The following is a 141,213-nucleotide window of genomic DNA, read 5'->3' as shown; positions in this document are numbered from 1 at the left end:
AAATGTAGTGCCCTAGGCAGCCACTTATGCATCTTGTACCTAATGCAAACATTAAAAAAACAGTAGGAGAGCACTTCAGTCTCCCTGGGCCACACAATAACAGACTTAAAAGTGGCTATTCTTCAACAAAAAAACTTCAAAAACAGACGTCAACAAGAAAATGCAGAACTGGAATTAATTTGCAAACTTGACACCATCAAATTAGGCTGGAATAAAGACTGGGAGTTGCTGGGTCACTACAAAAAATAATTTTCCTCTGTTGATATTCACCCCCTTCTTGTCAACTGTTGGAAATGGGCCACATCCACCCTAATTGAATTGGCCTTGTTAGCACTGACCCCCCCCCACTTGGTAAGGCAACTCCCATCTTTTCATGTGCTGTGTATTTGTACCTGCCTACTGTATTTTCTACTCCATGCATCTGATGAAGTGGGTTATAGCCCATGAAAGCTTATGCCCAAATAAATTTGTTAGTCTCTAAGGTGCCACAAGGACTCCTCCTCTTTTTTTTTACCTAATGCTGACTCCCATGCTTGCCTCACACTGAGTGTAAACTCTTGTACAGAGATGGGAATCTGTCTGAGAGGAGAGGGAGGGGATGGATACTCTCCATGTATCATCTTACTTACAACCTTGCAGGGATTCCGCTCCAAAGTTAATACTAATAGAGTCATAGCTTTGGTGTTCAGCCCATCCATAAGGGAAGGGGCCCATGCTAGTTCCTGGTGGAAGCACTCCACTGGAGCCATGCTTTCAGTGAGCCAAGGGTACCAGTCAGTCAGGGTACCTAGAAACAGTTTAGAGGCTTAGGGCCTCTGCACAGGGGGCTTCTGGAAGGTCCCTGTAGATTCTGGTGTATCTATGGTTTTTGCAGATTTGGTCAGATTTGCAGAAGAACAAACACTGCTCCCCCCCTCAAGAAAAAACCTGCAACATTTCCTTAATGGAGTTTCCTATAACATATGCAGATATTCTCATATCTCTATTATATGTAATATTAGATGTTTTGAGCATGCTAATAACACCTCTAACACAAAAAAGTATTTATGTGCCAGTTTTGTGAGATTGACAGTATAAAACAGGTGGCGAAGGGATAGGTTAGGATGATTGGTGAGTGGGGGCTTGCCCCTCTGATTTACAGATCTCTCCTGTCTTTTGTAGCTATTTACCTTTAACTGATTCTCTTCTTACTTCCACAGATGTAATGCTGCTCATTTGAGTGGAGTCATTACTGGTTTGCACCCGTGGAAATGAGAAGCAAATCAAGCCATCTGAGTTGGTAGCACTCCCACCCACTTTGGATGTGTGTGAATGGCTACACAAGATGCAAGACCATGGAGAATCAGGCCTATTATCCCTGATAGGTAACTTCTATTAGTGTTAGTTATATTCTCCTCATCCGTTAGGACAATTCTCCTCAAAACTGTAAAGGATAGTCATGAATATAAAGGTGATGGTTGTATTAATAGCAGTTATTGTTGTGGCACCTGCTTTTCAGGGTTAATGTAGAATGGCAAGGAACTGCTGTAATTATTTTTAATAGAGTATTAAAAAGAGGATGAGGAAACACAATCATTATTTTAATTAATGCATTAAAAAGATAAAGGAAGTAGGTTGTTAAAGTTAGTACAAATCAGGAGAAGTAGAAAAACAAAAGAACACCATAAAACAAAATACCGCAGACCTTATCGCTACACAGTGTAAAAAGGACTGGCAAATCCTGTAGCATATAGTACAGTGACATTGTGCATGTGAGCAGTGAGCTAGAGACTTCTTCTTAAGGAAGAATTATCTCTCTGTCCAGTTGGACAAAAATAACTATTTTGCATTATTCTTTGGTCTCCTGGCAGGGGTCCCTTTCTGGTAGCAGAATGGTCCATTGGGTAGACTCTTAGACTGATAGCCAGGAGACCTGAGTTCAGTTCTCAGTTTTGCACTGACCTGCAAACCATTTCACCTCTCCTGGTGACTCCTTATCTTTATAAGCTGCTTTGAGATCCGCAGAAGAAAAGTGCTACATATGAGCTAAGTGTTATTGTTGTACATTTGTTAAGTAATCTGAGTCACATGAACCCGGTGTGGAGAAAGAAAGAATTATCTTTGACTAACAGCAGTAAAAAAAAATCCAGAAGAGTATCTCCAACAACAATCCATTTGCATCAAAAAAACCTTTGAAACCAACCCACAAGAAGAAACTGAAGAAACTCAGCATCTGCAGAAACAAAGCAAACTGTCCTGGGAAATATACTTTTTTTTTCATAAAATATACAAATCCTACAGTAAATCCTTTGTTTAATCCTTCATTATAGAACAACCAAGCAAATATACCAGAATAGGAAAAGGAATATGTTTCAATTTCAGCATTTCTTCAATATTTATTTTAATTTATTGATGATGTGGCAAAAAAGCTACTGTACCAAAGACAACAAAGTAAGGCCCAGTCTTGTAAATGCATGTGTCTGTGGGAGACCCTTTCCTTCCATGGCGTTCTGTTTAAATTCAGGGGATTCCCCTGCAGTTGCAGAATCGGAAGCTAAATTTTGAGTGGCTGACCTGGCCTATCATGTGGAATTTACAAGGGCTCAGACTGCAAACTCATACTTAGGTGAGTAGTCCTAACCTTACATGCATGGACTTCGCTTTCCCTTCTCTATCCTTGTTCTTGTCTGTCCTTCATTCTCTCTATATTTCTCTTCTTTTGTCTTCCTCTCTACTCTTTTTTCCTTTTTTCCTTCTTCCTTTTTCCCCTGTTCTCTCTTTTCTCTCTCTTTGTCCCTTCTTTTTCTCCTCATCTTTCTTTATTTTTCCCTCCCATCACTTTTTACTGTATTTTTGGTTTATGTAGGGCAGGGGTGGGCAAACTTTTTGGCCCGAGGGCCACATCTGGGTGGGGAAATTGCATGCAGGGCCATGAATGTAGGACTGGGGTAGGGAGTGCGGGGTGTGGGAGGGAGTGCAGGGTGTGGGAGAGGGTGCGGTGTGCACAGGGGTGAGCTGGAGCCGGTTCGCGCGAACCCGTTGTTAAATTTAGAAGCGGTTTTAGAACCGCTTGTTAACTAGCTTCCCTGCGAGGGAAGCTTTGATGGGCTCTGCCTGTAATTCCTCCTCCCGGCCACCGGGGGGCGCTGCGCTGTGCTGCGAGAGCCATGTGAGCTGCCTCCTGGCCCTGTTGCTGCTCCTGCTCTTTGGAACTCTGGCCCTGGGGCTCCTGCTGCTGCCTGGTGAGTCCCCGGCTGCGTCCTGCTGCTCCCAGCCCCCCCCCCCCGTGTGAGTATCTGCGCCCCTCCCCCGCCTTCCCTGCCCGCAGCCACCCCCTGCCCCACCCCCTGCCCCCAGCCACCCCCAGCCACCCCCCTGCCCCCAGCCAGCCCCCTGCCCCACCCCCTGCCCCCAGCCACCCCCCTGCCCCCAGCCACCCACAGCCAGCCCCTGCCCCCAGCCACCCCCTGCCCCCAGCCACCCACAGCCACCCCCCTGCCCCACCCCCTGCCCCCAGCCACCCCCCTGCCCCCAGCCACCCCCTGCCCCCAGCCAGCCGCAGCCGCCCCCTGCCCCCAGCCACCCCCTGCCCCCAGCTACCCACAGCCAGCCCCTGCCCCCAGCCACCCCCTGCCACCCCCTGCCCCACCCCCTGCCACCCCCCGGCCCCCAGCCAGCCCCCTGCCCCAGCCAGCCCCCTGCCCCAGCCAGCCCCTGCCCCCAGCCAGCCGCAGCCGCCCCCTGCCCGCAGCCAGCCCCCTGAGCCAGCCCCCTGCCCCCAGCCAGCCCCCTGCCCCCAGCCAGCCCCTGCCCCCTGCCAGCCGCAGCCGCCCCCTGCCAGCCGCAGCCAGCCCCCTGCCCGCAGCCAGCCCCTGCCCACAGCCACCCGCAGCCAGCCCCTGCCCACAGCCGCCCTCTGCCCCACCCCCTGCCCACAGCCACCCGCAGCCAGCCCCTGCCCCCAGCCGCCCTCTGCCCGCAGCCAGCCCTTGCCACAGCCACCCTCTGCCCGCAGCCAGCCTCTGCCTGCAGCCCCTGCCACAGCCACCCCCTGCCTGCAGCCAGCCTCTGCCCACAGCCGCCCGCAGCCACCCCCTGCCCACAGCCACCCGCAGCCCGCCCGTCTGCATCACCTGCCCACAGCCAGCCCGTGTCACTCCCTGCCTCCAGCTAGCCCTGCCCCACGCCCCTATCTGCAGCCAGCCCCACATCCACTGGTGCCCTGCAGTTCCCAGGGCAGTAACCCTGCACACTTGCTTTAATGAGGGGGGGGCAGGGAGCAGCTGGGACCCACACATGTGCACACCCTAGAGTGACCAGACAGCAAGTGTGAAAAATCGGGACGGGGGTGAGGGGTAATAGGAGCCTATATAAGAAAAAGACCCAAAAATTGAGACGGTCCCTGATCACCACCCACACATGTGAAACGGAGCTCATTTCTAGTTCAGCCCCATCTTTTTAAAAAAGAACTTTAGGTAGGGTTAAAATACATCTGTATTTTCCTGGACATGTCAGGCTTTTCGGTTCTTAATCACCTTCTGGGAAAATATGGATGTATGGTAACCCTATTGGTACAAAAAATACATGCTGTCGCACATCCCTTAAATCAGAACTTTTTATAGGGAACCCGTTGTTAAATCAGAACTTTTTATAGGGAACCCGTTGTTAAGATTTTGGCAGCTCATCACTGGGTGTGCAGGAAGGGGCTCAGGGCAAGGGGTTGGGGCAGAGGAAGGGTGTGGGGTGTATGAGGGCTCAGGGCAGGGGGTGAGCGTGCAGAGTGCAAGAGGGGGCTCAGGACACAGGTGCAGAAGGTGTGTGGCAGGGGGCTCAGGGCAGGGAGTTGGGGTGCAGGAGGGGCTCGGACTGTGGGTTCCAGCCTGGCACCGCTTATCTGGAGCAGTGCCGGAGTGGCAGCAGTGTGCACTGGGGCCAGGGCAGACTCCCTCCCCCGAAGGTCCCATTGGCCATGGTTCCCTGTTCCCGGCCAATGGAGCTGCAGGGGGCAGTGCCTTTGCCCCCCCTTTCGCAGGGGCCGCAGGGATGTGGTGCCGGCCACTTCCAGCAGCGGTGCAGGGCCCACCTTGAGCAGCAATCCCGCAGGCTGGATCCAGAGCCCTGATGGGTCGGATCCGGCCTGCGGGCCATAGTTTGCCCACCCCTGATGTAGGGTCATCACAGTTCAACCTTTACATTTGGACTCTGCGTGAATAAGGGCAACTCACCTGAGTACAAGTATGCAGGATCAGGTCCCAAGTTTGTGTCCTTGCTCCTGGGCTGCTTGTGTCAGGGGGCAATATAAAGAGTTATTGCTCTGACCGAGGAGAGGTCAGGTCTTTTATTATTTTAAATGCTTACAATTTTTTTTTTTTAGATATAAAACTGTCAGGAGTCTACCCTCACTTGAAACTGGGCGGTTTCAAAGTGAGGACCCGCATGTCTTCCCCCCACCCCAAAATCCTAGGGTAGGTCTCCTTCAGGCTGCCACCACTCGGTCGATTACGTGGGCCGAGACACCCCTATATTCCCCCTCCCACTCCCCTTTCCAGAGACGTTCCCTGGGGAAATACAGATCCACTCATCGGAGGGAAACCTCCCCCCCTCTCTCTCTCTCCTAGCCACTGGAAAGAGATACCTGATTCAACTGTTTGAATCAAACCCAGGAGGAACTATCTCCCCCCTCCCTTCTCTGCCCGGAGATAAGCCTGTCTCACCACCGAGAGAGTGTCTTCGCCCCTCCCCCTATCCACAGTAGAAGGGATTTAATCAAGTCTTTATAGAAAGAATTTATTAAAAGGAAAACAAGAAAATACAGAATCTCTATGAGCCCAAGCTGGACACTCATAGGGTATAACCTTGCTAAGTTTTGGAGAGAATCCTCTCTCTTTCTCAGTACACAAAACAGCAGAATAAGAATAATCAATAACAACTTTGGAAGGTGGCAGGTGCATTCCGCAGTCCGAATGGAAGCACAGTAAACTCATACACCCCTGCATGGGTGATGAAGGCAGATTTTTCCCTGGCGGGTTCATCTAGTGGTACCTGCCAGTATCCCTTGGTTAAATCAATGGTAGAGATGAACTGGGCACGTCCCAACTTTTACAATAGCTCATCAGTGCGTGGCATTGGATAGTTGTCTGGACGAGTTACAGCATTGAGCTTACGGTAGTCCACACAAAAGCGTATTTCCCCATCTGGTTTGGGAACCAGAACCACTGGAGATGCCCATGCACTGGTAGAAGGGCGGATGATACCCATCTCCAACATGTTGTCAATCTCCTGTTTAATAGCAACTTTGGCATGAGGTGACACCCGGTAGGGTGGTGTTCTAATCGGGTGAGCATTACCTGTGTCAATGGAGTGGTAGGTTCGCTTAGTCCGTCCTGGGATGGCTGAGAACAAGGGGTCGAAGTCAGTGCACAGTCCCTTGATCTGTTGCCGCTGTAGACGTTGTAGGGTTGTGGAGAGGGTCACCTCTTCCACACCACCATTTTGTTTACCTTCGTAGTAGACACCTTCAGGCCACTCGGTGTCATCTCCTTCCTGAACTGTAAAGTGACAGACCTGTAATTCTCTGGGATAAAAGGGCTTTAGAGAGTTAACATGAAACACTTTAGGCTTTAAAGAGGAATCAGGGAATGTTATGAGGTAGTTAACAGCTCCTAGGCGCTCCTGGACCATGTATGGTCCTTTCCAGGACGCTTCCATCTTATGGGCTTGTTGCGCCTTCAAGACCATGACCTGGTCTCCTACCTTGAAGGACCGCTCCTTGGCATGTCGATCATACCAGACCTTTTGCTCCGCTTGAGCATCATTTAAGCTCTCTAGAGCAAGGGCCCAAGAGTCTCGGAGGGTGTTTTGAAGGTTGCTTACAAAGTCCAGAATGTTAGTCCCTGGAGGAGGTGTAAACCCCTCCCATTGCTGCTTTACCAGCTGTAATGGCCCCTTAACCTCATGGCCATACACCAGCTCGAATGGTGAGAATCCTAAACTGGGATGTGGAACAGCCCTGTAGGCAAACAGCAACTGTTGTAACACTAGATCCCAATTATTGGAGTGTTCATTGACGAATTTGCGGATCATGGCCCCCAAAGTTCCATTGAACCTTTCCACTAGGCCATTAGTTTGGTGATGGTACGGGGTGGCAACCAAGTGATGCACCCCATGAGTTTCCCACAGGTCTTTCATGGTCCCTGATAGGAAGTTTGTTCCCGAATCTGTAAGAATTTCAGAGGGCCATCCCACCGCTGCCACCATGTCAGGAGTCTACCCTCACTTGAAACTGGGCGGTTTCAAAGTGAGGACCCGCATGTCTTCCCCCCACCCCAAAATCCTAGGGTAGGTCTCCTTCAGGCTGCCACCACTCGGTCGATTACGTGGGCCGAGACACCCCTATATTCCCCCTCCCACTCCCCTTTCCAGAGACGTTCCCTGGGGAAATACAGATCCACTCATCGGAGGGAAACCTCCCCCCCTCTCTCTCTCTCCTAGCCACTGGAAAGAGATACCTGATTCAACTGTTTGAATCAAACCCAGGAGGAACTATCTCCCCCCTCCCTTCTCTGCCCGGAGATAAGCCTGTCTCACCACCGAGAGAGTGTCTTCGCCCCTCCCCCTATCCACAGTAGAAGGGATTTAATCAAGTCTTTATAGAAAGAATTTATTAAAAGGAAAACAAGAAAATACAGAATCTCTATGAGCCCAAGCTGGACACTCATAGGGTATAACCTTGCTAAGTTTTGGAGAGAATCCTCTCTCTTTCTCAGTACACAAAACAGCAGAATAAGAATAATCAATAACAAACACACAGAATTGCAAGCATAGGATTATTAGGTGAGGACACAACGTATCTTTCTAATACTCACTATCTTGACTAGAAAAAATTAGTTCAGAAAGGTGGAAACTTGTAGACTTGATTAAAACATCTGGACCCTTGTAACTCCAGACGGCTAAAGACCAAGACCCCCCCAAACAGAGGGAAAAGTTCCCTCCTGGGAGTTTCAAATTCTCTTCCCTGATTGGTCCTCAGGTCAGATGCCCACCAGGTACTATGCTTTAACCCTTTACTAACTATTCATGACAAAAACTTTAAGAGCTTTCAGTGTAAATAAAAGCATCACTCTCTGTTCTCCTTCACTATGCGCTTCCCTCACCCCCCACCCAATTATAACTCCCTCCCCTCCCATCCTATGCACTTACCCAATCTGCAAGAATGGAGCTCTGCTTTGTTGAGCCTCATAAGGTCATCCAGAGGAGGCTATTCCTGCCTTATATGACAACCCAACTTAAACTTTGGAGGCCACATTCTCAGAGTACATGGGCGCAGCTCCATTAAAGTCAATGGAACTATGCCCATTTACGTCAGATGCTATTGGTGATCATACAAAAACTTGAGAAATTCATAAATAAAAGCAGTTAAGGTTGAATCTGTGTTTCAGAGGAATGCAGTGAATGCCTTAAAACACAGTTACCTTTTTTTTCACATAAATTCTTCAATTCAAAACAAAACATTAGAATGTCTGGAAATAAACAGGGGATCCAGTCACTTCCCCACTGACATATAATCCTCCATTGCTCATTATCACCCAACCCAACAGACACTGCACATTCAATGTTAACTTTGATCCTTTGTTTTATAGTGGAAGTGTATTGTCAGATGTGTACTGTTCAATCTACTGTACAAAAGCACACTGTAATTACCAGGAAAGGATACTTGACTAGAGAGATGATTAACAATAGATTTGTAGCTTGAAGCACAATTTAAAAAATTTGAGGTGTGTAACTTGCATGGCTGGTAAAACTGGTTTGAAAGGTGCCTGTAAATCTTACAAAAGGTTTTGAAAAAAATATCAAAATAAAGAGTACAATATGTTTTCTGAGCCTAATTTTTAGTGTTCTGGGGATTTCATTTCTTAGGAGTATATATGAGAGATGAAGTCAATCAGACGGGGTGGGGGGGGGGGTGGTTACAGGAATTTGCTTATCTGATAAGGGCCCAATCCAAAGCCTATTGTAGTCAATTGAAGGACTCCCGTTAATTTCATTGAGCTTTGAATCAGGGTATAAAAATCTTACCATATTAGCAACTTTTGTATTGTACATAGAATGTTATCATGGAGCAGCAATTTCTTGTCCTTTGCGGTGCTGAGCACCCTCAGCTCCCACTGCAGTCAATAAGAGTGAGAGGTGAAAGCATTCAGCTGTTTGCAGGATAGAACCCACTTTTTGTTCTCACATTGCATTATATACTGTAATGGGAAAGACAGTTCGTGTTTATTGTATAATATGCACATATTTTGATCTCAAGAAACCAGATTGAAATAGGTTGTGTCATTCCTATTGGTTATCATTATAAGGACTCAGGAAGATCACAACAACAACACAGATTGTAGAATAATAACGTCAAATACAGGGCCAGAATCTTGGATGACATAAGACATGCTAGCTCCATTGACTTCAATAAAGTTATACAAGTTTAGGCCAGCAGAGAATCTTACCCATTATTTTTACTTAAAACAAGATAATTGGAATAGATGGCCAGCTAGTCCCATGAATCAATTAATATTACATTATTAGATGACCAGTAGTTGGTGCTGCCATTAGAGGATTTGCCTGCATCTAACTGTTGCCACTGTAAATCTAGATATTTTGTTGTGATCAGTGACAATATCAATATGATAGATTATAGGTGGCACATGCACTGATACCTACCATTAAAGTTACCTAAATATTTCCAATACAAAGGGTAATGTTCAGTTGCTTATGAATAATTTTTTCAAAGTTTTACCTTTTCAGCTGAAATTTAATATCCTTGTTCCTAGATAGTGATCAGTATTTTTTTTCCCTGAAGGTTCCACAAAAAAAAGGTGTTAAGCCATTTTCTAGCTTGGAAGGAGTAGGGGGAGCAGGAAGCAGTTTGCTACTGTTTTTTTTTTCCCAGTCTTTATTTGAACAGCACTAGCAGCTCAATGGAAGGTGCTGAACATTTTTTTGGCAGGGACATTCTCCCTGGAGCATGGATTTGCCATTCATTTGTCTAGTGAAAATCAGATTTGATTTGGCTAGTTTGTAAAGGTTTAAATAACATATTTTGTGCATTGGCACTTAAGATTATGTTAAATGAATAAAACCATCTTCCAGCTTTTCATGGAACAACACATGTATGGGTATATAAATTGAGTGAAAATTTCCACTGAATAGATGTTTTAGGATTCTATTAGACGTGAACATGTAAACACAAAAAGGTGGAGCGCAATATCAGACTAAGTAGAGGACTGTGCAATATAGTCTGTAAAGGTGTGTATGCGTGATGGGGTGAACCTGGCCTTTTCGGCTCCCTAACGGAGGCCCCACTGCCTTGCTATACCCCATCCCAGACAAGGAGCAGCGAAGGTGGGTCCTCTGGGCCTTCCTAGAGAGTTCTCAAAGTAGCCAATCGGAAGCCAGCAGGCTCAGATCAAAGGAGCTTCAAAGGCTTAGCAGGTTAGTTCCTGATTGGGACCAGAGGTTCATGGAAGAGTGCTCCTCTCTGTCCAAAGTAGCTCAAGGGATAGCCAGAGTTTGGTTCTGGCTGCAATTACTTAAGCTGGGAGAGAGAGAACCTGAGAACTTTAACCCTGAGGTAAGGGGAGAAGATCAAGGGACCAGATGGGATGGGAAGAGGCCCAGAGGCGGGAGGGATAGCTCAGTGGTTTGAGCATTTGCCTGCTAAACCTAGCATTGTGAGTTCCATCCTTGAGGGGGGCCACTTAGGAATCTGGGGCAAAAATCAGTACTTGGTCCTGCTAGTGAAGGCAGGGGACTGGACTCAATGACCTTTTAAGGTCCCTTCCAGTTCTAGGAGATAGGTATATCTCCAGTTATTATTTTATATATTATTTAGGAGCAGCAGCAGTGAACTGAAGTGAATGGTATATGGCTGCTGTTTATAGGGTGTCTGGGTTGGAACCTGGAGTAGTGAGTGGGCCTGAGTTCCTCCACAGGCCACCAGCAAAGCGGTGTAAACCCCAAGAAGGGGTTGAGGCCAGCTCTCTAACCTCCAGGCCTGGCCACCCCATGACTCCAACCATTAGGCCCAACAGCCCACATCCTGGTCATGACTCTCACATCTACTGGAGGGCGGTCATATGGCTGGAGCTACACCATACCCTTCATGGGGCACCTTGGAAGGATGAAAACACTGGCTTGAACTTTAGACTCCAGGCCAAAAAAAAATGGTCTATAACAGGGGTAGGCAACCTATGGCACAGGTGCCGAAGTCAGCATGTGAGCTGATTTTCAGTGGCACTCACACTGCCCGGGTCCTGGCCACCAGTCCGGGGGGCTCTGCATTTTAATTTAATTTTAAATGAAGCTTCTTAAACATTTTAAAAGCCATATTTTCTTTACATACAACAATAGTTTAGTTGTATATTGTAGACTTATAGAAAGAGACCTTCTGAAAACATTAAAATGTATTACTGGCACGTGAAACCTTAAATTAGAGTGAATAAATGAAGACTCGGCACACCACTTCTGAAAGGTTGCCAACCCCTGGTCTATAAGGTATAAAATATGGGAACATCCTTGTGTCCAGAGCACCAGCTCATGGAACCCCAGCCAGCAGAGAAAGCTCCCTGGGTCCCGTCCTACTGATGGGCATCCCCTTTGAACACTTTGGGATGAACATCGCTGGCCCCCTTGAAAAGCGCTCCGCAGGCTACCAGTACATTTTGCTAGACATGAACTTTCCATCCAGCATCCTGACGCCATAGCCCAGCGCACTATGAATGCCAAGCAGTCACTTCTGAACTTGTGAAGGCCTTGTCTGAGTTGGGGTACCCTAGGAAATTATAATGGACCAGGGAACAAACTTCATGTCCCAGAAAATGAAACAACTACACCTCTACCCCAATATAACACTGTCCTTGGGATCCAAAAAATCTTACAGCATTATAGGTGGTAAAGCAGCGCTCCGGGGGGGCGGGGCTGCATGCTCCAGTGGATCAAAGCAAGTTCAATATAACACGGTTTCACCTATAACGCTGTAAGATTTTTATATCGAGGTAGAGGTATATGTTGAAAGTAAAGATCCTCTGAATTTCTGTCCACCATCCCCGTACTGATGGGATGGTGGAAAGTTTCAACAGGACTCTAAAGAATATGCTAAAAAGGTTCATTGCTATGGATATCTGCCACTGGGACCAATTGCTCCCTCCCTTCCTGTTCACCATACAAGAGATACCACAATCCTCCACCAGTTTCTCACCATTGGAGCTATTATATGGGAGACAGCCATGAGAAATTTTAGAACTCATTCAGGAGATATGGGGAGTACAATTACCTCGAGCCACTAATTTTGGTAGAGTACATTCTGAACTTTCAGGAGAAACTTGAAGCTTTAGGCTTGTTCGCCCAGGAGAGCCTTTTATATGCCCAGATCACTAGGAAGCAGCCTATAATAAAGGGGCCTGCCTTTGGGTGTTTCAAACCAGGCATCAGGTTCTTTTATTACTTCCCAGGGCACGGTCAAAACTCAAAGCCTGCTGGCAAGATCCTGATGGGGGGTGTGTGTGAATTACGAGATCCAGCAACGAGACAGACAGAAACTCCAACAAATTTACCATGTGAATCTTTGAAAACCATGGAAAGTTCAATAAAGTCTTTTTATAGCCCCCTACCTGAATTGGGCCCACAACACCAAATCCTCAGGGATGGTCAAAATCGAGAGCAACAGAACAGAAGGCCCTGCCTTCTCCACTTTGTTTTCTGTGCAGCCTAGAATAATTTACAATCACATCCAGACTGAACCAGAACACTGAGTCAGAGAAAATCTACAGTCCTTTCTGCCGAGGATAAGAGAAACTGGGAGTCAAGAGCTTCAGTCAATGCTAGAGCAAGGAGTAATCACAGAATTGTTTAGCAATTGAAGGATCCCAATAGTGCTGGTCTCTAAGCCCAGTGGAACCACTCATATTTGCATCAATTCCAGGAAGGTCAATCCCAGATTGGGAGTAAGATGACAACCTTCACATGGTGCTTCTGTTAAGTGTTGGTGTTTTTCGTGCTCTGTGCTTTGTGCAAATTCACTAACATACCAATGTCATCAATTGGCCACTGGACATCATATTACCAACCTCCCAGTGAAAGCAGTAATGGTTATACTTCCTCAGACCACCCGTTTCAGGACCAAAAAAGAATAGTTGGGCCAATCCTCCGAATATACCAACTTAATGTAGAAGGGATGTCCAGGGAAAAAGCGGATTACATCTCGAGGACCCTCGAAGACCATCACATTGACATTGTGGCCCTCCAAGAAACACACGTGAAAGAAGAAGATAAAACTGCCAGACATAAAATCTATGGCTATACCAAAATCACTGCTGTTAACCATCCAAAACATGGGCTAGCAGTGTACATGTGAAATGGATTAAAGGATGTGGAAGTTTTGGAAGAATCATCAGCCGGTGGAAGAGAGATCAACATGGCTAGAATTAGGTACATCATTACAATAAACATATACAAGCCACCTAACATCATGTGGCCTGATCCCATCTTTCCTTCCCTTCCTCATCTAGCCATCTACGTAGGTGACTTTAACAACCGTCACAAAGACTGGGGATACTGCTCAAATGACACAGCAGGGAACAGATCACAGAATGGGCCTCCCTCGAAGATCTCCACCTGCTCCGTGATCCAAAGCAATACATATCTTTTCGGTCTGCAAGGTGGACAACATATCACAATCCTGACCTGTGTTTTGTGACCCGTCACAGTGCAGGTATCCCGCTGGCCACAACAAGAACCATCCTGAGTCACTTCCTGCATAGCCAACATCTACCAATTATCTCCCAGATAGATCGGGAAGTGCCTCTTCTGTGGTTGGTGCCAAAGCTGCGTTAGAATTTCCACAAGGCTGACTGGCCCACCTATACTTCAGAAAAAGAACATAGGATCTCACGGCTCGAACCAATACCTAAAAACTTCAGCAGTTTTACAAAGATCCTGAAATCGACCGTGAAGAAGTACATCCTGTGTGATCACTGCAAGGCTTTCACCCCCTGCTGGACAAAAGAACCTGCGTCCCTTCTGAGGGAATATGAAAGGAGTGGTGACCCAGATAAATCCATTGTGCTTCTTGAGTCCTTGAATTCCACATGCCTGGAAAGTTGGAAAGAGACTGTTAAAAGCCTTGATTTCAATCATTTGGGCCGCAAGATATGGGATCTTTTGCGGCAACTTGGAGGATCCCAGCCAGTAATGCGACACCCGGCAAAGATGACCACATATGCTGTCACCTTTAATCTTTCTACCAGCAAGACACTGACAGACAAAATTACACACCAGAAGGTCTAGCAGGAATTCCACAGAAACCTTCAAAAATGCCTGGTGGAATCTCTCCTCTCCTTTCCTTTCCATATTCTGTTGAGGAGAACAATGTTGCTCTGTCGGAAACCAAAAGTCAGAAATCTGCAGGGGTTGATGGCAGTCCTCCAGAGTTTCTCAAGAATTTGGGGAGACAGGGATGGGAATGGCTGGCGGCGCTTTTTACTGCCATGCACTGAACTGGAGAAGTGCCAACAAGCTGGCGACAGGCAACAGTGGTTGCCCTACTGAAGCCTGGGAAATCCTCAGAGGATGCAGCCAGCTACCACCCTATCTCTTTCCTCTCAACCACCAGCAAGGTCATGGAACAGATGCTGCTCCGCCATCTGTCTGATACTATCGAAGACATCCTCTCAGCGGAGCAGACAGGTTTTCACCTGAAGAGGAACTGCTGTGACTAAGTAGCTTCACTTACTGGCCACATTGCAACAGGATTCCAATGTAAATTGAAGACAGGGATTGCCCTTGTTGCTCTGTCTTCAGCATACGACACCATCTGAAGACAGGGCCTCCTCCTCAAGATCTCCCGCGTCATTCATAGAATCATAGAATCTCAGTGTTGGAAGGGACCTCAGGAGGTCATCTAGTCCAGGGGTCCCCAACCCCCGGTCCGCGGACCGGTACCGGTCCGCGGCCTGTTAGGAACCGGGCCGCAAACCGACCTCTAGCACATCAAGCGGCGTGTCTCGGGCAGGGCCCCTGAGCCCTGCCCCCTCACAGCCGCATGGTGAGGGGGCGGGGCTGCGAGCTCCAGGCTGAGCTCAGCTGCCTCCGCTCGGCGTGGAGCTCCCAGCCCCGCCCCCTCACCAAGCGGCTCTGAGCAGGACGGAGCTCAGGCCCCGCCGGAGGCACGCTGCAGCTGTCGGGCGAGGCGCTGAGGCTCCAGGTGAGGAGGGAGCCGGGGGTAAGAGGCTGAGGCCAGGGGGGTTGGCTAAGGGGCAGGGAGTCCTGGGGACAGTCAGGGCACAGAGAGGGGGCGGAGGTTGGGGGGGCGGTCGGGGGCAGGGAATGGGGGGGGTTGGATTGTGGGTGTTCCGGGGGGGTCTGTCAGGACTCAGCGGGGGCAGGGGGATAGGGGTTGGGGCAGTCAGGGGACAGGGAGCAGGGGTGGGGTCCCAGGGTGGTGGGGGTCTCTGGGGGATGGTGAGGGGACAAGGAGCAGGATGGGTCGGAGATTCTGAGGGGGGCGGGCAGTTGGGGGGGCAGGAAGTGGGTGGGGTCAGATAGGGGGCAGGGCTCCCACTAATTCTGCATTATGGTCAGTTGTATAATTATTTCATTATATATTACAATAATAATAGAAATAAAAGTACAAAAATAAATGTAATGCGCTTGAATCGTCCCAAAACCATCCCACAGGTCCACGGAAATTTTTTTTCTATGAAACCGGTCCCTGGTGCCAAAAAGGTTGGGGACCACTGATCTAGTCCAACCCCCTGCTCAAAGCAGGACCAAACCCAACTAAATCATCCCAGCCAGGGCTTTGTCAAGCCTGACCTTGAAAACCTCTAAGGAAGGAGATTCCACCACCTCCCTAGGTAACCCATTCCAGTTCTTCACCACCCTACTAGTGAAAAAGTTTTTCCTAATGTCCAACCTAAACCTCCCCCTCTGCAACTTGAGACCATTACTCCTTGTTCTGTCATCTTCTACCACTGAGAACAGTCTAGATCCATCCTCTTTGGAACCCCCTTTCAGGTAGTTGAAAGCAGCTATCAAATCCCCCCTCATTCTTCTCTTCTGCAGACTAAACAATCCCAGTTCCCTCAGCGTCTCCTCATAAGTCATGTGCTCCAGCCCCCTAATCATTATTGTTGCCCTCCGCTGGACTCTCTCCAATTTGTCCACATCCTTCTTGTAGTGTGGGGCCCAAAACTGGACACAGTACTCCAAATGAGGCCTCACCAGTGCTGAGTAGAGGGGAATGATCACATCCCTCGATCTGCTGGAAATGCCCCTACTTATACAACCCAAAATGCCATTAGCCTTCTTGGCAACAAGGGCACACTGTTGACTCATATTCAGCTTTTCGTCCACCGTAACCCCTAGGTCCTTTTCTGCAGAACTGCTGCCCAGCCATTCGGTCCCTAGTCTGTAGCAGTGCATGGGATTCTTCCGTCCTAAGTGCAGGACTCTGCACTTGTCCTTGTTGAACCTCATCATATTTCTTTTGGCCCAATCCTCTAATTTGTCTAGGTCCCTCTGTATTCTATCCCTACCCTCCAGCGTATCAACCACTCCTCCCAGTTTAGTGTCATCTGCAAACTTGCTAAGGGTGCAGTCCACACCATCCTCCAGATCGCTAATGAAGATATTGAATAAAACCGGCCCCAGCACCGACCCTTGGGGCACTCCACTTGATACCGGCTGCCAACTAGACATGGAACATTGATCACTACCCGTTGAGCCTGACCATCTAGCCAGTTTTCTATCCACCTTACCGTCCATTCATCCAGCCCATACTTCTTTAACTTGCTGGCAAGAATACTGTGGGAGACTGTATCAAAAGCTTTGCTAAAGTCCAGAAATAGCACATCCACTGCTTTCCCCTCATCCACAGAGCCGGTTATCTCATCATAGAAAGCAATTAGGTTAGTCAGGCATGACTTGCCCTTGGTGAATCCATGCTGACTGTTCCTGATCACTTTCCCCTCCTTTAAGTGGTTCAGGATTGATTCCTTGAGGACCTGTTCCATGATTTTTCCAGGGACTGAGGTGAGACTGACTGGCCTGTAGTTCCCTGGATCTTCCTTCTTCCCTTTTTTAAAGATGGGCACTACATTAGCCTTTTTCCAGTCATTCGGGACCTCCCCCGATCGCCATGATTTTTCAAAGTTAATGGCCAATGGCTCTGCAATCTCATCGGCCAACTCCTTTAGCACCCTCGGATGCAGCGCATCTGGCCCCATGGACTTGTGCTCGTCCAGCTTTCCTAAATAGCCCCGAACTACTTCTTTCTCCACAGAGAGCTGGTCACCTCCTCCCCATACCGTGCTGCAGAGTGCAGCTGTCTGGGAGCTGACCTTGTCTGTGAAGACAGAGGCAAAAAAAGCATTGAGTACACTAGCTTTCTCCACATCCTCTGTCACTAGGTTCCCTCCCTCATTCAGCAAGGGGCCCACACTTTCCTTGACTTTCTTCCTGTTGCTAACATACCTAAAGAAACCCTTCTTGTTACTCCTAACATCTCCGGCTAGCTGCAACTCCAAGTGTGATTTGGCCTTCCTAATTTCACACCTGCATGCCTGAGCAATACTTTTATACTCCTCCCTGGTTATTTGTCCAATCTTCCACTTCTTGTAAGCTGTTTTTTTGTGTTTAAGACGAGCAAGGATTTCACTGTTAAGCCAAGCTGGTCGCCTGCCATATTTACTTTTCTTCCTACACATCGGGATGGTTTGTTCCTGCAACCTCAATAAGGTTTCTTTAAAATACAGCCAGCTTTCCTCGACTCCTTTCCCCATCATGTTATTCTCCCAGCGGACCTTGCCCATCAGTTCCCTGAGGGAGTCGAAGTCTGCTTTTCTGAAGTCCAGGGTCTCTGTTCTACTGCTTTCCTTTTTTCCTTGTGTCAGGATCCTGAACTCGACCAACTCATGGTCACTGCCTCCCAGGTTCCCATCAACTATTGCTTCCTCTACTATTTCTTCCCTTTTTGTGAGCAGCAGGTCAAGAAGAGCTTTTCCCCTAGTTGGTTCCTCCAGCACTTGCACCAGGAAATTGTCCCCTACACTATCCCGAAACTTCACTGCTAGCGAACGATCTGCGTCTTGGTGAGATGACCAGGGACTGCCACTTTAAGGTACACCTTAATGGCCAGATCAGTAGACCAAGAACTTAACTCGGGCATCCCTCAGGGCTCCATCCTGGCCCTGATACTTTTTAATCTATACACCGTGGTTATACCAGTGACGGAGTCAAGGAAATTCATGTATGTGGATGACATTGTCCTAGCTGTTCAGCGTACAAGCCTCCATACCATCAGGTGCACCCGAACCCGAGCTCTTTAGCACAATGGGTGATTATTTTCAATGCTGGAAACTTAGGCCTAACCTGAAAAAAACCCATGGTAACTGCTTTCCATCTGAACAATAAAATGTTTAATCCCAAACTTGATGTGCAGTTCTGTGGTGAGCCCCTCAACTCTGCCTAGAAGGGGATCTGACTGAAGAGACAATTAGCCAGTGGGCTGGACTTTGCCTCAGTGGACCCCGCTGATAGATACTTCCTCCCCCATCCTCAGGAGACCCCAACTTGCATTAGTGTGCCCAGAAGGTCCACAAGGGGGCACTGCTCCAGCCACACCATACATTTATTGATTAATATCCCATGTACATTTTACCATTATTTTGCCCTGGATTGATGTCAGGGTAACTGGCCTATAATTACCCATGTGATCCTGCTTATCCTTCTTGAATATTAGCCAAAATTAGCACTCTTTTGGAATTTCCCCAGAATTCCAAGATCTTTTAAAAAATTATTATCAGCAGGCCAGAGATCTCAGCAAACTCTTTTAGGACTCTTGGGTGCAATTTATCGGGGTGTGCTGATTTTGAAATGTTTATCCCTACTAGATTCTGCTTACCATGCTCCTTAGTTACTAATGGACTGGAAAGTAGTTCGTTATTGTGTGATACAACTACATCACCCTGCTTTCCAAATACAGAACAGAAATATTTATTGAACACTTCTGCCTTTTCTGCATCATTGTTAACAATTTGCCACACTAATAACTGTATGTTATCTCATTAATAAGGCTGGTGTCAAAGGACTCGCTATCTCATTCTCATGAAATTATTGTGGTGAGTAGTGAATGAGGCAGGGGTCGAATAGAAGAGGATGAATGGTCTTGTGTGTAAGGCATTCTCTGGCTCCTAAAAGATCTGTTTTTTTCCCCCTGATTCTGCCACATACTTCCAGGGTGACCTTGGGTGAATTACATCTCTTGGTGCTTCATTTCCACATCTGTGACACTGGGATAACAATTCCTGGCCTCCTGGGAGAATTGTGAGGATAACATTTGCCCATGTTACTGAAGCCAAAGTTTCTCTCTTGCTCTCTGCCTCCATCTCACTGCCTGCCACATCAAATACAGACAAACTCATCTACTACCCTTTGTGCCCTCCCACTTCCCTCTCCCTTTTCCTGAAACACTATATCTTCTGTCCCGTTACCCTCAAAATACAATTCTGTGGTCTCCCCCTCTTCCAAAACCCACCTTTGACCTGAACTGCTGCCTCAGCTCACTTCTCTGAACTTATCAAACATATTGTTTACAGTTATTGTTTTGAGTTCTCATCTTCCCGCTCCATCATAGTTCCCCTTCAGTTTGACTTCTTCCCTCTTCCGTCCACTACAACTGCTCTCACTGAGATCTCAAACAACCTATCTTGGCTAAATCTCAGGGCTCACTGACCTCAGTCTATGTAGCCCTCTCTGTTGCTTTTGACACTCATACCCTAACTCACAGAATCTTGCCTTCCCTTGCTTTGCATGACTGTCTTCTGGTTCTTCTCCCTTCATCAGGTGACCTTCACTTTATCATCTCCTTTTGCAACTGTAACATTCTTGTAATGTAGTTTTTTTGTATGGAATTTGTTAGATAAAGAAACTGAAAATTTTCAAGTACCTAGCTAAATCCAGTGCAGCTTTTCCACCTTTGATTGATAAGCTCAGTGTTTAGATCTTTCTTACATTTCAAATCCTCTTGATTGCAATAAAACTCATTACGAATAGCTCAATGGGCAAGATTCAAAGTTTGTCAACGATCCATTGGCTCAGATTTAATCATAAAATGTGCCCAGAGGTGGTGTCCTTGCAAGCAAGTGTGACTTTATCAGTAACAGGACTGTATAATATTTTCAGGGGATGAATACATGAGTAAATTGATTTGGGAGCATCTTTGTCACTGAGTACAGTCCCGCCAGAAAATCTATAGATCTTAGATCTATCTTGTGATTTATATATACACAGATTCATGTTTATAGTAGAAGCTGTTATTAGCACATTACCTTTTTCCTGATACACAATTCAGTCAGCTCAAAACACATAATATTAGAGAAAAGGTGAAACATAAGACCCTTGAGATGCTAAAAGCGTTATCCATTTATTAGCAATTTGCCTTCAGTGTGATAGCTAACAATGTGAAATGAGCAAGCAAAAGCAACTCACATTGCTAAAATAGCAGGGACAGGATTTCAATATCAGGACAAGCTTTTCCTCACTAGAGCTTTTTCACTGCTTTCTGTTGCTATAACAGAGTCCTTTGACACCATAGTGGCCAGAGGTATCTCCAATTACATTCTTACTATAATTTCCACCATTTGATAAATCCATTGATTTTTAAACTGCCAGCCTGATTGCCTGGTAGGATCTCTCATACCCTGAAGTTCCTAGGCATAAAAAAGAAAAGTCACTGCTTGTGAAAAACGTTTGATTTTTTTATTTTAGTAGTATTCTAGTATTGCAGTCAGTTATCTGACCCAAATTTCAACAAATCAAAGATTAAAAAAAAAGACTTTTAAAAATCTGCCCTCATGATTGATAATGCTGCATACAGGTAGATATTAGAACTTGAACAATTGAATAAATCACAAAGCTACAAGTAGTCTGTGCCTTTTAGAAAATGCATCTTCTCATAATCAGTGTGAAGGAAAAAACCTGGTTGCCGATAAGAACACATTGATTCATTATCTTTTATTATGTCTTCGGGCTATACTTACTATATTGTGAAATCATTACCCTCTGAAGAGGTAGCACAGCAATCTGAACCCAAAACATCAGCTGGCTGCCAATTTTAAAGCACTCCAAGCAATAGCACAACATGGTATAATAACCTTTCCTGGGATTTATTTTTTAAAATGATCTTTTCTTTTCTTTGTCCTCTATCTTGCTGAAATAACAATTCAGAAGAAGTAACCACACTGGCAGTGAAAGCAAGAATTTTGATTAATGATGACAATTGTCTGGAGCAAACCATATTGAACAACAACTGCAATTTCCCTTTTTAGGCATTGTGACTAACTCCTGAAATTATGTCCCAAAGGAGTGCAATAGAAACCATGTTTCACTTCAGCCTGTGCGTATACACAGTCACTGGAATGGAATTCAAGGCTCAAGGGTTGACAGTGAAGTCAATGGGGTTGTATCTCTGTAACTGAGAGCAGACTTCACCCCTACAATATACTGAACAATTCACATTGAAAATCCTGTCATGAATCAGACAAAGACAAAATGTAACATGCACTGAAATGTAACACAGTCAGCAGAGAAGAACTGGCCATTTTAGTCTTAGAGTTTTGGTTTCCTTTTGTATTCTAGTATGAATTTATTTTTAATAAGATGTTAGTGAAAAAGTATTAATGTTGTTGAACAAATGACAATTAAATTGGCTATGATTGCCTGCTAAAAAGTGTTTTTATTTTATTAATTGAAAACAATATAGTGTTATTTGTATTAGAATAGTATCTAGAGGCCCCAGCTATAACTGAGGGAAAAGCAAAATTTGCGTCCCACACGAAATTCTGATAAACCTTTTGTTTTGAGTGAGTACAACATTAAACTGTATTTTCCTATGTTGGCACATAGCCTCATGAAGTTGTTCTTCAGGTTGCCTGATGCTACCGTTCTCCCACATGGGCCAGGTGCCTTGACAGGACTACATGCACCTGCAAACATGTAACTCTCATGAAGCACCATGCTGCTTAGTCAGAGGAAAGACTGTACTGCACTATGGGATATGTAGTCTAGCCAGGAAGCTCGGCCCATATGAGAGAATGGGGCCCCCAATTACAACTCCCATGATGCAGTGCACCACAGTAGGGAAACACAAGTTAAAGTCAAACTGTCTTGAAATTAAACATTTTGGGGCCAGTTCAGGCAAAGCAAAATATTTTTATTAGGGTCAAACTCTCCTGCAAGGAAATATTTTGGCAAAATCTAATTTTTTCTGCAGAAAATTTTGATTTTGTAGAAGCTGCATTTTCCATTAAAAAACATTCTGATGGAAGATTAATGATCATGACTAGCTCTAGCTTTATCTGAGATCAGTGCCCCATTGTGCTAAGTGCTGTACAAATCTAAATAGACAAGACAGGCATTGTGGGAGAAAGTAAGTGTTGTCCCCATTTTACAGATGAAGAACTAAGGCAAGATTAAGGACTTGATGCTGCACCATTAAAGTGAATGTGAATTTTTCCATTGATTTGAATGGGAGCAAGATCAGGCCTTAAGTTATTTGCCCAGGGTCACCCAGAAGCCTATGGTAAAGCCAGGAATTGAGCCCAAATCTGAATCCCAGTGCAAATGCCTTAAACACAAGATCATACGATTTTCTCTAATAAAGAGAAAATATTTTTGTTTTGCATCAATACAAAAATATCACAGCACACTTCATGGCTAATTACAATCTCCTGAATATACTTGGAGATGGTAATGAAGTATGTAAATTGCTACATGGATAACATTGGTACATGTGGGATAGAAGTGAGAAGTTTACAAAAAATACTAATATTTGAAACCTCTTTTCAGTTAAAAAACTGTAGGGCTGTTTAAAGGCTGCCTGCCCATCACTTCTGATTTTCTGTTTAGTCATCTGAAGCTCTGAAACCCTGTGGGCTCAGCTCTGCAGCTGGTATATATTGGTGTAGCTCCATTGACTTCACTGAAAACACAGAGGTAGTGATGGCGAGGGCTTAATTCCTTTTCAACACCAATACATGTAGAAATATACTTATTGTCTAGTGTATACCTGTGACATAATCAAAACGCTCCAAACAATAAATCAGAATTCAGCTTTGGACAATCTGCGTACTCAGTCGTACTCTGATGGATAGGAATGGCATGTGATTTTGACATTAGTTTTACTGATAAGATTAAAAAAATTTGCTCTCTAATTAAAGATTATTGATCTTCTCTAGGTACCATTATTTTAATTATGCCCAATTAGATATTTGATGTTAGTTTATATGGCTATGTAATTTAAGCCCCAATAGTATGCACATTTTATTCACATGTATAGGCCTCTTGGAGTCACCAGGACTACTCTCATGAGTGAAGTTGTACATGCACATATGTTCGAAGGATTGGAGGAGCCTTCATGCTTATTACAGTGTATGTTATTTAATCTGATATAGTCAGTTTATAAAATATAAATTATTATGAAAACACCTCTTCAATATATAATTGTGACCAAGAGTTGGGTCCTATTGTGATTTATACAGGTACTTGTCAATTATTTCCTTGAGCTAGAGAGAGCGAGAATGACTCTGTAGCCTGTTGGTTAGCATGCCCACATAGGAGATCCAAGGTCCAGTCCCTCTGCTCTAATCACTCTTTAATTATTTATCCACAGTGGAACACCTTCAACAGGAGAGCCTGAAGAAGCCCCGTGTCAGAATATCCCATTGTCAGCAGTTTGTGCACTCTCTTAAAAAGGGAGACCCCTGTTTAAATCCTTTCTCCTCCTCAGGTGTGTGTGTGTGGGGGGGCGAATTGAGCCTGGATCTCCCACCCCCCAGGGGAGTTCTCCAACAACTGGGCTAAAAGTTACAAGGTGGAAACCACTTCTTTCTCCTGCTCTTCCTCTGGACAGATTTTAAATGGGACCCAGTCTGGTAAGTGGCTTACAAGCTTGCCTACCAGATGGCGCCCTGCACCCAAGATAAGTGAGCAAATGCCTGTCTTCCCCTGGATCACACTGGGGTTTAGGAGAGACAGGCATCCGAGCGCCTAGCATGAGGCAGCAGTTTATCTCCGTAGAGCCTAAAACTCTGTCTTAGGTGCCTAAACCCCAGACTTAGGCACCTTACTGCCTTTGTGGATCTGGGTCTGAGTGACTTCAGGCCCTGCCCACAAGTGGAGGAACAGGGCCACAGAATTGACATGTTCATTATTTGGTGTTGAATGTTGATCTACTTCTTGGGCACCCTCTTTTGGCTCATTCATGCTACAAATTGCACAGGGTTTGGCTGCCTTGCCTTGAAGAATCAGAAAGGGGTCATTGTAATTGACTATGTTCCAGTGAGAAAAAAATGAAAACAAAAGAGTGTGTTTGGGCCCGGGGGGCGGGAAGGGGGGCAGTAAATTTGAAAGACAAGCTAGAGTCAGACCTTAAATGCTGGGAGAATGAGGACTTACTTCTAAATTACTGCTTGAAGAAGTGAGGATCACTGGCCTTGTGCCTGAATGAGGGACTGATATCAAGGGAGGGACCCACTGCCATTGCCAAAACAACACATCAGTACTGAAATATCCATTACAGATTGTGAGCTCAATTTGCTATACTTACTCACACGAGGAAATCGTCAACGGGATTACACAGACAAGAAAGGCTTACTCCCAGGATCAGGCCTTGTCTTTGCTCTAAAACACCTCACAGATACATGTACAATAAGTGAGAAGGTAGGAATATAGACAAAGGTATTAGTAACGACTAGTAAAGGGTATGTTGCCAACAATTAATATTAGATTAATAGTACCTGGATAATGATTTGATCATTGAATAAAATGCAGCAAACATTCTAAATGGAATCAGTGTTTCAATCACTGCTCAAAGACAGTAAACAAAGAAGAAGGAATAAAAAGGCAAGCAGCTACCTATTACTACCATCTAGTGGCAAAAAAAAGAAAAAAATACATCTTTGTCTTGAGAAGATTTTTCGGGGTGGGGGGAGGAGTGGAGGGGATGACAAGACATTAGAACCACATAATAAATTAGAATAATGTTGTCTGGTAGCCAGTTGATCTTCTAGCTATAAACTCTGTCATCCAATGTTTTTCATCTCACCAACACTGAAAGAAGGGGTGATGCTGGGAAGTCAAATTTCAGAAACACTGAAAGAAACCAGTGGAAAATATGCTTTTTACTTCATATTTTAAGTGTTTGCCTGTTTAAAGAATATAATTTAAGCTCTTTGGGGCAGGGACCATCTTTTTATTCTGTGTGTGTTCAAAACTTAGCACAAATAGACTGAGGCTTCGCAGTGCCACTACAATAAAAATAAAGTAATAATAAGTAGTTTATAGTATTGTTGTTGTGATAACAGTGATTATAGTGGCAAACAAGACTTGATTTCCCCCTACTATTAAAGTCAGTGACAAAACTCCATTGATTTAATGGGGATTGATTCATACCCATATTCCTGGAGGCTCTCAAGATTTTTTTTTTGGAAAGTTAAATTAAGTGACAATGATTAATAATTCATGGTCCCCTGCAGTGGTGAGCTTGAGCTGGTTCGCACCGGTTTGCACGAACCGGTTGTTAAATTTAGCAGCCCTTTTAGAACCGGTTGTTCCAGGACAACCGGTTCTATAAGGGCTTTATTTAACAAAAGCTCTGGCCCAAGCTCACTTCCCCCTCCTCTCCTGCTCCGCTCCCCTTTTCCTCCCCCTCCCCTGCTTCCCACGAATCAGATGTTCACGGGAAGCCTGAACAAGCAGCAGGCAGGCAGGTAAGCTGGGGCGCGGCGGGGAGGGGAGGTGCGGCTGGCTCAGCAGCAGCACAGCTCCTGGTCCCGGAGCGCGGCTCCCTCCAGCCTGGCACCTCCCGGCCGAGCGCCCCCAGCCCCAGCCCCGTCCCGGCCCCTGCTGAGCACCCCCAGCTTCGGCTCCACAGCTCCAGCCCGGCTCCCGCGGAGCCGGTGCTGGTTCCGGCCCCCGCGGTTGCGGCTCCAGCCCGGCTCGGGCCCCGCGGCGCCGGTGCTGGGCCCGGCCCCGCGATTGCAGCTCCGGCCTGGCCGGCCCAGTGCTGGGTCCGGCCCCGTGGTTGTGGCTCCGGCCCGGCCAGTCCCGGGCGCCGGTGCTGGGCCCGGCCCCGTGGTTGTGGCTCCGGCCCGGCCGGTCCCAGGCGCCGGTGCTGGGCCCGGCCCCGTGGTTGTGGCTCCGGCCCGGCCGGTCCCGGGCGCCGGTGCTGGGCCCAGCCCCGTGGTTGGGGCTCCGGCGCTGGTCCCGGCGCTGCGGCTCCGGCCGGCCCTGGGCGCCGGCTCTGGCTCAGCCGGTCCCGGGCGCCGGTGCTGGCTCTGGCCCGGCCGGTCCCGGGTGCCGGTGCTGGGCCCATGCCCCGCGGCTCCAGCCCGGACCCCGCGGTTGCGGCTCCAGCCCGGGCCCCGCAGCGCTGGCACCAGTGTTGGCTCCGGCCCGGCCGGTCCTGGGCGTCGGTGCTGGGCCCGGCCCCGTGGTTGCAGCTCGGGCCCCACGGCGCCGGTGCTGGTCCCGGCCCCCGCGGTTGCAGCTCGGGCCCCGCGGCGCTGGTGCTGGTCCCGGCCCCCGCGGTTGCGGCTCGGGCCCCGCGGCGCCGGTGCTGGTCCCGGCCCCCAGGGTTGCGGTTGTGGCTCCAGCCCGGCTCGGGCCCCACAGCACCAGTGCTGGTGCTGGTCCCGGCAGAGCGGCTCCAGGCAGCGCTGTAAGAGAGCAGGGAGGGGGTGTTGGAAGAGGGCAGGGGAGTTTGGGGAGTTGTGGGGGGGTGGATAGGGGTGGGGCGGTTAAAAGGCAGGGAACAGGGGGATTGAATGGGGGCAAGGGTCCTGGGGAGACAGTCAGGAAGGAGCAGGGGTTGGATGGGGTGGCAGGGGGCAGTCAGGGACAGGGAGAAGGGGTGGTTGGATGGGGCAGGGGTCTCGGGGAGCAATCAGGAATGAGAGGAAGGGTTGGATGGGGCAGCAGGGGGTGGTCAGGGAAGGGGGGTGGATGGGGCAGGGATCCCAGGGGGGCATCAAAGAATGTGGGGTGTTGGATTGGGTAGGAGGCCCGGGGGGGGGGCGGCCACAACCCCCTCATGGGGTGAGGAGGAGGGAACCTGTTAATATTTTGGCAGCTCATCACTGGTCCCCTGCCTCCTTTCCACACTCCACAGACATACTTTCCCTACAGTCATTTATTGGAATGATGCTGTCTTAAATTTATTCAAATATCTATTGCTAAGAGTCTTAAGAAAATAGAAAAAAATAATTATTCTTCATTAGAATGCAGTTGAACTTACAGAAACATATGATATATTAGTGGCATCTACTTAGACAGTACTCATATGATAAAAGATTATGTGGTAATTTTAGGTAAAGCTAATAAGTTGTTTGAAATACAATTAACATGCATAGTTGTTTCATCATCATTGTTAATTTGCTGCCATTCTATCTCATTGTTGCCGGCCCAAAAGGCCTGAGGCAGCAAACAGTGGTTCGTTGCCCGGTGTGCGTCGCACTAATTATCACACCAGGGTGGAGAATGCAGAAAAAGTTTATTTGAGCCCAAATAGAGGTGCCAGGGAGATATTACAATCTCAGATCCTGCACACAGATGCAAGCTGTGTGTCTCTTCTTATACATGATTTCAACAAGGCATTCTCATTACCCCCCATTGCCCACTTACCCCCCTTCTCCCTTCTAGTCCCCTCCCATATAATAGGCACTTTGTATAGTTAACAATTACATCAAACAGATTAAATCATCCTTGACAGCAAACAATTTATCTCGTAACTTTTCAAGGCTGTTAGCTTGGTTTACTCCTGGATTTATTACCTTGTCTCCCCTTTAAACTAAACTAAACACAGATAGTAAAAAGGGGCCTCTTTTTACTATCTCCTGCTGTCCGTGTTGTACTGATAAGAAACAGTTACACATTCCATTCTCACTTCTAACTTGGGAATTCAACTAGAGTTTAACATAAAGGGACTCTTAGACCAGCATAAAATAACTTTGGTTCAATTCAGGCCTAGTACAGAAAGACTTCATTAATACTGTGGTTTTCTACCCTCCTGAATTATCTAGGGATATGCCTAATGGCACCAACAATCCCCCCCTTTGAGAATACTCAACAAACATTTGGCTGAGTTTTCTCATACTTTGAAGACAAAAAACAATTAAACTCTAGGGAGCTGGGGTATTCAGTTCCACATTCATCCTCCCTATGGACCCGGTAGGATTCGGTATGTGGAAGCCCACACCCACCCTAACCGGTCCACATGCTTGGAAGGAGCACTGTGAATGTTCATACTTCCATCCAGAAAGTGTCCAAGTATGTCATCCCCCTGACCACAGATCAGATGGTTCCTGATAGTCTGTAAGGGCAGTGGGCCAAGTCTGGTGCTTAAGATCCATCTAAATATACCAGATCCCACTGCAATACCTTCCCAGTCTCAGTGATTTTCAATACCATCTCTGTCAGCAACTTCTGGGGGTCATAGAACTAAGGGTGGAAATGACATGTAACCCACCAACTCCAGCCTGTATTTGGGATAGCTGAGCTTTAAAAATAAGGCTAGTGGCCTTTTCTAGTTGGCCCAATTTCTTATGTTTCCAGCTTGTAAGAATATTTCAAATGGCTGCTGTATTATTGGCCTGAGTCCACAGAGATCTGATCAATTCCCTTTTCTTGCAGAGGAAATAACCCAGGCTTTCTGTTGTGCTAATCTAATGGCAGCCCCTTGTGAGCAATACATACTGAAGGATTTATCCATACCACAGGGCGCAGCCTGTAGAATAAACCCCAAAATCTAATCAATACCACAGTCTCAATCAGGGGTCCCACAAATTTCTTCCTGCCAGTGTATAATTCTTGGTTTCTACACCAGGGTCAGTTCATAATGTCCTTTTTGGTCAGGAAATCCTGAATTCTGACACTGCACAACGCTGTTGGTGGTCAGCAGGACTTAATAAGGGTCTTTCCAGCATAGAGCCAAAACAGTCTTTCGCTGGTGGAGCTTTACATCGATCCAGTTTCCTGGTTCCAAGGGTGGCAGGACTCCTAGGGTCTTTGTGTAGTGCATCTTTACCTGTGAAAAAAGAAACCTAACACATTTCATTAGTGCCTGTCAGCGATTTGCAGACTTTACAGCTGTGTGGGCACACTTAAGCCCCCCTTGTCTTGGTTGTTAGCTAAGTCTTAGCTGAGAGCAGTGTCCTGAAATGGGGCTAATGCCCTATCTTTAAACTCAGCATGTTAGCTATTTTTCCTCAGTTAACTCGTTCTTCTTCCTTTGTCCTGTTTGGCTTCTTTTAACCTACAAAGGAAACTTAGCCTTCACTTATACATCTTTTGCTAACAATGAACACATATACATTGTCTTTATACAGTACATTAGTCTTATTATTTAAAGTTTGTCACATCTATCCTTTTACTAAAATAACTTTCGTCAAAGCTTTAGGACAACAAGCTAGGACAAGCACACCCACTTTGACGAGTTTATTTCATACAACCTCTAGTCCAATAGTTTCCCACCATCCCCAGCCCTCTGGCTAGAAATCTGAGATAGCCAGAAGGATCCAAATACAATATGGGGAGTGGGTTAACTTTCCATGTCCTTGCTTCCAAAAACTATTGGTATGCAAGTTTTACTAACAATTTTCAATTAAAAGATTTGGCCAATAAAATTTCTCTTTCTCTTATTTAAGGAGATGTATTAAGCTTTAGTATATCATATTTTTCCCAATGTATCCAAACACTTTGTATTCCAAGTTGAACAAAACAAGTATCTGTATTCCAATCCAGACCATCCCATAAACAAAATAATTTTGGCCACGAGACAAACACCACAAGACAGAACATAAAACACAAAACATAATTTTTACTGTGCCATCAAAGGCATGGTATGTTGAATGCTGTTCAGCTAGCATCAGTTTTCTCTGATTATCTGAAAGACAAAAACAGAAGTCTACCCTTTCTGGGCAATCAATCATCACTGAAAATATACAAGTACCTTCGTTGATTTCAGGCAAAACAGGGGAATTACCCCATATTTTCATATATATGTTTCATAGGCAGCTTAGGTCTCAGTGACTTCTACTTTATCAGTTAGATAACTTGCATCAATACAGATGCTTCCTGACTTGCTTTGTACTTTTAATTCCTGCTTTTAAACACTGAAAGAAAACATCATCACTTATAGTGCCTTTAGAACCTAATAAGATTTCAATTACATAGCACTATATAAACATTTTTTAGATAATTCAACTAAATGGGTCATAACCAAATGATTGCAATCTAAAAATTTCTTTGCCTGAATTTATTTACAAACATTTCAAAAACACCAAGAATTTTTCTCTTTAGCATTTTTACAAAGTTCAACTGCTGTTCCCTCCAGCAACTATGGAGTTAACTTTTCACTCTGCCTTAAATCACTCACTTGTTTTCTTCAACAACCATTTTTCTCAACTTAAATCACTATTCCAAGTATCCTCCTGGGTATTTGAAATCCCCATGTTTATACCTATTTACTCCTTTCTTCCACTAGACCCTCAAAAGTTTCCAACCCGTTTTCCAATCTCTCCGTCTGTTACCTGCCTGCCTGCCTGGGCCCGATCCTTCTTTTCTAGCTGAACCGTTCTTTCCCTAAAACATTTTAACTCACAAGACTACCCGAGTCTTCCCTTGTGAGGCTTGCCACCTGGGCAAAACACATGGCCCACTGGTGTTTAATTATTTAATTTCCTCTTGTAGCAAACACACTGCTGTTACGGTGTATGCTGAGCACAAATAGTTAAATTTTGGCAAGTCCCTGAAGGACTGGTACTTGCTTAGCCAGGGCTTCCTTTTCTAACTGAAAATCCTGTCTCAAAGCCTGCAACTTACCCTGAGCGCAGGTTTGAGTTGCTGTCTGGGTCATGATCTATGCTCTTAATTGCTCAATTCTAGTTATCAAGTACATATTTGTTCCTTTTCTCCAACTACTCTATTGCCCAGTCCTGCTGCAACTGGGGGTAGAACCCCTTTCTAGTGCTCAGACTTACTGCAGCTGAGAGTAGGTTCACCTTTAATCATGCAATCCTCAACATATAACACCAACAGTTCCAAACAAAAGAAACACAACATAACAAAGGTAAAACAAATAGATGGTGTAAATTCTATAGGGCTCCCCCATTCTCAATTACTCACCAAACTGTGACAAATCTGTTACCAATTTATCTACTGCAGGACGTTGGGGGAGGACAAAACACACCATATAACCAAACCCCAAAGCTTCCCCAAGCCTTAAGCCACTTTAATACTCACACATATCCAGACTGACCACGTCTGTATATAACATTCAGAGAAGGGGAATAGGTGGACGGGAGATTATTCTGTATACAGCTTGTCCAGTATTTCCAACATGCTTCCACTCTTGGGAGAGCTGTTCTTTTACACCCTGGAATCTCCTGCAGTGTCTCTTTCAGAGATTCCAGTTCAGGTCACCAAACCATACCAGCTCTGGGATTGCAAAGACTGTTAAATCTCACTAAACAGTTAAGCTTTGCAAATGCAATCTCAGTTCTGTAACTTAGATTACCTTTAATTTACCTCTGTCTATATTTTCCCACAGCCAGCTGAGGCTAAAAATTTTTCTTTATACTTAACATAGTCTGACCTAACACGCAGAGCAGCTCTCTCTTTATCTCTGGCCTTAGCCGAGTTTCAAATTAACCCATTCCTAGACGAATTGCTCACACTGTGTCAGAGGCTTTTCCTTTGGTGATTAAAAGCTCCTCTGAGATATATGATCTTATCTAGATTGAAGGTACCTTCTAATGGACATTGTTTAGATGTATTTTCACGCGTGTAAAGATTCCAATTCTCTAAATACCTGCAGGTTTCAGGACCATAATGTACGTACATGTACTATGCTGGGGTACCCTTAGGGGGTGAGGTAGAACGTTTAGACTGTCCCTTCCCCCATTTTCCACTTACACACACAAAGAGGGGGCCCTGTCCGCGCTAGCGGCTCATAAACTAAGAATCTCTCCCTACAGGACACTCACACAGGAGAGATTAACGAGGATGACTGAATCTTCTACATCTCCTTTCAGCAAAGAGCGTCGGCTAGTCTCTGGGAGAGGAGCCGCTTACTTCTGATTGCATACAGTGAGATGATCAGACTGTCAGTAGCCCACACGGAAAGGAAGGGGGGGGAGGGAAGATAGGTTCACACATTCCTAGACCCAGGCAGCTTCCTCGCCGGACGATGCCAGGCTGAGTCAGCCCACCGTGGGTCGGATCTCCTAAAGATCCACTAGTTACTGGGCTTGCGTTAGACTACTCCTGATCATTAGCATTTGCTTCACAGGTTAATCTGGGCGTCTTACAGTAACAGACACTCACACTGGTGTACACACACACACACACCAAAACCATTATTCCCACGAACAATCCTCCTCCCAGTGCAGCTCTGGGGCATATGATGGGGGATTTTTACAAGAGCTCTCTATACAAACAGCTTCAGAAGCTACCCATTCGCTAACAAAACAAAAGTAATTGAAGGATCATGTTGTAATTAAGTGATCCTTCTGGTGGCCACCTTTCCTGGCTCTCTAGTTAATATTGAGGCCAGTCTACTGTACAGAACCTTTTTAGTTTACCCTTAATCATTGGATCCAAACAAAACACTTTCCAATTTGCTAGAATGCATTCTGGGGGCATACACCGTGCCCTGCCTGTACTCTATCCCTGCCCCATACCTATGGGAAGACACTGTGCGTCCCCAGGTCTTAACAGGCAAACAAAAGGTTAACAGCACTGAACTGTTCCTACCTTTTCCACAGGACCGGTTCCTCACCGTCGCCCGCAGCTGCTTCTCCACTATCTGAGTGCGTTGCACCGTTGTGCCTTCCAAGGTCGGTCTGACACGTCCCTGCCGAGGCCCCCGGTAAAAGCACCGGTGCGCGCTGGCATCGGCTGTGACTGTCGTCCACCGGCCATTGGAGGAGTCCGGGCAAGGCACAATTTTGCCTCGAGCCCCACGTTGGGCGCCAAGACTGTTGCCGGCCCAAAAGGCCTGAGGCAGCAAACAGTGGTTCGTTGCCCGGTGTGCGTCGCACTAATTATCACACCAGGGTGGAGAATGCAGAAAAAGTTTATTTGAGCCCAAATAGAGGTGCCAGGGAGATATTACAATCTCAGATCCTGCACACAGATGCAAGCTGTGTGTCTCTTCTTATACATGATTTCAACAAGGCATTCTCATTACCCCCCATTGCCCACTTACCCCCCTTCTCCCTTCTAGTCCCCTCCCATATAATAGGCACTTTGTATAGTTAACAATTACATCAAACAGATTAAATCATCCTTGACAGCAAACAATTTATCTCGTAACTTTTCAAGGCTGTTAGCTTGGTTTACTCCTGGATTTATTACCTTGTCTCCCCTCTAAACTAAACTAAACACAGATAGTAAAAAGGGGCCTCTTTTTACTATCTCCTGCTGTCCGTGTTGTACTGATAAGAAACAGTTACACATTCCATTCTCACTTCTAACTTGGGAATTCAACTAGAGTTTAACATAAAGGGACTCTTAGACCAGCATAAAATAACTTTGGTTCAATTCAGGCCTAGTACAGAAAGACTTCATTAATACTGTGGTTTTCTACCCTCCTGAATTATCTAGGGATATGCCTAATGGCACCAACATCATGATGGCATCACTCTAAAGTTAGTACTTCACAGCTGATTTTAGTGGAATCTCATCTACAAGTTATGTAACCCCTAAGGAGATGACATAGATTCTTGGGACTCTGTCTGCTGACAGCTTAGAGAGACGCACTGTCCCTGGTAGGGAGGGGGAGCCACGGCAGACTCAGAGTCTGCCCGGCAACCATATAGGGAGTGACAGGCCCTCCCAGGGAGAAGCCATTTTGGAGTCTGTCTGGAGCCAGCCAGGGCAAGGGCAGGACTGGCTGTGTGGGGAGCTGGTGAGTCCCAGGCCTGCAGGCAGGGTTCCCCCTGAGAACTGGCTTCTAGGGACCTGACAGCAGATCCCTCAGCTGGGTTTTTCCTTCCCCAGCCAGGCTGGGTTCACCCTCCAGCTCCCTAGGTGAGACTAGTCACCACATGGTCAGCTCTGCTCTGGCTGCTAGTCCAGGGAAGCTGCCTGCGGAGTGTGTGACTGGAGGCTGGGCTAGGAGACGACAGTTTGGATGTTAGAGTAGTTGTATAACCTACACCTTGAGCCCTGCACCCCTTTGCGGTGAGGGGAAATCCTGGGACCGACGGCGCCTGATTCCTACTTGAGGAGGATCCCTGACAGCAGCCCCTGTGCAGTGACTGAGGAGTCCCACGTCATCTTCGAACCTGAGGATCATTCATGGAGTTTGTGAGTGCACCATCTTTTAGTTAGTTAGTCAGGGAATTTGTTTTGGGGACCCCCTACTCCCTGAACTGTGTCCTCAAGCCAGGGAGTAAGAGTTTGAGGATTTTATAACGTGCTGCATATTACACCTGTGGAGGGATTTACCACCTCCTCCCACTTGTGAGTCCTTTGGGCTGTACTGAACCCAGTCAGCCACATGCTAAACCACTGCAAAGGAGAATTTTATAGGTTATCAAGGGCCCTAGCAAAGTATGCGTACCAACAGGACACTAATTTTACACTTGTTACATCAAGTCACGGGTATTTTCATTGTGGGCACCGGTGACCCTAAAAATAGTGTTTCACCCCGTGTCTCCTGTTTAATATAATTATTGTGTTGAACATATGCTTATGTATTTGTGTTATTTCTTGGAAGTCTCCAACTATCTGGCAAGTAAGTGGGGATTACTCTGTAGGTAGAATTTTCTGCCCAAGCTGCCCTGGTGACCCTGCCAGGAAGGTGGAGGCACCGCCAAATAATTTCATAGGGAAAAAAGATACACCCTGCTGAGTGGTGGCGGGATCCAAAAGAACCCAGACCTGTCCATCAAAACCTGTAAGCAAATTGACATTAAAGGAGGTAACCAGGTGGAGAGGGGCGCTACAGTTACTTTTACCAAAGTATTCATTCAGTTCATTTCTTTCACTTCCCTGCTCATCCTTAATTTTATTCCTTATTTTAAGACATCCTTTCTTTGGTCAGTTAGGTACGACTTGAATGTTCCCTTCTAATTTTATATTATTATTACAGCATCCAGAAGCATACTAGATGCTTGCTTCACAGGAAAAGCAGAAAGGCATCATCCCTGACCTTGAGCCAATGTGCTTACACTCTAGTTTCAGACATCACACAAGTGGTAAAAAAGGTAATAAATAACGAGGAGAAGGGGTGAGGAAGGACAATGCAATAGCAACGAGATCACATGGTTAACTCTGATGCCAAGTCTTCAAAGGTATTTATATGCCTAATGCCTTTTTGGATCTGGGCCTGTGTATCTTGATCACTCAATTAAAAAGATGTGGTATTTTGCTGGTAAAAACTAAGCAAGCACATCAGGATTTATCCCAGTGATGTCATCTGCTCTGTCTCTGATCCACGTGTTTGTCTCTTTGTTCCACTATATAACATGTAACATACTTTCTTCTGTCTATGTTCAACTTTTGCATTATTGCTTCCGTCTCTCCCTCTCCTCCATATGTCATTGTGAGAGCTAAATATATCTTGATTCAATAACTTCCTTTATAAAGGATATTTTGGTTGCTTTTTGGAACCGAATTAATCCTTTCAAATGCTCTCCATCTAGCCAAGGTTCTCTTTATAATTTTTTTCTCATGATCATCAGTTTCTAAACTTAAAAGCTGCTCAAGGTAAATGTATATTTCAGCTTTTTTATTACTTTCCATTTACCAAGATTATTTTGTCTTGTGCATAAATGTTTTTTGTCGCTTTTAGTTTTCTTCATATTTATTTTAGCTTTGCATTCCTTGCTTGCTGCACAAAGGTAATTTATTACTCCCTTTCCATAGCCTCTAGATACACAAGAAATTCATTTTCATGTGCACACTGCATAGGTACTCTTCATTTATTCTCACTCTAATCTTACTGCACTATAACCTTCTGGAAACTTTCTCCAAACATGCATAGAAAAATGCGGATAAGATGGAGTTGTATTAGCAAACGCCTTTCTCTACCTCTATTTTCTAATGTCTTTTTAATACTTTGTTGTTGCTGTCTTTAGAATTGTTGATATGGTAAAATATGCTCTACTTCAACAACAAATTAATGGGCTTGATGCAGGAATTACTGGGTGAAATTCTATGCCCTGTATTATACAGGTCATACTAAATGATCACAATGGTTCATTCTGGCCTTTACATCTATGAATTCAGGTATGCCTGCTTTCCACTTTTTGTTCTTGTACTACTTCCAACATAGCCTTGAGTATTAATGAGTACACAAAGCTAAGGCAAATGATCTTATTTGATCTTCAACACTTTTCTTTTGTTAGGGGTCTAATGTTGTAGACATTATGCATCCAAAATGCCCATTGGATCAGGGGAATTTGGGTACACAAGGACTGCAAGACTAGGGTTTGATATACAAGATGACGATGGGAAATTGAGTGAATTCTGCCAAATACAGGGTACTTATATCAAATTCTCCATAACTGATGCTATTGGTTAGCATCTTCACAAAAAGCTTGTAACTGTTTTTGAGAACAGCAGGCTAATGGGATGGTAGCTTTCTACATTTTTTGTAACTTTTCTTTCTTATAGGAAAAGATAACAAAATCAATTTCTAGTTTGGTATAATTTCTATTAAAGATAAATAAGTTGCAATTTTGCCATTTCTTTGTTAATTCCTTTTGCATTTGTGATGGTCTTAATGAAGACTCCTTCCCCTGTAGACAGGGCCAGCTCCAGGCACCAGCCCAGCAATCAGGTGCTTGGGGCGGCCAATGGAGAGGAGCGGCACATCCGGCTCTTCGGTGGCAATATGGCGGTGGGTCCCTCGGTCCCTCTCGGAGCGATGGACCAGCCGCCAAATTGCCACCGAAGACTGAAGCGGCGGCAGTAGAGCTGATCGCAATCGCTTTTTTTTTTTTTTTTTTTGCTGCTTGGGGCCTGGAGCCGGCCCTGCCTATAGAACCAAGCTTTTTATCTCCTCTTATTTTGTATGTTGTATTATTGACTACTCTTGGGTCACTTTTTCATGACTTCTTTTTCTTTTCAAGGGCACAGTGCTGCAGTCCTTGCAAAGGCAAAACTCCTACTGACTTCCGTGAAAGCTTTGGGTAAATAAAGACTGCAGGATCAGCTTCTATACTTGTAAGGTATTTAGACTGCATTACATGTAAATGGAGCTCTCCATGAAAGTTCTTCATTGTCTATGTATTATCATTTGAATGTTTATGTAATATATAGGGCTAGATTGTGGCCTCTGAGAAGTAGGGATACCAATTTTGGTTGGACGTATTCCTGGAGATTTAATCACATGGCATAATCTTTAATTAAAGATTAATCTTTAATTCCTGAAGACTACAGACCTATCCTGAAGGGTTGGCAACCCTACTGAGAAGGCACTGTTTTGTAAACACAGATCTGGCTTAAAGCTATTCTAATTAGGCTGTAGAGAGTCTCCTGGTGTGGGGAAACTCATGGCTGGAATAGAACCCTCAAAGCTATCTCTACAGCATTTACCCCTTCCAGCCCACCCAGCTCAGAAGGCTGTGCTCCCACAATGCACAGATGGCATAAAGGCCACTTTGGGGCTAGTACAGACTTTTTTTAAGATAGAGGGACACAAAGAAACATGAGAAATAAGACTATCTTAAAGGATCTGTCACTCAAAAAACAGCCTGAAGAATTTTCTTCAATCTTCGCTGAAAAAATCTACTTAGTCTTTAGAATAGAGCTAGCAGTTTTCAGGTCAATTCAGTGTTGCTAGTCAAAGATATGGAGGGGTAGGAAGAGGGGCTAAACACAGATCTTATGTAATGGAATCTGGTTACAACCTTAAGAGTGACTTTAAATACTTTTACTCTAAAACCAAAAAAGACAGGATGCAATGAGGTATTGGGGCCCAGAACAAAGACTTTTCATAAGGCTGGGAGGGAAATACCAGTCACAAAATCATGATGGACTAGACTTTAGGGCAGTGCAAAGCAACATTAATGAACCAGTGAATTGGACCCAAAATATTTGAATTACTGAAAATACAAACAAAAAAACCACATGGGGAATAACAACAGAAACTGTGGTAAAAAAACAAAACACACCGGAACAACCTAGAAGGTGTAATATCTTGTTTATAGAGGAAAACCTATTAATATAAACTTTGCAGCAGGTAGGAATGCATGGACTTTGAGATCTTAGATGGTGATTGTTTTGATGCTGCTTTTTAAAAAAAAATATAAAACCAATAATGAATGCAATACCATGTCATGAACTGATCCGGCAAGTAAAGAAAAGGGTCTCACCTGAGTAGGCATGGAAGGCTAATAGTGATTCATTATTATGACTCAGAAAAATGAAGTTGAATTTATATTGTAAGTAAAGAGTAGTTATATTGCACCGTCTTTCTTATGTGTGCACACAGGGCTAGAAAAAAAATCTGAAAAAGATTTTAGGAGCTTTTTCCTAAAGGCTTTTTCTGTACCTGTCAATAGTCACATTAGGCCCGTAGGAAATCAGAAGTGTTCAGGTTATGGAAATTTCACTTGTTTTAAAATGATTGGATCCTAGGTAACTGAGTTTCATTTTTGCTACATATTAAAATATATACAGCTTATTTTGGATTCTTATGCAATCATGATTTGTCTACTCTAATCAAGATAAGCTGTGAAACTCTGGAAACTCAAGCTAAGAAAAGTGTGTTGTTAGCTGGGCCAGGAGTTCTCTGATAGAATAAATGAAATGAAACATTGTAGATCAGCAGCCCAAATATCAAGTCAACCTCCTACACAAAGAAGCAATCCTAAGGACTTGTACATGTTCCTTTTACTTTCCAAATGAAGGAAGGGCTATAGCTGGAGCATAGATTTAACTAGGGAAGAAGAAAAACATCTATTAATTTTGCCTGCCAAAAATCAATAACTAATGTTTTAACCTTTCTCACTTTTTTCCTGCTCATTCACTCTTTGGCTAAAGAAATAAACTCATCAGATATACTTTCAAATGATATATCATCCAGGCCGGTTGGCCTGAGACACTAAGAGAGTAAGTCAATATCCTGATAAGAGATTTGCCTAACAAACGATACAATCATAACTCAGACCACCACTGAAAACTTAGGTTTTTTTTAAATCTACCTTGTACTCCACCTTCCTTATAGATTTATAAAGTTATAAATCTATAACTTTAGTCTTGATGGTCAGTATATTTCTACTTACTATAATCAGAAGTGGAATTATGTTTGCCTGATGATCAAGTTTATCAGGGAAATATATTTGCAATACGTATGAACTGAAATCTGCCACAAGCTCGCATCCTCCAAACTGGGAAAGGATTGATTTCTGTGTTCTTTTTAAAAAGTCTCCCTGGGTGAAATATGCAAAATGATTTGTAGACATGAAGAAACCAAGACAACAACATAAGGTCTTCCTTTCTCTTACCCTTTGGCAGTCTTGTCTATTTAAACTGCTTCAGGGCAAGACTGTATTTTACTATGATTTAAATTCAGATTTAAATTTCTGTGTGCAGACATTAATTTTGTAGCCTTTCAAAGTGTGCACATGGGTGGAACTATTCAGCTGTCTCATGATTGCTAATGTCAATAATCACTTAGTTGCTGTTAATCTCCATTTTGAAAATAAATGGTAGGTTTGGGTAAATAGTGTAAAAAAATCAAAAACAAAAAATACAATCAAGTCAGACCATGGACTTATTTTTCTCTGGAGTGCTCTGGGGGCAGGGTTGCTGAGCTGCAGTAGCTGAAAGGAGGTGTGCTCTGTTATATGCCTGGCTCCTCCTTTTGAAAACAGCATTGTGTCTGGCCCCCAGTTTCTGCTGCCAGATGTACGCTAGCTGCAAGTGCCTCTTTGGGGCCGTGGAGCACTGCAGGATGAACCAGCTGGCCCCAAAGTCTAGCAGTTAGATCTTTACTGTGTCTGGCCTCATGCACCTTTTTTGTTATCTAGTGCTCCTATGCCAAGACAGACAGAATTTTGTCCATAATGTACACCATATGGGATACCAGCTTTCCCCTTTTGGGAAAGCTAATGATAAAATGCTCCAGAAGGAAATAATGTCATGAATTGGCAAGGCGGTAGCTGCATTCACCAGCTTCAACAACATTTAGTCATCAAAAAACTAAAATTGAAAGACCAAATTTTGACTCTTCAACTCAAATGTTATTTCCATGTTAACATATGGATGTGAAAGCTGGAAGTCCACCAAAGGTACAAACAGAAATCTAAATGCCTCTGAAAACAAATTCCTTAGAAAAATAGGAGCCATTAAATGGAATTAATTTATAACAAATCCTGAGATTCGTCAGAGAATTCAACAACCCCTTTTCTCTAAAGTTATCCAGAAAAGCAGATGTAAGTATGTGAGATATGTATTAAGAATGAAGCCAGAGGTGTGCCATTGGGCGGTGGGAGGAACACACCAAAAAGGGGCCAACCAAAAGAATTCCTCCATTGAACACTACTTAGCAAGGGAAAACTTCGGTGACTTAACAGCATAGAGACCATGCAAAGAGTGGCTCAGGAGTAACAGGGATGGCAGAGCATTGTTCATGCCCTAAAGGGCATTTGACAGTGTGGGAAGGATTCAGATTCAGCACTACTGAAGTTTAGAACCTCTCAGCATTTCCATTTTACACCAGTTTCTGAGGGGTCAAAAAGTAGGTTTAAAATTTCATTCCAAGGTTAAACTTGGAACATTTACTGGCCTCTTACCATGTACGGTGGTGGTATTTACTATTTATATAGCAGTAGCACCTAGAAGCTTCAGTCAAGCATGAGACTCCTTTGTGCTAGGCACAATAGGAGCCACTGTGTTGACCCATGCTAGGGGAATCCTCAGCTAGCTGGTAAATCTGGGTTTGTGGTTGCTTTGCAGCAGTCTTCAAGTGCAAAGCAGATGCTGTGGGGCTAGAAACAAGCTCATTTTATACAGGTATAAATGACTAAACAAAGTGCAAGGCAGTGGAGAATCAGGCCTATGTGTTTCTTGGTCTAGTTTATCACTGTACCTTTGTAGAATACTGAGGAGGTAAAGACCCACATATTCTATGAGCTATGCTCCTTATTGCCATATGTCATTGTGATGGAATGCTTAAACTGTGTTATATTCAACCATTAGGTGGTGCCTTGTATAAGATATCTTACCTAAAATGGTAATATCTATAGCCAGCAGTGCATTAAAGGATCTTATGAAAAACATATTTCTCTATAAAGGAAGCTCTGTAGCCAGTCCAGGTACAGGAGCCTGACATGCTAGTAGCAGCCTAATGGGTGCCAGAGAAGAACAGAAACAGAAGAAAAGCAGCAACAAAAGATGCAAACAGAAGAGGGGAAAAAAGGCAACAAAGGTTGCAGGATCTCATCAAGATGTAGTGCCCCAGAGAACTTCAGCTTCAGAATGGACAGACTGAAAGCAGCATTTTGCAAGATTTCACATTGCTATAAAGGAAACTGGAGACACTCAGATAATTTATGCTGTAGGAAAGCAGGAAGAGCATATCTTTAAATCCTTTTCTTTTGCTGAAGACAGTCACACAGATTACTGTGACAGAGTTCTGACTATGTTTGATGCATACTTTATACCTCAAGAAAAGTGGTTTATGAAAGGGTGTACTTTCCCCAGAGAATTGGTTGTTGGCTTTACAGACAAGAATCTGTGACAACAGCTACAATTAAAGACAGATTTAAATCTACACACAGCTACTCAAATAGCAAAGCAGTCTGACTTGTGAAGCAGGAAGACAAACGTGACAAACCTGGAAAAACAGAAACCAGACACTGCATGAGTGCTAAATGTGAATATTATAAAGCCTCTGAGGCAAGGAGGGACAAATTCGAGGCTTACTACAAAGCCTTTCAGACTAAATGCATAAGATGTGGAAAAATTCATAGCCCAAGAGATGTATGTCCAGCCCAAAGTGTGAGATGTAACAAATGCACAAAATATGGACATTTTGCAGCTGTTTGCTGCATTAAGGTAGTTAGGGAGCCATCGTTTCTGGGATGTATCACATGTAATGAAACAGAGCGTGCCTGGAGAGTGAAACTGAATATTCATGGAAAGAATGTTGACTTTAAAATTTACTCAGGAGCAGATGTGACAGTTATATCAGAAGGGACTTACAATCACCTTCAACCCCTCTCGGAGCTGAAATCATCTAACACAGCCTTGACTAGCCCTAGAGGTGTTCTGAACTTCATGGGCCAGTTCATCACAGAAACCATTTACAAAGACAAAAGCTATGCATTCAGAGTGCATATGATCAACATCCTTTTCAGCCTCAGTGTGGCAGCCATGATGGTCATAGTGAGAGAGGTGAATAACTCAGTGGTGTTACTGGGCTTTTGAAAGGAGATCCAGTACAAATGATCTTAAGAGACAATGATGAACCATCCTAGCACTGGATGACTTCCTTCCTAAAGTGAAAGGGGCTATCGTGGTCTCTGAGCTGGATGCCTCAGGTAAATTCAGGCAAATTCTTTTAGCCAAAGAGAGTGCTAAACTGATGACATTTATTACACCTTTTGGGAGATTTTGATTTCAAAGATTACTTTTTGGTTTTACTAGTGCACCTAAAATTTTCCAAAGAAAGATGGCAAAACTGTTAATGAAAACAATTAGAGTTGTAGTGTTTATGGACAATATTTTGATATGTGGGTTTTCAATGAAAGAACATAACAAACCCTCAACAAGTTCTAAAATTAATCTGTCAGTCCAGACTGAAGCTAAACAAGGAAAAGTGCATTTCCGTCTATACCAAATTGAGTTTATGAGACAGACAATAAACAAAGATGGAATCAGTCCTAACCCTGAGAAAGTAAAAGCAATTTGAGAACTGAATGTACCAACAAATGTAACAGAACCAAGACACATACTGGGGATGTTGAATAACCTTGATCAATACTTTCAAGATCTTTTTACAGTGACAAAACCACTGAATGAACCATTAAAGCCCTACACATCATGGCTATGGGGGCCAAATCAAGAAATTGCCTTCAAAAAAGTAAAAGAAATGATCTCAACAGTTCCAGTTCTCAAGTACTATGATGTGAACAAAATCACAAAGGTGAATGTGGATGCAAGCAGCTATGGCCTAGGGGATGTGCTGTTGCAACAACATGGCTCTGAAAGGAAGCCAGTTGTATTTGGTTCTCACACACGCACAGATTGAAAAGGAGTGCCTGGCAAGGTTATGGGCATGCGAGAGCTTTTACAGATATCTATGTGGACTGGATTTTTTTTACATTGACAACAGAGAATAAACTCTCATCAACAGAAAAGACCTGAATCAAATCTCACACTGAGATGCCAACATCTATTGATAATGTTAATGAGATTTAACCCAATGGCTAAATACTTTCCTGGGAAAAATCTGGTAGTAGTGGACACGCTCTTGTGAAGCCCAGCATAGCACTCAACTACCTGTGAGTGCAAAGATGATGTTAAGATATGTGTAGATGCCTACAGACCAGTATCAGAAAAGAGACTACACCAAATACAAAAAGCAACCTTGACAGACACTTCTTCAAGAAGTTCTAAGTTACATTGTAGGGATATTAAAGAAGGTTTATATTAGATGTGGTTTATATGAAAAATGATTTATTGTTAGAAATGATTTATTGTTAAATGATACTTTAAAACTGAAGGTTTATATTAGAAGTTAATGTGATTCCCAACATTTAGCCTCTAACCTGCAAGCCACCAACTGTGTCTGTGTGAAGCCTGCTCAAAGAAATACTTTATATAAAACTTGTTAAACATTAATTAACTCTAAGTAAGCCAAAACAGTAGCTGTTATAGTATATAGATAGAGACCCCCACCCTCTGTAAGTTTTCATCTCACTTTATTTTTGATTGTTAAAAGACAGGGAGTCTCACATAAATTGGTAACACCCCAAAAGGTAAAGAGACAGTGAAATAGATGTGATTAAGATAGAGAATGTATGTGAATGAGTGCCTAGTTTAAATAATGAATAAATGGTTAGGGAGTTACCAGCCTGAAGAATTCAGTGACGGCCAAAGAAGGTGTCAAGTTGGATCAACCAGATGACCCCCGGAGGGCAAACTGGAATCCACCCCACCACCTCAAAGGAAGGAAAAACAAACATCTGATAACATGGAGCCAGCCACCTGCTGATTGATTTAGCAACAGCAGAATGAAGCAACTCTCATGGACTGACATAGGAATAAATTCCTATAAAACTGGACTCTGAAGACTGAGGACTTTGAGTCTATGGTTCTGCTGCCAGCCTCCAGGAGCATCAGATGCATCTGACACAGACTCGGCTCCATCCTCATGACCAAGATACCTGGCCAGTAACTTGGCATGAGCAACGTCTAGGCTGGTAACTATAACATCTATACAGAATCTGAATGAATGATTGTATGAATGAATATATATATATATATATATATGTGTGTGTGTGTATAAGGAATAAGTAGTGATAGAAATAAGTAGTAAAACAACGTTGTTTACTGTTATCTTTTGTTTTATTATGGTATTTACAATAATAAGAGCCTGCTGGTTTTTATTATATTGGTATAACAACATTAGTGCTGGCTGGTCCAAATAGCTAAAGGACAATAAGGAAATGATAAGAGACTACTTTGTGGTATGTGGACAATTAAGTGAGTCAAATGGACTCATGATTAAAATAATTCCAAATGCAATGAGAGGAGAAATCCTGTCTCATCCATGATGGAGATCAAGGACTAACTAAACGCTGTGAACAGGCCAATCAGTCAATGTGGTGGCCAGGCATCAGCAAAAATGAGAAGATAACTCAGAACTATTGTTCTCACTTTGGAAAAGAACCTACCTCAAAAATGGCTAGACATGAAGAGAGTAGCCAAATTGGATAAAAAGGCATAAGGAGCTTACAAACACTTTTATAACAGACATCACTCAGTTAGAGAACTGCCAGGTTTAGAACCTGGTGACTGTGTTTGTGTCAAACTGGATGGAAAAAAGGATGGAGAACTCCAGCTCTTGTACAGAAAAAGTATTTATGCTCCAGCTCACATGTGATCGAGACCGACAGCAGAGAGAAAACATCGGCATCTACAGTTTGTTCCTCAGAAAGAACAATCGACAGAGCAAACTCTGTAGATGGTGGATGCAGTACAAGAAGAGGACTCAAAGGTTCCAAACCAACCAAAGACAGTCATTGTAACTAATGGAGAGTCAGATGACCAAGTTGTTAATGTGATGAAGTGGGAATGTTCTTAATGTTTTCTCTGAATACTGCATGGATGCCTCAGTTTCCCGTATGCATTTCTTAGGTATCTAGGTGGGGGGATCAGGGTGTATGACTGTTGCAGAGCCCAAGAAGGCCCTGTGATACTGTCTGCACAGAGAATGGCTGGCACTCTGTCTTCTGGCCTTGGCCTCTCCTCTGCAAAGGTGCCAACTGAAGATGTTGGAGAACAAAGAGATCGGTGACCTCCTGGCCCGGGAAAGAGACAAAGGCCAGAGAGGAGGGGTTGAAGAGTCTCAGTTTGGAGCTGGCTGGGAAAATGGAGGGGAGCCCAGACGGGGCTCTGGCCTCCCTGGGGCTTCCCCAAGATGAACCTAACTGAGGGGGTCCTGTTGCCTGTACCTGCAAGACCTGTTTTGGACTGTGTTCCTGTCATCTAAATAAACCTTCTGTTTTACTGGCTGGGAGTCATGGTGAATCGCAGGAAGCCGGGGGTGTAGGGCCTTGTCTCCCCCAAACTCTGTGACAGTTACATATTTGGATTGTGTAATTAGAAAACCAATATGATTCAGACACACTTAGGCTGAGCTGTACTGAACTTTAAAGCTAGCATGATAATGTACATTTTGTAAATGGTAGGTTTAAAATTTAAAGGGTGAGATGTGATGGAATGCTTAAACTGTACTATAAAGTTCAGCCTCTAGGTGGCGCTGTGTGCAACATACCTGACCTGCGCTTGTAAGAGCTGTAGCCAATAGTACATTAAAGGATCTTATGTAGGACACATCTGATATATCTCTTTCTAAAGAAAGCTCTGTAGCTAGTCCATATCTGGTACCAGAGTCTGACCAGCTAGTAGTAGCCCTGCAATCTACCATGCTCAAGAAGTTCATGACCAATCATCGTGCCATGAAAGAGCATACCCTTGCAGCACTCCTGCACATGCCCAGTGTAAGCATAGAAATTGATGCACACATGCAAGTCAAGGTTGCAAGCATATGTAGCTGTGCAGTACAGAATTGCACAGGCACATGAGGGAAGTTCTGAACTTGAAGCCTGATTCAATGCTCATTGAAATTAACGGAAAAAACTTGCATGGGCTTTGGCTCAGACCCCCAGTAGGGGTGCTATCAAAAGTGGGGGTGCTTTGGAGGGTACAAGGAGACTTGTATTTCTGTGACAATCTGGGTCTAAATTAGCAACCACAATAAAAAACAGATGTTATAGGATGGATGTTATATATGTATGTTATATATTTGTCTTTTAAATACGTTAGAATAGAAAAAAAAAGTAACCTATGGTGCTGATAATTAAATCAAAGAAGTATGTTAACAAAATACATCATAATTTAAGCCACATACTTAATTGTAAATTTTCTAATTAGAAAAAAGAAAAGTGCAAATATCTTCGTTTGTGAATATTACATTCAAACTCATGTAATTGAAAGAAATATGAACATTTTGTCCCTTTGTAAGTTGCATGAGGCCTTATACTATCTGCACAAATTTAGATAATGTAACAAAATGAATGCAGCTCACATGCAATAATAGAGTGCCATTATTCTCAAAAGCAATAGGGCAATTAGAAATGAAAAAAATAAAATTACACAGTGCAGTTTTATTCTAGTATCAAAACAAAATCTGCAGCACAAAGTCATTCTTAGAATTTAAATAGAATCTCGATAGCTGCTATTTAGTTTGGCTTGATATTTTGAAGGTGCCTTATAGAATTAGAATCCTAGAAATGCATTCAAAAATATTATTTGCAAAGTACAGTTCTTTGTTTACATTGTGATTTTGTGCTGTGGTTTTTCTGCATATAAACAGTTATATAAAACAGTACTATATTTTATTCCTTTCTAAATAACCACACTGTGTGGAAAAGATCTTTCATAATTTCATAGAGGTTAAAGCTAGAAGGGACCACTATCAAGTCATCTAAGTGGACTTCCCATATATCACAAGCCATTACATTTCACCCAGATACCTCATTATTAAGCCCAAAGACTTTAGTCAGATCAAAGCATTTAATTCCTCAGGAGACAAATCTATAGGCCACAGGCAGAAAACTGAAAAAACTGAGGTGCCACCAATACCAGAGTCCCCTGCAATAGTAGGGAATCAGTTAGGTGAGATATGCCTAGATGATCCCAGCAAGCAATCCACACGCCATCCTACAGAGGAAAATAATTGTCCCCCAAAGTCCCTGCCAATCTGACCTCAGGCAAAATTCCTTCCCAACCCCAAATCTAGTGATCAGTATGACCCGAGCATGTGAGCAAGACACACCAGTCAAGCATCTAGAAAGAGGATTCTCTGTACCACCTCAGAGCACTTGCCTGCCCCATCTAGCAGCCTGTCTCCAGCTGTGGCCCATCTCTGTTGCTTCAGAAGTAGGTGAAAAAAGCAAACCCATGATATAGCCAGCCAATTGTGTATTAAGGAAAAAATTCCTTCCTGACCCCTTCAGGTCCTGAAGCATGAGATTTGATTGTAGTCATTATCTTAATGCAGAGCTGCAAGAGTGATGAGCATGTTGGGGGCAATACAGACAATCCTGTTCTCCCCATAGTCAATAATGGAAGGGGATGAACAGGGGGATTCATAGATATACAAATTCCAGGACCAAAAACGACCTCTATGACTATCCAACCTCTGCAGTCTCCTGCATACATGGGCTGCAGGACTTCTCCCAGAAGCTAGATTAAAACATATCTTCTAAAAAGATAGCTAATCTCATTTTAAAGACTCCAAGTGATAGTGAATTCTGCATTTCCGCTGGTAAGATGTTCTAATGTTTAATTACTCTCACAGATAGGATTTTTTTTTCATCAAATTTATCCAACTTAAACTTTCAGTCATTGGATCTTGTTATGCCTTTGTCAGCAAGACTGAAAAGGCACCACTATTTGATATATTTTCCATGTGTAAGTACCTATACACAATGGTCAAATCATCTTTCAGTCTTCTCTTCAGTAAAATGAATAAGTTGAGCTCCTTAAGCCTCACATTATACGGCTGGTTCTCCATTTTTGTGGCCTTTCTTTGAACTCTCTCTAGTATTTCTACATCCTCCTTGAAGTGTGGACACCAGAAGTGGACACAGTTTCCAGTAGTGGTCTTACCAGTGCAGTGTACAGAGGCAAGATCACTTCCTCCTTCTACTTGATTTTCCCCTTTTTATAAATCCAAGGATCACATGAGCCTTTTTTGCCACAGATCTCATGTGGAGGCAATTGCCTTTGATAACGCCTAGGTCCTTCTCTGAGAACTGCTTTCCAAGACACAATTCGCCATCCTGTACATATAACTTGCATTCTTGTGCCCAGATGTATTATCTTGCATTGGCTGTATTAAAGCATATTTTGTTGAATTGTGACCATTTAACCAAGTGGTTCAGATCACTCTGTCCTCATTATTTACTACCTCACCAATCTTTGTCTGATCTGCAGATTTTACCAATAATGATTTTATAGCATTATCTAAATTGTTGATTAAAAATATATTAAATAGCATTGGACCAAGAACTGATCCTTGGATGACCCCTCTATAAACAGTCTCGTGTTTGTTAATCCCATAAAACGCAAGTTTTCAATCACAAGGAATGAAAGCAAATGCATTGGGGGAAATCCAGGACCTGAGAGCAGAGGAGAAGCCATCAATGCCGATAGATTGGAAGTTGCAGAAAGGCCGAGTGACAGGGTGGGGGAGGGTGAGGAGGGTAGGGTGAGGGGTGATAGGCAATGTTGAAAGTGACAAGGTGATAGTCGGAGAGGGCGACCTCACCAACAGAAATCAGATTGAGAGAGAGAGAGAGAGAGAGCAGTGCTTGGTGAAGACCAAGTCAAATGAACAGCCCTTCTGGTGAATGGGAGAGTTGGACCAGGGCTGCAGGTTGAATGAAGAGGTCAGGGTGAGGAAGCCTGCAGTAAGGGGTTGGAAGGGTCATTAACGTGGAAGTTGAAGTCTCTGAGGAAGAGTGTGGGAGACTGAGAAGAGAGGACGAGAGAGGATATCAGAGGAAGATTGATGGGGAGGAGTTGGGTGGATAGTAGATGTGAGAAACAAGGAGAAGGAGTAAAAAAGTGGTACAGGGAAGACTAAAGTGGCCTTCAGTTTTGTCTTATATACAGCCATGATGATATCATGATTGTATTTTCTGAGTGCTGCCCCTTTGTTTTTCTAAGGCATCTGCCTACTACACACCTGCCTAGGGGCCCATGGTTTTGGAAAACTATTTAAATCCAAATGCTCTCTCATGGGAAAAGTCACACTTGTTCTTACTGGTTTTGTTGTTGTCAAAAATCTGAAAGGAAAGTCACTCAGATTCAAAGTATGTTTGCTTTGTGTGTATGGAAAAAAACAAAATGAAGAACAAATGTAAGGTTGCCATAAGACAAGAATGTAACTCACACCATACTCTAACAGCTGCCGTCTTGACCTGAAACCACTCTTCAAAATTTTCCCAAGCAAAATGCAATGTTATTTCATAACAAAATTCTTTGTGGCGGGGAAAGATGTGAAAAACTTCAAATACTTGCTCCATTCACAACTGCAACAGTCCAAACTGATGTTCAACACTGTATGGGTAGTTAAGCTCTGAATAGGCTTCCTGGGAAGCTGTGGAATCCCCATCATGCAAGGTTTTTCAAAACACCTGCCAGGGATGGTCTAGGTTTACTTGGTCTTGCCTCTGTTCAGGGGGCTGGACTTGATGACTTCTCTAGATTCCTTCCAACCCTACATTTCTCTGAGTCTATGATGTAGAAGTCTGGGTAGTAGCAGGGAAGCAATATTAGACAGAAGATTTGAAATTCAGTTGATCGAGTTACTGGATATACTGGATATAAGTGACCACACTCAGCTGATTGTAAGATTTGTGGATGAGAATTTCCTTGTTTTATTGAAAGAGCTGCTGAAGTGAATAACCAGAGCAAACCAGTTCTGTGAGAAATGCCACTGTGTAAAAGCAACAGTTTCTTCTTTAGAGCAGTAATATATTGCTATTTGTACAGATGGAGCATTTGCAATCAGATTTGTGTTTGTTTCAGTGCTCATTTTGGTAACTCAAGGCATTGATACAGAGAATCTCTTATGGTCAAAACAATGTCCAAAGAACTGGGGAAAAAAGATTGATCAAAATGGGAAACTGCATCAGCACACATACTTTACCCTACTTTTGTCTTACTATGTGGAGAAATGGGGCAGGGTATCAGAGCTTACTATTATCTAATAGAAGCAGGATGTCTTTATTGAGAAAAGATCCTTGCAGAGGTTATGAAGTAAGAGATGAACTTGAGATAATCTTCAAGTTGAAGGAATCAATGTTTGTTGATTTTTTCTCACAGATTTTTGCTGTGCTAAGTAGGTTACCCTTGCTGATATTTTTGGCCATCTGAAACAACTAAGCATAGAATAGATAGAAGGTTTCAGGTTGAAATAACCTTGTGGAGACAACATATGGATGCAGGTACACTAAATATGTTCCCATTAGCTGCTGAAGTGGAGCCAAATTTCAGACCTGTCAGTAGCAGTAATTACTGGTCACCTCTATACTCTTGAAGAGCCTTTAGAAGCTCTTTTCCCTCACTCCAGGTAATAGGATTTGAGGGGGTGAGAAACCCATTGACATATGCATCTGCAAGAAGAGCTAGTCAAGATAAATATGGACCATATACTAAAGATACACGGTCTTTGATTCTCCACTTCGTTACATCCACCAGTTTTATGCTGGAGAAATCTGTTGAGTTCAGTGGATTTACATAGGTATAAAACCAGTGCATCCCCAAGAAGAACTAGGTCCAAAGTTGAATGAACAAATTTAATGGACAAGTTCTTGTTGCTTATAGAGAAAGTTTCCCCAGAACTGAGCACAAACCATGTTAGTATTGTTCTTTGCCACTATGTGCTTGTCTGAGATGCACTTTTCAACCGTGATGTTCAGTTCCTTTTCCATCAACCCCACAGCAAGTGAATCTGATGAAGATTAGAGACTTTTTAATTTGGAAAGGTCTGACTTAGAATTTTAAAGAAATTTAAGATGTGTTCAATCTCCTGTTGCCTTCTTGAACAGTCTGAGTCCAAACCATCCCTTACTCAGGACTTGTGGTTAAATTCAACAGTTTAGTACTTTGTGTTTAAACACAAACAATGAGCAGCTCCCCTTCACTATGTAAATATCTGGAATTATCTACCTTCTCTCTCTTAAAAAAATGGAATGTACAAGCACATATATTCAGTATTTATAATTGGCTATAAAGCCATTCGCTTCTAAAACACCATTTAGAATCCAGCCCACAAGTGAGTATTGGATGGCTTTATGACTGTTGGATAACTGTTTACTAATTGTCCACATCAGAAAAATCACCGTCAGAACTGGCCCAGTTTAACTGTGTCAGTGAAGATGATTAGGGATTATTAACTATGAAGACTGAGCTATATTCTCACCCTCTAGGCCAGGGGTGGCCAACCTGAGCCTGAGAAGGAGCCAGAATTTACCAGTCTACATTGCCAAAGAGCCACAGTAATATGTCAGCAGCCCCCCATCAGCTCCCCACCCCCTGCTCCCAGTGCCTCCTACCCACCGGCAGCCCCGCCGATCAGCGCCTCCCCCTCACTCCCCACACCTCCCGATCAGCTGTTTTGTGGTGGACAGGAGGTTCTGGGGAGGAGAGGGAGGAGCGAGGGCATGGCAGGCTCAGGGAAGGGCGCAGGAAGGGGTGAAGTGGGGTTGGGGCCTGGAGCAGAGCCAGGGGCTGAGCAGTGAGCACTTCCCGGCACATTGGAAAGTTGGCGCCTGTAGCTCCAGCCCCCTATGCAAGGAGCAGCATATTAATTTCTGAAGAGCTGCATGTGGCTCTGGAGCCACAGGTTGGCCACCCCTGCTCTAGGCAGTTCTTTCAGGTCAAGGCTAAGGGATAGTCCAAAGAGCAATGTGTAGAATGAATACCAGAAAACTCATAGGATTGTATATAAAATTTATTTTAAAAAGAGAATAGTATTGTAGAGAAGTGAACTGTAAGAGAAAAATATTGTAGAGAAACTTTTCTCAGCTAAAATATATGCATGTCTTATTTGAAGATGGCATTGCTATGGTAATTTTTATTTACCAGAGGAACAATTGTAGCAATTTTTTTCATAACAGTTTTATGAACAAATCACACTTGTTCCTGAGTGGGCTTAAATTACTCACCCATATTTTCTATGCCAAACTTTTAATGTTCCTTTGCTTTGCTATTTCAGAATCCATATGTTTCTTCCACTGATGACTGGTGCCTATTTTCATTTGCAGAATTCACTGTTTCCTAGTAAAAATCTTTGAGGTGAAAAAACACAAATACAATTTTTGCTTTAAAAATCATAGAATCATAGAATAACAGGGTTGGAAGGGACCTCAGGAGGTCATCTAGTCCAAACCCCTGCTCAAAGCAGGACCAGTCCCCAACTAAATCATACCAGCCAGGGATTCGTCAAGCCTAACCTTAAAAACCTCTAAGGAAGGAGATTCCACCACCTCCCTAGGTAACCCATTCCAGTGCTTCACCACCCTCCTAGTGAAAAAGTTTTTCCTAATATCCAACCTAAACCTCCCCCACTGCAACTTGAGACCATTACTCCTTGTTCTGTCATCTGCTATCACTGAGAACAGTCTAGATCCATCCTCTTTGGAACAGTCTTGATCCATCCTCTTTTACAAATTTCCTGTTTTGAAAAACATGTATATTTTTGTTTCAATGTAACCCAGATATGTGTTGCTCTTTATTACATTGCAGACTTAATATTCAGCATTTCTCCACTGCAAACTATTCTCATGACAAAAGAATTCTCCGAACAGAAGAGAAATTGGATCCACAGAGGAGAGGGATTAAAAAGAAATCGTTTCCAAACTAATTGATTTGCAATTTTAGACAATGCAGTGTGCACCAACCAGCAAAAGAAAAACATGAGGCCAAAATACCTTCCAAATTTAATGGTGTTGATTCTTTTTGTGTCATTTACAATACATGCAGATTTGACTTTTTGCTGGGACTAGTATGACGATATGTCACACACTGAACAAGCAGCTTACTTTATAGCTAATCTCTTAGTAGGTTAAAGTGTCCATTAGTATCATTTGCCAGAAGGGAGGGATGAGATCAGCAAATTGTGGGTACATTAGGATTTGATCTGGCAACGAATTCAATTAGATCAAAGCATTCTAGTTCCAAATGCCTATTTTTAATTTTATACTTATGCCTGAAGGGAAAGAAATGTGTGCCATGGCAGATATATTCTATGATGATAACTGAGACATTCAGGACTCAAAGTATTCATGATTTGAGAGCTATAATGTCAGCTGTAGGGATTTTTAATTAACACCTTCTGTATGCATTCAATATGCTCCCCCATCCAACAAAGATTTTTTTTCCTCTTGAATTCTCTGAATTGCTTCAGGTCTTTTATCACTATCAAGCAATAATAGCAGCCAGTACATTAAAAAGAAATTAGCCGACAAAATGAAAGATTTGCTCAGCAGAGAATGCGGTAAAGTATGTACAGTCATTTATAAATGTGGGTTAGCTCTTGCGGGGTGTTGTTTTGGGGGAGGGAGGCTCTTTGGTCAAGGCAGTGAGTAATCTTCAGGTGATTGTGGGAGTTAGGGGTGTGAGTGAGTGAATAATCATAGCATTCCTTCCAAAGAAACCATGACCAAATGTCATCCTAAATCCTTAAGGGCCAGAATATAGGCCAGGCTACATGATTATGCAGGGGTATAAGTAAGACTTTATCTGCCATGTGGCCTTCCCATATTTTGAGTCCAGGTGTAGAGGAACAAGAGGGTGTACAATGTCCACTGCTAGGGTTTCCCTCCTCCCCACCCAAGTAAGTGGGTGGGTGAAGTATGGGCTCTACCCTCACCAGTGTAGTGGCCATAGGTACAGACAAGTAGCAGATTATAACCACCCCTGGAGCAAGGCAGGAGCAGGGAAAGAATCTTGCCACAGCAGGTTACAAAGCCACAGACTAGTCCGGCCTGAAGCCAGATTCATCGTCACACTCTGATGCACGGAAAATACATCCGTTTCTATGGAAAACACCCATTTCTTCAAGGAATCAATTGAATTAATTAATTACTTATTGAAGTAATATTTATTAGTGGTCAGGAGAAGCCATGATTCCTCTCTGTCCTACCTTCTTCACCTCCAGTTCCTCTTGCCGTCTCAACATTTCCCACTGCTGTCACCTATTTCCACTAAAACAACCTCTTCTCCAGACTCCATCTTTGCTCTTGCCCTCTCACGTGGGGCGATAGTCACAAGGGGGACTTTGGTGTCACAACACCGAGCATTGCAGCCCTTTACTTTTAGGGGCCCTGCTTCCTAATGGAATTTGCAGCCCCTTGGTAGGCACCAGGCACTGTATAGCAGGTCTGGGGAGAGTTAAGCACCTAAACAAGAGATTCACTGAAGCCAGCACACTGAGCAGGGAACCTCCTAATTTATCCAGTAGGAAATGCTGAGTAGAATGGTGTGGCCAAAGCTCTGCTCCTCAAGCAGTTAGACACCTAACTCCAGGCTGGAGGGAAACACTTATCTCTGGTTGGGATTCACAGCTATGACCCCTCATCTGGAGTTAGGCACCTAAGTTATGTCAGTCCTGTCCCATGAAATGGACCTGCACTCCTCCCCTGCCCCCAGTCCCTGCTCCTACTTGGGCAGAGTGGGGATTTGAACGTGGGTTTCTCACATCCCATATAAGTTCTCTAACCATGGGGCTATTTGGTATGAAGGATGACTACCGTCACCTTCTTCTCTGGTAGTATGGGTTAGGTGAGCTCAGAACACGCCTGCCGGATCAGACTTCACAGGGGACATAGCAGGGGAACATCTAGTTTGAGAATCCTGTTGGAGTTTAGGCATGATTTAGCTGCAAAGTTGCTCTGTGCTGTCAGTACTTATATGGCTTTGTAGATGCCCACTGGATGAAATTTAGGTGTCTTTACCACTGGCAAATTGGGTACTTACAGGGTTAGGTGGCAGGGTTAGGTGGGTTTGTGAATGCCTCTGGTGCCTAACTGCTCCTTTAGGCACCTAAGTCCCCCTTGTGACTCTAGCCCATGGAGTCTTCTCCTCCATCTCTTAGTCACCCACTGACCCAGTTGTGACTGTGGTGGCCTCATGGCATCTATCTCATTCCTACCATTTCCAGCCTCTCTTTCTTTAATTCCTTTGGAGCATCTGCAGGGCTGGTGCAACCATTTAGGCGACCTAGGCAGTCGCCTATGGCACTAGGATTTGGGGGGCGCATTTTCTTCGGCAGCGATTGTGGCGGCCGGATCTTCGGCTGCCCCAGTCGCCGCTGGCATTTAGACGGAGGGAGCTGGGGCAGGGGGGGCGCGGGGAGGGCTGTCTGCAGCAAGTAAGGGGGGGGAGGGCAGCACGCAGGGGAACTCCCCGCCCCAGCTCACCCCTGCCCCACCTCCTCCCCGAGCATGCCGTGGCCGCTTCACTTCTCCCGCCTTCCAGGCTTGCGGCTCCTAAGCTGATTGGCACCGCAAGCCTGGGAGGCGAGAGAAGTGAACCAGCCACGGCGTGCTTGGAGAGGAGGTGGGGCGGGGGTGAGCTGGGGGTGTGTGCCTCAGGGCGGAGGGTGCGGGGTGGGGAGCTGCCGCAGGGGGGGCACCTCAGAACGGAGGGGGGGAGCTTCCACGGAGGGGGTGCCTCAGGGCGGAGGGTGGGGGCTCGGGGACGGGGGAGAGCGCAAGGTAGAAGTTTTGCCTAGGGCGTGAAACATCCTTGCATCGGCCCTGAGCATCTACATAATACTCTTCCCTACTCCATATTGCTGAGGTATATTGCTCTCCCAGCCTCCCCTTTCTCCTGCCTCTCTCTCCTCTGCCCTTCATGCATGGAACATCAAGCCCTAGGTGTCCCATGGTGTACTCCAAAAATTGGAGACCTCCAAAAATGGGTGGACAAGGTTGAAATTTTAGGCCTTTATCTGTGCATGTTACGAGAGTCGGCTTTTCACATATTTTGCCGTTGAGCACAGTGACATCCTCCCCTACCACCCAACCAACCCCATTCAAACATCAGTCTCTTTTGTTAGCTCTGCTGAAGGATACTTTGAGAGAATGGTGAATGATATATGTGGGGGGGCAGAACTGAGATGCTGACAATAAGTTAAACAACTTGAACTTATTAAGGCCTGGTCCACACTAGGACTTTAATTCGAATTTAGCAGCATTAATTCGAATTAACCGTGCACCCGTCCACACCAGGAAGCCATTTAATTCGACCTAGAGGGCTCTTTAGTTCGAATTCGGTACTCCACCCCGACGAGGGGAGTAGCGCTAAATTTGACATGGCTATGTCGAATTAGGCTAGGTGTGGATGCAAATCGAACTTACTAGCTCCGGGAGCTATCCCACACTGCACCACTCTGTTGACGCTCTGGACAGCAGTCCGAGCTCGGATGCTCTGACCAGCCACACAGGAAAAGTCCCGGGAAAATTTGAATTCCTTTTCCTGTCTGGACAGTTAGAATCTCATTTTGTGGTTGGACATCGGGGCGAGCTCAGCAGCACCGGCAGCGATGCAGAGCTCTCCAGCAGAGGAGTTCATGTAATCTCTGAATAGAAAGAGGGACCCAGCATAGACTGACCGGGAACTCTTGGATCTGATCGGTGTGTGGGGCGAGGAGTCTGTGCTTTCGGAGCTGCGCTCCAAAAAACAGAATGCAAAGACCTACGAGAAGGTCTCCAAAGCCATGAGAGACAGAGGATACAGCCGGGATGCAACGCAGCGCCACGTGAAAATCAAGGACCCCAGACAAGGCTCTCAAAAAATCAAAGCGGCAAACGGACGCTACGGAGCCTGCCACCACTGCCCCACCAGTGACCATGGACTCTGACGATGGGACAGTGTCGACGGCCAGTTCCTCGGCGATGTTCGCGGACGGGGAAGATGAGGAAGGGTTTGTGGAGGACGAGGCAGGCGACAGCGCTTACAACGCTGGTTTCTCCGACAGCCAGGATCTCTTCATCACCGTCACGGAGATCCCCTACCAACCATCCTCGGCCATTAACCCGGATCCTGAATCAGGGGAAGGAGCAGTCGGTAAGTGCTTTGACCATGTACACTTTTATTCTTAATATATCAGGAATCTGAAGTATGTGAAAAGGAGGTCTCTCTAGATAGAACAGAAATCCTCCTGGGAGATCTCCACGAAGCTCTCCTGGAGGTAATCGAAAAGCCTCCGCAGGAGGTTCCTGGGGAGAGCTGCCTTATTGGGTGCTCCGTGGTAGCACACTTTTCCGCGCGAGGCTTTCATGAGGTACTCAGGGAGCATTGCCTCCCCGAGCACGGCTGCATAGGGCCCTGGTTTGTGCTGGCTTTCATGCAGCATGCGCTCTCTATCTCCTTCAGTGACCGTCCTCAGGGTGATCTCGCTCGGAGACTCCTGCATCTAATTAGGGGAATTACTGTAATGTTACGCCTGGTCCAAAGTATTTTTAAAAAATCTCCGGACAGACGGCATAGCAGAGACTCAGCACGCTGCTGCGTGACGAGCGTAACGGAAAGCCAAAGAATCAAATGGACGCTCATGGAGGGTGGGGACTGAGGACGCAAGGTATCCCACAGTTCCTGCTGTCTCTGAAAAGGATTTGCATTCTTGGCTGAGCTCCAAATGCTTCTAGGGTCAAAAACAGTGTCCGCGGTGGGTCAGGGCATAGCTCGGCAATTTACGCAGCCCCCCACCCACCCCCAGAAGTGAAAGGGAAAACAATCCTCTCTTGACTGTTTTACATGTCACCCTATCTTTACTGAATGCTGCAGATAGACGCGATGGTGCAGCACTCAACACCAACATCCTTGCTCCCCCCACGCTATGGATGGCTGATGGTACAATACGACTGGTATCCGTCATCATCATCAGCCTATTGGCACATGGGGCAGTGCAAAAGGGCTGGTAACCATGCTGACTAGCATCGGTAAGGTCAATCAAGGGTGCCTGGCCCTAATTTTTCCTGGTAGATGGTACAATATGGCTGATAACCATCGTCATCATAGCAACAGGGGGCTGAGCTTCATCAGCCCCTACCCTTCATGTGTAAAGAAAAGATTCAATTGCCCCTGGACTAGCAGCAGGATGCTGGGCTCCTCTCCTCCACACTCCTTAATGTCCTATCTGGACTATCATAGCAACTGGAGGCTGCCTTCCACTCATTTCTCACTAACAAGTCACTGTGTCTTATTCCTGCATTCTTTATTACTTCATCACACAAGTGGGGGGACAATGCTATGGTAGCCCAGGAAGGCTGGGGAAGAATGGAATGAACAGGTGGGGTTGTTGCAGGAGCACCCCCTGTGAATAGCATACAGCTCATAATCTATGCAGGATCTGACACAGAGCAGCTGTGCTCTCTGGTTCTCTGATACAGTGGTTCTCTAGTACACTTGCCCATATTCTAGGCAGGACTGATTCTATTTTTAGATACCAAAAAGGAGGGATTGACTCAGGGAGTCATTCCCAATTTTGGCTTTTGCGCCCCTGGCTAAGAGCAGCCAGGGGCACTTATGACAGCAGCAAATGGTGCAGTGCAAAAGGACTGGTAACCATGCCCATCTTATTACCAATTTATGGTGTGGTAGATGGTACAATATGGCTGGTAACCATCTCTGCTGTCATGCAAAAGCAAAAGCATGCTGCTGTGTAGCGCTGCTAGACCGCCTCTGTCAGCGGCATCTAGTACACGTACGGTGACAGGCACAAAAGGCAAAACAGGCTCCATGGTTTCCACGCTGTGGCGTCTGCCAGGGCAATCCAGGGAAAATGGGCTTGAAATGATTGTCTGCTGTAGCTTTCCCGGAGGAAGGGATGACTGACGACATTTACCCAGAACCACCCGCGAAAATGGTTTTTGCCCCATCAGGCACTGGGATCTCAACCCAGAATTCACAGAGACAGACTAGACTGTGTTCATTGTTCGCAAAAATGTATCTTTGCAAGGAATTCACTCCCTTTTTCCCATCACACAGCTTGGACTGTCTCCAGACCCGCCACAGCATCCCCCTCACAGAGGCTGGCAAAGATTAGGCGGCGAAAGAAAAAGACATAGGACGAGATGTTCGCTGAACTTATGGGGTGCTCCCGAGACGAGGCAGACCAGCAGAGCCAGTGGAGGGAGACCCTCTCTCTGTACCAGCGCTCACACAGCGAACGGGAGGAGAGGTGGCGTGAGGAAGACAAGCAGGCGACTCAAACGCTGCTTGGACTAATGAGGGAGCAAACGGACATGCTCCTGCGCCTTGTGCATGTTATGCAGGACCTCAGGCAGGAGGACAGAGCCCCCCTGCAGTGTATCTGCAACCGCCCTCCCCCGCCACAAAGTCCCATACCCCCCTCACCCAAAATAACCAGAAGGAGGGGCGCCTGAGCCCGTGTAAACTCTCACTGCACCCCAGCAGAGTGCTCAAGTACCCAAAAGCTCTCATACCCTAAATTTTGAGAAGTCCTTTCCTTCCCGCCTCACCCAAGCCTCCATCCCAGTTTCATCCCCTAACTGTCTAGTTGATAATAAAAAATACTTTTCTGTTAATTACTGTTTCCGTCATGTTCTTTTAGAGGAGACTGTGTTTGAAGGGGGGGAAGGGGGTTGGTAATTTGACAGGACAATCACCTTTACCAGGGTACAGACATGGGGGCAGGATCAGCAGCAGGTCACACACACACTGCTGTCAGTACGCACCGTGGTCGGTATGGGAGGTGGTTTGCAGGTTCTGTGTGGGTGGGAGGGTACGTGACTTTGTAGCGGGGGAAGGGGGTTACAGATCTCATGCAATGGTCCCTGTCCTGGACCACAGAGCCACGCAGCAGAGGAATCTGTATCCGTCCTCCCCCGCCAAAAGGCCACATAGCCCCCGCACACAGAGTCCCAAAAAGGAGGGATGGCAGGCTCCGTTGAAACATCCAGTCCGGCACTGCAGACCGCTCTGGGAGCAGGAGCCTGTCATTCCTCGAGTTTACAGGCGGTCTTTACATCACTGCACACCCTACCCAGCACAGTCCGTGTCCCGGTTTCAACCCTGTAACGCAAAGTCATCAATAAAGAAACCTTTGTAAAGTTACAGTGGAACATGTATTTTATTTTTAAACGTGTGTTGGAAGTTGGGGAAGCGGGGTGGGCGGGGTATGTAACTGCAGATGCTAGTCAACAGTCACTTGGTAAAGAAACAGGGGCAGGTTCAGCTTCTCTGTAAAGAAACTGAACAGTCACAGGTCACGCTGCTCGCTGGTACTTGAAGAGTTCCTTGTCGCTGTGCAAGGCGCCTGCACAGAGCTTCACGAGCCAGGGCATTAGCGGGTAGGCTGGGTCCCCGACGATCACTATAGGCATCTGCACATCCCCAAGACTTATTTTGTGGTCCGGGAAGAAACTACCTTCCTGCAGGCGTCTAAACAGACCAGAGTTCCTGAAAACACGCACGTCATGAACTTTGCCTGGCCACTCGACGTTGATGTTGGTAAAACGTCCCCCATGGTCCACCAGTGCTCGCAGCACCATTGAAATGTAGCCCTATTTCTCAGCATCTGACTGTGGAAGAGGTGGACGATAAGGTGCGAGGAGTTGACAACAGCCATAACTGCAGCGGGATCCGTGCTCAAAGTGCTGTGGCGCCCGCGCTGTCACTGAGCAGAAAAGTGCATGAACAGATTGCCCGCAGGCGCTTTCAGGGAGGGAGGGAGGGAGGGCGTGATTGACGGTTCAATGATGACAGTTACCCAAAACCACCCTCGACACATTTTTCCCCCCAGCATGCATTGGGGGGAAATCCCAGAATTCCAATGGGCAGCGGGAAGTGCGGGAACTGTGGGATAGCTTCCCACAGTGCACCGCTTCCAAAGTCGACGCTGGCCCCGTTACTGTGGACTCGCACAGTCGAACTAGTGTATTTAGTGTGGATACACAACTTCGACTTCATAAGGTCGATTCCACAAATTCGAATTAAGTTGATTCGAAATAGTCTTGTAGTGTAGACATACCCTAAGAAGAGTTATTGATTAAGCATTCATATCACCTCAATATGATTTACTATTGCTTGATTTATTCCTGTTTTGGTAATGCCAAGAGGCGCCAGTCAGAATCAGGAGCCCCATTGTGCTAGGTGCTGCACCAGCATATCAGTGGATAGGTTCCTGGTAAGGCACCAAACCTGCAATGAGATGTGTGCCTGTGTGTCTCTCAGTGCAGGATCAGGAGGACCTAAAACAGAGCTTACCGTGGAAGAGTCTGTTAGCTAATATAGCAATATAATCTTCTTTATATGCAGATAAAGGAGAGACCTTCATTACACTCAAGGGCTAGATTTTACAAGTGAGGTTAATAAACTGACATATCACTCAACTGGCATAAAAAACAGCAGCAGAAGCAGCAAGAGGAGGAGGAGGAGACTGGAGCAATAATTGAGATTCATGTTTCAAGCAATGCCATGTGCTTCAGCCCAGAGATTATGAATCACTTCCTTGACCAATATCATCATTCTTTGCATACTTTAAAATAAACAGCTCTTCTCATAAGCTTTTAACTCTTCATGAAAAAAAAATATTGCAGCCTCCAGGGATGTTTGCTGCAAGTGCCCTTCTTGTGCCCAGCTTCTACTTTTTATCCCTGTAGGCAGCGAGGGGGTTTTCTGGAAGCCCTGGAAGGAAAAGCCTCCAAAGGAAAAATAATTAGTCAGAATTGAACCTTTCCTGCTGAAAAATTTGAATTTGCAAAAAGGGCATTTTTCTATCTGACAGAAAATTCCCAACAAGCTCTAACTCTGGATTCTATTTCTCACTCTGGTGCTGACTTACTCTACAGGCATGGTATTCTCACAGTGCAAATTTTCTAAATGTTTTGGGTCTCCATCTTTGTATACTTAGTATTACACATCTGGGGTATCCGAAGTCTGGAACCCTGCCCTGAGGCATCCCAAACTAGAAGGCATTTTTGCATATTTGAGCCTTCTCTCTCTTTGGGTACATCTACACATCAAGCAGCAGCCTGCAGCAGTGAGTCTCCGAATCTGGGTCAACAGGCTATGGCCTGCCCTAAGGCACTAAAAATAGCTTTGTAGATGTTGTGGATCAGGCTGAAGCTCAGGCTCTGAAGCCCAGGGAGGAGGTAGGTTTCAGAGCCCAAGCTTCAGCCCAAGCCACAATGTCTACACAGCTATGTTGAGCGCTGTAGCATGAGACCCGTGCACCTGAATCTGTGGACCCAGTCTCCGAGGGTATGTCTACATGGCATGGCTGGCCCATGCCTGCTGACTCAGGCTTGTGGGGCTTGGGCTAAGGGGTTGTTTAATTGCAGCATAGATGTTTGGGCTCAAGCTGCAGTCTGAGCCTGGGACCCTCCCACCTCTAGCAGGGTTATAGAACCTGAGCTACAGCTGGAGCCCGAACGTCTACAGCACAATTAAATAGTCCCTTAGCCTAAGCCCCGTGAGCCTGAGTGAGTTGTCATGAGCCAGCTGCAGGTTTTTAATTTCAGTGTAGACATACCCTGAGACTTGCTGCCATGGGCTGCCACTCGCTGTGCAGACATACCCAAAGTGTCTCAGTTACCCGACCCACAAAATGAGGGAAATAATGGTTAGCCATCTTTGCAAAGTGTGTTGAGATCTAGTGTATTCTGTGGGCTTGATTCTCAGCCCCAGTTCTGTCCCCTTTGCATGTGAGTGGTGCAAAGGGGACCTAATCTGGCTGCAGCTAGCCAGTTGAGGAGGTGCCATAGCTGGTGCTGTCCCGACATAGGGAATTTAAGTACTGGGAGTTGGGAGAAAAAACCAGAGCAGAGCTCCACTAGAACCATTTCTCATCTGCTGCATGGTCACAAGGGAAATAGCCAGCTGTCAGTGGAGTCAGGGCCACGCCGCTTGAGAATCAGGAAACCACAAAAGGCTGTCTGATGGTCCTCCCACGCTTTTTGCACCTAGGGTATCTTGGTGCTGAGAAAATATAGCCTATATTATCATTACTTTGCATGCTGCTTAAAATAAGCTAGTCTATACTCCTATCTTCTACTTTGTTATATCTCATATTAACTTACAGGTAATGGTAGACAAGTCAGTGTGAAATAACCCTGTTCCATGAACACTGAGCACAAATGTAGCAGCACTCATGGAAAATCCTTCCAGCCATCTGTCTGTAAAAAGATATTTTTTTTCTTTTGCAATGCATCTGGGCAGATGAAAAGTTATAGAAAGTTTGCTGTTTTGGAAGTTGCACTCTAGAACAAGGTGATCTCATTTGCTGAGCTGGGGGGACAGCGAAGATAAATGTTACACGTTTGCCATGAAGAGTCCATTGTAAAGAGAAGAATGCTTTTATTTTAAAGACCCTTACCACCGTTGTGACGGTGCGGTTCTGGCGGGACCCAACTGAGAGTGCCAAATCAGGACCAATTGCTTAAACAGGGCAGTCACAGCCCTAGGCTGGGGTTTTTCCACCTCTAAGGCAAACCAAACCAGCCAGACAAAAAGGACTTTGGTCTCACCCCACTGGGTGAGACCACAAGTCACACAAGCAATTTCCTTAGACACTCCAGTCTCCCAGTATCACCACCAGTGCACTCGTCCTGGGGATAAATGGTTATGAAAACCAACACCCCAATAAAAGGAAAAGGTTCTCTCGATCCCAAAGGACCAAGCCCCAGACCCAGGTCAATATACACATCAGATCTTACTCACAAATCACGCTGTTGCCAATCCTTTAGAATCTAAAATCTAAAGGTTTATTTACAAAGGGAAAAAGGTAGAAATGAGAGGTAGAATTGGTTAAATGGAATCAATTACATACAGTAATGGCAAAGTTCTTAGTTCAGGCTTGCAGCAGTGCTGGAGTAAACTGCAGGTTCAAATTAAGTCTCTGGAACATCCCCCGCTGGGATGGGTCATTCAGTCCTTTGTGCAGAGCTTCAGTTTGTAGCAAAGTCCCTCCAGAGGTCAGAAGCAGGATTGAAGACAAGATGGAGATGCAGCATCAGCCTTATATAGGCTTTTCCAGGTGTAAGAATCTCTTTGTTCTCACTGTGGAAAATCCCAGCAAAATGGAGTCTGCAGTCACATGGACAAGTCTCTGCATACCTTGCTGAGTCACAAGGCGTGTCTGCCTTCTCTCCATGGGTCAATTGTGGAGCTGATGGTCCTTAATGGGCCATCAAACAGGCTAGGCAGAGCTAACACCAGCTTGTCTGGGAGGCTTCCCCCAGAAGCACAGCACAAACTTGAAATACAGACAGCATAGAGCCAACATTCATAACTTCAACTAAAAATGATACAGACATACAGACAGCATAATTATAACCAGCAACCCATAATCTGGTCTTAGACACCTTAGATGACCCCCTTTATCTAAGATTTGGTGCCACTGCAGGACCTTGGTGTGACGTTATTGATATAAATGGGGACCATATAGAACATGGGTTGCAACCAAGGTCCTGTAGTGGCTCCAAATCCTAAGTAAAGGGGGTCATATAAGGTGTCTAAGACCAGGTTCTGGGTTGCTGATTATAATTATGCTGTCTATATGTCTGTATCATTTTTAGTTGAAGTTATGAATGTTGGCTCTATGCTGTCTGTATTTCAAGTTTGTGCTGTGCTTCTGGGGGAAGCCTCCCAGACAAGTTGGTGTTAGCTCTGCCTAGCCTGTTTGATGGCCCATTAAGGACCGTCAGCTACACAATGGACCCATGGAGAGAAGGCAGACACGCCTTGTGACTCAGCAAAGTATGCAGGGACTGGCCCATGTGACTCCAGGCTCCATTTTGCTGTAAATTTCCACAGTGAAGACAAAGAGATTCTTACACCTGGAAAAGTCTATATAAGGCTGATGCTTCATCTCCATCTGGTCTTCAATCCTGCTTCTGACCTCTGGAAGGACTTTGCTACAAACTGAAGCTTTACACAAGGGACTGAACGACCCATCCCAGTGGGGGATGCATTCCAGAGACTCAAACCTGCAGTTTACTCCAGCACTGCTGCAAGCCTGAACTAAGAACTTTGCCATTAATGTATGTAATTGATTCCATTTAACCAATTCTACCTCTCATTTCCACCTTTTTCCCTTTGTAAATAAACCTTTAGATTTTAGATTCTAAAGGATTGGCAACAGCGTGATTTGTGGGTAAGATCTGATGTGTATATTGACCTGGGTCTGGGGCTTGGTCCTTTGGGATCGAGGGAACCGTTTTCTTTTATTGGGGTGTTGGTTTTCATAACCATTCATCCCCAGGACGAGTGCACTGGTGGTGATGCTGGGAGACTGGAGTGTCTAAGGAAATTGCTTGCGTGACTTGTGGTTAGCCAGTGGGGTGAGACCAAAGTCCTTTTTGTCTGGCTGGTTTGGTTGGCCTTAGAGGTGGAAAAACCCCAGCCTAGGGCTGTGACTGCCCTGTTTGAGCAATTGGTCCTGATTTGGCACTCTCAGTTGGGTCCCGCCAGAATCGCTCCGTCACAGTGGCGTAGTCGTGCTTGGATCCACAGAACCAGGTCAATTAAGCTTTGGGTCAGAACCCCACGCTATCCAAATTTGAAGTTTGGGATTGAGAGTTTGGCTGGTTAAAGATCAGTGACCATGAGAGCCAGCCTGCGGTTTGAATATGAGCTAAAACTGGCAGAAATTCGAATGAAAGAGAAGCAAGTCTTGGCCCGGCTGGAGAAAGAGGCGGCCGAGAGAAAGAAAGAGGCGGCCGAGAGAAAGAAAGAGGCGGCCGAGAGAGAAGAAAAAGCTCGTAAGGGACGTCTGGAGGTGCTGGCTGCTGAGGAGGAGACTCGCAAGATGCAGCAGGAGACTTACAAGATGCAACAAGAAACTGCTAGACTCCAGCTCCAAGTCAAAAAAGCAGTGGAAGAACGGCAGAGACTGTATCCTCTGGAAAATCCAGTTTATAACTGTGTTGATATGTGGTATTACTCTGGGCAGTTCTCTGTGTTTAACCCGTTTTGCTATGGCTATGGAGAGGGGGATTCTAACCTGGTGGGAAATAGCTGTTTGTCTGTGCAAATAAGCTGTGTGTCTGGGAATGAAGTTTCTGAATGTCTGTCTGATGTCTCAGAAGGAAATCTGGAGTTAGATCAAGAGCAGAAAGATCTCATTGGTGAGGAAAAGGTTTCTCAGGAGCAGATTAAAGTAAATGGTCAGGTTAAAGCCCTAACTGAGGAAGGAAAGGGTAAATTTGTAATGGGTAATGGATTGGTGGCTAGTGCAGCTTGTAGAAGTAAACCTGAAATGGGTAACTGTGATTTGCTAAAAGTAGCTCAGTGTAGTGAAAAGAGCAGCAGCTTATCTGTTGGGAGAGGCAATGTGCCTGGAAGGGAAAGTTTGGAGGAGCCTAGGCAGCCTTGTGAGCTGATGGCTTTGTCTAATCAGCAGTTTGGGAAGGGAGGGATAGTGGAAGATGAGTGTCCCTGTACCTTACCTGTGTCCTGTGTGGAGAAATGTGACAGTGGAGGGAATGTGCCTGTGTCTGTCAGGAGTATTGACTTGCCTATAAAGGAAGCTACCCCAGTCTCCAAGCAGTTGTCTGTGAACAGCCCTGTGTGCTGGGACAAGGGAAGTAAAATCCCAAGCTGTGTGTCTGGTAAAGGAGAATGTGTCTCCGGCTCTTCTGTGTCTGTGGAGCAGACAGAAGGTGCCTGTCAGCCTGTGATGGTTGAGGGTGATTCAGTTGTCTCGAAGTTGGTTGTAAATACAGCTAAAGCCCAGGAAGGGAATGGTCCTGAGTTTGGGTCTGCTGGGGAGAATGGCACTGTGACTAGGTTGCATCCAGTTAGTGTCTTAGCAAAATCCCAGAGAACAGACAATTCTGGTGCTTGTGGTTTGCCAGTTGCTAATGTGTGGTTGGAAAAGGGTGCAGCAACTCTGTCTGATCAGGGTAATACCCCAGCCAGGGCACAAGGAGAGCATAAAGGTGATTTAATTGTGTTACCGACTGACAGTTTGACAACTTGTAGCAAGAAGGAAAAGATTCCTGAACTTGTTCATGGCCAAGGGAAGGAGATTGTTTCTAACCTGTTATCTAGAAAGTCTGTAGCATCTGTGGTTGCTCAGGGAAGTGTTCCTGTAGAGCAAGCCCTAGGTGAAGAGGGGAAGGGCAGAATTTCTGTGAGGGGTGAATTGCTGCTTAGAGAAGCTCCTAGGGAAAGGAATCCTCATGGTAGCCTGTGCAAGCAGTTTACTGCAACTGAAGGGTGTAAAAGTGATTTAATCAAGAAAGTTTCAGTTCCTAACAGCCAGAAATTTTCTGTTGTGAATGGATCCACTGACTTTCCTTTTGAGAGATCCAGTGTGGGCAGCTTTGAAAAGGTCTCAGGTGGAGTAGAAGCTGTTAAGGAAGTTGAGCAGCCCTATAACCACCTGGCTGTGTGTGGCCAGCTTGTTGGTGGGGAGACAATGCTGTTGGGACAGGAATGTCTCCATGCTGAATCTGTAAGTGAGCAGTCTGTGCTTCAGGATCTGTGGACAGATTCAGTTACTGGTGTTTCAGAGCAGAACAGTTGTATGGCTAAATGCTTGAGGAGGCAGGGGAGAGCAAGCCAGCTCTCACCCTCAGACTCTTTGGATTTGTGTGGTACCTCTGTGAGACAAAGTCCAGCCTTGGAATCCATAGCAGCTGAAGAGTTAAAAGCTAGTGTCTGGGTTGATGCGAATTACTTGGCTGGCAGGGAGAAGACAGAATTGCTAATAGCTGTTAGCACAGAGGGCCCGCCCCATCAGCCAGTGAATTCTGTTAAGCAAGAGAAATCAGGGTTTAATCCAGAAGGAAAGAGAAGACTGAATTTTGCAAAGGGAAGCCACAGGTTAACCCTAAAATGCCCAAACTCCAATGGTATTGAGCCAAGGGTGTGGCATGACAAACATGATTGTAAATGGACACTTGCAATGAATTTGTTGTTATTGCTAATGCTAATTTTTGTAACTAATGTGTTGCTATGGACAAGAACTGTAACAATGTACAATGTGCCTAATCTTTTGGAAAATCCCTTAAACAGGTTGAAAGGAATACATGAAAACACACTTTATGTTAAAGGGCCTTGCTATACTGATGTTTCACAGTTAATGCATGTAAACAGTGTTGGAACTTTTCACAGGGGAAAATACATTCCAGACCTGATGTGCTGTATAAAAGGGGAAACTGAGGCACACTACCATATTGCTTTCATGGCTAAATGCCAAGATTCCTGTACTATGAACAACCTCAATATCTACATTGGTTTAATGTTATTTGGGTTCAAAACATTGGCCAGAACTGGTATGGATAAAGTAGCTATTTTCTTTAGCTCTTGGCAAGATCACATGAAACATACAGGAACCATGCTGCAAAAGCTAACCAAGTTATACCTTGAGTTTGTAAAGAGATCCATTCATGTTATTGAACATGACTTTGATATACCATTTCGGTTATACACTGGTACGGCCTCTAGCCCAACACTAGCTGTAGTGAGACAGACCCAAGGAAAGGGGGCTCTTGGGATGCAGTCAGCGATGTTTTGTCATCCCTTCCTGCATCAATTTTGCGTTGGGGGTGTGACGTTATTGATATAAATGGGGACCATATAGAACATGGGTTGCAACCAAGGTCCTGTAGTGGCTCCAAATCCTAAGTAAAGGGGGTCATATAAGGTGTCTAAGACCAGGTTCTGGGTTGCTGATTATAATTATGCTGTCTATATGTCTGTATCATTTTTAGTTGAAGTTATGAATGTTGGCTCTATGCTGTCTGTATTTCAAGTTTGTGCTGTGCTTCTGGGGGAAGCCTCCCAGACAAGTTGGTGTTAGCTCTGCCTAGCCTGTTTGATGGCCCATTAAGGACCGTCAGCTACACAATGGACCCATGGAGAGAAGGCAGACACGCCTTGTGACTCAGCAAAGTATGCAGGGACTGGCCCATGTGACTCCAGGCTCCATTTTGCTGTAAATTTCCACAGTGAAGACAAAGAGATTCTTACACCTGGAAAAGTCTATATAAGGCTGATGCTTCATCTCCATCTGGTCTTCAATCCTGCTTCTGACCTCTGGAAGGACTTTGCTACAAACTGAAGCTTTACACAAGGGACTGAACGACCCATCCCAGTGGGGGATGCATTCCAGAGACTCAAACCTGCAGTTTACTCCAGCACTGCTGCAAGCCTGAACTAAGAACTTTGCCATTAATGTATGTAATTGATTCCATTTAACCAATTCTACCTCTCATTTCCACCTTTTTCCCTTTGTAAATAAACCTTTAGATTTTAGATTCTAAAGGATTGGCAACAGCGTGATTTGTGGGTAAGATCTGATGTGTATATTGACCTGGGTCTGGGGCTTGGTCCTTTGGGATCGAGGGAACCGTTTTCTTTTATTGGGGTGTTGGTTTTCATAACCATTCATCCCCAGGACGAGTGCACTGGTGGTGATGCTGGGAGACTGGAGTGTCTAAGGAAATTGCTTGCGTGACTTGTGGTTAGCCAGTGGGGTGAGACCAAAGTCCTTTTTGTCTGGCTGGTTTGGTTGGCCTTAGAGGTGGAAAAACCCCAGCCTAGGGCTGTGACTGCCCTGTTTGAGCAATTGGTCCTGATTTGGCACTCTCAGTTGGGTCCCGCCAGAATCGCTCTGTCACACTTGGTTGCAACCCATGTTCTATATGGTCCCAATTTATATCAATAACGTCACAACCGTATACCTTGAAAATACATATTTGAAGCCAGCGTAGATCAAACACAAGTGGCCTGATAATGTAGTTTACGAATGGGATGTGTTGGGGTGCTGCAGAGTCACAGCACCCCAACGCAAGAGCCAGAAGGATTATTATTCAGGAAGCCCAAACCCTCCCTCAGTTATCCACCATGCAGGGGTCATGTGCATACTGCAATTCTGACATCTTCTCCTCCCTGTCTCCTTTTGAGTGCTTTGCACTTTAGGGGGCCCTCCCTGTGCAGAGGGACTGCTATAATACCAGGCTCCTGTATAAAAGTTGTGAAGGAAGGAAAGGCTCATTACTTCTTCCTTTCTACCCACACACTGCTACAAGGGCCAGGCACAACCTGGCCCTAAAATTGCCTGCTAAAAGTCATGTTTCTGTAGTTGATTTTTCATTCTTCTTCAAGTGCTTCTGCTCTGCTGTCTGCAGGCTTGTTCACATTAGGAGAGTACTTTTTGTTAGACTATGACCCCAAGGAGTCACAGTAACTAACATGATGCTAAACACAACATAGCACTCCCTATAGGCAGGGACTGTTGTTTTGTTTACCATCGTGTCAGCTGGTCACGGTAAACCCTAAAGAGAACCACAGGGTTAACCATGTTAACTGTCTACATTGAGTCTTGAATAGTGTGTTTGTTATCATGAGTCTTCAAGGTCGTGTTGTAACCTTGTTGTGTTGTAAATTTCCAATTGTAGACAAGCTCTGTGGAGTCTGGAGGTGATTATTTTCTTGGCTTGTATATCTATCTGTGTTGGGGTGACCAGATGTCCTGGTTTTATAGGGCCAGACCCAATATTTGGGGCTTGTCTTATTTAGGTGCATATTCCCCCCCTTTCCCTGTCCTGATTTTTCACGCTTGTTATCTGATCACCATAATCCATGTAGTCATTTGACTCATTACTGTGGTAGCTCAAAAAGGTCACTCAGTTGCAATACACGTAACAGATGAAACTCTAGCCTGAGGTACATTCATGCATGTTGAGAATAAGTAAGGGGAACACAGAATGGCATTCTCTCCAAAATCCATTTACTCTGGCATATTTGTAATTGGCAAAATTGGGGTGTGCCTGCAAATGTTTTTAGACATACCTGTCTGGGAGGTTATAATATATACATTAGGTCACAGACTAACCAAATCAAGCACACATCCCACTAAAAAATGGAAAGTTGTTCCTAAACTTTTATACAGCAGGAATTTGTGCTGGTAATGCCACACGTTTCTGCAGGTCACTGCTGAACTACAGTGGTGTAGTTTGTTTCTAGATGTATCATCTTTCAGCAAAAACAAGGCAGTCCTGACCCTTCAAATGAACATGGTATTCTTCACAATTTCCTGTCCTAAACTGCTGCGTAGTGTTGCTGTGCACTCTTAATTCTCACCATTTTAATGGTGGATGAAACAATTTTTGTTTTCAAAAGGTTAGTCAAATGTTTTGGAGACTTTTCTGATGAAAAGTACATCATTTATACTTATGTATTATATGGAACCATAAGATAGCATATTAGGTGTGGTAGCTTTGGAGCTGTTAGTGGTTGGGGAGATCAGTGGAGATGTAGGGTGAAGTCCTGGCCCCACTGAAGTCAAGGGGAGTTTTATCGTTCACTTCCATGGAGTAAGAATTTCACCAATCCTTTTACGGGTTGGTACTTCTTTTACTACAGAAGTAAGTTTATTGAGCTGTGTGACAGAGTGCAGGGAGCGAGTAGGTGAGCCTGCACTCTGATCACCGGGGTGCTAATTAGTGCTCAAGGAGAAGCTGATTGGGGGTAATTATCTGATCAAGCTGGTGGGCTGGGTGGGATAAGAACTCAGTTGGCCCCATCAGCCCAGGGCTGATAAAAGAGGCACAGGAAGGAAGCATAGGTGGAGAGAATAGGGGGAGGGGAAGATGAACAGGGCTAGCTGAGTCTAGTCATACAGAGGCTCCAGAACAGGGAGATCTCTGTTCCCCACAGGTCCTGCTGAGACAGCCTAAAGCTCGGTAAATGCTGTAAATAGGCAGGAGCATGGGGAACTGTGGTGATATTGGTGAAAGGGTATCCAAATAAAGTTTCACTGAGAGCACATCCCATGGAGTCTGTGCAGTTTCTGGGCAGAGACAGGCCCCTGTTACAAGCTGTTTTACAGTTCTGATGGAAGTAAATCAACCCAGCTTCCTGTTTTATTCCTATGTTTGTAGCTCAGAAGAAATACCCAGATAAAATCTATAAAAATCTCATTTCCTTTACAGGCAATGGGAAAAGTATTGAGTTGAATTTAACTTGTTGGTTTTATTTGATCATCTGTGTCTGATACTCAACTATCAGTGCACAGAGTGCATGTCCAATGTACCATGAATGAATTGTACTTGCAGAAAAAATAGAGGAGATTCTTTATCTTAAAATATCAATAATACCATCAAATAGCTATCAAGAACCTCATGGCACTTTACAATAATGTCAAAAGAATTTTGTCTATTTTTGGACAGACTTGAACATCCTGGGTTCTAAAGTTCAAGCCAGGGTGTTATTCTGCTTGGGATAAATTGTGGGGAAAAAAGATCAGAGAAGGGGCAGGGAGTCAATCCAATGAACTCACAGCATATGAAATGGAAGAGAGTAGACAGAGTGAAAAACAAATACAGCGTGACTGTGAAAGCAGAAGAAAGGCACAGAGAGAGAGAGACAGACAAACAGACGTGGTGAAATAATAGATTCTGGATAGACCTGAAACCTGTATTGTACAGGACAACAACTTTATTAGAGGTTTCAGAGTAGCAGCCGTGTTTATTAGACAAATTCCATTATTAAGTGACCACCCAAAGAATTCCCAAATGTATTGAGTAAAATTCTGATCCACCATTTTTAGGAGGCCTCTTGTCTTAAGCTACTGATTTTGTCCATCTCTTAAGGAATGGTTTAAGAAAGGTTTCAATTATGTCTTATGTGTACAGTGGCTCCTTGTGCGAGCCTAGCTTTTTTTGGGGGTGAGATAATGGGGTATTCTACTCTGGCTAATACACAGCATAGGCTTCCCTTGAGCTAGATACAAATTTAGGTTTATTTTTTTTAATCAATATAGATTTAAATAATAGGAAACAAATGACTTGATCTTGTAAAACTTTTCACAGACCAATAGTCCTTACTCATGGCTATAGGCCCACTATAGTCAATAGGCATGTTTGTGTGAGAAAGAACTTTTTCTGACAGACATAGCGGAATGGTCAGGACCAAGGTTTGTGAAGATCAAGAAGGTTGTGAACCTAGTAAACAGGGAATGGATATTCATGGGAGCAGGCCTTCTTCTCCTGAGTAGTCAGCTGGATTATAAACTTTCAGGGCAGAGGCTGCGTCTCCCTGTGTGGTTGTAGAGCACTTAGCTAAGCGGTGAGAAAAATAATGAAACATTAAATACAGCATAGAAATAGTTCTTGACATAGGTCTACTCATATGAACATAGCTTTGCAGGATTGGATCCTAGCTTGAGACGTCTGCACCCTTCACACTCCACCAGGTTAGCTAATCTCCCAGTAAATGCTGGTTTCTTTGGGAGCCAGAACTGGAAAAAAGAACAGCTGGAGTATTGTGTCTCCATTGGTTAATAACACAAAGTCAGAGAACAGCCACATCCTCCACCAATGGTTATTTCTAAGTGATTTTCAAGGGTAACCCCATGCAGAACACAGTACAGTAGTCCAGAGTTCACACCAGTGAGAGAAAATGCATTGGATTGGATTGGACTGAGAAGACTTCAGCTGCAGAAGGATTATTTCCAGTTGAGAGATGCAGTATAATGTCAAATACAAGTGAAATACTCCACTTTCACAACTGTATCTTTGTGCTTCTGACTCCCAAGTCCTAGTCTTACAAGTCCCAACCCAAGTATAGTCAAGACAGCTGGTCTCTAGGGAGAAGGGATGAAATTAAGATTCTAGATGCAGAGTTGTGCACATGGCTGAGAAAAAGAGGTGCAGTGTCTGGAGACATTATTACCCAGGTAGGGCAGGACCAGGTATCATGCCCTGATGTGCGTTGTGTGATGTACACTCACCAGAGGCCTTTGCAACTCCTATAGAAAAGCTGTAGCTTGCACTCTGTGAGTGCTCCTTTGTACTGTCTGGGGCACAGAGGACAGAAGGGACAGATAGTGGCCACTCACAGGGTACGTCTAGACTACCCGCCGTATCGGCGGGTAGCGATCGATTTCTGGGGAAGGATAAGGGGAGATATGATTGCACTCTTTAAATATATCAGAGGGATAAATACCAGGGAAGGAGAGGAATTATTTCAGCTCAGTGCTAATGTAGACACGAGGACAAACGGATATAAATTGTCAGTCAGGAAATTTAGGCTTGAAATTAGACGAAGGTTTCTAACCATCAGGGGAGTGCAATACTGGAACAGCCTACCGAGGGAAACAGTAGGGCGAAGGACCTCCATGACTTTAAGATTAAGCTAGATAAGTTTATGGAGGAGATGGTATAATAGAACCTCTTTCAGAGGGTATGGCTGGAGAGTCTTGCCCGCATGCTCGGGGTTCAGCTGACCGCCATATTTGGGGTCGGGAAGGAATTTTCCTCCAGGGCAGATTGGCAGTGTCCCTGGAGGTTTTTCGCCTTCCTCCGAAGCATGGGGCAGGGGTCGCTTGCTAAAAGAGTGGGTAGATCGGCTAATGTGGCCTGCATCTTGCAGGATGATCTTGAATTCTATGATTCTATGATTCTATGATACTTCAACTTCAGCTACGCTATTCACGTAGCTGAAGTTGCGTATCTTAGATCGATCCCCCCCTAGTGTAGATCACCCCCAATCTCACCCAGAAATGCCCCCTGAATACTGCCAGCATCAATCGTGCGCTCTCCCTCTCACACATAGTGAGGGAAGACAGTCAGCTAATTGCTGCTTTCTGTGTAGGAGTACTGAGAAGTACTGGCTCCTTGTACCCCCTACCCCATCTGTACTGGGCCAGTCATCATTTCATCCAAAGAAAAAAGGGTTTTGTAAACTATGATACCTGACAAGCACGATACTCTTAGACCTCCCTTGTCTATCTGTCATGCCATTTACAAAAGTTAGCTGCTCTTCTTGAACCGAGGACTTGAAACTCTGATTGCTGAGACTGTCTTAGGAAAACTGGGCTGTTCAGCACGGTATATTTATTTTCTTGGTTTCCTTCAGAAAAGAGAACATTTCACTTTTATAAACTACAAGGTAGGTCCATTTAAAGCTATCAGAGATTTTCCTTTTAGAAATTGTACTGAGGAGATTGTTCCTAAGGCATTGACCTTTAAATGGTCTTCATGTTCCATTAAAACAAGACGTGGGTACTTAAAGCCTCAGGTCACTTTCACTTTTAATTGTGCTTTATTATTTTCCAGTGCTGCATAGTGTTTCAGTCAATTTAACTAGAAGGGAATTTCTTATAATTCCCCTGATGGGCTGAATTCAGGTTGTAACACTGAACAATTTGCCTGGCCTATTTTATTAATATCAGTCTTGTCTCATTTACTTTTTTAAGTTTAAGCAGAGCTCCTTCTCCAGGATGTTGTGAAGAGAGTATATTATTGATTAATGGGATGAGGTTCTCTCTGTTACTTTGGGTGAAAGGAGAAGTGTGGGAGAGGTAAGAGGTGGTGGTGGGGAGATTAATGCCACTCAGCTTTTAAAATAATTGCATGGTTAATATGTTGTGGCAGAGTTAACTGAAAATTAATAAAGCTTTAGTTTTACTTGGCATTTAATCCTAGGGATATTCTTCCAGCACTGCTACATGGTTGTTGAGCAAAGCATCAGCTTGCATTCCTTCCTTTCCAAGATTTACTAATTAGACTCTAGTGGTAAAGTAGTAGACCTTAGTACATATTAAATTATGCAACTTCCAATTAAAAATGTGATTATTAAATGCATAAAACACATGATGGTAACATCAAATGCTCTTTGTATAGTACTTGAGCAGAGTTGTTAGATTTTAATCAGCTTGTTAGTTGTGAGTTTTTGACATGAAAAATTGGTGGGGTTTATTTTTAATTCTCTGTGATTGTTCTCATTTTCTCCCACTCCATCCTTTTTCCATCTTTCACTTCTCACAGCCAATGGTTCATTTTCTTTCTTTCTCCCACTCCATCCTTATTCAGCCTTGTTGTTCTTAAATCTTATTGTTCTTTATTTTAATTTCTTTTTTTATTTTACTGGCAATTTGTCCAAAAAAATCAATGACTCATACAGCTCTAGTAGTGATGCCATTGGGAGCACTTTTGTATGTGGATGTGAGGTGTGTAATAGGCTTGTGAGAGGGACCACATGGTGGTTGACATTCCAAATTCCTGAGTGTATATAAAGTGACTGATTTCAACAGGAGCTGTGTTTGGGCCTGATCCTGAGATGCTGAGTACGCTCAACTCCCATTGAAATTAATGGGAGTTGAGGGCACTCAACTCCTCTCTGGAAGTGCTCAGTACCATGCAGGATCAGGCTCCAAAGAAGTGATCATTGTACTGCGGGACAGGATTGGGGGTTATAGTGGCTCATAGACAAAAATGTGATGCAGTTACAAATATAATATAATTCTGGGATGTATTAACAGGAGTGTCGTATGTCAGACATGGGAGGTAATTATCCCACTCTACTCGGCACTGGCGAGGCCTCAGCTGGAGTACTGTGTCCAATTCTGAGTGCCGCAGTATAAGAAAGATATGGACAATGTGGAGATAGTCCAAAGGAGAGCAACAAAAATGAAAAAAAAAAGGTTAATAAAACCTGACCTATGAGGAAAGGTTAAAAAAACAGGGCATGTTTAGTTTTGAGAAAAGAAGACTGAGCATGGACCTGCTAGCAGTCTTCAAGTATGTAAAAGACTGTTATAAAGAGGATGGTGATCGATTGTTATCCATGTCCACTGAAGGTAGGAGAAGAAGTAACAGATATATTTTGTCCTGCATCAGCTTAGGGGGCTGGACTAGATGACTACAGTGTCTCATTATTGGGTACATAGTAGTTAGGACATTCATGGAGAAGTGGGAGACCCCTGCTCAAATCCCTCTCATCAGGGAGAAGGGGGAATTGTACCAGAGTCTCCAACATTCTGGATGAATACATTTACTACTGGGCTAAAAATTATCAGGAAGGCCACCTCCTCCTCCTCTTTACCTCCACTCCTAGCCACTTTGTGTGGAGCAAGGCAGGTGCCTAAACCATTCTCGCAAGAAATGTCGTAGATGCCTGAGCCACCTGACTCCAGGAGAGGGGTTCCCTGCTGTGGATCGCAAACAGAGATAGCCACCTCCCTCTAGCTCAATCTTAGGTGCTTTACTCTGCGAGAAGGGCAGGGTTCAGTACATCCTCTCAGTAGCACTTCCCATTGGCTAGTTTATTGCCTGCCTAGCATACTGACTTTTGCGGACCCTATTCTCAGGCACCTGTCCTCTCCCCCGCAGTTCGTTGTACAGGGAGCCAAGGTACCTCACTCAGGGTTTATGGATTCCAGTGACTTTCAAGGCCCTTACAATATAGGCACTGCAACACTGAGTCCCTTTGTTTATCTGGGCTCTGTTTTCTAAACAAAATTTACTAATCTTCTTTTAGACTGTAAACTGTAGCACAAAAGTGGCTCTAAAGTCACGCTTACCATAATGCAAATAATAATCATAATAATTTTTGGTCTCTCCCAAATGGAAATCTTTCCAAGTTTTTCATTATTTCTACTACCTGTCTTTGAATCCTTTCTTGTTCGGCTGCATCTCTTTAGAGACAGTGTAACCAGGCCTGAGCCTGGTATCAACCCCTTTTGCTTATTAATACTTTATGTTAAGAATATGCTAATTTATGCATTTTAGCAAAATTTTCAAAGCAGAGTGCTCAGAGTTGGGCTCCTAGGTCCATATTTAGTTGACCAGGACCTAGTCTTGAGAAAAGAAGGTGGGGAAGAGGGAGGTACCTGATAACAGTCTTAAAATATGTTAAAGGCTGCCATGAAGTGGAAAGTGATCAATTGTTCTCCATGTCCGCTGAAGGTAGGACAAGAAGTAATAGGCTTAATCTGCCACAATGGAGGTTTAGATTAGATATTAGGAAACATTTGCTAACTATATATGTAGTTAACTGCTGGGATAGGTTTCCAAGAGAGGTTGTGGAATCCCCATTATTGGAAGTTTTAAAAACAGGTTGGACAAACACCTGTTAGGGATGGTCTAGGTTTATTTGGTCCCGTCTCAGTGCAGATGGCTGGACTTGATGACTTTTTGAGGTCCCTTCCAGCCCTACATTTCTATGATTTTTTGATTCTCTATAAATATAAACGGTCTGATTTTCAAAGATGCTGAATAGCTTCAGCTCACATCGACTTCACTATGATTTGTGGGTGCTCAGTTCTACTAAAAATTAGGCTACTTATATTTCAATGATTAATATGAATCTAAGAACCTAACTTTGAGCACCTAGGTATCACAGGGTAACTGGCCCCTTTAAGAGGTAGTGGGTCCAGCCCAACCTGTGACTCACTCAGCTCTCTCTCCCACGTGGGGACAAATATCACAGTCACATGACAGGCACGTCATGTGGCTAAATCAAGGTATGAGTTGGAGATAAGAGATAAGTCTTCTGAGAGCCTTAGAGGAGGAGAGAGAGTGGATAGTTTGTAGAGGAAAATACCTACCAGAAAAGGCCTCAGGGAAGAGGGCTGTGAGACTCCTGAACCAAGAGAAGAAAGTTTTGGGACTGAGGGACCAAAGTGCCTGTATTCTGAAAAATACTTAATAAATATGGTCCCACAAAGGGGGTTCTTACTTAAGTATTCGGACCTGTGAGTAAGTAATTGTAACAACCATGAGGGAGCTGAGGGCAGGGTGCATGCAGGACCATGCTGTGCCCCAAGGGGGTGTGCCCCGAGATAGCACTCTGTTACATCAGATTTGAAAATGTGGCCTATTAATATAGTTTGTTTTGTAAATTGTGCAGAACAGCCTGTTTGTTCACTGAAACAAACCTGCAGCCACCCTGGCCTTGTACGTTCTCTTCCTTCACACTTCTTCATGATGAAATCGCTCCAAATCCTGAGCGCGTGAGCCAGTAGTCATTTAAATGTAGAAGCTTCAGTAGTGCTGTGTTGGATTATGGTATGTCTCTGATCAAATGGAGAAAACTTGTGACATATTTTCAGGACTTTCTTTCCTTAAATCTTCTTGATGAATTAATTGAGTTTGTCCTCTTTCAAAAATGCTGTTTTTATTTTATTTTAGTGATCCTTCCTCTGCCCGCTCCTGTAACAGTGGGACGGTAATGCTACAGCAAAGCATTGTGCCTCAGGAGACTGGAAATAAAATTCTATTATGAGACTTCACGTGATGAGGTATTGCACAAGCATCAAACTTTTTATTCCTGCAAAGCCAAAGCACTGGTTTTCAGCCCTGAAATGTGGTTGGTGATAAAGATGACCTATTTATACTAACAGTTGTAATATATGCATGCATGACTATACATGTGCTGAGTGGCTGAGTTACTGTTGCTTGGAGGAACCGTAATTTTGACTGTATGTTCTTCAGAGCAGGGACAAGGTCCATAATTGTTTTTGTGAGGCACCCAGCACATTGGGAGGCTTTCAAAAATAATATACTCAGCTTTTGTACATTTTAATTCTCAATTTGCATTAATTTTGTTCTGAAACTTGCTTTTATATAGTTGTTTTGCATTGAATTTCCTTTTAAAAACACTAAAAATGGGAGACAATAGAAAAGAAGCAGGGGAAGGAAAACGTGAATACTATATAATTTTCTTCGATAGTGTAACTAGCTTAGTGGATAAAAGGGAACAGCAGAAGTGAGATACCTGGACTTTAGTAAGGCTTTTGACACTGTTCCACATGACATTCTCATAAGCAAACTAGGGAAATGTAGTCTAGATGAAATTACTTTAATATGGGTGCATAACTGGTTGAAAGACCATTTCAAACACTAGTTATCAATGGTTTGTTGTCAAACTGGGAGGACATAAGGGGGGTTGTGAAGGAGCAGAGAGACTGCAGTTGGGCACAGCAGGGGTTAAAGAACACCTGTGGGTTCAGCTAACCTCACCACATTGTACCTGCAGCCAATACCAGGCCTGGAGGGGGGAGAAAAGAAGGGAGCCTGGCTCAGTCAGGGGCTGACTGGCAAAGAGGCAGGAGATCTCTGTATGCCTGCCTGAAGGCACAGACCAGCAACCTGCCTGTCAGCACAGCCACTGGAGGCAAGTAAATCTTCCCTTGCCAAGGGGAACCTACAGATAAGCCCCAACCATGGGGCAATTGGACTAGCAGGGCCATGGCCCAGACTAAAAGGACTTGCATAGGGAGCAGGCCAGGAAAACAGGTCCTAGACACCCCCTCATGGCTGGGAGAAAGATCCATCTCCCCTGTTTAGGGGTTGAGCGACACAGGACACTGGGCCAGGACCTGAGGGAGAAGGAGGAGTCAAGTCCCCCTACAGCCCCCCTAACCAACGATCTAGCTACTAAGCTCCCTGGCCACTGAGGGCCCTATGACAGGGGTCCTGCAGGGGTCTATCCTGGTTCTGGTACTATTCCATATTTTTACTGAGATTTGAATAATGGAGTGAAAAGCTTGCTTATAAAATTTGCAGATGACATCAAGCTGGCAGGGGTTGCAAGCAATTTGAAGGACATGTTTAGAATTTAAAATGATCTTGATAAGTTGGAGAACTGGTCTGAAATCAACAAGATGAAATTTAATAAAGACAAAAGTGAAGTACTGCACTTAGGAAGGAAAAAAATTAAGCGCACAATTACAGAAGGGGAATAATTGGCTAGGTGGTAATATTGCAGGAAAGGATCTGGGGGTTATGTTAAGGCTAGTATTTAGTCAATATTTAGGTCACGGGCAATAAATAAAAATTCACAGCCCGTGAAACTGCCCATGATTTTTACCAAAAGTACCCAGGACTAAAACTCTACTTCTGGGGTCCTGCTTGTGGGGCTCTGCTCTAGTGCTGCGGGTTGACTTCCCCCCAGCCACTGCTCCTGGGGACCGCTATCCGGATGGCTTCCGGGTGCCCCGGGACCACCGCTACTTGGTCAGCTGACTGGAACCAGCCGAACGGTGGTCATTGCGGCTGGCCCCAGGGCAGCCCCCTGGGATTGCTGCTCAGATGTTCCCCAGGACTCCTGCTCAGGCGATCTGTGGGACCAGCTGCACTGGCTGCTGCTCGGGTGGTCCCCGGAGCCAGCTGCCGGGGCCTCCTGAGCAGTGGTTGGTGCGACTGGCCTCGGGTCGCTCCAGCAGTGGCTGCTCCAGCAGTGGCCCTGAAGTCAGCTGCTTTGGAAGTCACAGAGTTTGTGGAAAGTCTCGGAATCCGTGACTTCTGCCACCTCCATGAAAGAATTGCAGCCTTAGTTATAGTGGATTACAGATTGAATATGAAGCAAAAATGTGATGCTATTGCAAAAAAGGCAAATATCATACTGAGATATATTAATAGGAATGTCATATGTAAGATACAGAAGGTAATTGTTCTGCTCTGCACGAGTGAGGCCCCAGCTTCAGTACTGTGTCCAGTTCTGGGCAGCACATTTTAAGATAAATGTGGGCAAACTGGAGAGAGTCAAGAGGAGAGCACAAAAATGATGAGTGTTAGAAAACCTGACCTATGAGGAAAAGCTGAAAGAACTGGGCATATTCAGTTTGGAGAGGAGAAGGTTGAGGAGGGCCATGATAACAGTCTTCAAATATGTAAAGGTTGTTATAAAGAAGATGGTGATCAATTGTTCTCCATGTCCACTAAGGGTAGAAAAAAAGAGTACTGGGCTTAGTTTACAGGAAGGGAGATTTAGGTTAGATATAAGGAAAAACTTTCTAACTATCGGGATAGCTAAGCAGTAGAACAGGGACATTGCCCAGGGACGTTGCGGAATCTCTGTCACTGGAGGTTTTTAAGAACAAACATCTGTCAGGGATGGTCTAGGTATATTTAAATCTGCCTCAGTGTGAAGGGATGAGTTAGATGACTGCTTGAGGTCCCTTCCAGTCCTACATTTCTATGATCTGGGGCATTACGCCTCAGATTGCACTGCAGCCCAAGAGCACACAAAATATGAACTGTGGTGCTAGGATAGGGCATCAGAAAGGCCACTATATGAGTTGAGCCCTTTCCAGAGCTATCTTAAAAGTGCTGGTGTGAGGTGTTTAACAAACTTAATATCCCACCCACTGCCTTTAAGATGCCATTGGAATTATCCAAGGAGTTAAATATTATTCTTTTATTCTTACATATGTCGTACAATCCAGGTAAACTTGCATATAGCGGTAAGAAGTAACAGCCAAATCCCGCTCCCATAGAAGTCAATGGCAAAACTCCTACTGACTTCAATGGGAGAAGGAATGGGCCTTTGTATTCAGCAAAGAGAAACACAATCACCCTATTTGAGTCCTCATTCAGCAAAGCACTTGGGCATGTGCTCAAATTCTAAGCCAATGGGACTTATCATAGAATCATAGAATCTCAGGGTTGGAAGGGACCTCAGGAGGTCATCTAGTCCAACCCCCTGCTCAAAGCAGAATCAACCCCAACTAAATCATCCCAGCCAGGGATTTGTCAAGCCTGACCTTAAAAACCTCTAAGGAAGGAGATTCCACCACCTCCCTAGGTAACCCATTCCAGTTCTTCACCACCCTACTAGTGAAAAAGTTTTTCCTAATATCCAACCTAAACCTCCCCCTCTGCAACTTGAGACCATTACTCCTTGTTCTGTCATCTTCTACCACTGAGAACAGTCTAGATCCATCCTCTTTGGAACCCCCTTTCAGGTAGTTGAAAGCAGCTATCAAATCCCCCCTCATTCTTCTCTTCTGCAGGCTAAACAATCCCAGTTCCCTCAGCCTCTCCTCATAAGTCATGTGCTCCAGCCCCCTAATCATTTTTGTTGCCCTCCGCTGGACTCTCTCCAATTTATCCACATCCTTCTTGTAGTGTGGGGCCCAAAACTGGACACAGTACTCCAGAATGAGGCCTCACCAGTGCTGAATAGAGGGGAATGATCACATCCCTCGATCTGCTGGAAATGCCCCTACTTATACAACCCAAAATGCCATTAGCCTTCTTGGCAACAAGGGCACACTGTTGACTCATATTCAGCTTTTCGTCCACCGTAACCCCTAGGTCCTTTTCTGCAGAACTGCTGCCCAGCCATTCGGTCCCTAGTCTGTAGCAGTGCATGGGATTCTTCCGTCCTAAGTGCAGGACTCTGCACTTGTCCTTGTTGAACCTCATCATATTTCTTTTGGCCCAATCCTCTAATTTGTCTAGGTCCCTCTGTATCCTATCCCTACCCTCCAGCGTATCAACCACTCCTCCCAGTTTAGTGTCATCTGCAAACTTGCTAAGGGTGCAGTCCACACCATCCTCCAGATCGTTAATGAAGATATTGAATAAAACCATCCCCAACACCGACCCATGGGGCACCCCACTTGATACCGGCTGCCAACTAGACATGGAACCATTGATCACTACCCATTGAGCCTGACCATCTAGCCAGTTTTCTATCCACCTTACCGTCCATTCATCCAGCCCATACTTCTTTAACTTGCTGGCAAGAATACTGTATCAAAAGCTTTGCTAAAGTCCAGAAATAGCACATCCACTGCTTTCCCCTCATCCACAGAGCCGGTTATCACATCATAGAAGGCAATTAGGTTAGTCAGGCATGACTTGCCCTTGGTGAATCCATGCTGACTGTTCCTGATCACTTTCTCCTCCTTTAAGTGGTTCAGAATTGATTCCTTGAGGACCTGTTCCATGATTTTTCCAGGGACTGAGGTGAGACTGACTGGCCTGTAGTTCCCTAGATCTTCCTTCTTCCCTTTTTTAAAGATGGGCACTACATTAGCCTTTTTCCAGTCATCCGGGACCTTCCCCGATCGCCATGATTTTTCAAAGATAATGGCCAATAGCTCTGCAATCTCATCGGCCAACTCCTTTAGCACCCTCGGATGCAGTGCATCCGGCCCCATGGACTTGTGCTCGTCCAGCTTTTCTAAATAGTCCCAAACTACTTCTTTCCCCACAGAGAGCTGGTCACCTCCTCCCCATACCGTGCTGCAGAGTGCAGCTGTCTGGGAGCTGACCTTGTCTGTGAAGACAGAGGCAAAAAAAGCATTGAGTTCACTAGCTTTCTCCACATCCTCTGTCACTAGGTTCCCTCCCTCATTCAGCAAGGGGCCCACACTTTCCTTGACTTTCATCTTGTTGCTAACATATCTGAAGAAACCCTTCTTGTTACTCCTAACATCTCCGGCTAGCTGCAACTCCAAGCATGATTTGGCCTTCCTAATTTCACTCCTGCATGCCTGAGCAATACTTTTATACTCCTCCCTGGTTATTTGTCCAATCTTCCACTTCTTGTAAGCTGTTTTTTTGTGTTTAAGACGAGCAAGGATTTCACTGTTAAGCCAAGCTGGTCGCCTGCCATATTTACTTTTCTTCCTACACATCGGGATGGTTTGTTCCTGCAACCTCAATAAGGTTTCTTTGAAATACAGCCAGCTTCCCTCGACTCCTTTCCCCGTCATGTTATTCTCCCAGGGGACCTTGCCCATCAGTTCCCTGAGGGAGTCGAAGTCTGCTTTTCTGAAGTCCAGGGTCTCTGTTCTACTGCTCTCCTTTCTTCCTTGTGTCAGGATCCTGAACTTGACCATCTCATGGTCACTGCCTCCCAGGTTCCCATCCACTATTGCTTCCTCTACTATTTCTTCCCTGTTTGTGAGCAGCAGGTCAAGAAGAGCTTTTCCCCTAGTTGGTTCCTCCAGCACTTGCACCAGGAAATTGTCCCCTACACTTTCCAGAAACTTCCTGGATTGCCTGTGCACTGCTGTATTGCTCTTCCAGCAGATATCGGGGTGATTAAAGTCACCCATGAGAACCAGGGCCTATGATCTAGCAACTTCTGTTAGTTGCTGGAAGAAAGCCTTGTCCACCTCATCCCCCTGGTCCGGTGGTCTGTAGCAGACTCCCACCACGACATCACCCTTGTTGTTCATACTTCTAAATTTAATCCAGAGACTCTCAGGTTTTTCTGCAGTTTCATACTGGAGCTCTGAGCAGTCATACTGCTCTCTTACATACAACGCAACTCCCCCACCTTTTCTGCCCTGCCTGTCCAGACTTAAGCAAGTGCTTAGAGTTCAGTGTGTGCTTTGTTGATTCAGGGCTTTGGATTGCTCCTCATCCATGCCAGAATGAGCGATTGGCCAAAATAACTCTGTAATATATACTGGTTAGATCTCCATTTCCTCTTTATTTAGGGCCAGAATCTGCAACACTTAATCATGCCAAATGGCACTTATTCACGCAAGTGGTCCTTCAGGACTACTTGTGAATAAATGCTATTCAACATATGTAGGATTTGCAGAATCTGATCCTACCTTTAAATTATTTCCCTTTGGCTTTATCTGGGCTAAAACTATTTTCATTTTATAACTGGTAATAGTATACCAGTACATTATTTATAACTGTGAGCATCAGTACTCCTCTAAACCGAACTAAAGACTTGCAGCTCTCTACTAATAAAATGTTCAGAGCATCTAACTGACCTGTGTCTGATCCCTTATTGAACTCGTGGTGGCCTAAGGCTTGTAGCTGACTTCATGCTACAATTATATATATCAAATTATGTCATTTTACAATTCCCTGCCTTAGCATCTTATTTCAGATGCAGCCATATGAATTTTTGATGCCACAGCTATACACTAGATATTGCAATTTTGAGAACTCAAATGGCATAGTAATTACCACAAGGCCATTAAGTATCACCAAATAATTTGCATCTCCTTAGGGAGTAGTTTTCATACAGGAGAAATAGCAGTTGTCTCAGAACTAAGCCCTGAAGAATAATTTTGTTTACATCCATCTATTTAGATACAACTTAACAAGTTTTAACATAAACAGTAGCTGTGACTTTATCCTTAAGATTCTAGAATACTAGAGACTATTATATTTTCAAATGTATTTAATGGAATACATGTTTTAATACTGAGGTAAATAAAAAATGAATTACCAGACTGTACCTGACCTACCAATGTGATTGTATTTTTTTCAGTCCCAGTTACCATAGCACTTAATACTAGAAAACTAGCATTCCTCTCCTTAGGTGAACCAGAACTAAATGATACAGAAGGCTGGGCCTCAATTAGATTCTGATTTCTTTTCCCTTTGATGCATTGTGTGACTTTGAAAACTTGCTGTCTGTCTTTGCTTATTTTCCTAATTCTTTCTATTGCTAGTAGACTCTCAAAGGTCTGATTGCTTTTTCTCCATAAAATGAGATACATTTTGAATTGAAAATCCAATTTATTGCTAAGAAACCCTCACAAGAACAGACATTGTTCACCTACAGTTGTATTCTCCGGCTCTTTTGAGGCTATCTCAGGCACATAATAAGCATTATCAGCCCATCCATTAATAAATGTCTCTTGCAGTAAGACAGCAGAAATGTTTTACCCATCAGAGCATATTAGAGTCCTGAAACTGCATGCTAACTACAATGGCCTGTCTTTCTTGGAAGCTTCGTCAAAATATAGGAAGAATTAGTGCTCAAAGGCTAGAAAGAGAAAAAATGTTTTGATATGTAAAATACCAGAGAAAACAGGAAGGCATCTTGACATAAAAATCTTCAGTCTAGACCCCTCCTTCTCATTTAATGAGCCTCTTAAGTATGATCCTTTTGCTTACAACTTTAATTAAAACAACCGCATGCTGAGGTGTTTTGCTTCACTCAGTGACTTCTGGCATTACTGTGCATTGATAGTCTACACCCAGTGTTATGGTGGTGTGGAGGCAGTGCTGACTTCAGTATTTTAATGGTTATTATAACATGCTTTGCTGAACACATGCTGTAGCTCAGGCTGAGTTCCAGCTTCCAGACTAACCTCCCTTGTTTAACTGCTCCTAATTTCCTCAAATTCCTTGTGGGCTGAAATTTTCCATGCTTGTTTCAAGGGCAAAGGTGTTTGTTTGAAGTAAAAATGCTTCAAACATATTCTACAATCTCTTTTGAGACATTAAAACATGATATTGGTTTATGGGCACTTTAAGATCCATTTCTCAGAAGATACATAAATATAAGCCCTTGCCCCAGAGAGCTTAAAATCTGAGCAGTGGCGCTGACTTTCTGGTTCCCCCAGGTGCTCAACCCCTGTTCCACCCAGGCCACCCCTTTGCCCAAGGCCTCACCCATGACCCTCCTCTACCCTGCTCCACCTCCACCCTGCCTCTTCCTGACCTGTTCTGTCCCCTCCCCTGAGCACACCCCACCCTCACTACACCTCTTCCTGCCCCTGCTCCTCCCACTCCGTCCCAGCGTCTCCTGCATGCCACTGAACAGCTGATCACTGGTGAACGGGAGGCACTGTGGGGTGGGGAGGAGCTGATCGGTAGGGTCGCTGGTAGGTGCTGAGCACCCACAATTTTTTTCCTGTGGGCATAGGCGCTGACTCCGTGGGTTCTCTGGGGCTGGAGCACCCACGGGGAAAAATTAGTGGGTGCTCTGCATCCACCAGCAGCCAAGTTCCCCTCCCCCATGTCCCACCTCCTCCCCTGAGCGTGCCGTGTCCCAGCTCCTCCACCTACCTCCTAGCACTTCCCCCGCTGTTTGGCGGTGTGCTTGGAGGGAGGGGGAAGAGTGGGAACATGGCAAGCTGAGGAGAGGAGGCAGGGCTGGGGCAGGGATTTGGGGAAGGAGTCAGAATAGGGGCAGGAAGGGGGCAGAGTGGGGGCAGAGACTTTGGGGAAGGGGTTGGAATGGGGGCAGGACAGGTGTAGAATCTGGGTGGGGCCGGGGGCAGAGGTGGGTCGAGCAACCACTGGCAGGAGCAGAAGTCGATGCCTATGCCCTTGGATGCTCCAGCCCCGGAGCACCCACGGAGACAGCGCCTATGAATCTGAGCCTCGAAGTTCATGCTTATGTTCCTTCTTATTCACAAAAGCACTTAAGTCAGGCTTAAGTGGACATATTTACATGGTTAAAGTCAAGCATCTGCTTATGTGTTTTGTTGGATCTGGGCCTATGGCTCTGATCCTGAAAACATTTAAGTGCAACTTTACTCACATGAGGACTAAGTGGGGAGATGACTCATAGGAGTAAAGTTACATACTGTAATGAGGCAGAGCGGCCTCCCACCATGGTGGGTGGAACCAGACTCGTCCCTCCTACCTCGCCAGAAGTACCGAGGCAGAACAGGCAGTACAAAGGGAGGGCCCTGGAGCTCAGGTGAATGGGAGCCACAGAAGGAGACAAACCTCTCCAGTCTGCTGCTGACTGCCGCAGCTGAGCCTGCGCTGTGCAGGACAGCACAGCACCCTACCTTACTTCCAGAGGAGACTGACCCTGGGGAGGAGTTGCCAGAACTGCTGTCCGCAATACACACTGAGGAGACAGAGGACCCTTGGACTATGGAACCCCTTCTCCAGACTGTGGTAGGAATTAGCCCAGGGAAACCAGACTTTAGTCCAGTATTGTTGCCAGAGCAGGGGTCAGTGTGTTGCGGCTGGATTCCTCACTGACCCAGTGGTTGAACACTCCACCACTTTTAGGGCCTTGAGCTAGGACCCAGTGGAATTGGGTGGGCCCAGGTCCACCTACCTCCCGCTGCCAACCCTACCCCTGGGTGGCAGCCTATTCACCCCTAGGCCAGAAAGCCTGTGCTTGGCTTGTGGCTTGCCCCTGTCACAAGATGGTGACCATTTAGACTGTGTGTTTGCTGGCTGCCTTAGCCAGGAGGCTTAGACTAAAGCCCACTCCCTGCTCCGACCCACTCAAAGGCCAGAGCCTCAGACTGTTACTTGCTGTCTGCTCCAGCCAGGATGCTGTGGACTAAAGACTGTTTATGCTCTGCCTCATGTAGAGGGCCAGAGTTGTACCCTCTTGATTGCAGCAGCCCAAGCTGGGAGACTCTGGGCTAGAGACTGCTTACTGCTCTCCCCTGCCGGAGGAAGCTAGAACAGGGGTTTTTCTCTCTGAGGCCCCTCTCATCATGCTATAAAAATTCCAGGGCCCAGTGGGGGTGGGAGGGCCTCGGGGCAGAGGCCTTGGGCATAGGCATATTTTAACTTCTATTTTGGGGGGGGGGAGGCAAGGGGCCAGTGGGGCTCAAGCCACCTCCGCATGGCGGGGTCCAGGAAGGCAATGTCACTCCACCCCCTGACTCACCCCAGCGGGCCACCCAGCCTGTCTAGGTTTGGGGTGGGGGTTGCAACCAAAAATTATAACTTAGCTCAAAAAGTTTGAAAACAGTTTAGAGTGCAGGGAGGGCGTAGCTAGGGTCTGTGTGCAGTGATGAAGTAGCTCAGGGTGCAGGGAGGGGGTAGCTAGGAGCTGTGTGCAGGCAGGGGGTAGCTCAGGGTGCAGGGAGGGGGTAGCTAGGGGCTGTGTGCAGTGATGAAGTAGCTCAGGGTGTAGGGAGGGGGTAGCTAGGGGCTGTGTGCAGTGATGAAGTAGCTCAGGGTGTAGGGAGGGGGTAGCTAGGGTCTGTGTGCAGACAAAGGGTAGCTCAGGGTACAGGGAGGGAGTAGCTAGGGCCTGTGTGCAGTGATGGGGTAGCTCAGGGTGCAGGGAAGGGGTAGCTAGGGGCTGTGTGCACAAAGGGGAGTAGCTCAGGGTGCAGGGAGGGGGTAGCTAGGGGCTGTGTGTGGGCAGGGGGGTAGCTCAGGGTGCAGGGAGGGGGTAGCTAGGGGCTGTGTGTGGGCAGGGGGGTAGCTCAGGGTGCAGGGAGGGGGTAGCTAGGGGCTGTGTGTGGGCAGGGGGGTAGCTCAGGGTGCAGGGAGGGGGTAGCTAGGGGCTGTGTGTGGGCAGGGGGTACAGAGAGGGCGTAGCCTCAGGGTATAGGGAGAGGAGTATTAGGGGCCATGTGCTGGCTGGGAGGGCTCCCCTGCGGTCCCTCTTCCTGGAGGGATCTGACAGCCACGGAGCCAGGTCTCCCCACCCAGGCAGCTCTTACCGGCTGCCTCTGCAGGAGCAAAGGGGGCTGGGAGCTGAGAGGCAGCTTCAGTCCAGGGCACCAGCAGGAGACGAGGGAATGCATGGCACCAGCCAGAGCAGCAGCTACCCTGCACTTCCTGGCTCTGGTGTCCCACCTCCAACCAGGGCCGGTGCAACTTATTAGGTGACCTAGGCAGTCGCCTAGGGTGCTAGCATTTGGGGGGCGACATTTTCTTCGGCGGTAACCGCGGTGGCCGGATCTTCGGCCACCCCAGTCATCGTAGGCATTTAGGCAGAGGGAGCTGGGGCAGGGGGGCGCGGGGGCGCGGGAAGGGCCACCTGCAGCAAGTAAGGGGGGGGCAGCATGCAGGGGAACTCCCCGCCCCAGCTCACCTCTGCTCCACCTCCTCCCCTGAGCACGCCGCCCCGCTTCCTTCCAGGCTTGCGGCACCAAACAGCTGATTTGCGCCGCAAGCCTGGGAGGCGGGAGAAGTGGAGCAGCGACGGCGTGCTTGGGGAGGAAGCAGAGCAGAGGTGAGCTGGGCTGGGGAGCTGCCACACGGCCCCCCGGGTGGGGGGTGCGCTGCCATGGGGGAGATGCCTCAGGGTGGAGGGGGGTGGGTGGGGAGCTGCCGCAGGGCTCGGGGAGGGGGCGGAGCAGAGGTGAGCTGGGGTGGGGAGCTGCCACATGGCTCCCCAGGCCAGGGGGGTGGGGATCTGCCGCAGGGGGCCACCTCAGGGCGGAGTGGGAGGGTGGGGAGCTGCCGCAGGAGAGCGCCTCAGGGTGTGGGGGGGGAGCTACCGCAGGGGGGGTGCCTCAGGGCAGAGGGGGGGTGGGGAGCTGCTGCACGGCTCCCTGGGCTGGGGGGAGGGTGGGGAGCTGCCATGGCGGGGGCACCTCAGGGCGGGGAGCTGCCTCAGGGCTCGGGGAGGGGGGAGGGCACAAGGTGGAAGTTTCGCCTCGGGCGCGAAACATCCTTGCACTGGCCCTGCCTCCAACCTGGCCAGAGGGTGGGGAGAGGAGATGGCGGGGAGGTGCGGAGCTGCCACCAGGTCTGCTGTGCTCTTGTGCAGCAGTTCTTTTGCGGGGGCAATGCCCTCCATGTGCCCAACTCTGCCAATGGGCTCAGAGCTACTGCCCCATAGGGAGCACCAGGGCTCTGGGATTCAGCCCTGTGCCTCCCGGCTTCAGCCCCAGGGGGGCGCTGGGGACTGGGGCTTCAGCCCCGTGCCTCCTGGCTTCAACCCCGCAGGGGCACTAGGATTCTGGCTCTGGGTTTCAGCCACAGACTTCCAGGGCTCGCAGACCCCCAGGGGACTGCAGACCCTCAGCTGAGAACCACTTGGCTAGAGCACCAGGCTGTTAATTGTTGTTTACCTCTGCTGGGGGCTACAGACCTAGAGACTGCTTATTGCTTGGCCCCGGCAGCGGGGCCCAAACCCGAGTGCTGCGACCTGACACAGTGAGGTGGAGTGACCTCCCTCCCCACTTGAGGGCAAGAGACCACTACACATACATACTTATGTATTTGCAGGATCAGGGCTTTAATGGATAAACAGGGGTAAATCTAAAAAATGTTAATGTCTGGTTCAACATGTATCTACAATGCTACGTGTGTTTGATATCCTTGCAATACTGGCAGTTTCAAATGTAAGCTAATGTGTTTCTTTTAAAATTGGTATGTTTGCTATTTCTCAAATGAGATCAAAACAAATTCCTTTCTCCTACCTCTTGGCACTCAGCCTATTAATAAGAGAGAGAACCCCTTTGGTTTTGCTCTCTCAATTTAGCTTCTTTCTTGTTTTGAAAGAAAGTTTGTGTTCATTGCAATATTTTGTACCTAAAGAAAACGTGACTATATGCTGGTTCCTCAAATCCTTTCAATTAATATCCAAATCAAACCCACAGCCAGGCTATTACATCTACTTCCTGCTACTATTAATGATTTAAAGAATTAGCAAAAACAATTGATTTAAATCTATATTACCAGTATAAGTTATATTTGAAGAGTAAACGTTTAAAAGCATATTTGATATTAATCTGGTAGTCTAGGGTGTGATCTCTTTCATCTTCAGGACTGGATGACATACTTGGAAAGTCTAACTTGGATTTTTAATATCTCACCTTCATATTATATTTACATGATTGAAAAAGACATTTACCTAGAGCAACATTGTAACTAGTGAAAATGAAAGGTTTGTTATTTGAAGAAACTAATTCAAACCTGGAAGTGACTTGGAGATCACTGTGAATGTATATCAGTAAATCTTCCTATTATAGATAATTAGGAACTGGGAATGAGGATTCTGAAAAAACAGGAAGCATTATTTAAAGCACCGTGTTGCTTCTGGACTATGTCTTGAGAAACATTGTTTATGTCTTTGGCTGAAACGCTGTCATTTTGAGAATGCTGTCTCATTTAATAAATATAAATTAGATTGTCTTGAATGGACTGAACTATCTGAAGTGCAATATAACAAGATTTCTTCCTCTCACATGTTGAGGTACCACTGAAATTTATACCATCTTTTTTCAGTTGGCAAAGGGCTAAATCCTAGCTCCAGCACTCAACTCAAATAAATGGGCTGTGTGCTAGAGAAGCCATTGGCGTTTAGAGGTGGACAGACTTCAGCCCCGGCCATGAATCATGCAGCCAATTCTGTTTAGAAATGGCCCCATCACTATAGTATCTTTAGTTCCACAAACCATAAAGTATTTATCTTCACAACATCCCCATTGTCCTAATTGGGAACTGAGGTACAGAAAGAATAAACAACTTGCCGTAGGTCACACAGGAAGTTGGCAGCATAATAAAAAATTGAACCTGGGTCTCCTGAGTCAAAGGCTATAGATTCAGATATTCTAAGATCAGAAGGGACTACTCTCCTCATATAGTCCAACCTCCTGTATAACACAGGCCACAGGACTTCCCCAAATTAATTCCTGTTTGAACTAGAGAATATCTTTTAAGAAAAACATCCAATCTTGATATAAAAATCGCCAGTAATGGAAAATTCACCATGATACTAGGTGAATTGTTCCAGTGGTTAATTCCTCTCACAGTTAAACATGTATTCCTCATTTCCAAATTGAATTTGTCTAGCTTCAACTTCCAGTCATTGGCTTGACAAAGCCCTGGCTGGGATGATTTAGTTGGGGATTGGTCCTGCTTTGAGCAGGGGTTTGGACTAGATCAGGGGTGGGCAAACTTTTTGGGCCGAGGGCCACATCTGGGTGGGGAAATTGTATGCAGGGCCGGGGCGGGGGTTGGGGTGCAAGAGGGAGTATGGGATGTGGAAGGGGGTGTGGTGTGCAGGAAGGGGCTCAGGGCAAGGGATTGGGGCAGAGGAGGGGTGCAGGGCATATGAGGGAGCTCGGAAGGGGGTTGGCGTGCAGGAGGGGTGCCGAGTGCGAGAGGGGGATCAGGGCAGAGGGTAGGGGTGCAGGAGGGGTGGGAGGTGCAGGCAGAGGGCGTAGGACAGGGAGTTGGGGGGCGGGGTGCAGGAGGGGTTCGGGCTCCGGCCCGTGCCACTTACCTAAAGTGGCTCTGGGGTGGTAGCGGTGCGAACCGGGGCCAGGGCAGGCTCCCTGCACGCCTGCCCTGGCCCCACGCTGTGCCGTTCCGGAAAGCGCTGTGGCCCCTGGGGGAAGGGGGGGTGGAGGGCTCTGCATGCGCTGTCCTTGCCGCGCCTCCAGGTACCTCCTCCAAAGCTCCCATTGGCCATGGTTCCCCGTTCCCAACCAATGGGAGCTGCGGGAGGCAGTGCCTGGCGGCAAGGGCAACACATGGAGCCCTCTGCCCCCCCGCCCCTGGGGGGCTGCAGAGAAGTGGTGCCGGCCGCTTCTGAGACCGGTGTGGGGCCTGCAGCACCACGGGGGACAATCCCACGGGCCGGATCCAAAGCCCTGAGGGGCCGGATCCGGCCCGTGGGCCGTGGTTTGCCCACCCCTGGACTAAATGACCTCCTGAGGTCCTTTCCAACCCTGATAGTCTATGATTCTATGATCTTGTTAGACCATTGTCTGCCAGGTTGAAGAGCCTATTATCAAATTTCTGTTCCCCATGTAAATATGTATAGAATGTGATCACCTCACCCCTTAACCTTCTTTGTTAAACTAAATAGATTGAGTTTCCTGATTCTAATCCTTTAATCTTTCTCTGAACCCTCTCCCATTTATCAACAGCCTTGCTGAATTGCTGACACCGGCCCTGGATACAGTGTTCCGGTAGTGGTTGCATCAGTGCCAAATACAGGGGTAATATAACTTCTCTATTCATACTCAAGATTCACCTTTTATACATCCCAGGGTTATATTAGCCCATGTGGTCACAGCATAGCTCTAGGAGCTCATATTCAGCTGAGTATAAACCATGACCTCAGGTCTTTTTCAGAGTCATTTTTTCCCAGGATAGAGACCCCTGTCCTATAAGTATGGCCTACATATTGACTCAGGTGAACTACTGTGAAAGTGGTTGTACATAATATAGTTGAAACACTTATGTAAAATATACTAAACAGATATGTCAAGGCAAGGACAGGTGTATTGGCCACAAACTATTCTGTTTAAAGAGAAGATGTACACTGCATAAATGTGCAATTAAACTCTGTCTTCATGGTCCAGATCATGCCCTCCTGCAGGAAAAGTCCATGGGAAAAAATCAGGGTAGACAAACACTTCATAGCATCCTCACAGAATTTCCTACAAATTTTTGCATTAGTCGGTAGGCTTTACCCATTCTCTCACTGTCCTGTGAATATGGCCCAACATATTAGAATCATATAGTAACTGCACATGAGTTAGGAACACTTCTGTCAGATGGTTTGTTGGGGAAACCATCTGTCTGGGGCATATCCAGTTCCAATTAGTTGTAATAATAGCTGGATGGGAATTTACTATTGTTATAGTCTTCCGACATAAAATATAGTTTCTGCAAAATTGAAATTTTCCATTTTGTTGAAATTTTTATTTTTTTTTAAATCAGGGAAAATGGAAATGAAATATTCTGTTTTAGGCTGGTTTGACCTGAATCGGTCAGTTCAACAAAAGTTGTGTTTCCCTTTTGTGGGGTATTGCCTTGTGGGGCCCTGATTCTCTGCCATAGGCCAGACTCCCTGGAAGACTACATTTCCCATAATTCGATGTCAACTCCCCTCTGTTCAGCCTGTGTGGTGCACTAGGAGAGTTGCATAACTCTGGGTGCATCAAAGGAGATGAAGACTGGGGAGCCTGGGCCATAGGGGAGAATGGGGGATTCAGGCTCTTGAACTACAACTTCAATGAGGTCAAGTACCACAATGGGCAAATAGTTTAATGTTGGACTGACTCAACGTTTATCTCAGTGTTTTATCTCAGTTGAACATAACAAAATATTTTGATTTTTGGACTGTTGAAATGTTTTGTGAAATATTTCACTCTTTCTGAATAAATGTTTTTTGGGAATATTTCATTCTGTGAAAAATTTCATTATGATTTTTTTGTGCTGATTTGGGATGAAAACAAATGTTGAAATATTAAAATTTCCTGTGGGATTGAAATTATGAATTTCACTTATCTCTGGTTGCAATTCACCAGTCCTTTTCTATTTTCTTCTGACTGTATTTGAATATGTTCCGATCTCACATCTAGACCAACCAATAGCCCAGTGTAACCCTAAGTTCTCCGAAGAATTTATGTAGTTTGAATAGGAGAGCCAAGTGACATGGTTGTGTTCATTCTGTTTTATATAAAACCCCTAGTTTCTCGGGCTATGAATAAACTCACAATAGAATTCTCTTTTGTATAACTGTACTGTAACATTTTTATGAGAGGTTCACAATCTGAACTTATATATTGGAAAAATTTGTATTGTAATTAACTATAAATATTTGAGTACATTACCCCCATTTATTTCATAGAGTTCCACTTCTTGTCATTTTGTGTACCAATAATATAAGCCCAACATTTATGTATATAAAAATCAGATTTCTAAATAAACGTTTGGTTAAAAATTATACCTTGGCCAGAATAATAAATCTAAGGCCTGGTCTACACTAGGAGTTTATGTCGAATTTAGCAGCGTTAATTCGATTTAACCGTGCACCCGTCCACACCATGAAGCTAATTAGTTCGACCTAGAGGGCTCTTTAGTTCGAATTCGGTACTCCACCCCGACGAGGGGAGTAGCGCTAAATTCGACATGGCTATGTCGAGTTAGCCTATGTGTGGACGGAAATCGACCTTAGTAGCTCTGGGAGCTATCCCACAGTGCACCACTGTGTTGACGCTCTGGACAGCAGTCCGAGCTCAGATGTTCTGATCAGCCATACAGGAAAAGCCCTGGGAAAATTTGAATTCCTTTTCCTGTCTGGCCATTTTGAATCTCAGTTCCTGGTTGGACATCGGGGCGAGCTCAGCAGCACCGGCAGCGATGCAGAGCTCTCCAGCAGAGGGGTCCATGCAATCTCAAAGTAGAAAGAGGGCCCCAGCATGGACTGACCGGGAAGTCTTGGATCTGATCGCTGTGTGGGGAGATGAGTCTGTGCTTTCGGAGCTGCGCTCCAAAAAACGGAATGCAAAGACCTATGAGAAGGTCTCCAAAGCCATGGCACTCAGAGGATACAGCCGGGATGCAACGCAGTGCCGCGTGAAAATCAAGGACCTGAGACAAGGCTACCAAAAAATCAAAGCGGCAAACGGACGCTCCGGAGCCCAGCCCCAGACATGCCGCTTCTACGAGGCACTGCATGCCATTCTCGGTGGGTCTGCCACCACTGCCCCACCAGTGACCGTGGACTCTGAGGATGGGATAGTGTCGAGGGGCAGTTTCTCGGCGATGTTCGCGGATGGGGAAAATGAGGAAGGGTTTGTGGAGGATGAGGCAGGCGACAGCGCTTACAATACTGATTTCCCCGACAGCCAGGATCTCTTCATCACCCTCACAGAGATCCCCTACCAACCCTCCCCGGCCGTTAACCCGGACTCTGAATCAGGGGAAGGATCAGTCGGTAAGTGCTATAAACATATAAACATTTATTTTTTTTAAATCAGGAATAAAAACTATACGAAAAGAAGGTCAATACATATAGCGATCGAATAGAAATCCTCCTGGGACACTTCCACGAAGCTCTCGTACAGGTACTCGAACAGCCTACGGAGGAGGTTCCTGGGGAGAGGTGCCTTATTAGGTGCTCCGTGGAAGCACACGCTTCTGCGCCAGGCCATCCTGAGGTATAGTGGGAGCATTGCCTCCACCAGCATGGCAGCATAGGGCCCTGGTCTGTGCAGGGAGTCACGCTGCATGAGCTCTCTGTCTGTCCTAGTGACCCGCTCGGCGACTGCTGCATCTAATTAGGGGAATTAATGTAATGTTACTATTGTGAATGCTTGACTTTTCCTTTGCATAACAATGACCGTCGTTTAACAGCCACGTGTTGGAGGCTGCAGAGGGAAAGCATACAGGGATCTTTCCCGGGGACAGCCGCGAGGGGCTGGAACAGGGTCAGACTTTATGCTTTCCAGATTGCCTGCAGCAGGAGGCCACTGCTATCCATTAACTTTTAAGCAGCCTAAAGTTTACGGCTTACCAGGCCTGGCTGCTACACGGATTCTGCTGTCCTGCCCCGCTTGTCTGATCTCCAGTGCAAGACCCCAGGCAATGAAAGCGAATGCCGAAAATTCGAACTTGTCCTGAGAGCACATGAGATAGGTGCCCTGTATGGTCTTGTTCACAGAAACAGACTAGACTGTGTTCAGTGTTCGCAAACATGTATCTTTGCAAGGAAATCATTTCCTTTTTCCCATCACACAGCTGCGGCTGTTTCCCGAACTGCCCCGACATCCCCCTCACAGAGGCTGGCGCAGATTAGGCGGCGAAAGAAAAAGACTCAGGACGAGATGTTCGCTGAACTGATGGCCTGCTCCAGAGCCGAGGCGGCCCAGCAGAGCCAGTGGAGGGAGACCCTCTCTCAGCAGCAGCGCTCACACAGCGAACGGGAGGACAGGTGGCAGCAGGAAGACCAGCAGGTGACTCAAACGCTGCTTGGACTAATGAGGGAGCAAACGGACACGCTCCGGCGCCTTGTGGATGTTGTGCAGGACCGCAGGCAGGAGCAGAGAGCCCCCCTGAACTGTATCTGCAACCGCCCTCCCCCACCACAAAGTCCTGTCCCCCCCTCACCCAAAATCACAAGAAGGAGAGGCACTAGGGGCCGTGAAAGCTGTCACTCCACCCCAGCAGAGCGCTCATGTAACAAACAGCTCTCATTCCCTAAAGTATGAGAATTGCTTCCCTTCCTGGCTCACCCAATTCAAAATCCCAGTTTCATCCCCCAACTGTGTAGTTGAGTATTAAAAATAGTTTGCTGTTCATTACTGTTTCCGTCATGTTTCTTTGCAGAAGACTTTGTGTGATGGGGAGATAGGGGTTTGTTAATTGCATAGGACAGCCACCATTACCAGGGTACAGACATGGGGGCAGGATCAACAGCAGGTCACACACAGAGTGCAGTCACTAGGCACCCGGGTCAGTCTGGGAGGTGTCTGCTGCCCCAGGTCAGTCTGGGAGGTGTATGCTGCCCCAGGGTCCGAACGCCTGGCATCCACAAATGGCAAGGCAGGCTGCCCTTACCATGCCCTTCCACCCTAGCCATGAACCTCTCCAATGCCCTGAGCCCCAGCCAGAGCCATCATCCCCCCACACCTACTCACCCTTCCCACACACCCGTCACCCCTTCCTGCAAACCCACCCCTACCTGCACACCGTCCTGTAACTGTCCTCCCCCCAGAGACCGCTGTAGGAGCAGGAGCCTGTCAGTCCTCAAGTGTAGAAGTGGTCTGTACATCACTGCACACCGTACCCACCACAGTCTGCGTCCCTGTTTGAACCCTTTAACGCGAATTCGTTAGTAAAGAAAACTTTGTTAATTAAAAATGTTCCAATAACTTTATTTTTAAACGTCTGTTGGAAGGGGGGAAACCTGGTGAACGGGGTATGTAACCGCTGAAAAAAGTCAATAGTAACTGAAACAGGGGCAGGTTCAGCTTCTCTGTAAAGAGAATGAACAGTCATAGGTTACCCTGCTCGCTGAGGAACCTAGCTTTCAAAGCCTCCCGGATGCACAGCGCTTCCCGCTGGGCTCTTCTAATCACACGGCTGTCTGGCTGAGCGTAATCAGCAGCCAGGCGATTTGCCTCAACCTCCCATCCCACCATAAAGGTCTCCCCCTTGCTCTCACAGAGATTGTGGAGCACACAGCAAGCTGCAATAACAATGGGGATATTGGTTTCGCTGAGATCCGAGCGAGTCAGTAAGCTCCTCCATCTCTCCTTGAGACGTCCGAAAGCACACTCCACCACCATTCTGCATTTGCTCAGCCGGTAGTTGAAGAGCTCCTTGTCACTGTCCAGGGCGCCTGTATAGGGCTTCATGAGCCAGGGCATTAGCGGGTAGGCTGGGTCCCCGAGGATCACTGTAGGCATCTCCACATCCCCAACAGTTATTTTGTGTTCCGGGAAGAAACTACCTTCCTGCAGGTGTCTAAACAGACCAGAGTTCCTGAAAACACGCGCGTCATGAACCTTGCCCGGCCACCCGACGTAGATGTTGGTAAAACGTCCCCTATGGTCCACCAGTGCTTGCAGCACCATTGAAAAGTAGCCCTTTCGGTTAATATACTGGCTGGCGTGGTGGGCTGGTCCCAGGATAGGGATGTGAGTGCCATCTATAGCCCCACCGCAGTTTGGGAATCCCATCGCGGCGAAGCCATCTATGATGACCTGGACTTTTCCCAGGGTCACTACCTTTGAGAGCAGTAGGTCAACGATTGCGTGGCCTACTTGCATCACAGCAACCCCCACGGTAGATTTGCCCACGCCAAAGTGGTTCGCTACTGACCGGTAGCTGTCTGGCGTTGCAAGTTTCCAGAGGGCTATGGCCACTCGCTTCTGCACACTCAGGGCTGCTCGCATCCGGGTGTCCTGGCGCTTCAGGGCAGGGGCCAGCAAGTCACACAGTTCAAGGAAAGTGCCCTTACGCATCCTGAAGTTTCGCAGCCACTGTGATTCATCCCAGACCTGCAGCACTATGCGGTCCCACCAGTCCGTGCTTGTTTCCCGGGCCCAGAATCGCCGTCCCATAGCATGAACGTGACCCATTGCCACCATGATCTCCGCGGCGCGGGATCCCGTGCTTTGTGAGAGGTCTGTGCCACTCTCACACTTCATGTCCTCACCGCGCTGCCGGAGCCTCCTCGCCCGATTTCTCAGCAGCTGACTGTGGAAGAGGTGTTCGATAAGGTGCGAGGAGTTGACAACGGCCATAAGTGCAGCGATGATCGCAGCGGGCTCCATGCTCGCAGTGCTGTGGCGTCCGCGCTGTCACTGACCAGAAAAGTGCGCTAACAGATTTCCCGCCGGCTCTTTCAGGGAGGGAGGGCGGGAGTGACGGTTGAATGACGACAGTTACCCAAAACCACCCTCGACACATTTTTCCCCCAGCAGGCATTGGGGGCTCTACCCAGCATTCCAATGGGAAGCGGGGACTGCGGGAACTGTGGGATAGCTGCCCAGAATGCACCGCTGCCAATGTCGACGCTTGCCCTGTTAGTGTGGACTCACAAAGTCGAATTAGTGTCCTTAGTGTGGATACACAAATTCGACTTCATAAGGTCGAATCCACAAATTCGACCTAAGTTAAATCGAACTACTCTTGTAGTGTAGACATACCCTTAGTGGCATGCAATAAAGTGTTCCATTTGCACATTAGCACATTGCACAATTCCACAATTCCATTTGCACATTGGTCCCATTCTGCTATCACTCATGCCACTTTTATTCTGGTGTAATTTCATGGACTTTGGTGGAGTTACTCTAGATTTATACTGGTATAAATAAGAAGTGAATGTAAATATAGGTGGCCTGATGGCCAATGGGGCACTCCAGTTTTACGATGGTGTAATTCCATTGTAATGAATTGGGCCCAAATATGATGAATACACTCATCACTTGTATCACCATGGTCATCCATTTTATTGCCTGTCTGATACATTATCTGTCTCATTTAGAATGTTACAGCCTGATTCTCATTTAAACTAAGGCCTTTTTACACCACTCTAGCAGTGTAAAGAGGCCTAAAAGTGGGAGTAAAATGCAGGCTTTAAGATCTTTGGGAAGGGATTAGTTTTCTTCTACATTTTGTGCAGCACCAAGCCTACTGATGGTGCTCAATAAATTGACAATTTTAAAGCTGGCCCAGCAGCCTCTATGTTGTCCAGGTGTCTCTTGAAAATTCAGACCTGGCTGACAAGTAATTGGTTTGGTCTCAATCTCTGAGTTTCTCCTACTTGGCCCCAGGCATAGATTGAACTAGATAAGCTCCTTGCTTTTTAGCAGTTCCATGGGATTAATTGAATTCAGCAAATTCTATAAAGAATCTTGCTGTTTCTTGACCTGGAGCTTTATTTTACTCAATACATCGCTTTTATCACCTTAGAAGTAGTGCCAGAATTAGGTGCTCCATTACCCAAGCAGATGCCACAAAAGATATTTATGTATTGATGACTAGCAGGTTCTTTACAGCTATTTGATATGTGCACTGAGGTGCTAACATTATTGAACTATAAGTGTATATGTTAGAGAAGGTATTAGTGTGGGTGAGAATTGTGATGGTAGTGGGCTAGTGCTTGGAGGCTTTTCCTGTGGGGGGTGGGGAATGTTGCCTTAGCCTATTATTTGCTTGCCCATTGTGATGGAATATATTTGAACAACTTTAACTCTAAGTTAACATAGTTTATATGTGGGAATTGTTATTATGTTTTATATATTTGTATGTACTAACTGTGTGCTAGGTACTTTATATGCAGTGTCATTGTAGCCATGTCAGTCCCAGGATATTAGAGACAAGGTGGGTGAGGTAATATCTTTTATTGGACCAACTTCTGTGGGTTCCCAGCCCTGAAGAAGAGCTCTGTGTGGCTAAAGCTTGTCTCTGTCACCCACAGAAGTTGGTCCAATAAAAGATATTATCTCACCCATCTTGTCTCTCTATGTACTTTATAGACAGGTATGAAGATAAGGTCCAGACCTTGAAGACCGCACAAACTAAGGCTCTGGTGGGGCTGCCCTGGGGTTCTAGGTAGGGGTAGCAGTCTGCTTGTGTATTTCAAGTTGCAAGAGTGGGCCCTAAATAAACAATAACAAAGACGACCTGGGGAAAAGGAACCCTGGCCCTTTAAATCACCACTGGAGCCCTGGGGCTCCCAGCCATCGCGATACCCCGGGGCTCTGGCAGTGACTTAAAGGGCCCGGGGCGCTGCTGCAGTAGTGGCTGCTGGAAGCCCTGGGACCTTTAAATCACCGCCAGAGCCCTGGGGCTCCTGGCTGCTGCCACTACCCCAGGGCTCCAGCAGCAATTTAAAGGGCTGGGAGCTCTGGGGTTCTGGCGATGATTTAAAGGGCCTGGGGCTTCACTGCAGTAGCAGTGGCCAGGAGCCCCAGGCCCTTTAAATTGCCGCTTGAGCCCCAGGGCTCACAGTCACTGCCCCAGGGCTCCAGCAGTGGGGCTCTGGTGGCAATTTAAAGGCCATGGGGCTCGGGCCATTGCCCGGAGCCCAGAGCCTTTTTAAATTGCCAGCCTGGGGAAGCTGCCCCCTGCCGGTACGGTTGGCGGTGTACCGGCACTTGCCAGTATGCTGGACTGGATCGGACCGGCTTACTCTCACCTCTGTGTGCAGTGCAACTGAATGATAATTTTAAGCTTGTGTTGTGTCACTTCTATGATTTTTGTATTGATTTCATGTGTGTATATATGTATTTTGTCTGCAATATGAACACCTCTCCTCTCAGAATGAAATAGCAGTATTATACTGAAGAAGACAGAAACAGGTACAAATAAAATGCTGGCAAATAAGCTTAAGTAAAGGAAGAACACTAACACACTTGCTTTATTTCAGCATAAGGAATCTAAGCCTATTACTAGTCCACTGAAATCTGAAAAGAATTTGAAATCCTTTACAAATATTTATATAATTCTGAGGCTAATGCTAATGTGGTGCTCTGGGAAGACAGCTTCCCAGCTCTTCATTTTTCAGAACTTTCCCTTCTTAGTAGGAATTTCTTCATCAAGAATTCTCAAAAAAGAATTACTTCCAACTTTTATATCTATGTCTTCTATATCCTGAATTGAATTTTCCCCAGAACTCTTATCTTTCCATCATTTACTTCTACCTGTGGCCCAAAGTGCAATACAAGAAATATAATTGGAAATCTCCTGAGAGACATGAAGAAAGCTCTGATCATAATCATGGGGAATAAAACAAAACTGGACTTTAACATAACCTAGAGGTAGCAGGGAATCTGACACATGCTTGCTTGGATGTCTGCAGACCTAGTGGGTTTTTTAAAAGATGGATTTAAAACTGAAAAACAGAACAGTCCTCCTTTGATGTCAAATCCATTAAATACATTCTGTTTGGGGGATTTTTAATTTTCACAGAGTGGAATTTTTTTTATTTTGTTTTTTCAAATTGCCTTCATGTTTTGCACATCTGAATCAAGGTTTGAAACCATACCATTATCATTATTTATATTTTGATAGCACTTAATAGCCCTAGTCAAGATTGAGCCCAGTTCAGTTGTGTCAGACAATGTACAAACATATGGTAAGACAGGCTGAATCTGGCTGTTTGTACAATGCCTAGCCCAGTGGTTCCAATCCCAGTTGGGGATTCTATTGGTGCTGCTATAATACAAATGATAAAATCCAGTTACTTCTACAGATTATTCAAGATTTTCTTCCACAAGGGGAAATGTACAGATTTTGTATTGACTCTAACAAAGCTAGAGAGAGAAGACGGCTAAAACAATTTCATTCTCTGTTCTCACCAGATTTATATCGTTGTTAACTCTGGATTTTATGTACCAGTAATTTAGACTTTAAAATGATGGCACCTAGTCCTTCTATCTTACCTAGCTAGCACGGGCATTCAGTCTTATGGAGTTTTGGCTCCTCAACATTGTGACAATCAAGGCCCAGACACCCTAAGGGAAGAACAGAAGGTTCAAACACTGAAAAATAAGCAATTTGCATGCTATGTTTTACTGTAAGAGGATATTGAGTTAGATCTCTTTTAAAAGCTTGTAATGCATGGAACTTAATATCTGTCATGAGGTATTTGTACAGGTTATGGTTATGTATGTATGAATACATACATAGAAAATTGTAACTGTGGTACGATTTCAACACCACTTCACAATAGAGTGGTGAAGTAATCAGGCAGGGAGGGGCTATCAGGGCTGGCCCTAGACTAAATGGTGCCCCAGGCAAGGAGCATCTTCGGCTCACCCTCCATTTGTTAAACTTTTGAATACCCTTTTTTATTGCATTTGTAGCCCATGTCAAAACTTGGATGCATGATTTGTATGCATGATTTATCCCTGTCATATAAGACTGACTGGCAACACCCTACCCCTTATATATCCGCGAGGGCATGGTTGACAACATTCTAGGAGGTTTGAGGAAAATGTAGTTCTCAGAAAGTCTGGAAGGTTCAATGAGATTCTACAAAGGTCCAGAACATTCTAGGAGATTAGTGAAAAATGAATCCATATATGGAATACCTGAAGTTTTTACTTCAAACATTCCATTTTCCCTTTTGTCACTAACAACAAAAACAGCATCTGAGCCCGGCGCCCCCCAAGCCCGGCATCTCAGGCAGTCGCCTGGATCACCTCCCTCCTAATCCGGCCCCGGGGGCTACTTCTCCAACCAGACGAAACTGGCTTCAAGCACCTAGCCATTGACCAGCCCAGGAAAAAACAGTGAGGAACCATCAAAGGAAATGGGAACAGCTTGAAATTGAAAGGAACTAAGACTTCAAAAACTAAGAAAAGGAGGAAGTTTTCCCTACTTTGAATATTATGGTGACTGATGAAAAAAGAGCAAGCCCTTTTAAAATAGAAGGGGTTTGAACTGTAGAGCATCTAGAAGTTGAGGGGATAATCTCGAGACAGGAGGTTGTCTGAGAATACTGGATCCCTCCTATAGGTAGAGGGTGTGCTCAGAAACTGTTATAAGGTAATAGGTAACTCTTATTAGAAAAGAGATTGTATGTAGTATAAACATGCAAAGCCTGAGGCTGTATCTTTAAGTTTGTTTTCTGTGTAACGCGTATATTTGCTTTCCCTTACTATTTCATCTTTGAATCTGAGATTTTTCTGTTAAATACACTTTTTTAAATTTTCATCCCAAGTAGGTATCTGTTATACAAACTGTATGAAGTGAGTGTGCTAAAGTGAGCTGATAACTGGGGGGCTGGTTTCACACCTTTGGGGGGTGAGGGAGCAGAGGGGAACAGTCTGAGTATCTGGTAATTAAGAGCTTGGGGAGGACATATTTGGGGAGATCCGGAACTGGAAAGGCTGTTGGTATCACCCTTCAAAGTATATCTTCATTAGTGAGAGCCAGAGTGAGACCTTATACTTGTGGGCAGGCTACTGGTGGGGGTCAGAGATCTGAATCATAGCTACACAGCACAAAGCCCCCAGTGTTAAAGAGCAGGCAGTGATGGAATCCAAAACATCACAATCATATTTATTTATTTATTGTTGTAAAGCAATGTCAGTGGAAGGATGTATGATGCAGGACCAAGGACAAAGTAACATATAGGTAGCAGGCTGTTGAGGAGACTCTTTGTATTGCCTTTTATGTCCCTTGCCAGCTGTAACTCATTTTGTTCCTTAGTCTTTCTGATTTTGTCTCTAAATACTTACGTTGTTCTTATCAATGTACTACTCCTTATCAATGTAAGCATGTTTCCACTGGTAGTAAGATTCCTTTTTGATTTTCAGGTCATTAAAGAGCTCCTGACGGAGTCATATTAGCCTCTTATTATTCTTCCTCTCTTGATTTTGCACTGGAATAGTATGCAGTTGTGCCTTTCATATTGTCTCCATGAGGAACTGCCATCTATCCTGAATCATTTTTCCCTTAGATTTTTTTTCCAGGGGACCTGATCTACCAGCTCTCTGAGTTTGTTAAAGTCTGCTTTTTTTGAAGTTCATTATCCTTATTCTGCTGCTCTCACTCTTTCCTTCCTTAGAATCATGAAATCTATCATTTCATGATCCTAAGGAAAGGAAGGAGTAAGAGCATTTCGTGATCATTGTCCCTCAAATTGCATTTCACCTTCAGATTTGCTACCAATTTTTTCCTGTTGGTCAGAATCAAGTCTAAAATGGCTGTCCCCCTGGTTACTTCCTGCGCTTTCTGGAACAAAAAGTTGTCCCCAATACATTCCAAGAAGTTATTGGTGATTTTGTCTTTTGCCATATTACTTTCTCAACAGATGTCTGGGTAGTTACAGTCCCCCGTTACTACCAGGTCCTGTGTTTTGGATCACCTTCGATTGGTCCTTCAGCCCTCATATAGATTGTGCTGATCACAACACATCTTCCATTCTTCTCTTATCATGGCCTTTGTCATAACTATAAAGGGAAGGGTAACAACCCTCCTGTATACAATACTATAAAATCCTTCCTGGCCAGAGGCACCAAAATCCTTTTACCTGTAAAGGGTTAAGAAGCTCAGGTAACATGACATCTGACCCAAAGGACCAATAAGGGGACAAAATACTTTCAAAACTTGCGGGGGGAGGGGAGGCTTTTGTTTGTGCTCTTTGTTTTGGTGGTGTTCACTCTAGGGACTAAGAGGGACCGGACATCAATCCATGTTCTCCAAATCTTTCTGAACAAGTCTCTCATATTTCAACTTGTAAGTAACAGCCAGGCAAGGCGTGTTAGTTTATCTTTGTTTTCTCAACTTGTGAATGTTCCCTTTGCTAGAGGGAGATTTATCCCTGTTTTGTTGTAACTTTGAAACTAAGGCTAGAGGGGGTTCCTCTGTGCTCTTGGAATCTGATTACCCTGTAAAGTTATTTTCCATCCTGATTTTACAAAGATGATTTTTACATTTTCTTTTTAATAAAATCCTTCTTTTAAGAACCTGACTGATTTTTCCATTATCCAAAGATCCAGGGGTTTGGGTCTTTGATCACTTTGTAACCAGTTGGTTAGGATATTATTCTCAAGCCTCCCCAGGAAAGGGGATGTAAGGGCTTGGGAGAATATCTTGGGGGAAGAGGAACTCCAAGTGGTCCTTTCCCTGTTTCTTGTTAAATCACTTGGTGATGGCAGCATACCAGGTTTAACCTAAGCTGGTAGAAATAAGCTTAGGGGGCTTTCATGCAGGTCCCCACATCTGTACCCTAGAGTTCAGAGTGGGGAAAGAACCCTGACAGCCTTCCTTCTCCATGTGCGGCCATGTCTTTTCATGATAAAATCTTCCCACAGATTTGGAGGTTGGCCGAGTGGTTGTTTCAGTTCCTGTGGATACCACTTGACAACAGCTGTAGTAGTCCATTGATTGTCAGTTACCCTAGCTATATGCCCGGCCCATCGCATTTTACTGTACCTGCTTTCAACAACGACATCCTGTACTCCACTCTCCTGTCTGATCACTTCATTGGAGACTTGGTCACAGATTGAAATCCCCAGAGTTCTTCTTTCCATCACCCTCTCCGTGACAGACAGTTGTTGCTCGTCTATCTTTGTCAGTGCCCATGTTTCACTGCCGTACAACACTGCCGGCAAACAAAACAAACAAACAAACAAAAATCCTGGCAGTTCTGTGTTTTGAATATTTGTTGTTGTGTTTTCTTTTCTTTTTTTTAAAGAAATGCCTCTTCTACCTCCTTTTCCTGATTTGGTGGTCTACAGTAGACTTCCACAATGACATTACCCCTATTTTTTTAAACCTTTTATCTTTACCCAGAGACTCTCAACTGGTCTGCTTTCCACCTCCTTCTGGATCCCACAACAAATGTATATATCCTTTATTTATAATGCAACCCCTCCTCCCTTTTTTCCCTGCTTGTCCTTTCTGAACAAGCTGTACCACTCTATACCAATATTCCAGTCATGAGACTTATCACACCAAGTCTCTGTGATGCCAACTAAATCATAATTTAGCTTATGTGCCAATACTTCTAGTTCTTCCAGTTTATTTCCCATACTCCCTGTGAATGTGTATAGACATCTAAAATGTTGATCAGATTCCCCCACTGATTTCCCGCAGCTCCCATTGGCCAGGAACAGCGAACCACAGCCACTGGGAGCTGAGGACGGCTGTGCCTGCAGATGGTCAATGTAAACACTATCTCACGACCTGCCAGCGGATTACCCTGAAAGGCCGCGTGGGGCCTGCAGGCTGCAGGTTGTCCACCACTGATCTAAACGAACTGAATGAATTCTCCCCTGATAGCTAGCTGGGAGAGGGAGAGACTACAGGAGCAAACTGTATTTACATGAACACACCTACTCTGCTTAGATATCCAGGAGATGGAGTGGGTCTTGCTCAAAGTAATCAACTTTGGCTGGTGCTGGGTTACAAATCACTTTAGCATCTCCACACACGCACTGATCATTGGAGCCTTAGGCTCATGGGACCCCCCAGTAATGAGCGAGTGCTGAGGGAATGTGGAATCGGTCAATGCTATGTTTGGTTGATGCGGCAACTCCTGGTGTCAGATGCCATTGAACACATCAACGGACATTGGCAATATCAGGAGGGATGAGCTGGAGTGCCGATCAGAAGCGCAGTCAGGAAAGTAATGAATACTTTCCTCATGGATTGTATTTTCTAAATGGACAACCAACCTAATTCTCAATTACTGAGGGACAATCTTCACTCATTGATATATTTTGCTTTGCACAACCAAATCTCTGTACAACTTTTCATGAGTGATGTATTTCATAAGTATTTGGATTCTAATATCTAAACTGTATTGTTAAATCTATTCACCTACATTTGGGTTATTGCTGATCGTGTACTCTATGTATCATATGACTTTTAAAAACTAACTTTATATTTGTGGATAATCTAAGCACTATACCCAGATGTACAGACACTCTTTTCCCAACCTATGTATTCTATCATTTTTTAACATTAGCTTTAATAAAATTTTTAAATCTGTTCTTGAATGCAGGGGTAGTGAAATGCTGTTATCAATGTGTTGTCATTATTGTATGAATGACAGGGAGCAGAACTGTGCTTAACCTGTCCCAAATGGTCACCCTCAGCTGAAAGGACCTCAGTAAGCCAGGGGTTTGAATGCCAGAGCCCTGTGAAAGTAAGAGGGCTGGGGACAGGTGTCCTAGCCAGGAGGTATGGACTCTCTCTAAGGGTCCCCCGACTGGTTTAACCTGTTCCTCCTTACTGTTAAAGAAAGAGCTAAATAGGCTTCTTTAGGAGCCTCTTTGTTATTTTAAATGCTCAAGCAGAGCTGAAATCACTTTTGGTGGGACTGTGTTTCTGCCCAGCCTGCAAAGAGCTGAAAATTACTCAGAGACTGATGTGCAGAGGTCACAGCAGTGAGGTGGGTGGTAGCAGAAGGTGACTGGCAGGCAGCTGGCAAACGAGTGGCTGGTGAGGCAGTGAGGAACCGTGCCTGGTGGGACTGCCAGGCGGTGAGGAGCAGCAGCGGCTGGCAGGGCAGCCAGGAGCAGCAGCTGGCGGGGCGGCCAGCCAAAGCAAGTGTTCAGCTGGTGGAACAAGCAAGGTGAGGGAGCAGAGAGAGGCACAGAAAAGGAGCCTTTGATTGTATAACTCAAGAACATGAGGCAGAAGCAGGGCTGGCTCTGGCTTTTTTGCCGCCCCAAGCAAAAAAACACCTGTGGGCCGGCCGGAGCAGCGAAGGGTCGGTGGGGGGACAAACAAACCTGTGGGCCGGACGGAGCAGCGAAGTGTGGAGACGACAAACAAACCTGCGGGCCGGCCGGAGCAGCGAAAGGGTGGAACAAACAAACCTGCGAGCCGGCCGGAGCAATGAAGGGTCGGGGGGGGGGACAAACAAACCTGCGAGCCGGCCGGAGCAATGAAGGGTCGGTGGGGGGACAAACAAACCTGCGAGCGGCCAGAGCAGCGAAGTGAGGGGATGACAAACAAACCTGCGGGCCGGCCGGAGCAGCAAAGGGGGGGACGACAAACAAACCTGTGGGCCGGCCGGAGCAGCAAAGGGGGGACACACAAACAAACCTGTGAGCGGCCGGAGCAGCGAAGGGAGGGAACAAACAAACCTGTGGGCCGGCCAGAGCAGCGAAGCGGGGGGGGGACACAAACAAATCTGCGGGCCGGACGGAGCAGCAAAGTGTGTGGGGGGGACAAACAAACCTGCAAGGCGGACGGAGCGCAGGTGCAGGGGGACTCCCGGCCCTGCAGATGTGCCCTGGGCAGTGGGGGGGGGGACAGAAAGGGGGCAGCCAGGGCTTCCTTCAGCGGGGCGCTCGCCACGCTTCCTGCCAGGAGGGCTCCGTGCTGCTCCGGTCGGCAGGCAGGGAAGGATGCGGGCTGCCCTGCCGCGCTTGCTACAGACCTGGCACCGCTCCCAGCAGGGTGCTCCTCTCCTCTGCACTGCTGCCCCCTACAGGGAAGCCGGAGCAGCGAACCAAAAAGAAAAAAACCTGCGGGGGCGGCTGAAGCAGCGAATGCCGCTCCTTGGAATCTGCCGCCCCAAGCACAAGCTTGCTCGGCTGGTGCCTGGAGCCGGCCCTGGGCAGAAGGCACTACCCCATGCACTGTGGGGTGGTTGTCCTGCTCAGTTCTATGATTATGAATCTCGCTTGTGACATTTTCCCTAATTAATGTTGGGCGACTTCCCTCCTTTCATTAAAAGTTTCTTTTCTACACTCAGACTCTGTGCTTGCAAGAGGGGAAGTATTGCCTCTCAGAGGCACCCAGGAATGGTGTGTAATTTTCCCAGGTTACTAGGTGGGGGCTAGAGCCAGTTCTGTATTGTATCGATGGAAAGGAACCCCTGGATATTGAATATGGCCCTTGTTGCTGCTGGCTTCACCTGGCAGAAGGGTTACATGTAATTTTCCATGTCCTCCACCCCAAACATCTAACTCTCTGTTGTGGAAACCATTTTTTATACTTACCTGTGGGCTGCTGATCAATTTGTTCTTCTCCTTCTCTGTTCCTTGACAGTTTATATAAAACTTGACTCACTGGATCAGACAGCCAGGTCATAATGAGTTTTACTAATTGTATGCAGCCTTTTCACTTCTAAACTTCTGTCTGTGCAGAATAGTCTAGAGCTAATCTTAGGTATGGTGGCTATTTAATTATTTCTCCAATTAAACAAAGTTGTCTATAGGTTAGAACATGGGTCGCAAACAATATTTCAGTTGGGGGTGGTGACTTGACTTCCATCTTTATCATGTTTGCAGTATGCTACTGAAGCTGCTTTATTGTGTATGCTTCAGGCTGTTTTCCCAGATATCAGCATCATGATTGGATATAGGCTCGTTTAACATCTTTGCCAGCTGTTTTTTAGAGCCACCCCAGGAGCAGGAAGAAAGCAATAGTGAAACTGAACAATACTCTGTGTTCTGCAAATTATAGGATGAAAAATAGAAAGAGTGCCATTGTGCAAGGCACAGATTTAATAGAGGACAAGGTTCTTTATTCATATTTCTCTTAGTTCATACGCTCTAGGACATTCATGACAAAGTTGGCCATGAAGCCTGGCAATTCTCCTGAGGAGCATATTTAAAGGATCATTAAAATACACGTTGTAGCTTATGGCTGTATTTATTAATAACATCATTGAAAGAGCTCTAAAGATCAGGCCTCCGTTCCCTCAGATGTGTCTGCCATGAGAGTATTGGAAGGAACTGCCCTTCTGATAAGAAAACTATTACATGACAGTGTAAGAAAATGTCTGAGCTACTTAATTTAGACACCTTTTCAAGAACAGTTCGTCCCCTATTGTTTCCACTCAATATGTTTTTGGCAGGGAGGCAGAAGCTCTTTCAATCGTGGTGTTAAAAATTTAATAGGGTCATTTAAGAACTATGACACTTTGAAAAGCCAGGGATCTTGGCATTCTGCAGCTAACAGTGAACTCTGCTGAGATATGGAACGTTGGATGTTTTCACTACTGTGCAGAACACACGTAAACATACTATAGAATTCTCCAAATTTTGGCATAAAATTGATCTTTAAATTCAACAGAATTCCTAAATATAGTACAAGAAGTAGCTCATTAAAAAACCTGCTTTGGATCAGTTTGATAGTCTGTGGGAGTATTCATCTCCTAGGATAACTCCCATGTCTTATTAATGAGCTGTACGGACAGGCTCCAAAGGGAGTCCTCAGCCAGGTCTTTGAAGTTTACATACACACTAGGCAGTCGTAAATCAGTGATCTTCTGGATTACATAGTGAAACAAAAATATCTTTCAAGGTAGGACCTTACATGCCCATTTTTATGCCTTTACCGACTTTCTAGAACCAAATAAAATAATTCAGCCTTTAAAAACAGGTTTTATAATAAAAATATATGTACAGACTTAACTAAAAAGGTCTGAACAGTGCTATGGTAATAATAAACACCAGTCTCAAAAATAATTTGCATAACCCAGAGGTAACAGTTCATGTGGCTGAATCATTATAAAGTAATTCCCTACTCCATACTGTGGTGCTTGCAGACAGTTAAATTTGGAATATGCAATTTCCCAGTAAAGCTTTTTAACCTGTAAAATCCTGCATCTTTAACATATCGCAGGAATTTTATTATGATAAAACCTCAAAGATTAAAAAATGCCACATGTCATATTAAGCTCTCATGTAATTAGAACCCAAAGGTCACAATCTTAGCTGGAGATTTAGAGCGTCATGGTTCAGACTTTCTTCCTCCATTTCATGAAGGGCTTTTGTTCAGTACAGTAAAAACTACTCCTTTTCTAAAGGTTAATTTGTGACAATGGGTTTGATTAAGTGCTTTTTCGTGGAGTATCTGCATTCTAATTCAGAAGTGATATAATGTACCAGCCCCTCTACCCACCAGCAATCTGTAGATTCTTTATCAAGGAGTAGGAACATCCCTAGGGTCTGATAGCCAGATGTGCTGAGTATTTGCAGCTACTGCTGAAGTCAGTGGAGTTGTTGGTGTTCACCACCTGGTAAAATAACCTCCTTAGTGCATACTATTAAAGATAAAAGGAGTGTCCCCATCAAATATTTCTATCTTGTATTATGGGAGCATCCTTCTGCAGTAAGATTGTTGTCCTTCCTTTATATCCTTCCCATTCTGATGTACCCCTTTCCTTTTCCAAGCGAGCTAGTCTTGGGGGAGCACTATAATGGTTAAAATGCAGGTAGGGCAGACCTTGTAAGAAGGAAGGGTGGGCTAATACACTGGATACTACTGTGGGTGTGAAAAGACCTGGGTTCAATTCCTGGTTCAATATCAACTTCTTGTGTGACATTCCTGACCAGGAATGTCACACAATTTTGTAGCTTTTCTGGAAGAAGTGTGCACACTAAAATAATAAATGCCTTGTTGATTACGTTAAATTAAGATCAATTTCAGTGCACAGCTCTTTGGTACAATGAGACTTCTCCCTCAGCAAATGTCTTTAATAAATCATAATGCAGGGTGGCATTTTGTCATATCTGTCTAAATACAGGGAACAGGGTAAAGATGGTATTTGTGCAAAATTCTGATTTTTTTTTGGAAGCAAATCTAAATATTCACCAGGGAACTACAGGCCAGTCAGTCTCACCTCAGTCCCTGGAAAAATCATGGAACAGGTCCTCAAGGAATCAATCCTGAACCATTTAAAGGAGGGGAAAGTGATCAGGAACAGTCAGCATGGATTCACCAAGGGCAAGTCATGTCTGACTAACCTAATTGCCTTCTATGACGAGATAACCGGCTCTGTGGATGAGGGGAAAGCAGTGGATGTACTATTTCTGGACTTTAGCAAAGCTTTTCATACAGTCTCCCACAGTATTCTTGCCAGCAAGTTAAAGAAGTCTGGGCTGGATGAATGGACGGTAAGGTGGATAGAAAACTGGCTAGATGGTCGGGCTCAACGGGTAGTGATCAATGGTTCCATGTCTAGTTGGCAGCCGGTATCAAGTGGAGTGCCCCAAGGGTCGGTGCTGGGGCCGGTTTTATTCAATATCTTCATTAACGATCTGGAGGATGGTTGTGGACTGCACCCTTAGCAAGTTTGCAGATGACACTAAACTGGGAGGAGTGGTTGATACGCTGGAGGGTAGGGCTAGGATACAGAGGGACCTAGACAAATTAGAGGATTGGGCCAAAAGAAATATGATGAGGTTCAACAAGGACAAGTGCAGAGTCCTGCACTTAGGACGGAAGAATCCCATGCACTGCTACAGACTAGGGACCGAATGGCTGGGCAGCAGTTCTGCAGAAAAGGACCTAGGGGTTACGGTGGACGAAAAGCTGAATATGAGTCAACAGTGTGCCCTTGTTGCCAAGAAGGGCTAATGGCATTTTGGGTTGTATAAGTAGGGGCATTTCCAGCAGATCGAGGGATGTGATCATTCCCCTCTACTCAGCACTGGTGAGGCCTCATTTGGAGTACTGTGTCCAGTTTTGGGCCCCACACTACAAGAAGGATGTGGATAAATTGGAGAGAGTCCAGCGGAGGGCAACAAAAATGATTAGGGGGCTGGAGCACATGACTTATGAGGAGAGGCTGAGGGAACTGGGATTGTTTAGTCTGCAGAAGAGAAGAATGAGGGGGGATTTGATAGCTGCTTTCAACTACCTGAAAGGGGGTTCCAAAGAGGATGGATCTAGACTGTTCTCAGTGGTAGAAGATGACAGAACAAGGAGTAATGGTCTCAAGTTGCAGAGGGGGAGGTTTAGGTTGGACATTAGGAAAAACTTTTTCACTAGTAGGGTGGTGAAGAACTGGAATGGGTTACCTAGGGAGGTAGTGGAATCTCCTTCCATAGAGGTTTTTAAGGTCAGGCTTGACAAAGCCCTGGCTGGGATGATTTAGTTGGGTTTGGTCCTGCTTTGAGCAGGGGGTTGGACTAGATGACCTCCTGAGGTCCCTTCCAACCCTGAGATTCTATGATTCTATGAAAATGCTGTCCCCTCCTCCTTTAGGAATTTTGTTCTTGGAAAACACACTCGCCTATTTTTGCCTCAACAGTGTATCTTTTTACAATGACAGGTTATATAGTACACATTTTACACATAAAACATTGAAAAAAAAATGTAGAACCGTACTAACACCGTTCAAAATATAGAATATTTTAATACAGTAAATACAGTACAGCAAGACAGTAAAAAACAGTGTCAATTACACTAAACTTAGGTAGGGATTGTGGCTGGGTTTTTTGGGCTGGCTTTTCAGAAGTCTTAAAAAAGGATTTTAATCGATTTCTGCTCTCCTGCATGAATTTTTGAACAAAAGATCTCCCTGTAGCAAGCCACTGCATCATTGAGAACCCTGGAGATCCTGGCAGACCATTCAAGAAAAGGATCACCGCTCTGTATGATTTCCGTCATCTCATCCAGCAATTCAAAGAAATGGGAGAGATTCTTGGCTTTCTGCCTTATGTCATCATCATCCTTGCTTTCTTTGGATATCCATTGTTGGTCCAGCTCAATCAGTTCTTCATCTGTCAGTTGCTCAGCGTGAGATTCCAACAGATCCTGTACATCATATTCCTCCACCTCCTCAAAGCCAACATCCTTCACCAACTTGACAATTTCTTGCTTGAGAGCAGGAATGGCATCAAATCCCATGAAGCTGTGGACAGCATCTGGCCATGCACGAGGCCAAACACCGTTCATACATTGCAAAGTGACTTGTTCCCATGATGTGTCAATATTTTCCATGCCCTTCAAGATGTTGTAGGACTTCCAAAACTCCTTTACACTGGGCTTTCCTTCATCTGCCGTCTCCTTAATCAGCATGGAGAATATCCTCTGTAGGTAATAAGCCTTGAATGTGGCCGGCGGACGCAAGTACAGTACTGTACTGTACAATAGGGGAACGTGTTCCAATTCACGTTGGTCCCAATCCGTGCAAATGATGGCTATGTGGATCAGGATCAATGTAAATTGGAACATGTTGATGAGCGACAGATATCCAAAAGAATAGATAAGGGGGAGATGTATACCGGGGAACCCCTCTACAGCTTTTTCCTGTCACCCTACACCTCTCTCTCCTCATTTGCATCTTGAGATATCGCAAGAAAATTTATTTTTTGCCTAGAGTACGCTCAATATGGAGAAAAAAAAGTTCCATTTGATTCCAGATATCTGGTTGAAACCCTGACCCCACTGAAGTCCATGGGAGTTTTTCACCCCTTATGAATCTTTCTCACCTCATGCTCCCTATGGGCAAGGTAAAGTATGTCTACATTGAGATAACAAAAACCAAGGCACAGAGTATCAGAGCCAGGGACAGATGATTTGTGCTGCAGGGCTAAGAATTGCAGTGTAGAGGTGCATGCTCAGGTTCCGAGACCATCCCCTTAGCATGGTCCCAGAGCCTAGGCTCCAGCCCCAGCCCAAACTTCTACACTGCAATTTTAGAGCCCCACTGCCTGAGTCAGCTGAGCCGGGCCAGCTGTGGCCCTGCTGCAGGTCTTCTATCGCAGTCTTGATGTACACATAAGCTCCTCTCTCTGGAATAAATTTTTGTTACATTTTGTTTACGTATTTTATCAAAAATCCTTCAGTGCTATCAGTCAGGTGTGGCATAGACTTCCACCACCGGGGCTTTACTTGTGTTCTATCCTGCTCCAGAATGTTGCAGGTCATCTCTAATCCATGGACATTTATGAGGATGAAGAGGAGACTCATGGACACCTACCAGCCAATTCACTGATAGTTGAGGACCAAAAATTGTGACATTCTATTAGGCCATTGATTGAGTGGTCTGTTGAAGGAACAAGATTTTTCCACAGACCACCTTTGAAACTTTCAAGTTCCATTAAAAAACAAGTGTGGAGAATCATAATTGATCCTCACACCACCAGGAAAGCTGTACCCCATCCCAGAATTGCAAGAGGTACTCAGCAGTCTTCAATGTGGGTAAAATTTCCAGATATCTCCATCTCTAATCTCAACCCAAACACCAGATCAAGAGTGTGCCCAGTGTTATGAGTTGAGCCAGAAGACACCTGGGATAGTTCCATGGTTGTCACATGCCTACGAAATCCTACACTGTTTTGTTACCCTCACATGCATAATATCTAAAATTAGGCTTTAAGCTGTCCAAAGAAGGTGTTATGTCTTTTTATTCATTCCACAGTGTGATTAGCACACTTGGGGTGCTGCAACAACAAGAAGCAGGTGGTGATTTGTATATTTGTTGGTGTTTTATCTGTTAAAAATAAAAGGGAAATGCTTTTTGGCTTATTTTAGCAGCACTGTGCACATTTTTCCCTGCCTTGAAACCACACTACCATGCATCTTTGAATTATGTTGCCTTCAATACATAGAAGAGATTTTAGGCTGAGTAATCACAGGGGGAAAAAATCCACAAAAGTAAGTGTCAGATTTGAACTAATTAGGACTGAAAATATGACTTGCAATATTCCCCAGTGCTGTCACCTTTCTGCTTTTCAGGATATAAACCTCTTTAATTGCAAGTCAAATATTAAGGAAGCCTTCTGACTATTGTATTCTGAACATCTATTGTAAACCTCCTTGCTTATTTATTCATAGATTTAAAAAAAGGAAATGCTGTAGGAAACTAGTATCTGACTTACATTTACTTTGAATATTTAGAATCAAAAGGAACCCTTCTCCCCTACTACTACAATAGTGCACAATATCTAGGGGGAAAAATAAATTTCCTTGCAATATTGCAATATGCGCAAAGAAGGAACAAAAGCTTTTTGCCAAAAGCAATTTATTTTCAGTAGTTTGACTGCCTGTTTCATGTCAGTTTTTTCCCCTTAAATTTAAAATAAAAATATTTTAAATTTTCAGAACAATGATAATAATCTGAGGGCAATTCCAGTTTTTTTTGTCCTGGGCTAGTGGCCTTTTCTGTGCTCGCTTATGGTTATTATCTTCATAAACAGGAAGCATTCTCAAGTGATTTCAATGGCATTGCCCCTCTCAAAACTGCCATAATCTCCCAGAGTCCCTTAAAGGAAAATAGCTTCACTAATTGTCCCAGTACACTCTACGTCACACCAGGGAGTAGTGTAAAGGAGCACCTCTTCAGCAAGAGTTCCTGGAAGCCCCACTTAGTGCCCCACTAAGACTAATGAGCAGGGCCGGCTCTGGCTTTTTTGCCGCCCTCAGCAAAAAAAAAAAAAAGGGGGGCCGCCAGAGTGGCAAAGCAGGGGGAAAAAAAACCACAGCGCAGCCAGAGCGGCAAAGTGGGGTGGGGGGAACAAAAAAACGGCGTGTCTGGAACGGCAAAGTGGCGGGGGGAATGCAGCAAAGCCGGAGCAGCAAAGCAGGGGAAAAAAAACAAAAACAAAAAACCACGGTGCGGCCGGAGCGGTAAAGCAGAGTGGGGGGAACAAAAAAACGGCGCAGCTGAAACGGCAAAGCAGGGGAAAAAAAAGAAACCTGCAGCACAGCCGGAGCAGTAAAGGGGGGGAGGGGGGGAAACAAAAAACAAAAAAAACTGCACGGCTGGAGCCGCAAAGCAAGTGCAAAAAAAAACAACCTGCGGAGCGGCTGGAGAGGCAAAGCAGGGTGAGGGGGGAACGGCGCGGCCGGCAAAGCAGGGGAAAAAACAAAACAAAACAAAACCCTACAGGGCGGCCGGAGCCAGGGGACTCCCTGTGCTGCAGTGCACGCCTGGTCTAATGGGGAGGGAGCGGGGGGCAGAGAGAGAAGGGGGTGGCCAAGGCTTCAGCGGGGCGCTCACCCCGGGGCCCCGATCGCCGCGCCGCCTGCCGGGAGGGCTCCGCGCTGCTCCGGTCTGCGGAGAGGGAAGGACGCAGGCTGCCCTGCCGAGTTTGCTTGGGGCGCTCCCCTCCTCCGCACTGCCGCCCCCTACAGGGCGGCCAGAGCAGGAAACAACGTGCCGCCCTAGCTTTGGGCGGAATGCCGCCCCGTAGAATCTGCCGCCCCAAGCAAGAGCTTGCTTGGCTGGTGCCTGGAGCCGGCCCTGCTAATGAGTGTCTAAATACAAAGAGGTAGGGCTTGGAGCTGGACCTACTTAAGGATATAGAAAGGACATAGATCTGATAACATATTATAATGTTATCACATATGCTTGATGAATTCTACATTTGAAAAGTTAGGGTTTTTTTTAAACCTCAAAAATTAAGCACTATGGATGAAATTCGCTTGTGAGGCGGCAGCAGGCGGCAATCTATATTCTCATCTATCTTCAGAAAGCTCTCTGAAAGATGGTCTTTTGGTTAAGGCATGTAACTGGAAGCTGGGATTCTAGCTTCTGCTACTTTGCCATACATTAATTGAATGACCTTTGGCAAGTTATGTAGGCCCAAATTTCTAAAGCTATTTAGATGCCTATTTAATTCAGTGGGAGTTAGGTGCCTAAATACCTTTAAAAATCAGGACCTAAACCTTTCCATACCTTCTTTTGTCAACCCTCATGATTTTATTATGAGTCTCATTATGTTAGTATTTTCATAAAGCCCCAGCTCCTGGAATTGTACCATTATGGGAGAATCATTTTGTTTTTGTTTTCATTTCTAGCTCTCATGGTTGTGGAGAAAAGCTTGAAAATGTGTCCCAAGTTCACCTTAAATGATGAAAAACCAAAAGGCAAATAAAAAAATTAACTGTTCAGTTCTTTTAAAAATATCTCAATATTTCTAAGTGAATCTCATGATTTTTAAACACCTGGGAGTGGTACTTATGATTTCCTCATCTGTGAAATGGGGATAATAATTACTTATCTCAAAGAGGTGTTCTGAGGCTTAATCATTTGTAAGGATCTTTGATACGGAAGGTGCTATGTACATGTGAAGTAGTATTATTACTATATTGTGTGCAGTTAAACTATGAATTTTGTTAAACCCGGGTTTTAACTGAACATAGAATATAAAATATGTTCTCCCTTTCTATGTAAAACTCTAGGGGAGAGCTTAAATCTATATTTACCGTCCAACAGAAGAGAGGAGTTGGCTTGTTCAAGGCAAATTGCATTTAGCACAGAAACCCATCTAAACATCCATTACTGTGCTCTTATGCACTCAAGTTGTGGTTGATCACCGATCATATGGGAACAATTAACTTTATGGATTATCAATTACACTCAACCCTCTGACAGCTCTGGGCCTCAAAAAGGTACTATGTGGTTGAAAAAAGCTTAAATTTTGCAGACTGTTTAAAAGACTTCCTAATTAATTTGAAAAATTATTAATCAACCTAGTATCAGTTACCATCAGATTAGATGGTAATTTGATTACTTAAGGATTCTTTAGCACTTAGACACAGTAATAATGTTAGGTAAACTAGAAATATTAGGTAAGACAAAGGTACCATTCACATAGAGATAAAGAAAATAAACTGTGAGTAGGTGGGAACAGTTGCTTGTTTGGAAACAAGCACAATTGTCTCGAGGGACTGCCCTGAATGTGATGAGTGGCAGTGTGTTTTTCACTACTGTCTATCTCATTGAGTCCTATCGCTGAGTCTTCACCTGGTCTTCAGAACTGTTGTCTGGATTTATGGTGAGCAACTGATTCAAAATAATAGGGCCCGATCCAAAGCCCCCTAAAATTAATGGGAACCTTTCTCTTGTCTTCAGTGGGCTCTGAATCTGGTCCTATGACATTCCCCTAGCTAAGCCAGTGTATTGATGGAGGGGTCCATTTTATTTTGGAGGGCTTATCTCTCTCTTCTGTGGTGAAGTCTTGCATTTTCAGTTCACCACTATCTGGTCTTCAGGTGCACCTCTCACAACTGGATCAAACAACAGCTGCTCTGTTTTGTTAGGTACTTCCATTCTAAATAACTGGAGAATGGGAAACTTAAGATAGGGAGATACATTTTTGTATATGTCTTTGTAGTGGGGTGGTCACCTGCTCCGGCCTTAAAGGGTTTAAAACATCCCAGGAGAGGGCTGTGGCTGGGAGCAAGCAGTTCCCAGGCTGAGTGGGAAAGTAAGCTCAGCTGAGGCCAAGCCCCAATCAGGGCTCAGCTGGCCCTTATAAGAGGGCAGTGGGCCAGGCACACAGACACTCTCTCTAGCGTTTTGAGAGGGAGGGACCTGGCTGCTGGGAGTGTACCAGGGTACCTGAGCTGGAGCAGGGCTGGGGGAAGGCCCAGGGAGCTGGGGAGCTCTGGCCTGGAAACCTCCAGGCTGCGGCCTAGGGGAAGGCCGAATAGGTACTGGGGTTGCAGGGGGCAGCCCAAAGCAGTAGACAGAGGTAGCAGGTCCAAACCCTACTTGCCTGTGATGAGTGGCTTATATACTGCAGTCTGCCCCAGTGAATGGGGGCTAGATGGGGATGGGACAGTAGCCGTATACTGAGGCTAGGTGGGGATAGGGGGTGGGGGTTCCCCTGGAAGGGGGAGACCCAGAGACTGTGGGGTTACTGCCAGGGGGCAGCACCCCAGTGGAAAGGGGCACCGGAGTCTGGGAGGGACATGGGGGCCCAGCGGTAGCAAGACACTGGCTGACAGAGGGTGCTCCAGAGGCTGGAAGCTAATTCCCTGAGTGGAGGCGCCATAGGGGTGAGTCTTGCATCGTTACAGTCTTGTAGGGGTTTTTTTGCTTTCCTGTTTTTTAATGGCATATTATACAGTTTCCACATCTTAGGAGTCTGGATTGTAACTTTAATTCTCACAAATTCTTTTTCTAAAACTCTGTAGTGGAGACTGTCCCAGGAACTTAATAGGAGATGTTCAAAGGCACAAAAGGAAATTTGGGACCCTCCTGTGAAAGCCCATGGGGCTTGGGTGCTGGCTAGCTCTCCTGTGTGCCTTTGGAAATCTCTCTCTCATTTGTTCAGTTATATTACACGAATTGCTCATTAACATAGATCATTGTTCAGAATTGCTCACCAGTGAGTTTGCTTTAGCTATCAATTGAAGGGTCCTCTATTTCTTGTTGACTTTTTTCTTCCATTTAACTTATCTATGCCCCAAAGGGGGAGACGGGGGCCTTGGGATTGACCTTGGTGAAAAAGATATAAACAACTGCCATTCCTTTCTCTCTCGCTCTCTCTCTCAATCTGAGTCTAGGCAATGATTCTCTCACACAGTAACTTTGTAGAATTCTGTACACAGAATATACAAAATATAGTCAGAATAATGCATGAAAACAAATTTGTATGCCAGTACATAGTTCTATATCTAAGTATAGGCCTGATAAGTAGCAGAATAATCATGAATAATAATAATGGATCTTATATAACAGTTTTTTTAACAAGACTAATTAAGGCTGTGCCAGCTTTTGTTGCGCACAAGACCATAACTTGCATATTAGATTCACACATTCCTTTCTCATAGAAACTCATGCCTGGAAAGACATCTGTGTTTCATTCTTAATTAACAGTTACAGCGAATGTATGCTTAATCCCTAATTTTGTATCAAGTGTGTGACTAAATATATGTATTTATCTGCAGGCAGTTTAGTCCTTCTCATATGCTGCCTCAAAACAGAATCTTACTCTGTGCGTGTGAGACGTTTTCCTCAAAACAAATGAGTCTTGAATATTTATGTTTCTGTAAATTTCACCACAACATCTGAGATTGATTTTGCTTCAGATCCTTGAAGAAAAGACAAGAGAAGGGAAAATTCTGGCCTGATACCACCCCAGAAATTTGTTAGAAATCTATTGGTAATGGAGACATGGAATATAGTACTCTACAAACATCCATCAATACCTGGGGAAAATTGTTTATAATAAGAGTGAGATGCAGAGAAAAATCTTACACTATATCCTAGGGCTCTCTTCATCAAGCATATGTGGCAGAGAAAAATAATGCTTGGACTTATTAAAGATATAGGCAATTGTAGTTCATAACTGTGCTTTGCAGGCCATAGGCCTAGTCAGTTCCAATTTTTCCTCCATTGCTAAGATTTACCTATTGAAATGCACTGAGGTGAAGTGATATAGCAGTGGGCGCCTAGGATAAGTTTACTTTCATCTTAACATTAAAATATCTAGACCATCCCTGACAGGTGTTTGTCTAAGCTGCTCTTAAAAATCTCCAATGACAGAGATTCTTTAACCTCCTTAGGCAACATTTGCAGTGTTTAGGAAAAACTTCCTAACTGGCAGGATAGTTAATGTCCAACCTAAAGATCCCTTGCTACAATTTAAGCCCATTGCTTCTTGTCCTGTCCTCAGAGGTTAACAAGAACATTTTTTCTTCCTCCTCCTTGTAACAATCTTTAGGTACTTGAAAGCTTATGTCCCCTCTCAGTCTTCTCTTCTCCAGATTAAACAAACTCAGTTTTTTCAATCTTCCCTTGTAGGTCATGCTTTCTAGATCTTTAATGATGTTTGTTGCTCTTCTCTAGACTTTCTCCAATTTGTCCACATATTTCCTGAAATGTGGCACCCAGAACTGGACGCAGTACTCCAGTTGAGGCCTAATCAGTGCAGAGTAGAGCGGAATAATTGCTTCTCGTGTCTTGTTTACAACACTCCTGCTAATACATCCCAGAATTATGTTTGGGTTTTTTTGCAACAGTGTTTCACTGTTGACTGATATTTGGCTTGTGATTCACTATGACCCCCAGACCTCTTTCCGCAGTACTCCTTCCTAGGCAGTCATTTCCCATTTTGCATGTGTGCAACTGATTGTTCCTTCCCAAGTGGAGTACTTTGCATTTGTCCTTATTGAGCTTCATCCTATTTACTTCAGACCATTTCTCTAGATCATTCTGAATTTTAATCCCATCCTCTAAAGCACTTGCAACCCGTCCCAGCTTGGTATCATCCACAAACTTTAAGTGTGCTCTCCGTGCCATTCTCTAAATCATTGATGAAGATATCAATCAGATATCAACAGAACTGGACCCAGAACTGATCCACGTGCTACCCCACTTGCCCTTCCAGCTTGACTGTGAACCACTGATAACTACTCTTTGGGAACGGTTTTCCAACCAGTTATGCCTCCACCTTATAGTAGCTCCATCTAGGTTGTATTTCCCTAGTTTGAGAAGGTCATGCAACACGGTATCAAAAGCCTTACTAAAGTCAAGATATACCACATCTACTGCTTCCCCCCTCACTCTCACAAGGCTTATTACCCTGTCAAAGAAAGCTGTTCTGTTGGTTTGACACAATTTGTCCTTGACAAATCCATGCTGACTGTTACTTGTCACCTTATATCTTCTAGCTGTTTGCAAACTGATTGCTTGATTATTTGTTCCATTATCTTTCTGGGTACTGAAGTTAAGCTGACTTTGTGTTGTTAAGAGGAACCTCTAGATCAGGGATCAGCTACCTTTGGCCCACGGCCCGCCATGGTACTTACCCTGGCGGGCCGAGCCAGTTTGTTTACCTGCCACATCCACAGGTTCGGCCGATTGCGACTCCCACTGGCCACGGTTCGCTGTCCCAGGCCAATGGGAGCTGCAGGAATGGTGCTGGCTGCCACTTCCCGCAGCTTCCATCGGCCTGGGACAGCCGCGATCAGCTGAACATGTGGACACAGCAGGTAAACAAACTGGCCTGGCCCGCCAGGGTGCTTACCCTGGCGAGCCGCGTGCCAAAGGTTGCCGATCCCTGCCCTAGATACTGTTGCTGCCTGCAGCAGCTGACAGAAGGATTACAGACATTAGGGAACAATTGAGCTAAAATCTTTTCCATCTCTAGTCTATGGGCATGATTCTCTTACACTAAGGCCCCATAATGCCACTCTGACAGCATAAGAGGCCTTAAAGGGGCAAAACCAGCCCCCCCGAGAATATCCACAGCACAGGGGGCCTCCTTCCAGTGTACAGCTGGAGTAAGAGGTCTACCAGTCCTACTCTAGTCATCAGCAAAGGGAATGTGTTAAGGGCAGAAAAGAGGTGTGGCCAGCAGATCCTAAATTAAGGCTGTCCTCTGCTTGTTTGGGCTATGTGAGGCTATGGGAAGAGGATCAGATTGCTCTAATTTACATCCGAGGACAGCTAGAACAGCCATAGAATATGGGGAACTTAAAGTCACATTTGCCTCTCCCCTTCACATCCCTCCTAATCCGCTCATTCCTGCCAAACTGAGGAACTGAGAATCAGGCCCTATGATTTTTTTGAATCCTGTTAGAGGAACAGCATAGCAAAGACTGAAGTGTTGCTGTGTTTAATCTACTGTGCCATAGTGGATACAGGATTTCATTCTCCAAGGGTTGCTAATCTGGTTCCTTTACTGTGCACTAAATTTCACTAAGGGAAGAGTTAAGGGGAGAAAAAAAATAAACTAGGGTACTGAAGTTAAGCTGAAGACAAATCTTTTTTGTTGACCCTATCTGCTCAAGCAATGTTTTAAACAAATCATGCCCACTTTACTAGATACATTTGCGGTAAATGCTTTATCCACTGGTCTGTGTAACTTTAACATTTAATTCTGTAACTTGCATTGCTGTATAACAGAATTATGATAACAGAGGCTCATGTGAAAAGATGCCAACGTCCTCTTGCACTGGTTTAAGATCCATTTCATTTGGAGAAAACATTTTTAATTATATATGATCAATGTCCATCAGCTGTAAAATAGCTACTGATGCATCATTTCCCCCTCTACTATTAAAATGATAAAAAATAAGGTAGAATGCATTATTATTTAGATTACAAAAATGACACTTAACAGTCTTTTTCTAATAGGTTTAAACCCACTGTTTCCAGCTGTGGTCTGTGATTTAACTTTATGGGCATCTTATGACATTCTGGGTTCTGGGGACTGGTTGTTTTTGCATTCCAGACACCATCGTAGGTTTCTACACTCCAGACAAGACTTGCCTTTCTTCTGCATTGCTGGAGACATACACTCTTACTTTCAGGTAACTCTTTATGTTGCATAGTCACTTCCCAGTATTGCTCTCCAGATAGAAATTGTCAGAGCCCAGCAGAGACCTGATGAAGCACTTGTTTGTATTGCAGTAATGCTTGGTGGCCCCCAATTGAAATCATGGCCCCATGTCCTAGCCACTGTAAAAACATAGTAAGAAACAGCCCCTGCCCTGAAGATCATATAATCTAAATAAACAAGACAGACAGATGCGTGAGGAAGGATTATCTCATCTTTACAGATGGGGGTGGGAAACTAAAGCACAAGGTGATTAAGTAACTTGCCCAAGACCACACAGGAAGTCTTAACCATCAGATAATCCTTCCTTGTCAGCCCGTGTATGTATGGAGCTTATAATACCCCACCACTGTAATGCCCACTTGGTCCAGCCTTTGCCAGAGCAAGACTTTCATTTGGTACAACATGATCACATTGTCCCTGGCTCTTGCATGTCAGAGGGGGAGCACAAGGAGCCTTACATATCTACTATGCAGCCTGCAGAAAGGGAAGTGTCAACTGGAGGGTCTGCACTGTGAAGAACATAAATTCTGCACCCTTTATGTACCCCTGGAAGCACAAATTGCCCCTAAAAGTCAGGTAGATTTGTGTGTGTGTGTGTGTGTGTGTGTTGGGGGGGGGGAGAAGACAAGCCATGGTCTCCGCCCTCTCCATCACACTAGCCTGCAGAGCTGACTGTACATGAGTACACAGCAGGCATCCTAAAGAGTAGTACAGCAAGTTCATTTCTCTGAGTGTTAGAGTTTGCAGAAGGATTATGCCTCCTCAGGCATAAACCCACCCTCAGGAGCTCACCTCAACTTCCAGCATAGGCCAGACTATAAAATAAATGCTAAATGCTATGGGCCAGACTTTAACATTTAGTGGCCTCTATTAGATCCTCAAGATATTTTTATAAGTTGTTAAACCCTGGTTGAGCTCTCCCCACTGGACACTCATTGCTGTGTTTGGTTCCCAATGCTGGATCCATGTGCTTTTAAATGTTCCTTTTGTTTGGACTGGCTCCAGCACTGTCTTTCCTTGGTCTCTAGGCTCACTCTAGGCATGGATTCTCTGTCTACTATTCCTCTTTGGATTTGGGACCTCACAGTCCTGCTGCCCATCTTCCCCCTGCCCAGACTTAGGTGGCCACTCACATATTCCTGGAATACTGACATTCTGGTACTTCTGGAAATGCATGGGCCTGCCTCTGATGGCATGACCTGGTATGCATGGTGCATACCAGGTCATGCCTCCTGGGGGTCTGTGTCTCATTTTTTAAGAGGTGGAGTGGCATCCCCCATATGATAACAGACAAAACCATCCCAGTTTGGCCCCAGTACCGGATGGGCGACAAACCTCTCAAAAAGAAGACTGTCTGGTTTATTTCTGGGTGAGTGGCCTCCCTACCCAAGACTCCCCAGTTGCTTAGCATACCCTTCTCAGAGCTCCTTCCCAGAGCTGCTCCAAGAGACACGTGGTAGTAGAAGCAAATGGACACACAGGCTTTGCAGAAGGATTTCTAAAACAATCATTCTATAATTTAGACAGCACAAGAGAGATACAAATCTGTGGAAAACAATATACACTTCTATGCATTTCCTGACTGTTTCCTCATCACTCTTGAACATTCTTTGGGATATGGGTCAATATTCTTTCAGAGTTCCAAGTACAGTCTCCTGGACCTCACCCCTCCAGTTCCTAGCTTCTCCTCTGTAACATGGGCCCCTACAGCAAACGTCCTTCAGCTTTGGGTGGCCTGGCAATCAAAAGTTTCCTCTTCAGCAAGCTTGCCTCTTTGTCTTCCTTTCCTTGAACTTCTCAGTCTCTGGTTTTAAAAGGCTTATACTGATACTTGTCTCTTTGTTCCGATTTACGTGATTTTCCATTCTCCTCTTGAGAACTGGTTTTATTTAAGTTGCAGTTGCAGCTACACTTTATTCTGCTTGGGCAAGGTGTATCCAGTTGTTGATGATGCGTAAGGACTCTCCTTTCAAGAAGCATACACACAGGCCCCAGTCGCCCTCTCCTTAGCACAAGAAGTGTGATGCAAACATACGGCATAACAATACAAAGTGCATAAAATCAAACTGGGATTCATGTGTTGTTCATAGCTAGGTCCCCCAAACCATCACAATAGGCAATTAGGAAAAATATCTTTGCCCAGATTGCTGTCAGGTTGCATTTCACTAGGGAAAGTGAGTAAATAGCATTACTGTGGAATAGTATTATGAGCATTTCTGCACCAAGCTACAACCAACGCACAACCGTTCTTCCCCCAGCAGCTGCGGTGCTTTAAAATGTTTTGCTCTGATTGTAATCCAATTTGATGCAAGAGAGATCTGAAATACTCAGCCTGGGTGCATTCAATTTATTCTTTAATGGGTTTATGCTTTTTTTCCCCGCAGACGTTTAAGTTGTTTCCTTTCATGGATAGGTTTGACCTGTATCTATGAAGGTCAGAACTAATCCTTTAGAGATTTCAGATTAATCTATATATTTCACCATCTGGAGCATAATAGGTTTTATTTTAATATAAAGAGACACTTCATAACAATGGGAAGTATGGCATAAGAAATATTTTCACTAGTTAAGGATGACTGTAGAAGGAGTTCATGAATGCAGTTGCAGAAGCAGGTTATGCATGGTAAGGGAAAATATGATAGGGAGAGACTTTAGGACCTGAAATAGAGACCTAATCATGGTGGGAAATATGCCAAATATAATCTAAAAAAACATACAAATAATGTGGACATTCTTAATGAATCGTCAGCCTTGAAGTCCTCTTAGCTTGTTCAGAGTTAATCTTGATGCTGTACAGTATATCATTTGAAATGCAATTTCCCCTCTATTTGCAGTCTCAGCCTTGATCTATGGCTTTGATGTTTGCCTATATATGACCTGAATGGATTGATGATGATTTCCATACTGTACAAGTAATATGCAAAAAGACTTTTTAAAAAAAATTGCTAGAATGTTATTTACAAGGGTGCACCCAAGGGATCTTTATAGTCAATATCTAATATTTAGATTGTGCTATGTTTGGTTATGACAAATAGTTTTTCTGATTAAGGTTTACTCAGGTGTCTGGCTTGGAAAATATTGTTTAATCAAACAGGGCGTTTTCTCGGTTTGCCCTAAGCTGATTCCTGTTTGCCAGTCAAAGGAATGACTAACATGAAGCAGGAAACACTGTAAGAGAGAAATGTCTGTGACTAAGAATTTCCAAGTCAAGAGGCTGGAGAAATTTGTGTTAATGCTGACTTTATGGACTTGTTTGCACTCTCACTTAAACTGGTGTAACTCCACTGATTACAAGGAAGTTACCCCTGCTTTACACCAGAAGTACTGAGTTGTGCCCAGTGATCTTGGTCTCTTTGGGACAGATTTTAAAAGTATTTGAGTGCTTAAAGATGCAGATAGGCAACCTAGTTGGAAGGGAGTAAGGCTCCTATGCACTTTTGAAATACAAGTACATATCTGCATCTTCAGGAACCTAAATACTTTTTAAAATCTAGCCCTTTTGGCCTTCATTTCTCAAGGATGAATGGGAGACTTAATTGAGAAGCTGTTTGAGATTCTCCAGTGGAAAGACCTATAACAACGTGTTATAAAATGTTTAGTCTATGCATATGCGTTTATAGCATTAATGATTTTTTTTCATGCTGTCCATTTTAACCTTGTTCTTGTAAGATATTTGTACATAAAGTAACATTTAAGATATATAGCGATATAGTCTAACTTTGTATACTGTTTGGGACAACTACTATGTGAAGATCTGTTACTTAAATTAATTTTGTCTAGCCCAGAGCTGTAGGACACTTCCCCTTTAAGCCTAATATAGCTAGGAAGAAACTGTATTCAGAAGTACAGATTGTGACTTTCTGGAGAAGTCTGCCTGAGTGAAAGGTATAGGGCCACACTTTATGCTGACTTGCATCCAATGCAGTTCACTATGATGGGGATGCACATAATGTAAGTCAGCAGAGAACGTGGCCTGTAACTTTCAAATGCTCCCTGAAGAAGGTGCATTAAAACATAAGTATACTGTGGTTCACAGTTAGCAGGCAGGGGAGTTGATACACTGGGTTGCCCTCACACACAAGCTGTATATTAACTATAAAGAATAAAGGAAAGCACTCAATTATGCTGCAAGTTCCACCTTGGCAATGCTATAATATCACTGAAATTGATGGGAGTCTGTCAAAATGGATGTTTTTAGCATGTAAAGTTCTCTGTTGGGCTTCTGTGTTAATAAATCCTTGCCCCTTTTCCTTAGTTTGTACGCACTCTATAAGCAACAAAGTTAGGGCTTGTCTACACTGCCATTTACTTTGTTATAACTTACGTTGCTCAGGGGTATGAATAAGCCACCTCCCCAAGCTATGTAAGTTATACTGACCTAAGCACTGTAGACAACACTATGTTGGCTTCTCCTGCTGACATAGCTATCCCCTCTCGTGGAGGTGGAATAATTAAGTCGACAGGAAAGCTCTCTCTCCCATCGGCTTTAGAGTGTCTTCAACAGATGTGCTACAGTGGTGCAGCTACATTGGTTCAGCTGCACCACGGTAGCACTTCTAGAGTATTCTAGCCCTTATTGAGAGAGACAAGCTTTCAAGCTTACACAAAGCTCTTCTTCAAGTCTGGAAAACTTAATCAGAGTGTCACAGCCAAATACAAGGTGGAACAGATTGTTTAGCATAAGTAGTTAACACATTTCAAGGGACCTCACCCACCTTGTCTCTCTAATATCCTGGGACCAACATGGCCACAACAACGCTGCATATAACAAAGTTAGTGTGCAACTGGATGGTGTGGTAGAAATGTTTTTGGCGATCAACACGTAAACTGTTGTGCTATAATTATCTGGCCTTGATTTCTACACCAGGACAAACCATATTGTACTGAAAAATAGCCTGTACATAGGCCGTGTATAGTGATCCAAAGACCAACAACTGGTCTCAGGAGGGAGTTTGAATGCATCATAGTGAAGCCTGACCCAAATTCTAGCTGAGCCTTATGGGTCAATGCGAATAGAATTCCTGAATAACAACTGGGTGGGAGTTCTTTCTGCGGCTTGTCTGGGGTTGAAAGGAAACTCCTGAGCTGTATATTTGACTCTGACAGTGTTGTCATAGGGCCACAATAGCTTGTTGGAGACCTCTAATGTACACTATAGCACTGGTTTGTCTCTTCACAAAAGCTGGAACAGAGAGGGCGGGGGTGGGGACACACACCAGAAACTAAAGGAACACAAATGCTAGGAAGAGTTTTGTCCCATCACTCTGTGTTTGTTCACAGGCTTTCACTAACATCATCTTTTAGAAATGTTTGAATCTAGAGTAACCTGAGCTTCTGCCAAGCTCTGACTTTGGAATAAATCAAACTTTTATTTTCTTTCAAAGTATATCTGAAACTGATATTTAATTATGAACAGAGGACAATTTAAAAGAATACAGGCAGTTTAGTCTCCTGCCTTGAGTATTGCAATTAGCAAGCTATATTTACATGCCAGGGGGCTCTCCTAGAAGAAGGCGGCTGCTTGGTCACACAGCTGGATAAATCACTAATTGCTTTTATTAATGAAGAATGCTTTCCTTCTTTAGCTGGTATTTCATGAACTTCTAATTCCTCTTTGATTAATAAAGCATGAATCCTACAAATCAAACTACATTGAAACATTTTTAAAGTTACCTAACAAACTGCATTTTAAACAGGAAGCAACATTTGAGTTTCAAACACAGCTAATTTTAATGTCAATAGTGAAAGTCATCATCGAGTGATCTTTGATCTAACAAAACTAACATATCTGATTGAAAAACATTTGTCATGTTAGAAATATTGGACTTAATGTATAAGGAGTCATAGTAGAAAACTCAGGTTTCCTTTAGCATGCAAAAAGTCTGCATGTAACAAACATTGAATAATGTGATATAACTTGCAATAAACGTGGAACACACAGGAGGGCCAGTACGAAACAGATTGTTGCTTCTTATCCTAATCACTTATAACATAGGTGAGGGTTACAAGAGATTAATACCCCTGAGACATAAGTTGCCATTGTCTACTGTTATATTTTCCTCTCTTTTGTGTCACTATAATTCAGATAAAAACAGAGTGCAAATTAAAATGAACAAGAATAAAGTAGCACCTTTAGTCACTCTTGTGGTGCATTTGAAAGGAGAACTGGGATTTTTTTATTTAGCCATAGAAAAACCTTTTCCTGACAATATCATAGGGCTGTATGTAGCCATCCAGCACCACACACACTCTGTTCTTATTGCTAAAACTTCTGGAATGGGTGTTTCAGTAGAAAACCCGCTGTAGCTGAACAAACCATTCAGTTTGTGCTTTGACATTCTGCTTGTGGTAACAGAGGACTGTGATTTGGGCCCTGAATTAAAAGCATTGCTCCCTGAAGTCCATTCTTTGAAGAGCAAGGTCACTGGGGCGCTGGATCAGTGGAGTGATAACATTTGAAGCAAATTTTTCAAATTTGAGTATAAAACACATTCTATAAGATTTTATTCTGGGTAATTATAGGGCTTACATTTGGAAAGAAAGCTGCATCCACCTGGACTCCAGTCACTCACTGTCCTAAATATATGTGCTCTAAAGGATGTAGTCCAATGACTGGTGCAGTGCTCAGATCATAGCATGCCACACTCACAGCAGCAAAATCCCATACCTAATTCTTCTCCAAAACACACTGTTGTCCTATTATTCTTTATATTCCTTCCAACATTGTAAGCACTTCCATGTCCCAAGTTAGATGTCTTCAAGTCACCAGGACTTGATGAAATGCATCCTAGAATACTCAAGGAGCTGACTGAGGAGATATCTGAGCCATTAGTGATTAGCTACAAAAAGTCATGGAAGACGGGAGAGATTCCAGAAGACTGGAAAAGGTCAAATATAGTGCCCATCTATAAAAAAGGGAAATAAGGACAGCCTGGGGAATTACAGACTAGTCAGGTTATCTTCTGTACCCGGAAAGATAATGGAGCAAATAATTAAGCGATCAATTTTCAAACATCTAGAAGCTAATAAGGTGATAAATAATAGTGAGTATGGATTTATCAAGAACAAATAATATCAAACTAACCTGATAGCTTTCTTTGATAGGGTAACAAGTCTTGTGGCTGGGGGAAAGCAGTAGATGTGGTATATCTTGACTTTAGTAAGGCTTTTGATAGTGTCTCGTGTGACCTTCTCATAAACTAGGGAAATACAACCTAGATGGAGCTACTATAAGGTGGGTTGGAAAACAATTCCCAAAGAGTAGTAATCAGTGGTTCACATTCATGCTGGCAGGCATAATGAGTGGGGTTCCGCAGGGATCAGTTTTGGGTCTGGTTCTGTTCAATATCTTCATCAATGATTTAGATAATGGCATGGAGAGTATACTTATAAAGTTCGCGGGTGATACCAAGCTGGAAGGGGTTTCAAGTGCTTTGGAGGATAGGATTAAAATTCAAAATGATCTGGACAAACTGGAGAAATGATCTGAAGTAAATAGGATGAAATTCAATAAGGACAACTGCAAAGTACTCCACTTAGGAAGGAACAATCAGTTGCACACATACAAAATGGGAAATGACTGCCTAGGAAGGAGTACTGTGGAAAGGGATCTGGGGGTCATAGTGGATCACAAGCTAAATATGAGTCGACAGTGTAACATTGTTGCAAAAAAAGCAAACATCATTCTGGGATATATTAGCAGGAGTGTTGTAAGCAAGACACGAGAAGTAATTCTTCTGCTCTACTCCGTTCTGATTAGGACTCAACTGGAATATTGTGTCCAGTTCTGGGTGCCACATTTTAGGAAAGATGTGAACAATTGGAAAAGGTCCAGAGAAGAGCAACAAAATGATTAAAGTTCTAGAAAACCTGACCTATGAGGGAAGATTGAAAGAATTGGGTTTGTTTCTATTGGAAAAGAGAAGACCAAGAGGGGACGTGATAACAGTTTTCAAGTACATAATAGTTGTTAGAAGGAGGAGGGAGAAAAGTTGTTCTTCTTAATCTCTGAGGATAAGACAAGAAGCAATGGGCTTAAATTGCAGCAAAGGCAGTTTAGGTTCGACATTAGGAAAAACTTCCTAACTGTCAGGGTGGTTAAGCACTGAAATAAATTGCCTAGGGAGGTTGTGGAATCTGTCATGGAGATTTTTAAGACCAGGTTAGACAAATACCTGCCAGGAATGGTCAAGATAATACCTAGTCCTGCCATGATTGCAGGGGACTGGACTAGATGACCTCTCAAGGTCCCTTCCAGTCCTATGATTTATGATTGTAGAAGATAAGGGGTTTATGGTTTGACAAGGAGAGTATTCATTGTGTCAGTGCTGCGGTGCTGAGTGCCTCTGGGGAGGACTTTGGCTTCAATGAAAATATCCCTGGGATCTACACGGAGTTGTGGCCTTAGAAGATGAAGATACTCGGTCTCATGTGGGAGTTGCACAACACTTTGGAGGATTGTACTCAGAGGAAGAAACAAGGCCAATGAGTTGATGTTAGTGCTGTAGTGCTGTTTACTTTCTGCTGAACTAGTAACCTAGTTGTGACAATTCAGTTTGTCTATATGTACCTATATTGCACTGCAAACTCCATTTTGATATATACATAGCCTTTTGATTGCAAGACTTTCCTGTACTTCCCTGTTGTCTTTTTATCTACATCTTGGACAGAAATTCTAAGGGGTGTTGACACCGGGTGAACGATGCTGAGCAATGAAGGACTGTTATCACTGAATGACTTTACCCTGGCAATACAATGGGTATGCTAAAGAGTGTAGCCAAAGCTACAAGAAACCAGTTTTTCCAGTCAGGACTTCAGGTGGCCAGAACAAGCAATTGACCATCTGTCAGGGGACTTTGGTCACCTGATAGAGGCTGGAGGCTGACCAGGAGGGACACATGACTTAGGGAACTGTAAGTTTTATAAGAACAAGATCTACTCTTAGTCATATCCTCACCCACTGGAACAAAAAGGCAAGACTGGGCAGGAATGAGGAGGGTCCTGGGACCCTGAAAAGACATTGACCAAATCCTAAAGAATGCTCAAGAGTGGTGAGGAAACCGAGGCTTTTTTTTTGCATGCAATTGTTTATTAGATCTGTGTATGTCTTGTGACTTGTTTGAATAAAGCTTGTTTAGTTTAGAAATCCCTCTGCAAAATCTCTGTTAGTTGCTTCAACTATCGTATGTTCCTGAAGGGTTAAACTATAAATTGGAGTATCTAGGGGTGGGGTAAAGGATGTGCTTAGTCTACTGGGGAGACTTCAGGGAAGAGGATCATTCAGCACTAGCACTGGGACAAAAGGCAGCTGGACAGTGGGTTCCCATTCCCTAGATACCAGGCAGCCTGTGCCTGGGCTGTATGCCCAAAAGGCCAGAGACAGTGCCCATATCTGGGGAACTCAGAAGCACTCCAGTCTAGTGTGTTGATCCAAACACAGCTGCCTGATGAACATTCACAAAAGGCAGCTCAGCCAGGATTGTGACACTAGTGTTAAATGAGAATTATTATGTAAAAATGCCATGAAAGTTTATCATTTTACAAAAAATGAAGTATGTTTGTCAAATAGACGTCTTTCCCCCCTTATTGATGCAACAGGTGAAAGAAGAGTGAAAGCCCCAAACTTTCCAGTAATACAATAAATAAAATACCAGCTGCTGCTAGAAAATTCTACAGGGAAAAAAAGTTTTCTAGAAATAGTTATCTAACCTGTACCTTTTCCTTTCAGTTACTATAACTTACCTGTCATTCAGAACCAAGGGAGCAATGCTTGGCATGTTTTACAAACATTTTATGGAACTTGAGGAAAAATGAAAATGTCACTTTTCTAATACTGTGTAATCCTGCAAAATAAATGCCTTTTTTTGTACTGAACGACAAGAGTGGGAGCTGCTAGCAATATAAAATTTCCTTAAGGCATAGAAAGGAAGAGTCCAGGACCTGGATAGTACCTAAATGGGACACACTGGGTAAATAGTCAAAAGTTAGTGTTCATGTCATCTTGCCCAAGTATTGTGGGCCAAATCCTCAACTGGGGTAAATCAATGTCATTCCAATGGAGCTATGCTGATTTATACCAGCTGAGGATCTGGCCCCGAATATGTATTTTTATTTGCAGTGTAGTTGTAGCCTTGTTGCTCCCAGGATATTAGAGAGACAAGGTGGGTGAGGTAATATTTTTACTGGACCAACTTCTGTTGGTCAGAGAGACAAGCTTACTCAGAGTTTCAGGACCTGAAAAAAAGCTCTGTAAGCTTGTCTATCTCACCAACAGAAGTTGGTCCAGTAAAAGAAATTACCTCACCCACCTTGTCTCTCTGTTTATTTTTAATGATTTATAGTTGCTAGAGCACCGAATGCTAGAAGTGGCATTTACACAAATTAAAAACATAATTGGCCAGGTTCATCCCTGATGTAACTATCTTGATTTCAGCCACGTTGTGCCAAGGATGAACTTTGCCCAAGCCATATAACATTTTCCACAATGTACCTACATAACCATGGCAGCTGCCAAAAATAAATTAGTGAAAATAAAAGAGACAAGACAAGACAAAACAAAAATTAATCAACCAAATGCTTGTCCCAACAAAAAGGCCTAACTCTAATCAGTGCTGCCTGGCTTGGGTTCTGGCAGACCTATGAGGGGCAGGACACAATTCACTCAGAGCTTTCGTGAATGACTGGGGTGCTTTGGCCTGGAATAACACAGATTGGCATCTATTACACACTGAGGGCCAGATAGATGCACAGGAGAGGACAGTACACAAAGGCTAGGTCCCCAAAGGGGAACTGAGCTCAGTGTTGCAGTGCCTGACATTTAGGCACTCTGCCATGTAGTGGAATCCAGAGACCTAAATGAGGCTCCCTGTGCACTGCATGGGGAAAGTCAAGTCCCTAACAATGGACTTCAAAAAAATCAGTAAGCTGAGCAGGGAGCTGCCAAAGCTAGCCAATCAGAAATGGCAAGGAGAGGGGTGTGGCCTAAGTCCTGCCCCTCAAGGGATTTAGGCTTGGATCCACAAAGGAATTTAGGCATTGTGACACTCAGCACTACAATGCCTAACTTTTAGCTACCTAGAAAATCACAGGAACAACATGGCCATCTACAAAGCCTGAGTTAGGCACCTGGTCTCCAGTACAGTGAATTGAGAGACAGGCACCTAACAATGCAATCCACAAAAGCCAGCATGTTTTCTGGGAGTCAGGAAACTTGGGCATGCAAGTCATTTCTTGTGAGAATGGGTTAGGAGCCTGCCTCGCTCCACACAAAATGGCTGGAGAAGGAGGGGGTCGAACTTATAGCTCTGTGGTTAGAGCTCTCATCAGGGAGACCCATGTTCAATTCCCCCTTTGCCTAAAGGGGAGAAAGGATTGTACAGGGCCTAGCTACACCTCTGAGGCAGGTGTTTGAACCACCGAGCTATAGGATATTGCGATGTGGAGCTCTTTCACTTTGGCAAAGCTGTTCTACTGTGTACAATTACTGAGTCATTGGGCCACAGTGAGCAAGAGACTCTGTATCCTCATTGTTAGGGCGCCCACAAGGGAGACCCAGCATTCAGTCCCCCTGTTCCAATGACTGTAATTATTTATCCAAAGTAAGACAACTTCAACAGGAGAGACTGAGGGAAGACCCCCCCCCCATGCAGAATATCCCATAGCTCAATTGCTAGGGTACTTGCCTACAAGATAGGATTTGGACTTGTGTCTTCTTTCTCCCTGCCTAGCAGGAGAGGAGGTGGAATTGAACCTCCACATCCCCAGGGAGTTCTCTAACCAACAGGCCAAAAGTTAAAAGCTAGGCCTCCTTTGGCCACACTTTGGATGAGATTCTGCAGGTGAGATGCTCCTCTGCCTGTATTTCCCTAGTTTTTGGATTGTGCTGGGGGCTATGTGCGTGATAAATGTCCGGACACCTAGAGGGAGGCAGCAGGGTGCATGTCCAGAGACAGGAACTTAGGTGAAACTTTTATTGCCAAAATTCAGGCACTGAGAGAGTTTAGGAGCCTATGGGGTTAAGCAGCACTGAACGGGGTGTTATGATCGCAGTGGAGCCTAAAACAGGACGTAGGCAGCTAAATACTTTGGTGGACCCAGACCTAAGTTCTTGTTCCAAATCAGGCAGAGGGGGATTCAAACCTGTCTCTTATAGCTCATGTCAGTGCCCTAGGCACTGGGCAATTGGACACACATACATACTTTGTGTGCCCTCAAAATTCCTAACCTGCTTGTCCTTGACTGTCTTCTGTGCAGGTTAGGTGGTGCACTGAGCAATCTACCAGATCAGACCCTGTAGGGAAGATACGTGGGGGAATCTTACTGGGGCTTAGGCATGAGCACGGCTGCTGAGCAACTCAGCAGTGTCAGGACTTAGATGGCTTTGCACATGCCTACTCGCAGAAACTTAGGCACCTATGGGAATTTATGTACAGGGAAAGGCAGAGGGTGAGTGAGTGGCTTTGTGAATATCAATGGCACCTGGATCTCAGACTTAGGTTCCTAAAGAGGCAGTTGGGTAACTCATTAAGTCCCTTTATGAATGTAGCCCCTCACTTCTGTCCAGGGTTTTGCGAATTAGTATATGTTTCCATTGTGCATGCTATTGGTACAAAGAAAGTTTCAAATTGTGTGGATGGGGGAGCTAATGGAGATGCATTTACCTTTAATAATCTTGATGGCACTGTTCTCATTCAGTCTGGTGTTTTATCTGTTAAACAGCTCTTTTGATATCCGCCAGCTCTTTGATTAATTCTTTTGTTTGCTTTTCAGAATATAATGTGTCAGCCTGATTCTCATCCTCAATAAACTGCAGTGTTTGCTGCTCAACCTCTTGAATATGGGTTCTTCTATGCTTATAGACATGGACAGCTTGGTCATTGGAGGCAGCATACACCCTCAGAAAGATGTGGGGGAGATCTTACAAGCAAAGCAGTCAAAAATAAAGTACACAATCCATAAATTGGTTTCACTTAGCAAGAAAGCTACTATAGCCTGAATGAAAGACAAAGATGCTGAATTAGTAGGACTGTGTAAACTCAGTGTTTGTGGGTTGCAGAGATTTAACATTTCTGCTATATTACTATTGGTTTCATTAAGTGAGTTTTTGATAGACTGGTAGGCGCTGTTATCAAAGTCTGTCTGACTTTGGCACTATAAACTCTGTTTTCAGAGGTTTCTATGTACTTGGCTGTAAAAAAAAATCTCTCTGGGCTAATATTTGCCAAGAGCAGTCTCAGTTTGGGAATGTAATTTTGGTTTTCTGATTAGTTGTGAGGGAAATCCTATCATGATATTGCAAAGTGCGCAAAACACTCAAAGATACTTTTCTGCATGACCTGCTAATTTCCTGGGGAAGGTGGGAGGATGTGCCTTGCCCATTCTGGAGCAGCGACCATTGAGTTTCAAGTTCTGCAGAAGCCTCAAAGTAGCATTAGCTTTGAAAACTGTGAGGGCTTAGTGGAGAGATTATTGGATTCTGCACCCCAGCTGGAGATACTGGTCCTTGGACCTCTTCCTGTTTATCTCAGGGTGGGCTGACCTTTTAAGGAGAATTAGGCTCAGCCCATCCTGTGCTTAGTTATTCTGCCTCCCAGGTGATAGGTGTGGGTTTAGGCTGCTGGTTGGGTCAGGTGATCATATGCTGGTAGCCTGAAGTGGTGCTTCCTATAAGAGGGAACCTGCTTAGTTAGAGAGGAACCTACAGGGAGGTTCTTGTGGGAGATGAGTCTCCAGAGACACCTGCAGTCTGGTGTATGTGTCCAACTTAGCTCTTCTCGCCAGAGGGAACTAGAGAGCTGGGGCTTGCAGCCTTGATACAAAGGGAATTAGGAGGCCCTGAGGAAGGGTATTTCTAGAAGGAAACATGCTGGATGGGATCATGCAGTGTGGTGCTGAAGGGAGCTGACGTGCATTTGCTCAGAGGTCCTGATGAGTCCCTTCTACAGTCCTGTCCAAGAGGGCAAATGTATTAAGGAAACTAGGGGTATATCTACACTACAGGAGTAGTTCGATTTAACTTAGGTCGAATTTGTGGATTCGACCTGATGAATTCGAATTTGTGTATCCACACTAAGGACACTAATTCGAATTTGTGAGTCCACACTAACGGGGCAAGCGTCGACATTGGAAGTGGTGCATTCTGGGCAGCTATCCCACAGTTCCCGCAGTCCCCGCTTCCCATTGGAATGCTGGGTAGAGCCCCCAATGCCTTCTGGGGGAAAAATGTGTCGAGGGTGGGTTTTGGGTAACTGTCATCATTCAACCATCACTCCCGCCCTCTCTCCTTGAAAGCGCTGGCGGGAACTCTGTTCGCGCACTTTTCTGGTCAGTGACAGCGCGGACGCCACAGCACTGCGAGCATGGAGCCCGCTGCGATCATCGCTGCACTTATGGCCGTTGTCAACTCCTCGCACCTTATCGAACACCTCTTCCACAGTCAGCTGCTGAGAAATCGGGCGAGGAGGCTCCGGCAGCGCGGTGAGGACGTGAAGTGTGAGAGTGGCACAGACCTCTCACAAAGCACGGTACGCCGCGCCGTGGAGATTATGGTGGCAATGGGTCACATTCATGCTATGGGACGGCGATTCTGGGCCCGGGAAACAAGCACAGACTGGTGGGACCGCATAGTGCTGCAGGTCTGGGATGAATCACAGTGGCTGCGAAACTTCAGGATGCGTAAGGGCACTTTCCTTGAACTGTGTGACTTGCTGGCCCCTGCCCTGAAGCGCCAGGACACCCGGATGCAAGCAGCCCTGAGTGTGCAGAAACGAGTGGCCATAGCCCTCTGGAAACTTGCAACGCCAGACAGCTACCGGTCAGTAGCGAACCACTTTGGCGTGGGCAAATCTACCGTGGTGGTTGCTGTGATGCAAGTAGCCCATGCAATCGTTGACCTACTGCTCTCAAAGGTAGTGACCCTGGGAAACGTCCAGGTCGTCATAGATGGCTTCGGCGCGATGGGATTCCCAAACTGCGGTGGGGCTATAGATGGCACTCACATCCCTAACCTGGGACCGGCCCACCAGGCCAGCCAGTATATTAACCCAAAGGGCTACTTTTCAATGGTGCTGCAAGCACTGGTGGACCATAAGGGACGTTTTACCAACATCTACGTCGGGTGGCCGGGCAAGGTTCATGACGCGCGTGTGTTCAGGAACTCTGGTCTGTTTAGACGCCTGCAGGAAGGTAGTTTCTTCCCGGAACACAAAGTAAGTGTTGGGGATGTGGAGATGCCTACAGTGATCCTCGGGGACCCAGCCTACCCGCTAATGCCCTGGCTCATGAAGCCCTATACAGGCGCCCTGGACAGTGACAAGGAGCTCTTCAACTACCGGCTGAGCAAGTGCAGAATGGTGGTGGAGTGTGCTTTCGGACGTCTCAAGGGGAGATGGAGGAGCTTACTGACTCGCTCGGATCTCAGCGAAACCAATATCCCCATTGTTATTGCAGCTTGCTGTGTGCTCCACAAT

The 141,213-nt window shown here is 45.0% G+C and overlaps 1 long non-coding RNA gene across 1 annotated transcript; it reads left to right on the top strand.

The window, feature by feature from the left end:
• The first annotated feature begins 37,180 nt into the window (after positions 1-37,180).
• LOC123369934 lies at positions 37,181-94,658 on the top strand. The gene is made up of 3 exons (XR_006579193.1): positions 37,181-37,262; positions 79,239-79,348; positions 94,145-94,658. It is a non-coding gene; the product is annotated as an uncharacterized LOC123369934 (long non-coding RNA).
• Positions 94,659-141,213: the final 46,555 nt, after the last annotated feature.

Source organism: Mauremys mutica, chromosome 1 (assembly GCF_020497125.1).
Source record: "Mauremys mutica isolate MM-2020 ecotype Southern chromosome 1, ASM2049712v1, whole genome shotgun sequence".
NCBI classification, from domain to species: domain Eukaryota; kingdom Metazoa; phylum Chordata; order Testudines; family Geoemydidae; genus Mauremys; species Mauremys mutica.
This window is presented reverse-complemented; position numbering and strand designations above follow the sequence as displayed.